This window comes from Parambassis ranga, chromosome 2, assembly GCF_900634625.1.
Source record: "Parambassis ranga chromosome 2, fParRan2.1, whole genome shotgun sequence".
Taxonomy (NCBI): Eukaryota; Metazoa; Chordata; class Actinopteri; family Ambassidae; genus Parambassis; species Parambassis ranga.
Window position 1 is genome coordinate 21,599,038 of NC_041023.1, and position 132,659 is coordinate 21,731,696.

At 41.9% G+C, this 132,659-nt stretch overlaps 7 protein-coding genes across 15 annotated transcripts in view; 3 read left to right on the top strand and 4 right to left on the bottom strand.

The window, feature by feature from the left end:
• The window catches only part of gata3 (GATA binding protein 3), a 9,131-nt gene extending 6,522 nt beyond the window's left edge, over window positions 1-2,609 (bottom strand). For 2 of the 6 annotated variants that reach the window (XM_028424807.1, XM_028424791.1), the window contains exons 1-3: window positions 2,201-2,609; window positions 1,718-2,101; window positions 507-1,043 (exon numbers count right to left, since the gene is read on the bottom strand). In XM_028424807.1, the coding sequence (XP_028280608.1) occupies window positions 507-1,043; window positions 1,718-1,952 (772 nt within the window). In that variant the 5' untranslated portion in view covers window positions 1,953-2,101; window positions 2,201-2,609. The remainder of the gene's footprint in view (window positions 1-506; window positions 1,044-1,717; window positions 2,102-2,200) is intronic. The other 4 variants (XM_028424817.1, XM_028424826.1, XM_028424799.1 and 1 more) reach the window with 4 other exon arrangements.
• Window positions 2,610-56,186: 53,577 nt separating this feature from the next.
• Window positions 56,187-59,245, bottom strand: atp5f1c (ATP synthase F1 subunit gamma). Of its 2 annotated transcripts, XM_028430293.1 has the most exons (9): window positions 59,139-59,245; window positions 58,595-58,629; window positions 58,232-58,363; window positions 57,945-58,152; window positions 57,718-57,861; window positions 57,558-57,622; window positions 57,317-57,472; window positions 56,690-56,786; window positions 56,187-56,320 (listed from the first exon to the last, which is right to left on the bottom strand). In XM_028430293.1, the coding sequence occupies exons 1-9, from the start codon at window positions 59,177-59,179 to the stop codon at window positions 56,317-56,319; spliced, it is 882 nt and encodes a 293-aa protein (XP_028286094.1). In that variant the 5' UTR covers window positions 59,180-59,245; the 3' UTR covers window positions 56,187-56,316. The 2 variants fall into 2 exon arrangements, with proteins under 2 accessions (XP_028286094.1, XP_028286087.1); XM_028430286.1 differs by lacking the exon at window positions 56,187-56,320 and having other exon boundaries at window positions 56,686-56,786.
• A 420-nt stretch (window positions 59,246-59,665) lies between these two features.
• On the top strand, window positions 59,666-62,683 carry kin (Kin17 DNA and RNA binding protein). Its single transcript, XM_028430270.1, has 12 exons — window positions 59,666-59,914; window positions 60,001-60,095; window positions 60,184-60,227; window positions 60,297-60,419; window positions 60,553-60,737; window positions 60,818-60,866; window positions 60,940-60,991; window positions 61,067-61,187; window positions 61,270-61,398; window positions 61,478-61,577; window positions 61,658-61,758; window positions 62,398-62,683. Exons 1-12 carry the CDS (start codon window positions 59,801-59,803, stop codon window positions 62,455-62,457), a joined length of 1,173 nt encoding a protein of 390 aa, XP_028286071.1. The 5' UTR covers window positions 59,666-59,800; the 3' UTR covers window positions 62,458-62,683.
• itih2 (inter-alpha-trypsin inhibitor heavy chain 2) lies at window positions 62,592-68,883 on the bottom strand. The gene is made up of 21 exons (XM_028430256.1): window positions 68,591-68,883; window positions 68,335-68,367; window positions 67,989-68,027; window positions 67,399-67,571; window positions 67,225-67,329; window positions 66,992-67,154; window positions 66,814-66,921; window positions 66,148-66,276; window positions 65,955-66,071; window positions 65,664-65,832; window positions 65,465-65,590; window positions 64,955-65,136; window positions 64,698-64,883; window positions 64,477-64,616; window positions 64,228-64,400; window positions 63,999-64,154; window positions 63,800-63,913; window positions 63,518-63,716; window positions 63,271-63,443; window positions 63,014-63,125; window positions 62,592-62,931 (listed from the first exon to the last, which is right to left on the bottom strand). Exons 1-21 carry the CDS (start codon window positions 68,684-68,686, stop codon window positions 62,781-62,783), a joined length of 2,844 nt encoding a protein of 947 aa, XP_028286057.1. The 5' UTR covers window positions 68,687-68,883; the 3' UTR covers window positions 62,592-62,780.
• Window positions 68,884-69,951: 1,068 nt separating this feature from the next.
• itih5 (inter-alpha-trypsin inhibitor heavy chain 5) lies at window positions 69,952-81,567 on the top strand. Its single transcript, XM_028400644.1, has 14 exons — window positions 69,952-70,238; window positions 70,325-70,369; window positions 70,893-71,056; window positions 71,644-71,745; window positions 72,911-73,191; window positions 73,437-73,606; window positions 73,883-73,999; window positions 75,729-75,900; window positions 76,062-76,371; window positions 77,784-78,457; window positions 78,886-78,939; window positions 79,656-79,772; window positions 79,849-80,226; window positions 80,906-81,567. The coding sequence occupies exons 1-14, from the start codon at window positions 70,098-70,100 to the stop codon at window positions 81,163-81,165; spliced, it is 2,985 nt and encodes a 994-aa protein (XP_028256445.1). The 5' UTR covers window positions 69,952-70,097; the 3' UTR covers window positions 81,166-81,567.
• Window positions 81,568-81,778: 211 nt separating this feature from the next.
• tmem110l (transmembrane protein 110, like) lies at window positions 81,779-90,097 on the bottom strand. 2 transcript variants are annotated; one of them, XM_028400743.1, is made up of 8 exons: window positions 89,567-90,092; window positions 87,866-87,914; window positions 87,686-87,781; window positions 87,481-87,602; window positions 86,313-86,425; window positions 85,574-85,657; window positions 85,360-85,491; window positions 81,784-83,016 (listed from the first exon to the last, which is right to left on the bottom strand). In XM_028400743.1, exons 1-8 carry the CDS (start codon window positions 89,754-89,756, stop codon window positions 82,888-82,890), a joined length of 915 nt encoding a protein of 304 aa, XP_028256544.1. In that variant the 5' UTR covers window positions 89,757-90,092; the 3' UTR covers window positions 81,784-82,887. The 2 variants fall into 2 exon arrangements, with proteins under 2 accessions (XP_028256543.1, XP_028256544.1); XM_028400742.1 differs by having other exon boundaries at window positions 81,779-83,016; window positions 87,686-87,914; window positions 89,567-90,097.
• A 2,657-nt stretch (window positions 90,098-92,754) lies between these two features.
• On the top strand, window positions 92,755-121,674 carry sfmbt2 (Scm like with four mbt domains 2). 2 transcript variants are annotated; one of them, XM_028433419.1, is made up of 22 exons: window positions 92,755-92,908; window positions 98,300-98,480; window positions 99,129-99,223; window positions 101,798-102,038; window positions 103,741-103,761; window positions 110,651-110,739; window positions 111,023-111,272; window positions 111,843-111,940; window positions 112,199-112,300; window positions 112,995-113,018; window positions 113,103-113,225; window positions 113,708-113,834; window positions 114,013-114,126; window positions 114,212-114,254; window positions 115,391-115,458; window positions 117,855-117,994; window positions 118,448-118,557; window positions 119,345-119,520; window positions 119,683-119,852; window positions 120,463-120,735; window positions 120,821-120,943; window positions 121,032-121,674. In XM_028433419.1, the coding sequence occupies exons 2-22, from the start codon at window positions 98,390-98,392 to the stop codon at window positions 121,170-121,172; spliced, it is 2,619 nt and encodes an 872-aa protein (XP_028289220.1). In that variant the 5' UTR covers window positions 92,755-92,908; window positions 98,300-98,389; the 3' UTR covers window positions 121,173-121,674. The 2 variants fall into 2 exon arrangements, with proteins under 2 accessions (XP_028289220.1, XP_028289211.1); XM_028433410.1 differs by having other exon boundaries at window positions 99,135-99,223; window positions 112,995-113,225.
• The last annotated feature ends 10,985 nt before the right edge of the window (window positions 121,675-132,659 follow it).

The following is a 132,659-nucleotide window of genomic DNA, read 5'->3' on the forward strand; positions in this document are numbered from 1 at the left end:
GCGTGCACTGGTCTGACAGTAATGGGATTATCTTAAACATATAAACGGGGCGACACAGCCCGGAGAGCTGGCTTCCTCTCTGTCCCTCTTTGCCCCCTTCTCTGTTGGAGATGTTGAGAAAAAATTACCTTAATTATTGAGACTGATCATTTATTTTATATAAAAATAAATATTATATGTGTAGCACTGAAGGGTTTTAGTTTATTTTTCAAATAGTATATTTATTTAAGTTTTAAATGATTTTTAATGTTTGCTGTCATTTATATTATTTACTATTTATTATTATTGTTATTATTATTATTATTGTGATGAAAGAGAAAGCTTTGAGTCATTTTTGATGCGCCTGATTTGACCTGTATATCGCCCAAAAGGGGATGAATGTGCTCATTGTGGGCATTTCTTTCTTTTTTAAATTTAAGTATGAATGATATAACATGGCTGATTATTGCTGCAAATCTGGGGAATGGGGTTAGATCAAAAGGGAATGTAATAAAGCGCACGCCTACCTGAACAGGACCTTGTTTTTGGTCTCGTTTTGGAACCATAACTAGAAGATGACCCACCTATCAGGCTACTTGGTGGGAAGAGGCCTGGGCCGTATTCAGGGACATAGGGTGGGTATGTGGCGATGGGGTGGTGGGCAGAGGATGACCCTGCTCCGATTGATGCCACGCTCCGGCTGTGAGCTGACTCCAGTTTCATACTTTCGGCCAGGGACACCTGGTACTTTATGCTTTCTTTGTCCTCCTGCCGGCCGGAGCTGCTGGAACCCGGGGTGGATATGCCCGGGTCCGGGGATACGTCTTTCGGTGGGGTCGGGGGAAACGTGAAGAGGTGTGGACTGGAGTGACCGGTAGACAGGGAGGAAGAGGAGGAGGCCGGGGGGTAGACGGACAGGCCGGCCGGGGAGCCATGATGCAGGGGGTTCTTGGGGAAAGGGCTGAGGTTCCAGGGAGAAGTGCTGTGATGCGGGGCGATTCCTTTGCTCCCCTCCAGCCAGGGCAGGGAGCCGTGCAGTAATGAGGGACGGCACACCTGGCTACCTGAGGCAGCAAAAACACAAAACAGGATCAGAACCTGCTCAAGTCTGCAACAATACATGCAATTCTTCAGGCCTCAGCAACATTTATGCACAATGATACATTTCATTTTTTCCATGGCTCCATCTGCGCTCTGTGGAAACCATAAAAACTGCAACGAGGCCATGCACGTGCATTATTTTACCATTCCCATTGATTAGGCCCTGACAAGTAAATTCAAAAACAAGATTCAAGAACCTGCATCGTGATTGATTGCTGAGGAAGTCACAAATGAAGGAAACTGTGTGTCAAACGAAAACACAAAAATCTTCCAGGTGCATCTGGGGCTCCTGTGCCAACACATGTATTTGTTTTAAATCTGTAACGTAACACTCTATTGATCCAGAAAACATATTACACACGCGCTTTTGAGGAGCTTCTGTGACACATGAGTCAGCGCGTGTTTGTGAAGTTTAGACTGGAATTGGACAGAAACCGAAGCAGGCGTAAACGTATACACAGTTACGGCGTGGTTTCACAACACTTTAAGCTCTCAGGTTTTTTTAGGGGCAGACCAAAACCGAAACCCTGCCCGGATCAGAGTAAGATAATACAAATAATTCGGGACACACAGTAATGGAGTCTGTTTTTAACGTGCACATTATTAAATAAAAGGCCTAAACGGGCCGATTACTTACTGTGTGGAGGAGGAGGGTACCTCTGGACGGCTCGGACAGAGTTTCCATAGTATGGAGAGACGTGGTTGCCCTGTCCATCGATATTAAAGAGTACATCCACATCTTCAGCGAGGGGATACTGCGAAGGGTCCATGTATGAGTGGCCGAGGCCCGGGTGATGTGAACCGGGATGCTGCTCGTTCAACACCGCGGGATGATGGCTCATCCATCGTGGCTGATCCGCACTTACTTCCATCGCTTGTCTTTCTGTTGTTATTTATGTTCTTCTTCAGCAAATGTTCATGTGCGCCGAAGCAAACAAGTCAAAAGATAACAAATAAGATTCTGTCCCAAATCCGTTTTTTTTTCGTTAAATCCACAGGTTCCGCGCGTGCTTCCGATCACCTGGAAACAGAAATGAGAATTTAGTGTCTTTTACTTTCTCACATGCACACACACACATAAATATACACACACTCAGAGATATTTAAACACGAAACATACCCCACATTACAAATGCTACAAAAGGTGTTGTCATATAAATACGTCCAAAATGGAATCCAGTCCCACACAGAGTTCCTGAACTTCTTCCTCTCTCTCTCAGAAAAAAATGTCAGAGTGTTTCAGCCACAGCTCAACAAGTTAGTGCGAGCGCGCGGGGCTTGTTTGCAGCGGATGGCTTCACTGCGCACTGACCGGCTCCAGCAAGTTAAACTCACTGATCAAATCTCTGTTTGCGCGCAGTTTGTAGCCCCTCTCCATTAACTCCGCTCCTGTCTCTCTCTTCCCCTCTTGGTCTGTGTGGCTCTTGCTCGCTCACCCTTGCTCTACCTCTCTCTCTCTCTCTCTCTCTCTCTCTCTTTTACAGTGAAGGCATTCTTTCAGGATGGCGCCAGGCAGCTCAATGCTTGCAGACAGCTGTGGCGCGACGCAACTTAAGGAGGGTCTGTCAGTGTCATCAGTTAGGGGAGGGGCCTGCCCTAATTGAATATAACGTGGGGCAGGGGAGATGCAGATTTTTATTTCAATGACCTTGCCAAAAAAACGTATTTATTTTAAAACATGGATTATTTTTTATTTAGTAGGCCCACGTGAGACTTAACCGCGTATCTTCGCATGAAAACATCAGTGCGGTACTGAGATATTTTAGGTCATTTTTTTAACTTCGATTACAGTAAAAATGCACTTAAATAGAAAAAAAAGATATTAATAGAAAAAGAAACGCTCAAAAAAGATAATTGAAAAATAATCATAATATAAAAACTCACAGATGCTTCTAAGCTCATAAATGAAATCAAATATTTTGTATTAATTATTTGTGTTTTATTGCACTTTTTGAAACACTCTGGTGCAGTTTCTGACAAAGTAAGAGATATAAAGACTGCTGCTGCTGCAGAGCCTGTTGCTCTGGGCCAATGGCAGGTTGCGGGACATTTATGCTCTTAAAATTGTGACAGTGCGTCCTCTCGCGGTGACAGGCACATTATTCTAATGGCAGATCCAAATTGAGCCGATTTCCTCACACCGTGAAGCAGCCACGGACAAGGACGACTGGGTTACTGAGCTTATAGACTACACACGCACAAAAAAAAGAGAAAAAAATATCCTAATGTTGGCTATTATTGGCACTTAGTATCTGTGCAGATCCACTGCAGCAACTTAAACAGACAGGCTACAATGGCTCATGTCATGATTTATTCAAAACAGTGCATTAAATGTAACCCGATAACACACACGGGGAGGGATTTAACCTGCCTCATATTATTTATTTCAAAAATAAAAATAATAAATAGAAACATCTTCCCTTTAAATCAGTGCTAAATCAGACTTTACGCGTGCGTTATGCCGTGCGTATTTACGCATTAAAAATTAGAGCCTGCCCCTTTGGGAAGTATTTTATATCCAAATCCCAGTTTGGTTGCTCAGATTGGCAGTGAGTGTAATAGTAGAGCAGGATGTGTGTGCGTGTGTGTGTGTATACGACGTGGTGGGGGCAGCGTCACTGGATGTGACGTCACCGCGGTTCAGGAAATGAACCCTGTTGGCGGCGCGCAGTGAAGCAAGCGAGAGCGCGCACGCCCTTGCACCATCAAGCCTGTAACATCAGGTAGAAGTGAGGGTGGGTCACAGGTTTTAAAAGCTCACAAGGCCACGCGCGCTCAGCAGATGGCTCCAGTCACCTGTGTACCCAAATATTTAACCCCTTCCACCTTCTCCTCCTCTTCCTCTTTTTCTCTATTTTGATATTAATATCAGCCGAACGCATGGGAGCAGAGACTGACAGAGACTTGGCAAAGCGTCTTATTTTTTCCTCTCCAGGATAGCCCTATACCTGGAGAGAAAGAGCGAGAGAGAGAGAGGGGGGGGGGGGGAGAGGGAGCGTTTCTCACACAGGCAAACCTGAGACTGAACTTGGATGCAAACTGCTGTAGCTGCCATTGTCAAGCTGTCAGCGGACTCGTGTAATTATCCTCTTGAAAAGTATCGCGGAGCCATTATCCACAAAGTACCCGTTATAGGTGCTCGGAGGCAACACAGGACGGTAAATGTAGCCTAAAATCCCGATTATGTTTTTTTCTCTCTTTTTTTGTTTTGTTTTTTTGACTGGATGTATCGAAGCTTAGAGAATGGGACATGGAAGCCATCCCATGACTTGATTCCCAAGCCTCGGTGTCAATAGCACTGGAGCTTACTCAGGATGGAATAAGTCTGTCTCTCTTTAAAAAAAAAGAAAGAAAAGAAAAGTTGTCATTTATAATCCCAAACTGTGCACCCCCCCCCCCTCTCTCTCTCTCTCAGTGTGTGAAAACAAACCCACATTTAGTTTATTTTTGAAGCTGCAAACCGCCGCTGTGCGTAAAGGTTGGTTCATAAAGCCAGGCGGGGGTCCAGCCACTGTTCGATGGCACAGATCATTTATGAGTGACTGTGTCAGCCAGCAGGTCTGATTCAAATCAACACATGACACATTTTTTCTTCTTTTTTTCTTCATTGCGGCTTAGAATTTAAGACAAAAACGGATTATTCCATTGCCAGCGTGGGGAATCAAATGTTTTAGATAAGGTCTGGTGTGTGTGTGTGTGTGTGTGCACCACACATCCTGTGTCATCAGGAATTACAATTACTGTAAATAAAAGTTTCCTTCCGTCAGCTGATCAATCAGAGGGCTGGGAGATAAAATCACAAAACAATAATAAGAAGAAATAATATGACATAATCTCACTACCACAATTATTTTTAAATAGCAGCACATGCGCAGTGATGTTTATAAATAGCTATTTTAAAAAACAAATCAAAACAGTGTGTGTGTGTGTGAGAGAGAGGGAGGTAAGCGTTGATATCTGTGCCACATTTTACGCTCACTGATTTTTTCCAGGTTACCACTGATATTAAAAATCAGATAGATTAAAATAAACTAATAATAATTATTATTGCACAAAATTAAAGCACAACTCAAAGCAGTTACACACGAGATAAATGAATAGACTTGAAGCGCGTACAGCCGCAGTGTCACAGGGCAGATAGGTTACAGGCCATATTCTTCTTGTTTTAAAATGTTCATGTACAGATTCTGAAACCCTTGTAGCGCCACAGGTATTTGTCACATTATAGATTATGTGAGTCATCCGTTGCCTCTCTAGTCTTTTCAAGAAAAAGCGAGCAGCTCTGTTCTGCCAGCATGAGAACAAACTCGGCTTCTCAGAACAAAACCAGGGCGTCAAATTGTGCCTGTACCCACGAAACTTCTCAAATTCCTAGAATGATTTAAAATGAGAGCTGTTATAGATGAAACGCATTTTTTTCTTCGAGTGTTTTTTTTGTAATTAGTCGCATTTTGTGTCAAAGGAAAACACAAACGTTGAGTCGATTGACTGACTGTGATGCTTATCCGAGTCTATATCGCTTCTCGCCAGACATGCTGATGTAATCTGACGTGCACAGGCCTTTCCACCTCTTAGCCTGTATGTGTAAGTCATTCAAAACTCCATTCAGTTTTTGGCTTATTTTTTTGTAAAAAATAAAAAATTCAGCCTGAAATAAAATCTTTAAAAGTGACACACACACAAATAATCTCATTAGTGAAACTCAAATTCACGAACCTTAAAATTGTAATGAATTTATAATAAATATATTACAATCTTAATATCACCGTTAAGAGCAGGCTGGGCCATTTTAAGTAAAAAATGGAAGAATCGATGTCCACAATGCAAATAACCTGTGACAGTGTGCGTGTTATGCTCTTAATTTGGCATCCTATTCATTCTAACAGCCACTCTCTCTCCTTCTCTCTCTCTCTCTCTCTTCCTCTCTCCGCCATATCAAGACATATCGACCAAAAAGACGAGATGGAAGAAACTAATAACGGAGAGGAAGCAGCAGCAGCCTCAGCCTTTTTTAATGACCCGCCGGCAAGGTAATCAGATCAATTTCACGGCTTGTATGGGATTCTGCCTGTACCGCCGACCTGAGCGGCGGTAATAGGTCGTTAAAGCCCCTCATCTGCGCTATTTCCAGGTGGGTAGCTACATATCATTTTTTTAAGAAATGCAGCTAGCTCGCTGTCGTTTTTTAAAACATGTCAATCCAGAGTGCAGCCTGACGCGTGAGCGCAGACGCTGTGTGATTATTACCAAATAAGAGCAGATGAACACACAAAGCTAACAGCAACGATGCAACAATGGCGGTCGTTATGGGTGTTATTCTCAAACACTACAGCCCCCCCCCCCCTCCCTCCCTCCCCCCCCCCCCCCCCCCCCCCCTACAGCAAGTGCAGCTTCGTCTCCACCGAACTCCAGCAGAAAAAGGGCAGATTTAAGCTATTTATTGCCATTTAGCGTGCAAAAGTTTCCACAAATACAAAACCGCTATGAAGAGCGAGAAGCCGGCCGGACACAGCACTTATAGGATGCAGCGACTTCACAGCAAATCTAAATATTTACTGACCTGGAGTGGACGCTGGACGCGCGGAGGCTTTTTTTCTGCAGATGTGAAGAAGGAGTGACATAGAGATGGAGGCGCCGATGGCATTTAGAGAGAGAGAGAGAGAGAGAGAGAAGGCGAGAGCTGTGGAGGAAAATAACACACACACTCTCCTTCTCTCTCTCACACACACACACACACACACACACACTCTCTCTCTCTCTGTGGTGCGCGCGCCCTCGGTCACATCATCATAACTCACCGCGAGGAGAAACAACGCGCGCACATAGGCTACCGGGCAGGCTGCACCCACATGCGGGCCAACCAAAGGCGGCCTCTTTACCGGATTGAGCGCGCCAGCTGTTCCGGGTCTGAATTCATAACAACACAGAGGAACACATCTACAGTAATACTTTTTTTAAATAGTTAAACAGGAGCTGGGCTTTTGTTTTTTTAGTTTTCATTTAGTTTTACTGAAAACATAAAGATTTTGAATTTAATTTAATATAATTTGTTGAACCACGCCTGATCATACATGTGTGCACCCAGTCCTATAGAACAAATATGCATGTATGATATTTGAATATATTTTATGACTGCGCACATGTATTATCCACAAAGGGCCTTTTTAGATGTGCAGACATTTGACTGCTCATCCTTTTTTGTGCTAGAAGAAAAAGAAGATGATGAAGAAGAAGAAGAAGTGTGTCCTCCTTTTCTCTCCTCTGCCACAAAGAACAGCCAATAGGTTGGTTGTAGGCAAACAGAATCTGGAAAATCTTTGCTTGCATGTTGAGGTACAAAACCCCAGAGCACACAGAAGAGGCCTACTGTTATTACTACTACTACTAGCCCTGCTGCTGCTGCTGCTTATTGACACCATGGTTGATTGAAAGGAGCACCAAGCAAATCCGATCCTTCTCTCTTCTCTGTGAAATGGCACTGAGGAGAGGAGAGGAGAGGGAGGATGCTGCAGGCTTGGTATCTCTCATGTTGCGCCTTGACTCTTTGAAGGAGGATGTAAACTGATCACACCCAAATCTATCTTTGTGTGTGTGTCTGCGTGTGTGTGCAAAGGAATTCAATTAAGGTAATAAATTAAAGATAATTGTATAAACTTACGACTATACAGCCGAATGTGTCTTCTTCTTTTTAAAAACCGATGAATTATTCAGGATTTCCTTTCAGAGGCGAGCGCAGCTTTTCATTGATGGAATTACAGTAAATAGAATTAGAAAATATCGCGTGCAGATGTAGTAATGATTTATTAATCTGCTTTTGGTGTAAATAAACTGATTTATTTTGAGGGCGAATTATTTCAATGTCAAGGTGGGATGTGAAAACGCGATGTCTTTTTGATAGAAGCTAACGATTAAAGCAAATTATAAAGATTAATTAGAGAATCAATTTAAAGGAAATCAATTAAAGGAAAATGTTTGTATTATTTCAGGAGGCAGATATTAAAAAAATATATTTTTGCGTGGAATCAATTCTTCATTAATTCTGAGATCCGGTTTTACTTAAAGGGGGCCATCACATGGTAAAACCCGGAGCGCACCCACCAAAAGTCTCTCTCCTTCCTCTCCTCTCCTCTCCTCTCTCACCCCGCCGCCGTGAAATCGCGTGATTAATGTAGAATTTGACGCGAGCTCCCGCGTGACAGCAGAAGCTGACAACAGCTATAAGCGCAGAAACCCCTCCGGTAGCACCGACTGGGCCACAATGGCGAGCAGAGCCTGCGCACACCGGCACAAGGCCTGTTTTTCCCCCTCCATCCCATCACAGCCAGCTGATATTTATAATCTCACATAATGTCACCTTTATTTCCTGCTCACCTGTTCTTCCTCTTTTAGAGTAAATGTTTTTCTTTAAAAAAATATCTGGAATCCTCCCTGCTGCCGTGGCTTTTTCTACTGGAGTAAATCATTTACCCGCTTTTATAGCTCTCCTGGTGCAACCTAAATTTTATTAGCCACTTCCCACTCCAAATGTGAAATAAATGCTGCAGCGTATATCTCCCCTGCCTACACGATTCTCCGCTGTAAACGTCGAATAAGATGACCTTAATTTGAGACAAAACACCACCAAAAATGTATGGGCATTATCTATTTACTTATTTATTTCCCCTCAATGTGTTTTATTATTCTCGTCCTGTGCACCCTCCAAACGTTAAGCCAACATGTCTCTGTCTGTGTGTCTGTGTGTGTGTGTGTTTTCTTCTTCTTCTTCCCTGCGATTTTATTTTAAAATATTAGGCCGAGGTGGGGAGAATTATAAACGACTCTGCTCTTATCTGCTCCCTTCACGTATCCAGGATCACAGAAGCTGATTAAGAAAGAAGTCACAGCCAACGCTGGATTCATAATGATTTGGAATAATGAATCCTTATCTCCCCTCTGCAGATTATCAGCCTTTCAGCTCGCCATGTTTTGTTACATGGGATAATTTATTGCATCTAATACATCACAATGAATCTGATGGGGGAAAGTGATGGCCATGTTAGGAGAGAGAGAGAGAGAGAGAGAGAGAAGCTGCTTTTTTATCCTGGGGCAATGAAATGCCTTTACGATTTTTAATTGGTAAAATATAAGGGAAGGATCTGATAAAAAAAAAATAGAAGCACAGAGGTATAATCTTGCCTGCTAGTGTTCCAGCAGCACTCTGCACTATAATTAGTGTGTCAATTTCAACCTGAAATTAACAACATCGACCTGCCATCTCTTGCTTTACGCCGGTGGAGTCAGCTAGATCCTAATTTCGCATGATTTATTTTTCACCAAGAAGAGATAATTAATCATAAACACAGGGAAAAAACACAGTGCAGCAATGTGGAGATAACGAAATATTTGCATCTAAAAAGATTCGATGAAGCTAATTCGTTTCCTCCATCCAACCTCCCAAAGAAAACCCACATACCTGATCCAGTGCAGCAGCTCTCAACAGTTTTTTAATTTTCCATGATTAATCTTTGGGTGGCGATGTATCATTAATCACTACATGAAGAGGGAGGGGAGAGAGAGAGATAGAGAGGGGGGGGGGTCTTCTGCGTAAACAGTGGCTATACAGTGTGTGGGGACAGTAATTGTTTGCGTTGGGAAGGGTGCCATGTTGATTTTTATTTATTTATTTGTATTTTAATGGAAAGAAGTGAGTCCATCAGGTGTGCGTAAAAGAATTGCGTCTGTACGTAAAATAATAATGAAAAACAGGCCTCTCCAGTCCAGTAACAGTAATAATAATAACAATAATAATGATGATGATGGTGAGAATGATGATGTGGTGGTGATTTGTGTTGAGTTTTTGTTTGGAAGTCGTTTTTGGCGCAGCGCCAGTGCAGCTCTGAGGTTTTGGATGGCGCTATGTTTAAACTTGGGCATGCTCACTGTGCCAGGATAAATTTGCATTTTATTTGCAGCTGTAATTAGCTGATCAGCATCTCTCTTCCTCTCTCTGTCTCTCTTTCTGCCCATCTTTCTTCTCATTATGAGGACAGAGGATGGACACTTACAGGCTGCTTGGTATCCAGGCAAACCCCCCCCCCCTCCTCCTCCTCTCTAACCTCCCTTCAATCTCCTCCTCCTCCTCCCTTTTCCTGGCTGAGCTGAATAATCCTGGACTGCACTGGGAGTCCAGTGAGGTGGTGGAGAAAAAAAAAACACAACTTGTGCAGAAATAGGCCAAAATACTCTGGAGTTGATGCTGCTGCTGATAGAGATGTGGAGATGAGTGTAATGAGATGCAAAGGCTGAAGGGGACAAACATCCAGTCAGGGATGTCTCTCCCAGGAGAGATCAACACAAAGCAACCAGGGGAATGTACTCCCTCTTTAATGAACAGGCGTTTATTAAAAACACACACTTTGTAACCTCATAATTGAAAAAGAAACGCGCGGTGCAGCTGCAAGAGGACAATATCTCCATGTGGATCAACCTGTGCTGCCACAATCACAGCTTGGCCATGATATACAAATATTTATCCACTGATAAGGAATGAGAAGAGATAACCTCCTATTCCACTGCGTCAGGACTCTTTGTCTGCACCTCCTCCTCTACTAAACTTCTCTTCTGCTGCTTTTAATTCGTTATTAAGCCGCTTTAGTCAATGACTGTTTGTGGAAAAGAAAGAAAGAAAGAAAGAAAGAAAGAAAGAGAGAGAGAGAGAGAGAGAGAGAAAGCAGAGGAGGAGAGATGGTGGAACCGGAGTGGGAGGAGGGAGAGGAGGGGAAAAAAAAAGAATGAATGAAAGACTGGCTTGATTTTCCTCGCAATCCACGGAACAAATAGCTAACATTTAACGTTTACACCCTGCCTGGCGACTCACTGGCGCTGCGGGGCCGAGCCCGAGCCGGGCTAAAGTGTCCCGAAAGCCTTTGGAAGGGGGTGTAAGTCCCCGGCTATCGGGTTCTCCAGATCCCCTTTAAATGACTGTCAAAAGAGGCAAAATATCGAATTGCATGGGGTCTCACTCTCCCCGCCCCTCTCTCTCCCTCTCTCTCTCTTTCAGCACCGCCTGCCAGCCTGGCACCAGTAATGCGTTACTGTAACGTGATTAGCTACTTCTCCAAGAGCAGGCAGGGATTTCCAGGGAACACATTCTTATTTATAATTTGTAGAAGTAAAAAACAAAGATCATTAAGTGACGAATTTATTAGCAGTAAATAATTAGAATTTATTATTTATTATAACCACCAAAACAAACCATATTATGACATTAATATAAGGCAGAATTTAGGGTAATATTAATTTGTGGTTATTCAGTGGTGATTTCAAGTTACAGTAAAACAACTTAAATCCAGAACTAGAATTTCCCCTCATTCTCTTAGATTATTTCTTCTGTTTAGGCCCTAAAAGATCAAAACAAAACAGTGTAAGATGACAGACAGGTCAATGATGTATTTAAAGATGTTGTTTGGTTGGTTAAGGTGGAACTTTTGCCCTAAAATAAAGTTAAAATAAATTTTATACACAGCTACAACTCACTAAATGTGGTCATGAGGGCGGACAAATATGTTTTTTTAGGGTTTAATATCAGAAATTAAATAAAAACGTGAATAAAAACTGTCATGAAATTAGTTTGATTCTCCAACAGCCAGATTTATCTTAACGATAACAAAAAAGAAAGGGTTCAGCTTCAACCACACTCCAAACTTTCCCTCAATTAGACAGTGCTGTTTGAAAATTAAAAGAAAAATGCTGCACAGCCTTATCTACAGAGAGGCCTATGCATTGTCATTAATCTTCACCAGGCTAATTAAATTAATCCATTGCCTCTTGGCACCGGAATATAACGACCAGCACTAAATCCGCTGCAGGATAACCAATTTGTGTTTTTAAAACCAGAGCAGCTCCTTCCTTTAATGACATACACACACACAGAGAGAGAGAGAGAGAGAGAGAGAGAGAGGGAGGGAGTTATCAGTGTATTTTGGATGATTCTAAATAAAAATTCACCTTTTTCGGGTTTATTTTTTTTGGTAAACAGAAGAAGGTTAGAGAGTTTTGATTGACAGTCCGTCCGCGGGATCATGTTTAATCCCTGCCTCTCTCGAGCCTGTTCAGAACTCATTTCTCTGCCGCGAGATGGGGGACTCAGATGGTTGCCGGGGCAACGGCGATAGTACTAAGCCATTTCCATTTTCTGCGAATGAGGGAGGTGGTGTGTGTGTGTGTGTGTGTATGTGTGTGTGTGTGTAGAGGAAACATTTGCAACCAGAGGTCGTCACAAAGTCATTCACAAAACACAGCAGAGGGGCCCGGAAGTAATCAGAGTACTCGTTACTTTACTAAACTTTAATGGCTTTCATCTCTGGAAACAGGGCTCTCGTTACTTTAGAGAATGTAATCTGATTACTTAGGTCTGTAAAGAATGATTAGTGACATCACACAAAAACTGTGTATATCTGATAGAGTATGAAAAACAACTCTGAATGAAATAAATGAAATTAACTAGTATGTTCAAATTTTAACTACACCTCTGGCACAAAAAGTAAAGATTAGATAACATAACATATCTTATGAACCTTTTCTGTAAAGCATTTAAATCTTAATTTTTAAAGTAACTACACATCTGGTAGGAAATCTAAAAAGTGGCAGATAAAGTACACTCCTTAAATTTACTGTCACATCTTACTATAAAATCAACTTTCAAAAGCAAAGACAAAAATTTTAAAGTTTATTACACTGAATTTACCTTTGTAATGTACCATTTGTACCTAGACCTATACATTGATTATATAAAATGCAGTTAATTTTTTTAGATTACTTGTTCTTATTTAAAATATTTTTTCATTCTCAGCCTGTGTGTGTACAAAAATAAGTAAATATTCAAATAATGTTTAAAATAAAAAGTGCACCAAGTGTGCTTTCCTATGTTGCCGGCTTCAGTCTGTGCTCTTATTTTATTATTGCCTTGGTAATATGATGTAAAATCGCTAACTTGGAACTCTCCATTGCCCAGCTGCTGTCCATACTTCTCTACAATTTAATATGCCAGAAGAAGAATTGTTAAAAGTACCAGGATGTTCAACTGCATCCAGATTGCAGTGTGTAAGCCTGTCTTTGTCCTCTGACCCACAATCCTTTGTGCAGAAAAATACACATCACATGACTGAACTGCAGAGAGCACATATAACACTTCAAAGTAACACCAAACATATCTGCAAGCTCAACAATATTCCAATAATAATGAGAACAAGAGGGTTGAAAAGACCAAATTGAGATGGACAAAGGTTCTATGATGTCAGCTATAGACCGCTCCTTTACCTGAGGAACCTCAGTGTCAGGCTGTCGTGCATGTTGGCGCCTGGCTCTGCCTAAACTCTCAGCTTATCCAAATATGGGCAAAGAAATTGAGAATTAAGTGGACGCCATGCTCACAGCGGAGGCAAGAAGCTCACAATCCAAGATGGCGTCACTTGAATTAGATATACCCTTAGTTATGCATAATTTGAAGTCATCATATAATTAAACTCAGTTGTCATTGATGGAGAAATCATCTGTACCAGGCTGTAAACATGTTTATTTCTGCTGTTGAGTTGGACACTTTTAGGTGGAGGTGGAGCGAGCCCTCAAGTGGTCACTCAAGGAACTGCAGTTTCTTATGTGTTGGCTTCACCTCTGAGCTTCAGAGGTTATTGCTTTTCCATGCAAGTGTGTAGGAAAGCTGAAGTATTAGTAGACTGCAATGTGGAACAAAGGTCATTAGGCTACCTTAGAAGAAGTTACGTACAGTGAGCAAAATGTGATGAATTTGTCAGTATTCTACCAGGAAAAAGTGGGAATGATTTGGTGCGCAAACTAGTCAGAACAGCTTCTGGGTTAATGGTTGAATCTGACCTTAGAGGCCCTGAGGAGGATACTTCCTGTATTCAGAAGACATCTTAAGTCTGTTTATTCAGTCAAAACTTTATTGAGTTTAATACATACATAAATACGGTATTAGAATTAAATGCGGGTGTTAAAGGCAGGATAAAACTAGCACACCTTGGCTCACCTATTACATCCTCCGTCTCCTCAGAGAAACCAGTGCTCAGCATCATCAGCATCCGGAGACGACGTCCACGCCAAGATGAAGGTGAAGCAGCCTTTCTGATCAAAGCAGCCGTATATAAAGCTCAAGGCTGGCCTTCCTGTGTGCTGATTTATTCTGTGGGTGCATGCACGCACACACACACAGCTTTTTTTTCCCCTCTAAAAATGCCTTTGCTTTCAATCAAAAAACTGCCATCTTTCTTTTTGGCATTTTAAAGCTTCACCTGCATCTGGAATACTGCACCATCCTCCCCGGGGTGCTGCTCACATTCAACCACAGTGTCAGTGTGCCGACAGAGTGCTAATGCACCACTTGTTAGTTTTAATTAAGTAGCCTTTAGCCTAGTGATCAGCCAGATCAAGGTGGTTATTTAAATAAGCACACCAGGTCTCCAGTAAACTGCAGGCGAGAGAGAGTGCTGGCTCTGGTTCTGCTGCTCCTCTCCATCACCTGGCCTCATTAATTCAGTACATCTTTTGCCTCTCGGTTGACACGACACCACATCTGTCAGAACATAGCCCACTCCCTCAGTCAGTCCTGGCATCAGTGGTCTCAATTTTATTTTCACAACTTTCTTTCTGAGCATAGAGCCACGGGTGTCTGCAGAGTGTGTTTGGCCTGTGTCTACACGATAAAGAGGAAAGTTAGGTGAAGGACAACAATCTGTTGGAGGAGGCCGATTGGGAGGAATAATGATAATAAGACTAATAAGGTATCTCTCTCCAGCACATTGTTGAGGATTTTGCATGTCGCCTATGAGGCTGCTTAAATTAAGCCACATCCAGCAGGTCTTTTTTTTAAATATATTGAATATGCAAACACATTTGACAACGAGTAGTGTAATTGCAGATGATGCTTTAGGCTTGTCTTTACAAAAAAAACTTTTAGAATATTCAAACTGCCCTCCTTTCACATCACATCCCTAACAGAAAAGCTGATGTTTTAAAAAAAAAGCATTGATAAAGAAGATCCGGAGGCAGCGCAGATAGAAGAGCCTCTCTCAGGCTAAAATACATTCTGATGCCGTCAACACATCTGATGAAAGGTTCGGATATTGTTTCAAAAAGTATGATTTTATAAAGTCTTTTAAGGCTGAAACAGAAACTTATCAGTGAGTTCTAGTGTGAAATATACCAAGTTTGTTAATATAACTGAGGTTTTAATTTTTTTCAGTCAGTATATTTTTATAATTTACAGTATGTTGTTTTTACGTTAGCCACTAGAGGACATCTGGGTAAACAGAAGCAGAAATACAGGCTCACCTTGTTGGATTAAGGCTAAGCTAACCTAGCTTGGGTTAGCTTATTAAGGTTTTTGAGTTTGGAGTTGGCTATCATGTATTAGCATACAGTGGGTGTGGCTTTTCCTCATTGGACAGTAATGTAAAAAAATGGACTTGCTGCTGGATGTGTAGAGAGAAAGAGTTGTAGCATGGGTGGAGCTGAGGTGGGCGGGCAATTGCAGAAAAAATAATTGTTAGGTGTGAAGGGGAGTGAGTTATAAATCAAAATTCATCACATGCGTTGTCCCAAAAAGAGAGTTTATTAGATGAGCCCATAACTGTTTTATGAAGCCTCAAATATGTTTATTTCTGCTGTAAAACTGGGAGTCTATGGACAATGACTTCCTTTTGAAGCCAGAGCCCCTAGAGGCTGCAGGGTGAACTGCAGTTTTTTTTGGTGCACTTATGCATATAGGCTTATTTCTCAGCCCTGCAGGCAGCTGCTTGGTCATCACAGACACCAGGTTTATATAATTATTATACTACAATATTCATAAGAATCTTACAGGCACTGATAAGCTGAATCAGATCTCTTTGAGCTTGAATATAACAGACATATTTGCTCCGTAGCTTTAAAGAAAATCCTCCTCATTACTCAGAATAAAAGAAAACTCACAAAAAGACTAACAGAAACCCTGAAGCTGAATGAAACACATTAAGACATTATACACAGCAGGAATGAACCACTGTGGTTACAGATAATCTGACAAATGGTTCTAAAAGCACTTATTAAAATGACAGCTGTAGTTCTGCTTCAGACACATAACAGCACAAACTGTTATCCATAAAAACAGATGATGTTTTTGTTGGGTCACCCTGACTTTAAAGTGTTTCTGCCAATGAAAACAACAGGTGTAAGATGAAAAGTGGAGAGAATGGTGTTGTTTTTGTGACCGAAGCGTACAATACAGACCTGATTGAAGTGTTACCTTTTAACCTCATCGAGGTCTTTGTCTTGATGACAAAGTCCTTCCTGATGGCTTCTTGATGAAAAAAACAGTGCTGCTGCTGTTGTTCCATGTATATATCAGACACATATGTCAAACTACGGGTTTAACAGATTTGGCTGAAATCCTCCAATGTTGCCACAATCAGCAGCATTTGGAAAACATTCCTTATCAATTCTCCAACAACAAACTGCTACCGTCTGTCTTTCCTTTTTTCTTTTTTTTTTTGGGGGGGGGGGGGGGGGGTCGGAACAGATCACAAAAATAAAAGCCTACAATTTTCCTTTGATTGGTCTTATCGAAGAGCAGAAATCTCTGACCGCTGTTTTAAGTCCGATCAGAGTGCAGGGATATTAAAATGGTTATGATTGCTATCAAAAGAAGAGGTGACATCATGCTGTATTTAGTGCAAGGAAAGGAATTCTGCAATTTAGATATATCTAAATAACCCCCCTCCCAAAAAAAAACAAAAAAAAAAACAACAAATTGCCACAACAGTAGGGTCTCCTGCTGTTCTGTATTCAGACACGTCAACATGTCTGTATAAGCAGAGGCAGATGGGGGGAAATGGAGACCTGAATAACTAGAAACCCCGCAGGCATCTGCCACTCATCTGCCACTCAGCTGATGCAGATCCAGTTTGATTTTTAACTCCTTAATACTTGATTGTATTATCTGTGGCGTGATAAAATAAGTCACTGTTTCAGCCCGAGAGCACCAGTCAGTCAGAAGCTACGGTAAAAGATATGCTGAAAGATTTCTGTGCTGCCGGCGCAGACAAGCAGATACAGAGCCGATTATGCTTTATTAGCTGTTCATGGAGACTTAATTGTGAGATCAAAGTTAACAGTGTTCCATCAGTGCGTGGCAGAGCAGATTTCATTAGGCTGAGAAATATCAGTGCAATAATAGTGTCATCTGCACACGGCAAGTTCAGAACTCACAATGTCTTAATCATATTTCTGGACAGATTGGAACAGAAAGCTCCGACTTATGAAGACAAAATGTTTTAAAACTACAGAAAGAGTTCACAATAAGAAAACATTCACAGTATAAATATATAGTGTATGTTGTACAACATGCTAGATGGATGAAACGTGGATGTAAATTCTTGAGAAAGGACAAGAAAGTCTCACAGATCAGGAAAAAAAGCAGATAGCTGATTCAGCCTGTGCGTGTCATACCCTCTACTTATTAAGAGTAAACTGTTATTAGGAGTCTGTTGATTTAGCTTCCCTCAGCCTGTTGCAGTGGTGCTGACCCCACATGACCCCTTTCTCTAACCGACCAGTCTCAGATGGCCAACTTAATTTTTTTATGCCTTATCTGAGCGACAAAGTCTCAGACATCACGAACACACATATATCACTTTACACACATGCATATATAACACTCATGAACTCCACTCAGCACTGCTTCTGACAGCTCTTTGGCCCTCAGATAAGCAGCCATTATTGGAGAGGTGTGGCTGTGGGCGGGTGGATGAAGGGAGTCTGCCTGTTGAAGGGGCCAACCCTGTGACCTCATGAAGCTGTAGGTTGGAGAGGTGGGGTTGCTCCTTGTTATTATGGTATCAATGGAGTATTAAAGAGTGCAACTCTGATGGCCATTTAACTCATTTTTACAAAAGCAAGTAATCCTCAAACTGAAGGCTGAAAAATCAAAATGGGCAACATCTGTGTTTATACTCTGGAAGCAAACCTGTTTCATCAGATTCAGAATTTGAAGTCTTTGAATTTCAAGCACTGATTTTTTTTTTATCCAAAATTAAGTATTTTTTGTCTCTTGAAATAAATATTCAAATTTTGAACACTGACTTTTTTAACCTGTGGGTTAACTGAATGTGTAACATAATCAGAAAAAAGTAAACCTCCAAGGGAAGGCAGGAAAAACGGAATATTTGTTTGATTAGTCACTGCCGCTGTCAGTCAAGGTTACCTGCAGCAATTGGCTGAGGTATGAGAGGGGCGGGACTAAAGACGAGAGAGTGCGGAAGTGCGTAGAGAAGAAGAGAAGGACGAAAAGTTTTAGCGACATGTTGGATACAGTGCTGTGTTTTGCTTTGTGTGAGTGTATTGTGTGCGAATGTATAGTGGGAGTGTTTTAGCTACAGTTTAAGTAGTTCGTTATTGAAGAGCGGCTGGAGGAAAAGGACTTTGTTGCATCGAGCAGGACCTGGTCTAAGCTAACTCCAGCTAGCGGCTTGAGGGGACCTGATGAGGCTACGCACACCTGTGTGGATGAGAGTCTCTGGACTGCTGAGGTTCATTTCAGACAATAAAAAGGGACTTTGTGCTTCCACAGAGACTATTGACCCCACTGTCAGCTTCCTTCATCTGGACCGGGTGTTGGTTTGAACATTCCCACTACCATCATCATGTATTTATTTAATTGGATTTAGCACCAAAACCATATTCATGCTACATCATGCTGAGATATGTGAAAATTTGTAAAATATATTGAGGGGCAGCTACAGTAACACTTGATTCTTTGGGTAAATACATAGTAAATGCATAAGGTTTTGATGATGGCAGATTTAAAAAGTACAGGAAAAAGTTACCACACAAAAAATTCATAACGTAAAAACTATGCTTAGCACCAAAACGATTTCAATGATGAGAGACTCAGCGAACTGAATAAGAAGGAATTTATTAATACAATAATTGTGAATGTGCATTGGCGTCCTAGACCCCATCGTGAGGAACACGTCCGAAAGGGGGGAAAGCGCAAGCGGAGAGGCCGCTGATCAGAAGACCCCCCGGGTCTCGACCTGGTGGTGGTGTAGAAGCAGGAGAGCAGGAGAGAGGAGGCCTTGAACTGCACAGATCGGGAGGTGCTTGGGGTGGAGGAGGGTTGCCGGATTCGATCAGAAGGCAGCTGGAGAAGAGACAGAGGCTTTTTTAAATTTCTTGCTTTGCTATGATTGGGCAGGAGAGGGACAGATAGACAGCTGACAACTTTGAGGGAGGTACCATCTATTAAACACTATGTGGAAGAACACTAGAGGGAGTGCAGTACTGTGAAGGAGAGAGAGTGCGAGGATGGTGAAGAGGGAGAGGGAAGCGGATAGAGATAAGTGGTGGATGATGTGAAATAGAGTCTTCATGATTGAACTAATGCTGAGAGCTACATATTCACACCACATTGTATGTGAGATCATATGGTACAGTGATGAAGGAGCTGAATCACTGTCAACATGGTCAAATATGGAGGTTGTTGGTTCGAGTTTATTCAGAATCCATTGCTTATCACTCATGACCTTTGGTTACCCAGACGCGTCTGAATTTGTTCTGATTTTGGACACTGAAATATATGCATCAAGTTTTTTAAATGTGAATTTTTTTATTCTGAAAACATGAACATTTAATAATAAAAAGTGACATGAGATACTACTGAATTTAGTGCCAAAAACTCACATACATAATTTCAGAGGTTAAAAAAAATTTGAATATTTAAATTAAGAGAAAAAAAAATACTTAATTTTGGTTAAAAAAAAAAAATCAGTGCTTGAAATTCAAAGACTTCAAATTCTGAATCTGATGAGACAGGTTTGCTTCCAGAGTATAAACACAGATCTTTTTGATTTTTCAGCCTTCAGTTTGAGGATTACTTGCTTTTGTAAAAATGAGTTAAATGGCCATCAGAGTTGCACTCTTTAATACTCCATTGATACCATAATAACAAGGAGCAACCCGACCTCTCCAACCTACAGCTTCATGAGGTCACAGGGTTGGCCCCTTCAACAGGCAGACTCCCTTCTTCCACCCGCCCACAGCCACACCTCTCCAATGATGACTGCTTATCTGAGGGCCAAAGAGCTGTCAGAAGCAACGCTGCATGTGTGTAAAGTGATATGTGTGTGTTCGTGATGTCTGAGACTTTGTCTAAGACTTGAAATCTGAGGCAAAAAAAATCAAATACTTATTTTTGATGTTGAAAACTTCAGTGCTCAAAATTTAAAAAAAAATTAAGAATCTGATGAAACAGATTTGCTTCTATAGTACTCTTCACACTAGTGCTAATGTTTTTTTAGCAAGCTAGCTAGTCATATCCACTCCTGAAACAGGTCTCAGAGATTACTCTGGGCTGGTTCAGGATCAAAGTGGACCAATGGAGCATTGCTCTAGGTCGGCCTCATAGCTGTTAGCTTAGCTTTTATTCCCAGGGATGAGGATATTTTGTGACTAATCAGCGATAGGTTTACCTGTATGTATATATGAACACTCATGGTCGTGTAATAACACCCTGTGCAAGAATGGGGGAGAAGAAAGTTTGATGTGATGTAAAATGTTTCTGTAAAACATGTGATCAGCGGAGGAGGAAGCAAACGATTTCATCTGTGGATTATCTAAATGAAACTTCGCCCGACACCTGCGTAAACTCTTGATGCGCATGTTTGACTTCAGTTGTTCCACACTAGACGCCGCAGCAGGTGTTTCTGTTGTGCAACAATGAGGCTAAACTGAAGAGGCGTGTAGACTGAGGGAATAATAGTGTTGTGTCACATGGTGGTTTGCAGAGAGAGATGAAATGGGCTTTTAGTTGTCGAGGAAACTAAGGGAATCAAACACTTCCTGGCTTTAAAGTGGAAACAGCGGAGACTTCCTCCCTCATATGCAGGTAGAGGAGGCACCATCAGGGAGGAACAAAGACGCAGAGTCTAAACACGAGGCTTTACAGCGTCACCACCTCTGTCTTGGAGGACACAGAAAGCGCTTGTGTGTGTGTGTGTGTGTGCATGCAAGCTTGTTGGCCTCTCTTGGGGTGGTAACACACACCATGGGGGTGTGTTGGGAGGGGGTGGGTGGTTTTGACTGGCTCAGTGGTGATTTCTGTGGAGCTCATTCCACAACCGGTCACAGGGTTAAGTGCCATAGTCATACACCCACACGTAGACACACACATATATGAACACTGGAGCCATTGAGTCGAATGTACAGAGTAGACGCCACTGGAGGGGGTTCCACACACACACACACATCCATGGTTAAACAGGAGCTGAAAGGAGAGGAGAGTGGCCACACAGGCAGCAGAGATTTATGACCAACATCCTTTAATTTCTCTGTAATTCTGACCCATGTAGACACTGTAGAGGGCTAATTACAACAATAAGAAACTTTTCAGTGACAGGCAGCCAAAGTCAAAGTCCTACCTTTCCCAAATAACACACATTCTTATTTAGTTCTATAGCCATGCCATACCTTGCCAAATCACCTCACCTGTCTCAAAAGTAAAACGTTTTTTAAGCTATTTTAAGTGAACTGGCCCTTTAAGATAAAGGTAACGAGAATCAAACATCAAGTAACGTCTTTTTTATAACAGTACCTTAGATTACATAATAAATGTATAATGATTTATTATGTATGTGCTTATTAATAAGACCACTTTCTGACTCTGCAGTTAGGTCATGTTATGTAGTTATGTTAGTTGACAGTTTATCCCACTGCTGCTATGTATAACAGACCAGTGGCAACTATATATATATATATATATATATATATATATATATATATATATAAAACAGACTGCAGTTATGTACAATAAACTATACATACTGGACCTTTTACCATGTAAATCAGACCATGGGTAACAGGCTGTTTTCAAGGGATAACAGATTGTTGCTATGTGTAACAGACCATTTACCATGTATAACAGACTGCTGCTTTAATTGATATACAATGAATGGACCATTGCATACTGTTGATGTAACAGACTGTTGTGTCTTATATATTTGTTTATGTTGTTTAATAAATGCACAGTAAACTGGTCAATATAATAAGTTAATTTAACCACTTCAGGGTGATGCAGACTCTTCCACGGAACAACACTGCAGTGCTGTTTTTTTAATATTATTTAATAAGAAGGACACAAAAGTATTTACGCAGCAGTACTTTAAAAATGTTTTAGAAAATGTTTTCTGGTTTTTATAGACTCACTAATTCAAATCAAAGTAACTAAAACTTATTATTATTCACATACAGCTGGAGGAGAAGAGCCTGTTAAGGGCAAGTTAGACGTGGACATACATGTAAAAGTGTTACACACCTTGTGTTGTACCCTATTGTACTATATCTATTATTACAGAGCTACAGACAGCTGGATTGTGGATCCATGCAGCTCCACTGAAAGCTAGTGTGGTGGTGTAGCTTGGCTAGGCTGCAGAGCATCTGTCTTTGTGTCTTTGTGTCTGGGGTAAACCCCTGCTGCTGCCGAGCTTTTGTCTCCTCCTGATCGGCTCTAATGCTGCAGCACTAATTGTTTAACACAGAAACACGTCTTTTCTCCCTTTAATGTTTTTGTTTTTATTGTCGTCGATGCATTTATTACAAAACCTTTGTGGATTTTGAACACACGCCTCCCTCGCCCCTCCTTCCCATCTCTTCCTCTCTCTCTCTCTCTCTCTCTCCAAAATGCCCGCCCTGAGAAAGAGAGGAGAGGGGAAAAAATGTGAACATCAGCAAAAAAAAGAAAAAAAAGGATGTCTGGCAAGTTGCATCATTTTCAGAAACAAACAGTGTGAAACCGTGTTAGCCAGCCTATTAGCATATATACATAAAGACCGTGTGTGCGTGCCCGTCTCCAAAATAAAAGGAAAACACAAAAAGAGGCAAACGTTACTCTCCGCTACCCGTGACGGAGGTTTCTCAAAGAGATAGCGCTCTGGGTAAACATGTGATCGCCACAGATCCAATCAGCTCAAACAAAGGGGGATAAAGCAATAGAGCCGGGTGAATTCTATCCTGTGTGTGTGTCTGTAATGTAGGTGTGCATCTGTGGTATAATGTGCTGTGCTGTTCATAGTAAAAGTGCATAAGAAAAGAGGAGAAGACAGAGGAGAGCCAGGCACCACTGTTATCATTTGCATCATAATGGTAAACTGATATGAATAGTGCTGCGTCGATGCTAAGCTCTTAACGTGCATGGAAATTGCTTACCTTCAAGAAATGTGTCGCCACATTGCTGTTTGTTTCTTGGTTTCATCATACTTTTTTCCACACACACACACAAAAAAAGTCTTGCCGATGAGGTATCGTAGGAGTGATTTAGCGCCTGCCTCCTGAAATAGGTAACTTGAATATGAAGAGCTGGAAATTTGGGTGAATCTGCTTATCACTCTGGGTTTGTTTGATACTTTCTAGTTTGAAATAAACTTTTAGAAGAGACACAGATTTTCTTGTAGTTGTTCAAGATTGAGGTTTACACATTCAGGTGATCACAGACTCTGCCCTGATTTGTTGAAGGTGGTAATAAACCACATAAATAAGAGCGCTCTGACAGGATGTCAACCAACACACAAAGGGCAATAAGCTGTACTTTTCTGTAAAGACGTCACTTCTGTCCAAGTTTTATATGTTTCTTAATGTGAATTTCTTCAACTTCCAAGGCACACAGACATAAAAGTGTGATAACTGGCTAGCACCGCTGTGGCACAGAAATCATCCAACAACCAACTAGCATGAGCTAGCTACACAATTAGCCATGCAATCTTGGCTTAGTACAAGGACCACAACTCAGTCTGGATGCAGGAAAGACCCAGGAGGGAAGGAGCATCATAAGAAGAAACACAGTAACAGGTCTGTGCTAGGCTAACAACAAATGCTACCTGGTCCAGCAGTTGTTTACGAAGAGCTCCAGTGATCAGTGCTTTCATCCACTGATGACCTGTCCATAAACTTCTGCTAAAACTGAGTGCAGACCTGACACTACACTGGCTCGAAATCTCATATCTTGTGGTTCAAAGTGGTATTTCACAACAGAGCAGTCAGATTCTAGCTAGTTAGTATTCTTATAGTGCTTATTTAGTGCTCCATCCTAACACCTGGGGGGCTAACGTGCTCATGAGCAAATCTAAACAAAGTATTTGATCTGACCATTTCACCAGAAAAAAGTGTGTAAATTTTCCAAAAATTTCACAAAATATTGCTGCCTGGTTTGAATGGTTAGACATCTTTAAAGTGTCCCTGGAGTTTGTTATTAAATATTATAATTCAAAAAGAAGCAAAATATTGGAGGACACAGACATCAGAGTTTTTAACAATGGGATCAGCCCCCCCGCCCCCGTCCCCCTTTCACTTTTTTTCCTCTCCTCACTCTTCCTCCTCCCTCCATCATCTCCCCAGGAGGCTACAGAGGCCCTGTACATCCCAGATAAGACCTTCTCAGAGAAAGAGAGAGAACCGGGGGGGGGGGGGGGGGGGGGCTTCAGGGTCACCACAATGGCACGCTCCTGATAGCGCTATCAGCTTATGCTAATCAGCAGCTAAGTGTTTGAGGGCGAGAGGGAGCGACAGGGCGCCATCCTAAAACACGTGCCTCCTACTTAACCTGCGCTGTATCACGATGAGCCCCGGCTCATTCAAACAGTCTTTATTTAACGAACACTGACGAGAGAGCGCGAGAGAGAGAGAGAGGAGGGGGCTCCAAATTGATTAATCGTGTCACAAATTGATGTTAAACGCCATTGCAGATATGGCCCTTCTCCCTCCCTTTTTTTGACCAAGTTGGCTTTTTGAAGGTATTGTTCTGCCAATAATGGCGAGGATGGGAGGGGTGTCGGAGCCGCTTTGGATGTCTGACTTGATGGTGTGAATACAGAGCGTGAGTGTAATGAAATGTAAGGCGCCATTGTTACCCAGGCTTACTGTACATGACAGGTTAAAGATAAAGAAGTGTGCAGGCCAAGCTCCCCTCAACCTATATTTCAAGATGAAAAACACAGCTGATAAATGCACCTGAGGAACAGAAGATTTAGATAAAAGTCCCTGTGAAAGTAATGGGAGACTTCAGTGTGAGTGAAGCATTTACCTGCCGGATGAGACCTTTTGCTCAGTCACTTCAGCGCATTCATCTCCAATCTTTCCGTCAAAGTAACTTGTGCTCTGCAGGGCCTTTCTGTCTTTTTCTATCTGATTTATATTCATGTCACCCGTCCTCCTACTGATTTTTGTAAAACTTTATTCACATGAACTTTTCTCTATCTCATGCATGCATAGATTTGGCACAGAGGTGGGGACTTACTGTACAACAAGTTAGATAAAGTAGTTCTTTTGAAGGCAGATTATACAATATTTGTTCAGACTTTCTACCTGGAAAGAAGCTAACAAAAAGGACAGTATTTGGACCATGAGTCCATGAGTCTTGAATATCATGGCAAGCCAGATATTTTGGCATCACTGGGTGGAGATAAACCCACATTATTCACCTTTAGACTTCAGACTCTGTGATGACTAAATGATGCCCAAGTGCTGCCAGAATGAAGACAGATGGAAAATGTGGCCATGATGGCAAAGCAAACAAAAGCTAGCTGATGTTGTTAAAAACAAACAAACAAACAACAACATTGCACGTACATCCAGGTGTGAGACTCACTGCTGTTGTGAGCTAGGGATAAATTATGATCACCCTTTATGACTAAAGATAATGTTTTATGTGTGGTCTGAAATCGGTTCATAGGGAATTTCAGCTCCAAATAAACCAGAATAAGATGTTTAGTTGGGACTACTGAAACCTAAACATGAAATAAATAAAACACAGATAAGTTTGAATGTTTTTCTGCTTTGCCTTCTTCTTCTTTGCTGCGTTGTTTGTGTCACCAGCAGAAAACCTCATCCCCTCAGATTTGCATCACATTGATGGCATCAGAACAGTCAGAAGACTCAGACGTTTATGAGTAAAAGTTGAGTGGGACACACTGAAATGTGAGGATGCCCCCACCCCCCCACCCCCCCGTCCCAGTGGAAATTACGTCCTTGCCCTCTCCTGACAGCTTTCCCTCAGTAAACTCTGAAAGTGGAGTCTGGTGTAGCTGCTGTATCTCCTCCTCCTTCCCATGTCCATCTGTGTTTTCTCCTCCTTTCCTCAGTCTCTACTCCTGTTTAGATAGAGGAGCTTTGGGGAACCTGGGGGACAGGAGGTGAGGTCCACAGATAGAGGACCCTATTGTGGTCCAACGGGAAATGCATTGTGGCTGGATTTGTCCAGTTTTATGTAAAAGCAATACTCTTTTCACCTGAACTAATACAAGCTGTGGCGTAAGCCCCTTACTGCCATGTGCTGCATTTTTCCCCTAATCTCTCTGGATTCAGCAGCGTCCCCACATACCTCAGGGCACTCACTGATAAAGCTTTAACTCCATACTACTCTCCCTCTTTTTCTCTCTCTCTCTCTCCCACTTCTCACCCAGCCTCATTCACTGTCTCTCGCCCGCTGGCTTTTTTTTCCCTCCTCCTTCGCCTGCCCCCCCCTCCGTCCCCCTCTTTTCTCTTTCCCAGGACACCGATGAAGCAGCCTAGCAAAAAATTAAAGTGATCAAGAGATTTAGAGGGAAGAGGAGAAAATCACTTTGTGAATTCCATCTAAGAGCGGAGATGAGAAATGTTGAGGGGAAGAAGAAGAAAACTGACTAGAGAGTGAGAGAGGCGGAGAAGAGAAGCGGAGGGATTTCTGAACTAACAGTGAACCAACTTCAGCATCATCTGCTGTTATGGGGTCACACAGATCATGGCTGCTTATGTGCAAGTTATTGACCTCTACATATATAAATTAAGCATCATGATACCTTATAGATTCACCTTCACAAAGAAGCGGTTCATTAAGTCAAAAGAGCTGCAAAGAACCCTTTTTGAACTTTGATCAACTGGAAGATTTGGGCCCTATCCCTCAGCCTTTAGAGTCACATGGTCACATGACATGGAAGCTATTGGAAAAATGTTATTTTCAACAAAATTAGAACACAATCGCTAATTTGTCTATATGAAATAGAAGAAGTCCTTAAATCCAGTTCATTTGCCTCCAAGACTACAATTCATCTTACTTTGGCGCCACTTGTTCAAATCACATGGAAAGAAATTTAAAATTTATTCCACCAAAATTCAATTTTTAATGATCAATATTAGGAGATGTGTGTCACTGGAGTCTGGAGTTACTTACGTACAGTAATTTTTTTTACATTTTTTACATTTTTCAACAGCTTCCAAGTCCGTCTGTAAACTGAAATACTCTGAAACTTTAATCCGGTAGGAAGCCAATGTTTTCGACCTCTGTCTCAAACTACTTTAAATATGTTTGTTTTGTGTTTTTTATTAGAGCATAGTCTACATTTTTTTTGCTATATTCACTATATAGATCCAAGAAGTACCAGAAAGAAGGCCTCAGGTTTAAAAACTACCTCTCAGATTAAGAGAGGAAATAAGGTGCAAACAGCAGTTTCAGAGTAGGCACTCGCTGCTGTATCTAACATGATTGATGAATGTAAAAATAAAAATGACGGCATGCTTTCTTATTAAAAGCATAATCTTGTATTTAAGCTGCTCTAATATCTGAGGCATGTGACGCCAGCTCCCCGTCAGATTTTAAACTTCTGCTGAGGTGTTTCCATCAGCCATGTTTAGCTATGAACAGGTAGGAAGGCCACTTTCTCTCGTCAGATATGATTTGTCAAAGCAATTTAGGTCCTTGCAGAATCTACTGTAGGTCCTCCTCTTAGGCAACCAGAAGCACGTAGCACTGACAGGATCCTTATTTAAATAAAGATCCTGTCAGGAGAGATTAACTGTTCACAAGCCCACACATGGATTTCCATGCCAGAAAGTACAGATATTATACCACTGACTATGCTTCAACATCTTTTTATGTCCTCAGAGGTCTTCCTCCTGTTCCTGCTCTTGAACATGACTTTTAAAAATGTTTTTTCTATCGCTGCCTAATCTACCTCGGGCGCGTACGCCGCCTCGCCACTGCATGTTTCTTGATCTGGAACCGTGTTGTCAGGGGAAGGCTGGGATTGGACAGCTAACTGCTGAACTTCTCTCTGAAGTTTAAGCATAAGAATGCAAAATCTCCTTTCTCCTTCACCTTGTCCTGGCTTTGGTCCCTTCTCTTCCTCCTCACTCGCTGCTCCTTTTTTTTTATCTCGTCCTTGAGCTCGTCGTCTCCCCTCACCCTCCTCTTCCAGCACAATCTGAGGTGTCCTTTGAAGCAATTTAGTTCCTTCTTTACTGCGTCAGGTTGAACCACAGGTGTACACATTTACAACACAAACACAAGTGAATGAATAATCTGCATTTCAACATCTGCAGCTCTTTCATTTAGCCCCTCTTATGCAATGAACATGTTGATGTTCGCATTATGATACTGAGGCCTGAAGTTGGATTCTTCTATATCTGCTCAATTAATGACAAATCCTTAAACCATCAAATGAGCTTTAAAAAAATTCTATCTGTGTCTTTACATTTAAAGGTACAATATATGACTTTATATATAAATAAACAGCCTTCTCTGAGCTCACCTGCAGTTACTGATGCACTTTAAACTAAGGTGTCAGAACAACGCACCAATGCTAATCAGTGTTAGCCATCTGAGTCACATTATTTATCCTATTGGGAAAATTTGTGACTCATGTTCCAAAACACCAACCCTTGGATGAGGGCTTATTTATAATGTGGATACTGGAGTGACAACCAGTTAGCTTAGCTGCACACCACCTCCGAGGGAGAGGAAATTCCCTGCTATCAATAACGTTGTAACCAAACAAGGCAATACAGCCTGCAGGAATGTAGCCCTGTTACCTGGTTCTGACACCGGCCCCACCTGTCAGCTACAGCTGGGTGAGGTCTCTCTAAATGTAGAACTTCATATCTAACTATTAAATATAAAACACTTTTGCACTTCTGACTCTCTGAAAGTTTGCCTCCTACACTGGATAACTTCCATGTGAGTCAAGGGGCACACAGAGTCACACATTTTCACCACAACAACACTGGACTGCCCTGTCTGTTAATTGCATTCATATGCTCTGGTGATTACTTAAAAGATGGCCAACAATCAATGACCTCTAAAAAACCACATGTCAACAGTAGTTGTGTAATTACTCTTACTGCCACAAGGGGGACACAAAACTTCCAGGCTGTAGCTTTAAGGCCCAACAAACTCCGTTACAGGTGAGAAATGGTTGGAAAGTGCCTTAAATATAACAGGTTTAAGAAACCAAGTATACAGAAGGAAATTGTGCGTCTCATGGGTGGGAAGCTACGACGATGGGTGGGCGCCGCGTGTGTTAAGGTGGGGAGCCGTGCATCCACATATCACTGCTCCCCATCAGAAAATTTTCTATCAGCAGATAAAACAAGGAGGAACAACACCTCAGACAAGATACGCCTACACTAATCTCCAACACTTATCACAGAGACCCCACCCATCCGACCTGCACACACGCATGCAGGGGAGACGTCGCCCCACTCCTCTCCCCACCAGCGCCATTGAAAGTGCCGGTCTCACCCTGGCAATGTGCTGCCGTGTGATACTGAGAGAGGGCAATTCAGCTCCTCATAAAGACCAGGCTATAATCTCCTCCCAAAGACAGGTCCACCTACCCCACACACACACAACCCCACCGTGTCCTCCCCACGCTACACCTACACACATACACAGTGACGACTTAAAGCTGCACCCGGAATGACACGCACCATTATAAATAGTCTAATCTATATGGTAATAGTGTTGTATTCTACAAGCAGAGAATAGGGATAAGATAACATTGTGACTTCAGGGTTTGTACTGCCTTCTATGGTAATTGTTATCAAAGGTTATTTGGGATGACATCGGCGGCTCCTTGTGATTGGCTGGGCCCCGTTATTTACGATATGAATTATGATAACCATGATGTCTCTCTGTTCCTTTGCCTAGCCGCTGCCTCGCCGGCCGCCAGATACAATAAATTGCTATCGTTAATCACGGCGCTTTGTTCTGCCATGATTACCCCTCCACCGCAATAAGAGTTTTATTTAAAGGAGAATATGGATTTGTCATCCTTCTGGCAGCAAAATGAAACTGACAATATTTTATGTCCTGACATTTAATTTGTAAAAGCGGACGCAGGCTGCATTTGCATTTTATGTCACACTCTCTCTCACACACACACGCACACACACATACATACAGATCTCTCTTCCCTCCTCCTCCTCGATGTCTTCCTCTCCTTTTATACATAGAGTGGAGGTGACATTTGTGGATCAGGTTGGGGCTGGAAGGAGAGCAGAGGGAAGGAAAAAAAAGGCGAGCCGATGAATGCTTTTGAATGTCGGCCAGAGTTGTTTTATTCGCATGGAGCACATCTCCACGGCCAGCTGAAAGAACTAAAAATAGTGATCAGTGTTGCTGATTTACACAATACTGTGGTGCTCATGGATCCTCTTATCTCTGCAGGATCAATACATTATAGATAACTGGATATTAAAATGTAAACACTGATGTGGGCGATAATGATGCAGCTGAGACCTGAAGAGGTTTTGCTAATTTGTCGCTAAGTTTGTCAACAGTGCAGAATTTCTTCGAAATAAAGGCACAGAAAATATGCGATTTGTGATGTTTTTGGGGCCTGCTTTGAGACTCAAACCAAGGGAGCATTCATAATTTAAAAACTTTGATAGTTTTATTTCCTGTTGTCTGACCACACACATCTGTGAGCATGATTTGAAAATAGGAGATCATAATTTCTGTCAGAAAGCAGCATTGTTCTCCTTCGGTGCATAATATTTACCTACTTTTAATGACACCGACCTCTGGCCACTTCTTCTTGGCATCCATCTGACCTCACCAGAAAAGTCACTGTAAGCGTTTACATCATTTCATTTGATGTCGTAGCCAAAAAAAAATAAAAAATGTCAGAGAAGCTTGTTGCAAAAGAGAAATCTGATGTGTTTTACAATTTAAAGAGTCTGTATTATCTGAAATGATAATATTACAAAATTCTATTTATTTTATATTTTTGTAAACCTCACAAAGTAGTTTTATTGCCTAGGTAACTGAGATTGACAGACGGCAACAACAAAAAAACTAACCATAAAGTGAAAATGAAACTTTGGTTGTGTGTGTGCTGGTCTAACATAAAAAGGTTGGGACACACTTTGTTATATATAATTATATGTAATTATTTTGCATTCATTCCATTGTCATGTGTAGGAACAGTAAATAAAACTCAAAATGAGATTCAATAATTTACCTTTAAAAACATTCAAAGACTTTCCCTGTGAACACACACAAACCCTCACTGGTGTTCAGAAAACACAGAATTTCCCTTTAAATATCAACATGGTCTTCATGTTAATGAGTATGCTATTAATAAACGGATCTACTGCTGTTTACCAATCCACTGCCAACGGGATCCATATTTAAACAGGCTCTCTCACACACACACACACTTGTGCACACTGTGAAGGCTCTCCGGGACATAAGCATGGTGAAGTCGAGCTATTTCCTTTTCCTGTTTGTGTGGTGCCAGGCGAGCCACCCTGCTGCCACCGAGGAATGTTGATAATGCTGGCCTTGGGCCCTAATACACACACATTAACAAACACACTAACAGTCAACGCCCATATTATTCCACCAACGGCTAAAAAAAACTTAATACATGTAAACATGATGGGGAATAAACTCCTTGAAAAACAAAACAAAGCCTCAGAGAAGACTAGACTTTGAGTGACTTTGGCCCTTTCCTCAACACACACTCAACACACACTCTTACACACACGCACATGGTCTTTCTCACAGCTCCACCTTCCTCTCACTTTCATGACCTTCCAGTCCAGGGGGGATGGAAAGAGACAGCGAGCCCACTGGAACCTTGGGCTGAGTTATGCAGGAGTGAGCTTTGAATAATTGTCCCGCAATATGAGTGTCTCTGATTAATTGCCTGAGATAAGGTCTGCTTTCCCCACTCCTCCCATCTGTACTACTCCCCCACCACCACCACCACCACCTCCACCTCCATCCTCAGCTCCAGCTCCAGCTCCCAGGCCTGCCTGCCTGCCTGAGCTCCCATAATCAGCCCGGACTACTGAGAGAGAGAAACTATTTAACTGACCCTGTCATCTCGGAGCACGATGATGGCTGTCCTAATTACTCAACAATAACAAAGGCCCTCATTTAGCTCTGACGGCTGCCTGCAATCAGCAGTTCTATGAATAACTTAACAAATAGGAATGAGGGGGGAAAAACGTATTTACAGGCACATTAATTCAAGGCCAAAAGACAATACGTGTCACCTCCAGCTAACTTGGGATTCAGGTGACAATCAGTAGATGTATATATATGTGTGTGTGTGTGAGTGTGTAGTGGTTGGACTAATTAAATGCTGGGTATCTTCTATGGATTTCTATGGAAGAGCTGCTGATGAAGAAGATTTTGTACGCAAAGTTTGATCACCTGCTAGAAGAGCTGCTACGCCTGGTGATGCTCTCATTAAAGTAGGGTAGAAGATTTTATTCTGATGCACTTTTTGTCAAATTAGTGTAACTTCTCTTTAAAATCTGATAGCAACCAATTAGTTCGGCAGTTAAGCATTAAAACGAAGAATATTAATCATCTGTGGAAGCTATAAAACGCTAAAAACATCAGCCAATCCTCCGGGACGACCCTGCGCAGAGTATTGGCTGGTTGTCACTCTCTTCCTGCTCTGCGTGCACCAGAGAGGTACGTGCATGATGGCCGAAGTCACAGACCGCACCTCGTCTTCAGGTAATGTGCGTCCATGTGATTGAAGGCGTAGCTTCGGGGTGAGCTCCGAGAGAGACTTTTGAAATCTGGCTGACTCTCTCAGAGTTTTCAAAATCTCCTGCCCTACCTTTAAAACATAATAAAAAATGAAGCTCCACATGTAAGCAAAGATTATTTTGTGTGTACATGACATGAAAAAAATAAAACAGGTAGAAAAAAAGCTGTATAAATACATCACACTGTGTTTAAAAGTCACAAGTAAAAGGCCTGTTTACATCATAGAGGTGGAACTGAAAGGTCACCAGGTCAGAAACAACACAGCAACAAAACTCCTTACCAAGACACCAACCATTGCCCCACACATCAGTTCACTGCTCCATGTGTGTGTGATTGATTAAATGCTATTTCACAACATTTTCTTCTTCTTCTACACTTTATATGGAAGACAATTAGTGCCACTGTGTTGTTTGAGAATGTAGTTAAATTCTAAAACTTGTAAACTGTAACTTACATTTTAAGATTAAAATCCAGAAATTTCAGATTTTTGTCAAAATTGTAAATTTGATTTACATTTGAATTATGTCAGAGAAACACACAAGAAAACAATGCAAAGTTGCAGTAAATGAAGGACAATGACAGGAAATACATAATATATATAAATAATATAATATGAATACAGTCAGCTCCACTGTTGTTAATCTGGTAAAAAATATGCATCTCCTAAAAAAACTATTACAATAATTTCAGATTAACTGTTTTGAAAAAGTTACAAAAAAGTTGACAAACAAAGTGGTGTGGCTTTCTTTCTATTAAGCCACAATAAGTGTTGCAAAAACATTACAAACAGACATTAAATTATTGCGTTTCTTGTAGATAAACGGTGTATTTAGACAATCCGTTCGAACTTCATATCCGAGCTTGTTAACCAGACTAGAATCTGTATTTTAATACACACACACACAGTGGTCTGAGCTCAGCCTGTGTGTTTAGCTGTGAGCCTGCATGTCTCAGAAGCCAAGGATCCGCTGCCTGAAGTATCAGCCTCTGTAACCACAGATAGCACCTGGACTTTGTTGAGCAGACTATTTACATATCAAACAGCCCCCCTGCCTGTTGTTGCTCCCCGCATGGAAGACAGAGACAGAAAAGACGGGCATTTCCTTCAGGAAAAAAAAATACATAAACTAAACGAGGAAGTGAAAAGAGTTATAATGGAGGCAGGGGAACTGTGCAGCGCTCCGTTTACTGATAAACACACCGGGCCTTTATAGTGTTACAATAAAATGGCAGAACAGGACACAGGCACACAAACGCACACAAACAGGGCGGTGAGGATGAGTTGTGTAAAGTTTGACTAGAATTTCAGAGGGTTTGGGGAGAAAAGATAGAAGAGAAAGAGGGTGTGTGAGGTGGTGGTGGTGGTGGCGGAGGGAGGGGGGGCAGATGGGGAGGGGTAGCTGAGCATACACTTGACACTCAGCTAATGGTAAATCCTCAGCTTTATACTGTAATTTACTGCAGAGCCTTCAGGCCAAACTGCCTTTGAAGTGCTCCGAAATGTCAAATCAATTATTACTTAAATGAAAAAAAAAGAATTCAATTTACGCGTTTCATGATAATCGGTAACATTTTATGATAGAAAAAAAGCAAAAGCTATTTGAGACGATTTGAGCCCCGGCTCCATTTTTCTGTGCAATTCTTTTTCTTCTTCTGCTTTTTTTTTAAAATTCATGCTACCCAGATATGCTGATTGGAATATAAAGTTGTTGATGATTGCGTCTTTTCTTCGTCTTCTCCTTTCTTGTGTCATCATGATCGCAGAGTAAGGAAAATCAATTTGGCAGTATAATACTCTTCATCAATTGGAACTGGGTGATAATGATGTTCTACACCTGTGAGTGTGTGTGTGTGTGTGTGAGTAGCGTTAGGGAAAGTAGCGTGGAACAATACGCCTTCTTCATGATTCATTACGTTCTAATGTCGGTGCGTGAATAAAGACAGCGCAAGCCCTCTGAATTACACACTCTTCACACTAATGGCTCTGAAAATTGGTCAAACCCAGCGCCGCAATCCTCCTCTCCTCGCCGTTCTTTGTTCATGGACAGGTAAAGCAGACGAGCCGTGAAGTGTGCAGCTTTTCTCAGTGACATGCTGCCGATGACAGTATTTCCTGTTACATCTGTATCGGCGTGTCATGCAGCTTTGATGGCGAGTGAGAGCGCTGAGCATAAAATACACAACTTATCTCTATGCTTTTCAAGCAAAAATTAGCTTGAACGCATCATTACACAAATAGATACAGGTGCTATTTGCACCCTGGTGTCCATGGCAACATTGTGTCCACCCAAGTGGCCAAAGCTAGCAATGCTATTTGCACCCAAGGAAAGAAAAGCCAATGGAGCTGTTTGACAACCTTGTGATTTAGAGACTAGCGTCCAGATGACTGTGGCTATTTACACCCAGGGAAGACAAGCAAAGATCACCATTTACACCCTAACTAATAATATTAAATAAATAAATAATCATATTACACCTTGTACATGTATACTGTAGCTGGTAATGCTATTTTCACCCACAGCAGAACAGACTCTGTGTATAGTACTGCAAAGGTAAGTTAACAATGCTATTTGCACCCAGAAATTTTTTTTTAGAATGGAATAGATAAGCACCCAGTTGTCCATAGCCATTAATGCTATTCACGCCCAGAGTAGAAAAGCCAATATGATTATTTACATCCATGAAAAACACACAAGTGTAGGCTAATCATGCTATTTTGCACACAAAAAAGCAGAGTTGGCTATTTACACCCAGTTGTACTGTGCTATAATCTTCGATTGTTAACAGCGCTATTTGCACCCTTGGTGGATAAACTAAGGGTAAAGAAAGCTACTCACACCTGCTTGGGCAGGTAAAACATGTCAGAGAGAAGCACAAAGCTGTCTGTAGTTTATGCCATTTGCACTCAGAGTAGAAAGGCCAACAGTACTATTTAGGGATGTCCCGATCAGGTTTTTTTGCCCTCGAGTCCGAGTCTGAGTCATTTGATTTTGAGTATCTGCTGATACCAAGTCCTGATCCGATACTTTCTATAAAGGCACTCGTTGCAGCAAAACGTGTGCGTGTGTGTGTGTCCGCGGACCGCACGCAGCTTATCAAGATCTCGAACCCAGGACCTGTCGCACCAAAAGCGACTGTCATACCGCTGCGCTACAAGACACAGAGCCACCCTGCACAGAAGGCGTTAACTTTGACAGCCCTAATAAATATATATCCGAGTCCTGATCGGAAGGTAATGTCCGATTCCGATCGAGTCTGAAATCACGTAATCGGGCCCGATTTCCGATCGCGTGATCGGATCGGGACATCCCTAGTACTATTCACACCTGGGTATGCTAGTGAGCATTAGCATGACTGGTATTGTGCTACTTACACTCAGAGTTAGAAAGTCAATGTGGCTGTTTGCATTAGAGGGGTCCATTGCTAACAATGCTATTTGCACCCAGCAGAGATGTGTTAATGAATTTGTTGACCTTGATGATTTCCCTCAGTGGGTGAACATGCTGTTTTTAAGTCAAATATTTCTGTCCCTCATGGGACACTGTTGGGGCTTTTTTTCTGACCAGTAAACAGTCTGGCCTGAACAAAACCAGGAGTTTAAGGAGTGTGAAGGGTCAAAAATAAAAGGACAAGAATCCAGACCTAGAGACTAAGAATGAGTCAAGATACAAAAGTACTAAAAATCCATCCTGCATGAAGCATGCCACATTACAGAGCTGAAACTTTAACTGTTGGCCCCACAGAATATTTTCCCTGCTCTGGCAGGAAGTCAGCCACCCTGCGTGACCAGTCAGTCAGTCTCAGTGAGTCCTGGCCTGAGTCAGCTGTAGGCTGCATGCAGGCTCAGAACACGAAGCTGGTGAGGAGGGAAGAAAAAAGGGCAGACAGACAGACAGACTGCCAGGCACCCCCACATCTCCTTCTCTCTCTCTCTATTCCCTGCCTTTGTATACCGTGTGGAATAACATACCTTTTACTGCCCCCCTCCTCCCTCTCTGTAAAGCGATCAGGGCTTCTGATAGTGATGGTGATTACAAAACCACAGGAGCAGCCTCCCCACCAAAACAAAGTGTTTTTCAGCTTCTGTTTTTTCAGGACCTGGCGCCACCCGGAGTACCGTAAACAATAAACACGGGGCGGACGTGAGGCCGACCAGTCCCTTTTTTTTCCCAACCTGATTCACCTCACACATCATCACAGGTACAGTGTGTCATTGTGAACAATTTGCTGGTGCATTCAGAGGCAGAGCGTGCAGTGGTGAGAGACAGACATACGTCTGCGCACTTCCTGTGAACCTATGAACTGAATGCACGTAGACACAACTTTGACCTAACGACCTCACCTGCCGCTTGTCTGCACAACCTCATGTCCTGTATGAAGCATGCGTACTACCTTTAAAAACGTGTCCTTTCCTAACAGTGCAGCCTTCCTATCTTAATATCTGCCGGGGCCAGCTCGCAGCCCCGGCTTGCGTCGAAGCGGTTCTGTTAAACGGTGGACTCGTAGCAAATTGACTATTACTTCAAAGTGGTCTGTGATTATGTCCCTGAGTGATTAGGGGGGCTGTTAAGAGGGAGCCACTTGCATTGCCAGTGAACCCATGAAGGAATGCCGGCTCAGTGCCGAGCGACGAGGGAAAGCGCCGCCGGAGACGCACAAAATCCCAGAAAGGCAACGGCCGTGCAGCGCGGAAGTCAGGGTGGAGGAGCGGGAAAGGTGGCTAATACCTGCGCATACAAGAGGAAGAAGCTGCACCGAGAAACCAGTCAAATGAGGTGTTATGATGTGCAGATGTGTATGTACACACTTAATGCAGGGTGAACTCAGGGTGGCAAAATCATTAGCTAAGCACATCAGGGGACAAGACCTCCAAACACTTCTATTACATTCCAATTGTTACCAGATTTTCCAACTTTCCAGCACCAACTGTTCTTGTTTGCCCTTTTTCCCCTTCATCTCCACATCAAACGGACAACAGAGACAAGCAGAAAGAAAAGGACGAAGAGGAAAAGGAGGAGGAGGGATGAAAGACAGGGAGAGAGAGAGAGAGAGAGAGAGAGAGGGAGACCCATGGAGCGAGGCCCTGAACGCCCGTTTTAATGGGAATAATAAGCTTCTATCTCAGGCAATTAAGTCTGCATTCGATGCTTATCTCAGAGCAGAGGTCCACTGTGCCATCTAAAGAAAATGTTTGCGTTTGAAAAACTCCGTCACATAAACAAGATAAGCGGGAGAACACGTATGCATGCCGCCTATCGCATCCAAACCTCAGCTTTGTTCTTGGACGGATAAGTGACTCCGAAACAGGTTGTCTGGACCGCTAATGTCCTTGATCCCGCCGTTACATGCACACACCATGGAAACGAGATGGGAACAGCCGAATAATCAGAATCAAATCAGAAGATTGAGTTCAATACGGCACGAGGATACGCATACGTTTACCAACTTTCAAAATAAAAGCCAGAAACCCACATCCTCAAATGATTTATGAGTTAAAACTGTCAGTTTTAACTCCTTTAGCTCGTGCAAAATGTAGCAGCTGCAGCTTCCCACCATTGGCTCCATGTCTATAAGAAGTTCCACTAAAATGTGATTTTACATTGTTGGGCTGCTACTCAGGACGTTAGGCAAAGGAAACATACATGTCTTCTATGAGACACAATAAACACAAATGTGTCAAAATAAGAGCACAGAAAATATGAATGTGTTGGTGTATTTTAATCCCTAACCAAGTATTTTTATTGCCTTACTGAGCAGTAAATAAAAGTCATAAAAATTCATGTCAAAGCAAAATGTTTTGATCTAATATGAAACTTTTATTGAATCCGTCTTGGACGGCTGACAATATGCACATTTAGCATGACTGTGCAGTAGTACAGTAACATACTGCTGTGATGACTGAATAAACTGCTCAGGTGTGTCATACAAAGGAGTGATGATAATGTTTTTTTGTGTTATCTGTGCAGACACCGAAGCTGGAACACGTACATTCCTGCCAGTGTTTGTGTATCAGGAGGTCACATCTGTGTCTTCGTCCAGGTTCTGAACCTAAACCTGTCCCGTGTCACCAATCCTGTCATACAGCATTGCAGACATTCAGCAGGCACCGCAGTTACACACACGGTTTACACCTACAGACACACACACAAACATACACACACACACACACAGGAATGTAGCAGCACATAGTGTACAGTAACACACCGAAACATCTTGCTGATAATTATTGTTTTGTGTAATTTTAAAGAATTTTAAGTGATTAATATGGAAAATAAACAAAAATAATATTCACAATATCTGCTCTGTAAATATTCTTTAAATATGTTTTTTTATATTTATCCTCATTTTAGTGCAAAAATAGCTAAAAATAGTAAAAACAATATTTAAGTTTCAACAGAAAAAATTCTAATATTGAAAATGTTTGTAAGAAAAAGCAATTTTGAAGCTTTTTGTTGTAAAAAATGTGAATATAAACATTAAAAAACAGAAAATAATTCTGTTTTGTGCCAGATGTGATTCTGTATTTAATAAAACCCTGAGTGTGGAATACTGTAACAGAAGCTGCTGGTGTCTCTGCTGATGTCTCTTGTGTCCTAAATGTGTAATGTGGTCTGAAGTGGACTGGACCAAGCTCTTTCTGCACGTTTTCCTAAAGGTCAAGACTTGCAGGCCAAACCAATACACAGAGAGCCGCCTCGGGGTCACGACCTCAGTCAGAGTGTCTCAGAGGTCACAAGGTTGGGTCAATCAGAGGGGAATGTTATCTGAAGCATCAGAGTTTATTTGTTTAATTTTCCGCGTCTGCCTCTGATCAAGATGACGGTGGATTACTATAAGGAGAGCGGAGAAAGTGAGACCGTGAGGAGATTGAGTGGAGAGAGAGCCTACTGCTTCAAATTAGGCTGGAAAAATAATCCTGTGTTACCTCAACTAAACATCGTACTTTAAACTTATTGTCCAAAGTCAAATAAGCTTTACAAACCACAAAAACACTCTCGGGCCGAGCGGGCGGCGATTCACATGAAGGTCACCGCAAGTGTCAGGAATATTTTCTGTCTCTGAGGCGCTAAGAGGGGATCAGACAAGTGTCCGATTCATGAGCACCGATCTGATCTCTGGAAATGAAAACTGACAAGATGTGCAGGCTTTCACGGAATATTAAACTTCTGCTCGCGTCCTTATGTGGGTTTGAGGAGAGAAAGAAAAAACGGTTCAACATTTTCATTTCTCCATGAGGAAAAATGTCGTTTTAACACGTGTGAACACACAAGCTGTTGATAGACTTATAGAACTTCGGCATACAGACATGAATAGAGGGGATTTTTTTTAAACCACTGATCACTGTGAAAAGACTTGTAAATCTGTAAATTGTAAATTTTTGACAAAAAACTAAATAAAATTATCAAATAAATAAAGATTCAGTCCTAAAATCAGAATAATTGCTGAAGTTAAACATGGAAAAAAATACAGCAAACTCTTTTAATTTAAAAAAATAATGTATGCACTGGCAGACATTTTTCATGGACTAAACTTCAGACTAAAATGATTATGTTTTGACTGAACCATATGTTGTGTCATACAGTGTGTAAAGTTTCCACTGACATGAAAGGAAATATTAACTTAAACAGAAAATCACTTAACATATTCTTAGACATTAACCGTTTATCAGCTCTTCACTCTTAATGGTAATATCCACAACAAATAAAACTATTTCAACATAATCTTCATCTTGGTATTATACTGTCGGATCCAAAGCTTAACTTGAGTGCAGCAGAGCGTCACTGTGCTGAACTCCTCTGACCCTCCACAGAAACGTCCTGGTGGCCTGAACAATCATGCGGCAGCAGAACAAAACCTCTGAGTGACTTTTCACCCCCTCGACGCTGGAGGCAACGCAACAATACACTTAATTTGCTGTGTGAATACCTGTGTACCTGTACAGGTGTGTGTGTCCCTGTTTTTTTTTCTCTTTGTGTGTATCGAGATACAGCGAGAGCCCAAACAGTGTGGCGCCAGCAGTCTGCCCTTCCCTTGAGAACGTAACGGCTGAGTGCCACTGGAAAGAGAGAGCAACGGGAGGAGAGGCTGGGGGGGGTTGCTTAATATGTGTACCAGGTAAAGGTTTACCGGTGAGGCCGGTGATGATGTTTCATGAGTCAGACTGAGTAACACCTCAAAATTCTGTGTTGTTACCCCCCTCAGGTACAAGTAAAGGTTATTCAAAGTGCCATATGGTGAACTCTCATTGTGATCTGCAGAGAAGGAACATGGATAGAAAACAGGTTGAGCTGCTTCTCGCTCTCTCAGAAGTCCGATTCTGCTGTGCTCGGCACAATCCTAATGCCAAAACATCCACCCGCAACCCTGCTGGCCTCCCCCCTGCCTCCCCTCAACAGGTTCCACTTGAGTTTTTAAGATCTTTAATGTCATATTTTTAAAACAAAAGAACCAGAACTGAAGGTGTGTGAGAGCCAAAAATCACTGAAACTCCATCTGGTTATGGTGCGCTCAAACACTTTGTATCCACTAACTAGTTGGACAAACATTATTAAATATATTCTTTAAATAAGAGATGGATGTCCGCTGCAGCTCTCTCCACAGGAGGGGTGGGGGGGAGTTACAGTTTCAGCCTGCTCCCACTCTATCCAAACTGAAGGGGGTGTCGACCACAGAGCTTAAAGCTACGGCTGTCAATATAAGGAGGAATCCAAGTCAAACCTTTTCTGTTTCAAACGCTAATAAAAACAAAAGCGCTGCTGTTCAGACGGCTCTAATTCCCCTGACAGCCTTCCAGCCAGTCCCACTTAAGGTTATTAAGGGCTATAAATACGCCAGTTTCCAGGGCTAGAATGTCAACGCTGTTTGCCCTCGTTAAGACACATAATTACCTCATTTACATCTCGTTTCCTCCCCAAAATCGGAAGCCATTATGCGCCCCCGCACTCTGCTTTTTCGCCCCCACACACCACACCCCCCATTCACCCTCCCTCCCTCCAAACAACGACGATTACAGTCATCATCCAATCAGCTTCTGAGCTGCGGGTGTTGTAGGGTCCCATGAGTCAGGACAGGCTGGGGCGGCCTCGGGTGGGAGAACAAGCTCAGGGGACCGAGATGTTCAGACAGGAAGTGTGAGCGAAGGATATTCACTGGCCAGTGAGACTCCAGAGGACACAGCAGAAGCGATTTGATAAGTTTGTGGCCCAACGTTGAAAGAGATGACTGGGTGCAAAAGTCTTTGCCCTGCTGTTTTAGGTCTTTTACTTGCTAGGTTTACGCATCATAAACACTGGCATCATGGTTTGTGACTCAGTTACCGTGGTAACGGTGAGAAAAGGCCACAGTCTCAAAGCGTATGTTCAGCTCCCCAAGCCAGATCTGTTCATCAATCAGTTTTCAAATCAGACTTGAGTTGTTTCAGGATGTTGCTCCTAAAGTGGATATACAGTATGATCCATGGCCATGTGACATGAGTAAGAGTGATGTCAGACAGTAACGCAAATGATATGTGTGAAAGGATCGATTCAAAGGACAGTGACAAAAATCACATGAATGTGAACCACAAAGACCAAAACTATCTGCGCAAACATCACAATTAAACGATGTAGCTTGTGATGGAGTGAAGCCTATGAGATGCAGTTTCACACAACACACATCCTGCATGAAAAAGTGCTCCTCCTGTCACACAGTGTGTGTCTGTGTATCAGCCGCTGTGACCCAGCAGTAACCCTCTGAGCAAGACGCACAAACCTCCGTATTTAAAGACACTACAGACAAAACATCACTATGTGGAGCATGCAGCATGAGATACGAGTGTGTCTCAGGACAAAATAATCTGGAGGAATGATCGGAGAGAGACTTCATTCCTCACATGGCTGTCAGGTTTCAGCTTCTGTCTGTCCACACATCAGTCGCCAACATCAGCAACAACAACACAACGACGCCAGATACGAGCTCTTCCTTCTCATCCTTCTCTCAATGCTTTTTTTTCTTCTTCACTCCTTCATTTTGCCTCCTACAAACTATCTTTACCGGCTTACCGTTATGTGGTGGGAGTCTAGTATATTGTGCAAGTGTGTGTGTGTGTGTGTGTGTGTGTGCGTGCGTGTTATAACAGTATTACAGCAGTTGTGTATGAAAACAGCAGATAAGAGAGCAGGATGATGAAATGTGAAGCAACAACACATGACCCAGCTTAAAGATCTCTGATAAAAACAAACGCTATATACTGTATCTACACACACACACACACACACACACAAAGGTATACATACATTTCCCCAGATAAATACACATGAGCTATGAAGCAAACCATATTCACTGCAGACAGAAAAGCAAATGCAGCTGCCATATTTGTGATTTTGTGCTGCATGTGTGTGTGTTTATATACGTGTGTGTCCCTATGAGTGTTCAGTAATGACACATTAAGACCAGTTCAGCATAGTAAATGAAATAGACCTGATACGATCAGTGAGACGGTGACTGAAGGTTTATGGGGGGTATAGCAGGGGATCATGGAGGTGTTCACTAATTATCACCGCTGCATAAAGTTTGACACTGACTACAAATTTAGAGCAGAAAAGATGCTGATCAATTCATTTTGTCCAATATGCATCTAAATAATGTCCTTGATAAGAAGAGTTTTAAGAAACGTTCGAGTGTGAGACTTGTTTTTTTTGTTTTTTTTTTGGCTGAAGATGAACTAAAATTGAAAGTCAACGATAAATATCAGCTTCACTCTACAAAAATAAATGTTTGACATGAAACGGTTCAGAAAACAAGTGATACAGTCAGAGACCAGAACAAACATGAGTAGAGATTCCAGATGCTGGTTTGTCACCGTCGTACATTCAGCTGATCAAGCTACACACTGTGGCCAGCAGGGGGCGAGACTGAGACAGATTTTATAAATGCCTATCAGCCAATGACTCTTCTTTTTACTTAGATTTTCCTCATTAGTTCATGGTCTCAGTCATTCTAGCTACCTTCTAGCTCCACCCACTTATCCAAATATGGCCGCCAAAGAAAACATTGAAATGTCAGTCAACCGATTTGTGTACATGATGACTTTGACTATGCTAGCTTTAGTGGTAGCTCTGCCTAGTTTAGGCATCTGGAATGTCAGGCAGAACTTTTGTCCAGGACTTGACTTTTGGAAAGGCTCAAATTTCTTTCCATAGAGGACCTGCACAACTTTAACTGGCTGTGGCTCAGCTAATGGGATAAACTTGAACCTAAGATAGAAAAACATGTCATTTGATTGGTGAACTAGTTGACATCCCAGGGTTGGTGGTAGAGGTTTTCGGTAAGCCTATGGACATTTTATTCACACAAAACAGTTGTTACTGTTATTTTTTTACACACAAAGTGGGAACACAATGCACTGTTGCTGACAATCGACCTGAACCTGGGCCACTTCAGTGTGTTATCAGTGCATTTATCAGCGCTGCTTCCATTCAACTTCTTTTTGTCTCTCCTCTCACTCTCCTGTCTTGTGAAGAATTTCAAATTCTGTATCCGAGTGAGGAAAACACACACACATCAATCAGTGGCTGGGCCTCTATCTGATATTGAGTTGATCATGGTGGCATATAGAGTGGTCTCTGCAGGATTCACACACACTCAGTCCTCTGGTCTGATAACAGCGGTTTCGGGGGGGGGAAGGGGAAGTTGAAGGACAGATTTTTTTTTTCCGGATGGACAGGTATGGTTTTGGCCACGCTCCGCTACTCTGGGACACCTCAGTGATTGGCACGGAGGCTGGGTCGCCACCTCCACTGACAGATTATTCATATCACCTAGTTAGGTTTCATGAAGCAATTATATGTCTTCACACTTCGCCAACTTTGGGAATGGCAGACTATAGAAACACACACTATATACGGTCTCTGATGGCGCCTGTCACCGAGGAAGAGGAAGCACTTTTTATGGGTTTGCACAACTCGGAAGGAATTTTTCATTCTGAATAAATGTTTGTTTTAAAAACTCGATATCAAAAAAAAGATTCTCCAAGATGTGTACAAGGTGTTTCATGGGAAGACTGCCTTCAGATTCTCAAGTAAGCTGGAAAAGATATGATGATGTTGGCATGAGTTGCGATGATAACTGTCAAAGAGCGACGGAAATAAACTCTTCAGGATTCCAACGAAAATCATGACAAGTTCACCGTTTGACTGATGATGTCTGGGAAGTGAAGCGCAGAACGTCACCCTACATTTGGCACAAAAAAACTCACACCCTCAGCTGACGCAAACAGTTTTTCTACTTAAGAAATACTTAATCTTGAAGAGGAAAACTACTTTTATGATTCACATATTGAAGGTGTTGTAGAGCAGGAGCTTCTCTGCAGCTGCATAAAATACATAAGTTTTCACCATTTACCACAACAAATGCAGAGAAAATGTAGTCAAGGCTCAACATAGGCCTACATAAACATAGGCAGACAGGTGACTTGGACGGATGTTGTTGGCTTGGAAACAAAGTTTTTCCAGGCTGCTTCTGTTTTTAAATTTCATTGCTGCAAAGTAACAACAAACTAAAGGTGAAACTAAACCAATAAAACCACAGCTTTCCACTGATATTTGTACTAATTCTTGAACTCCTCCTCTCTGTTTATGTCCTATTTACTCTCTTGTAGCTAAAGGTTAAACAGTCATAACCTGCCTTCAAATGTCAGACAGAGTGCGGAGTGATACCACAGAACCGGTCTTTGATTACTCAACCATTGCTGCAGAAAATCACTGTAGCCCGACTGCCTATAAAGAAAAAAAAAGCGCACGTTGCTGAAAGGCACAGCAGAGCTGGCGGGAAAGCATGCACACACACACCACTTCCAGCAATAAAAGCATAAAAATAAACTAAACACACACGTGTAAGTTCAGGTTGTCCTACACCTGTAGCCTGTCAGTGACATGAGGGGAGATCTGCCAGCAGCAGGTCTTGTTTGTCTGCAACACACCTGTACAACTGGCATATAGAAAAGTGACTGGAGCTCCTCTACACACACACACTAAACCGTGCACAGCTCTGGTTCTCACACCATCAGCTGTGACCTGGTTAGCTTTAAGCCGGTGTTTGAGCCTGGCCCTTAGTTGAGGTTGGCTGCTCAGACAGGGCAATAGTTTGCACTCTCTCTCACACACACACAGACACACACTGGTCACTGTAGCTAATTGAATGACCGGGGCAGAAGGTCCAGGTCTTTATGCCTGCAGAGAGGAGCCATGAATATCTCTGTTTCATTTGGACGCTGCACACGGAGGTGCTGGGGAAAAGGTGAACGAGTGTGGGAATCAACAGCTCTGAATATTCATCCTCCTCCCGGCTCTGTGACGTCACAGTAAAGAAGATCAGATCAACATCTGGCATCATTACAATATTGTCCTACAGTAAATTAGCATTTAACATTATACATTATTGATCTTCTAAAGAAAATGAGACCAGGTAATCTGCATGTTTAACAGCTAACTGATTATGCAAACAAATTCTTATTAGCACTGGACGTAAAGTATAAATTAAAACAATAAATGAGGAGGAAGACATTTTCTCTACGATTGGATAACCAAAGATGGTCGGATCAATTCTTTGAAGAGAACGATTTAGAAATTTTAATGAAAGAATTAAGAACCAAACAGATCAACGATGGCATCTTTAGCATTAAGCTGCTAGCATAGCTAAGATTCTGTCCAAATCTCATTGGTCGCCATGTTGTTAAAAAATGCAGTTTACACCACAGCCTCTAGGGGGCGGCCCCAAAATGACAAGCTTTACTCACTATAACTCAAATTAAGTGGCTTCCTGCTTCCGCCACTGCCCCGCCCACCCCCGTCAACTCCACTTGCGCCCCACCTTTTATTAGGTGGACTGTGTGTGACGCTGCCAATATGGCGGCTTTCAGGGCCTCCCGCAGGATATCAACGCAGCACTTCAAAAACCAACAGGTGATGTCACAGAAACTCCGTCCAGTTTTTTTTTTAATTCAACTACAAAAAAAGAACAGTGTTCATATAAAGAGTCTCACCTATAGTGGAAAGAACTCAAAATCTAAACCTGCAAATCCATGAATGAAATTCATATAAGAGACGAGTTTGTAGCATTTTTTTAGTTTTAGCCCAAAAACTACATTTTGGTAAAATAAGTTTTTTTCTTCGCTTTTGGTGCTTGACATTTTTTGAAAATTCACGGCGCACACCGAGCCGTGACAATATGCAAAGGAAAGTGGAAAAATGTCCGATTTAATGGGTTTTCATTTTCTCATTTCAGGCCTGGAGGCGATCTCCAACAGAAAAATACTGCATGTATGTGTCGGTTCAACCCAAGTATCAGTTCACGTCCTGTACACATCACGGCTTTTAATCACTGTCATGCATGTGCATGCTGCATGATCGCCTCTTATCTGCAGATGGAAAACAGGAGAGCAAATGGAGTCCAGGAGACAGAAAATGAAACCTAGGAGCCGGTGTGGAGGGAGAGGTGAGAGGACGGCGGCAGATGGATGATGGAAGCGTGAGAGTCGCAGGAAGAAGGAAGAAGGAAAATTGAAATGGTGCGATGAGAGTGAGAGCAGCCGGAGCAGTAATGTGTTTGCTTCACACAAGCCATGTAGTATTATGGAATCAATGGATGAGTCACCGCATCATACACACACTTATGTAAAGCCTCTAAATGTCAGATATTGACGACGTGTCAATAATGTGGTAAAAACAAAGCATTTATGGTGTCAGAAAGGTAAAATGAAACCCAAACACTGACACATATTCACCCACACAAGCTGCCTCCTACTGTGGGAAAAAACGTACACTCAGCTCCAGCTCCCATTTTTACTTTAAACTCATTCCGTGACGATGCCTCGTTTTTTTAAAAACCAGTCTGAAGCTGTGATTGTGTCACACATGCAGGAAAGACATCAGACAACAAATACATCCCAATACTTCTGCACAGACTGTGTCTGGCTCTCAGGAGGTTGGGTAGGAGCCACAGTAGCTACAATTATGGCCGATGAGACACACATACACACACACACACACACAATGAGGCACATTTAAACAAACACACACAAATAAGAGGGGAAGTGAGCATCATTAGAGAAGGAGTCCACTGGAGCCAGAGGTTTGGGTCTGTTTCCACTGTCTGTGTGTTAGTCAGACGGTTTCATAACAGATGTGGTTCAAGGCAGAAGTGGGCGCCTCTGATGTTATGATGATGATGCAGTCTGAAATGTGTAAGAAGTGTGTGAACGAGATTGATCAGACTCCAATTAATTGTCCTATATATCATCACGACAGCGATAGGTAATCTAAGCATCATCACTGTTTGTGTAACCACCTGTATAACAGTAGTCTTATTAGTACTGTTGCTAACATTAGCATCATAGCACTTGTTTTTAAAAATTAGCTTTTAGCATTAGCATCAGTTTAACTATGAACAAAGCTGTGCTCCAAACATGGCTGCACTTCACCATCACACTCCTCAATGAATAGAAGTGAATGGAGCTAAAATGCTAAAATAAATGATTGACACCTGATTCTAGACAACAAAAACGTCTTTCAGAATTTACACACACACTAATAATTTTGCACTAAAAGCTAGCGATGGAAATTAAAGAATTTCAGCTACCTGACGGAGCCTGCAGTTAGCATATAAAATAAATAAATCTACATCCGCACATATGCAGCAGGTGCCTACTTCCATCTAAATTAATTCAGCGTGTGTATTTCTGTGGCATTTTGTTTCCATTTTTCTTACACCATAAATAAAGCTTTGAAGTAATCTGTCAACAGATTCTAGCTCTGCTTTTGCTACTTAAATATAAAAAAAAATAACAGATTTATTTTTCTTAAATGTGAAATTTTAAAACACACATGAGCACAGGAGCTAAAAATGGATGCACAAAATGACAAATGATAGAAAGGTATACAAAGGAGGACACAACGTGTACAGGAAAGGCAGGAGGGTGAGAAACCAGGCTGGGAGGGTTCAGATTGTTGTTGTAGCCCCTCTGGCTGTGTTTTCTCTCCCTTGGGCCTTTTTAACATACTTTTCTCTCAGACCCCATAAACAAACAGGCTGCACAATTACCGCTGCGCATGTATGTTTATGTTTGTGTGTAATTTTCTGTCTAAAAAATTGAGTTATGTGGACATAGACTCACAGAAGTCACACACACTAAACATAATTTCTCATAACACTCTAATATGGTTCATTTTCAGCTATCAAAACACACATGAAAAGAGTGTTAACGCTGTCAACAAGCGAGCATGGGATGTGGAACCGCCGTTTTCATTCTCAATATGTCAAGGTTGGGGTGTATTCCAGCAGAGAGCGAGGGCGAGCAAGCAAAAAGGAGAAAGAGAGCGAGAGAGAGAGAGAGAGAGAGGGTTAGAGGGGGAAGGAGTGTCGTTCTCCATCCTCTGCTCTCCAGAGAATCCCATCATGAAACGCCAAAGCACAAAGAGCTCAGAGCCTTCCACTGAAACTGAGGGACCTTTTATCCAAAAAGCAAGGGCATCACTGTGACAACAGCGCCACCCAGCACGCCAAGGTGTGTACTGCACCTCATCCTCCTCTACCTGCCACATTGAAAAAACAAAGAAACCCAAACCAATGATGTGTCCTTTTTTTGATATCTGTCATTCATTCAGTGATCAAAACGATCGCAATAATTCAAATCTGCACAAACCTTATGAGTGAGGTCATCAAAGTCTGTGTGGGGAATCTATACTCACACACACACACACAAAATCAAACTAATTACAATTTGTCCTTTCTCTTTTGTCCTCCTTTTTAATTCCCCACCAAGAACACATGAAAAAAGGTGGAGGGAGGGGGGTGATGGTGGTGGAGGAAGAGGAGAAGAGGAGGAGGAGGGAGAGAGTGTGTGTGCTCAGGGATTTTCCAAAGTGGCACAGTAAAATAACACACTGGAGTGTATATCGGCTTCCACTCTCCCTCATTTAAATAAGCGCCAACACTGATTTTCTAACAAAAATATGGTACTAGTATAATAACAATGAAATAAGACCCTGTGAAAACTCGCAGCCTGCAGCAAGTATTTAAACTATCATTTAAAAAGGGCTGATCTGTAATTCAGAGCGGATATGGTATCAGACGGCGTGCTTGTCATTCCCAGCTATAATCTCCACTACGCTGAGAAACACACTGTCTGCTGGCACCACTGGAGAGAGGGAGGAAGAATAGGGAAGAAGAGGAGAGGAGAGGAGGAGGAAGAGGGGAGCGGGGCTTCCACTACATATTTTTCCTTCTCTTGCTCTAGGTGCCGTTTGTTTGTCCGCTATCAGCGGCGAAATCTCAGAAAACACTTAAAGGAAGACGCTGCAGATCAGAGAGAGAGGACGGAAAATGGAAGAAGTCACACCAATGAAAGAGTCCGACGAGATGAGCTGATTAAAAATGAAAATTAATCAACTATTCTGATTTTTATGAAAGTTAATTGTTGTTGAGGTGCAAGCAGCCCCGCATGGTGACTCCCACACTGGTGGCTGCTGTGTTTACAGCAGCTCTGTGCTGCTTTACTCTTCTTACTGGTGGAGCAGTGGATCAACTCTCTGACTAAACTACCGCTGAAGACAAATGCAGTACATCATGACTACATGACGGAAACAACAGCGCCCCCTATTTACAGAAGGGTGCTAAGCACTTTTTTAACAAACTTGACAAACTGCTCTTTGGATGAAGATCAAGATATCTGAATTTACTTCTTCACCCTACATTGAATTTACATTGAAATATTCATCATTACAAGCTTCACGTCTTGAAAAAAATTGAGCATCTATATGTAATTAACAAGTTGAATCAACAAAAAAAAATGTATACAATAATCTGTAAACCTTTTTTAAAATTTGGGGTTTGAATAGAAAGATTAAAGGAGCCACTCTGTGCTCTCTGTTTTTATGGCATCATGTGTAATTTTTAGAGATAATAATTATGAATGTATTAATCAATTTATCAGCAAATAACTGAACATATGTAAGGCTGTGCTGTGGAAACAGATTTTTTTAATTGGAAGCAAGCAGTTTGATAACACATAAACCACATTTCCAAGGAAATGCATGTTAGTTATGGGACTGAGAAGCACACACACACACACAGGACACATTGGGTTTTGGTTAGACGTGTGGTCTGGACAGGAAAGGGCTGGGGCCACTGCACTCAGCAGGACATGGACCTCAGGCAGTTCACACTGCACACACACACAGATGCAAACACACTGCCAGGGCATCCTTACCCACCTATCCTGTTGCAGTAGGGAGTCGGAAATGGCCAGGCGCACACACACAAACACAGAGAATCATAGACATCATCATCACACACACACCGCCGGCGGAAACTGGCAGTGACATGCTGTCCGGCCGCTCAGGCTGGGGGCTCAGAGGCTGGGTCGAGCCATCTATCATACAGCCAGGAACAGAGTAACCCAAGACATGAGTGGCAGGAGATCACACACACACACGAACACACACCCCCACAGAAGAAGACATATGTAAGTATTCTGACAAACAAAACATGCCCTCAGACAAAGCCGCAGCGTTTCACGCTACACTGGCTGTCTATGAGAAGACCTCCACATGAACTGATTCTAATGAGACGATATGATCAGCTGCCACACACGTGAATGCCTTTCACTGGTAGTTATCAGCCTCATCCTGCCTTTCAGTGGAGACTTTTGTGTGTCATGTGTCATAACCTAAGTGATTAAGACAATTTCTATTCTGATAAGACAACAAAACTATGCACAGTCTTTGTTTTTTGTTAGGAATTAAACTGAGAGACAATGTCAAGAATTCACAGAATATGAGACATTTTAAAGATTAAAGTCTTCTTTCAGTGTGTAGAGGGATAACTGATGAGTTCATGGTGGAAGGAGTCAGGTTCAAAAACAAACCCAGCACATTTATTTTTCAGCCTAACGGACATAAAGATTGCTTCTTTTAAGATTTCTTTCCTCTTCTTTTTTCTCTCTGAGACCAGTGTAGTTGTAACAGAGGCCTTGATGTAGACCCAGTCCGTAACCAGAGAAACACGATGTTAATATTTCAGGCCTGTTTTGAAGAACAATATACACGTTCTGCAAAGCCAACTTAAAAAATTTAAGCAAATAAGCAAATAGGTCAATACAATCATGTGTTCCATGAATTCCATGGATTGGTCTTTGGTCTATGGTCGGCAGTGTTTGACCCAAGTCTTATCCATGTCTATAAACTGCTGCAGAAATCTCTCAGGATTCACCTCAAAAATGGCGGACAGTCATGAAATGCTTAACTTTGTTTCAGACAACTAAGTGGACACATCCTGGACGGGGTTCATCTTCCAGACTCTTTCATGTTCGAATTGATGACTATAACATCCCAATTACTCCTTTTTCTACCTTAGCCACAAACTTCATCCATCACATTCACTGCTAAAAAGCCAGGAACCAAAAATGTGACCAATAAAAGCCAATAAAAGTCTGAAAAGACCGTAACTCCTCCGACTATTTGCATCAACAGTCCAACCTTCAGTCTGAGTAAGTGCCCCGCTTCATTTGTAAAACAGCCCTGTGAATGATACAGACCGCCAGTTCCTCCGTCTAAATCTCTTCCTCAACAAGCCCCACCATTCACGCCCCTTGGAAACCCGGGAGCCAGATTGATGTTAGGATGGCTCTCATTTGGACCAGGAGAAAAGTGGCCAGTTTAAGGGCTGCTGCTGTATTTTAAATGCCACCCTGGTGTTAAGGAGACTGATGAGCCAGGCCAGGCAGCAGCAGAAGTAACCGTGACCCCTTTCCTTCCTGGTTCCCCATCTGGAGGAGAAGAAGTTGGAGTGGGGGGGGGAATAAGGGGAATAAATCTGCGTGGTGGTGGCGGGAATCGATCGCTTCTCCCCCTCCTTCCCTGCTATCTCATCTGCAGAGGCTGAGAGAGGCAGAGCGGTTTAAACGATCCTGACCTTGTCCGACATAAATAGTCAGAAAAGTCCACAGAGCAGATAGCTTTGTGTGAGAAGGGGGGTGGGAGAAAAGAGGGAGGGCAACGCATTGAGATAAGAAGGAGGGAGAAGTGGGGTGGGGGGTGTGAGATAATGCCCTGGCGTTACTACATCAGAGTCCGTGTCACTCACACACACAGACGTTGCCGTGGGAAACAGCCTCACTTCCTGTCTATTTTTCCTCCCAGATCATAAAAAGATGGGAGTGAAGAAGAGGAAGAGGAGAAGGAGGAGGAGGAGGAGTGTGGAGCCCCTCCATCCCTCTTCCTGTGAATACCTGAAAGAAGGATGGCAGGATGGAGGAAGTCAATTGGCTCACCAGCCATTCTGCACTCCCGAAGAAGACGTGAGTGTTTAAAGTGAGGAAAGGAGCTCCTTTGTGCGTCTTTTTCTTCTGAGTGTACCTGACAGCTGCACTGCCCCGAGTACAGGCAGAAATCTCTGTCTCCATTGTCACCTGCTCCTCTAATCATTTTCCGCCCGTCATGCCACAATGGAGGAGGGCGATAACGATAACGAGGTGAAGCTAATACAGAGACACGCTGAGGCCCCTGAACACGGATGTCTTCACTCCTTCACACACACACACACACCTTTACACACTCCTTAATGCAACACACACCTGCTGACACTCATTTTTCATTGATGTTTCATTATGGCGCTAAATTAGCCTCATGCTAACACACCTTGTAAGTTTCTTCAGAAACTGAAGGATAAGGTGGATCACAGACTTTCTGAACCATGAAGAAAACTTTCATTTTTTCTTGTCGATCTACAACTAACTCTCAACTCGGCTCATCCTCTCTGAGTAGTAACAGAAAGACTTAGATCACAATCACAGGAGTAGACCAGATTCTCCTCCACATCTTAACGAGCCAGTTGATGTGGCTCCTCTGGCATCTGTTTGGGGTGCCAGAGGAGGAATTAGAAAACGTTGCAAAGGAGAGAGAACATCTGGAGAGCTATGTTTCAGCAAGAGAATGTCAAGAAATATGTTGTTGGTCGCCTGCTGTGACCGAACTGGACTGAAACAAAGGGTTTTTTCAGCTACTTTTTGTACGCTTTGCTGCAGTCTTTGCCATAATGCTCATGCACAGAGAGCTGCATAAACAGAGACCATAAATCAGCCTTAGGCCTACTGTCACCACATTACTCTGACACTGGATAAACAGACAGGAATGAAGAAAAGGATGGATCTACAGCCTGTAGTCCTTCATCTTTAATGAAATAAGCACTCGGTCGCAATCTGCATCCTCACCACTAGATGTCACTAATTCCAACACATTGGTTCTTTAAAGAGTGGATGAGTTTCCTCACCTCTTCTTCTTCATCTACTCGTCTTGACCGCTGTTGGTCCTCGAGCCTGGTAGTGACAAAAGACAGATTAGTGCAGAATGACTAATCGTGGGCTGAATTTGCCAGAAAAAAGTTACTAACCTGACACACAGGCTATTTGTGAAGTCATCGTACGACACTGCCAAGACAGCAGATTGGTCAGCCAGCCTCGACGAGTTGACGAGTTAACATCAACTGATCAGATAAACAAACTGAGAGAGGATGAATGAAGCCAGCGAACATCTTTGAAAGCTAGCGGGTAGCATGCTAAAATACACACACAGAAAGGATGTATGAGTTTGTTATTTGCTGGCTTGACTTGATGTAGATTAAGTTATAGTGCACCTTGAATTTTAAAGTTGACAGGGATGAAAAGTATTTTTGCCGAGATACATTTTCAGGCTTCTTACTTTGCTGCCACAAACAGGAATAAACCACATTGAACTGTCTCTATAAGAGCATTTTAACTGGATTTCCACTTTCTCACAAAATAAATATAGCGATAAATATCCAGGAAAATTCCCAAAACAGAATTCTTCAAAATTCCCGAAACAAAAAAAGCCTCCTCCTCCTGCCCCCTCACCCCTTCCTCACCCACATCCATGTGATGTTGGATTGCAGGGCCTCACCATCCAGGAGGGAGGGAGGGAGGGAGGGAGGGAGATGAGAAGGCTGCTGCTCTCTGACTGCGTTTATCAGAGTCTGGCATCACTGTAATTTCAGTGTTCAGATGCAATCGCTCCCTACTCCCCTCAGGAGTAAACAATAACAAGCACAAATACAATAGACAAACAAGGTCTGCAGGACATGAATGCACACACACACACATTCAGATACAGGCACACACAAACACAAACAATAAAAACCACAAGTAGCTCCTATTTTACAGCTATATTTGGAAATACACACGAATCAAACATCTACTGTTAGTTTGCAGATGACATGAGAATGCACAAAATAAAAACAAAATGGCCGACTTAGATCAGGTCAGGTATGAACTCTAAAGGTAGAAGATAAATTTGGGAGAGCTAAATATATATTGTAAATTTTAGTTAAAGAGTTAGTTTAGTTAAAGAGCAATGTTTCACTACAGGTTTGTGCTTTTTCAGACCAAAAACCTTCACATTCCTTGTCAGACGGCACCATCTGGTGGACACCCGATGAACAGCAGTCACTGACGAAGTGCATCAATACGTTTGATTTTTATGTTCATTACATCAGCTCAATCTTTCCATTACAACAGAAGGTCAAAGGTCATGGCCATTGGTTTTGGAATTGTTTATGGTGCAGTTTTTCCCTAAAAGAAGATTCGTTTAATTCGTTTAACTTTTAAGTAAATGTGCATATTGACCAGTTTATTCTGGTCAATATGCATTTTATTGACCAACAAACAACATGATTAGACACAGTATTGGAGATGACCATTCATTTTGTGTGCCATCAGCTGTAAATAATAATGTGTATCCATGTTAGAATAACCTTCCTAAAACCTTTGTGGGTCTGGCAGCTTCAGCTTTTTGAATAGCAGCTAAAAAGGCTTCTGAAACAGCTGAGAGAAGGTTAGAGTGAAAGGTAGTTTCATCATTGTGTTACTGCAGCTGTTTTAGGGGTCATAAGTTTGATTAAAATTACTACTGAATTCAGACCAATAAATTAGAAGCATTATTTGCTTCCTTAAACTTGTATTTATTTATTGAATACATCCACTGGTTTGTCATCACAAATTTATCCTGATATTTATACCCGAGAGATACGAGAACCTTCAGTACCACCTGTATCAATACTTTTTCATCCAAGCTTGAACCCATGAAGCTGTATGACAAGTGTAACATCGGGACTATAAATACCACCTTTAGAATAAATTTCACACGGTCGAAGCACTGACATTGATCTCACTCAATTTATTTAGAGGAACGATAAGATACAGGAATTGATGAGAGGGTTCTGTGTAAGAGGTTTATTTTCTCCATATATTTTACAAATAGAAGAACAAGTGTTCATAGACTTTCGACAATAACCTGTCCGAAGTACTTTGAAGAGCTACAGGCAATGGGAGCGATGGTCTCAGCCATTTATCTGCAAAGAGAGGAGAAATGTGGTGTCAGAACATCAAGCAGGTAAAAAGCCTTTCAGACTCTCAGCTACAGCTCCTGCTAGTCCAGCTGGGTCTAGTCTACCTTGTTACCTCCTCTGTATAGACAAGCCTCAGTTCCTGAGTTCAGCAAGTGGGTGAGGAGGAGCAAATCAGGTCAGAGAGGAGAATTAGTCATGAAGAAATGTGAAATTTAAAACATGTGCGTGGCTAAGAGGGATTCTTTAGGGAGGAGAGAGGATGGCTCTCTGAGGTCAGAGAGTTGGCAGAGTGAGGAAGGATCATAATGAAGGATAATGAAGGGTGAGATGGGACAAAATGGAGACAACGAAGCAGAGGGACAGAACACTTACAGAGCAGCAGCTCCAGAGATGATCTCAATGAGCTCCTTGGTGATGACAGCCTGTCTGGTACGGTTGAAGGTGAGGGTCAGCTTGTCAATCATCTCAGCTGAACGGGAACAGAGAGAAAAATTAAATGTGAGTCTGTCATATGGAGGTGTAAGATACCATCCAACGCTTCATGCCGTTTCATTTGCAGGTTGATTGTTTACATTAAATCAGCAGTTAGCACATGCAGGCTACAGCAGCCCTACATGCTCTGAGCTGAGCATCTTCAGAGGAACACTGGGCTGCTGAAGGCCCAAAATTCAGCTGTGCCTCAATTCAGGAGCTGCATTTGAAGTCCAGTTGCATCACAAGGCCATCCCATCAAAGGCTCCTTTAAAAGAGGCCTCCTTGTCCTTGAAAATATCCAACAGGTGGATACTTCACAGAGAGACTACAGCAGACTTTGCAAACATGGATTTTACACAAATAAAAACAACTGCTAAACATAACTTCTTCTGTCAGTCTACACAAACTGACCCCATGTTACATCACACTTTCCTTGTGAAAGCCTTGACAGAAACTCAGATCTGAAAGGCTCTAAAACAGCCTCATCATCTTCCTGACTTTACAAAGAATGTGTGGTGGTCTTACAGGCATTCTTGCTGGCGCTGTCCATAGCGGTCATCCTGGCGCTCTGCTCACTGGTGGAGGACTCCCTCAGGGCCAGGTAGATGACATTCACTAGGGCAAACTCCTGGTAGTTCCTCAGCACATCGGCGTCGATGTCATCATAAATGGCCATGGTCTCTGTTGCCGGAGAAAAGGGACATTTTCAATACCACTCACAGACACTCTTGGGGTCTATCTGTTTTAACAGAGCTGGTGACCCTACCTGCGTTAGCAACTGTGTCATTGGAATACACAGGCTTCTTGTCCGTCTTGTAAGAGATGACAGACCTGCATGAAGAAAAAGAGTTATCCTTATGAACTGTTCAACTTTTTTAAAGTTTTAAAGTATATATATATATATATATATATAAAAAAGCGTCTACCTGAATCTATTGAAGATGACAGAGCCCTGGTCAAACTCGTATCCAGAGTTGAGCAACTCGGTGGCGATGACTGAAGCATCGCCAAAGGTGGGAGGTTTGCGGCCGACTTCCTTGCAGTTCAGCATGATGTGCTTTCCATGAGTTCTAATGAGGAAAGACGAGTATAAATAAAAATAATCAAATACATGTCCATCTCTAAAATCAAAAACCTCCATCTTTATTCGTACCTGTGCAGCAGGCCTCTCAGCTTGTCTCCCACATTGATCACCATCACCTCCTTGCCAGCACCAGTCAGGTTAGCAATCTCGCTCTTGATGGTCTTGGCCACACCAGAGTGGATGGCGCCACACAGTCCACGGTCAGAGGTCACACCGATGATCAAATGCTTGGTGGCATGGTCCTCTGGTGCTTTGATTTCAGCTTTCTCATAGAGAGCTGTAGAATGGAGGGGGAAAAGTCAGGAAACATCCATCATCAGATTTATTTTGAGCAGCATTCAGTCATGTATATGTACCCAGAGCACCGGAGCCGTAAACGCGGGCGGGCTTCAACTGTCTCTCAGCGCGGGCATACTTGGCAGCAGCAACCATTTTCATAGACTTTGTGATTTTCTGGATGTTTTTGATGGACTTCAACCGAATGGTGACTAAGAAGAAGAAGAAAAGGACATTGAAGAGGTGAGAAATGAAATTGCTTTATTCACCAATGAACATTAAATCACATGGAATTGCTGAAATCATGTTTATCTGTGCATTAAACTCTTTGATCAAAATATGCTAGATTTTGATACTATTCAGTTTTAAACATTACAAGTCTAATGCGTGTTGTGAAAAAGCTGTATTTTACTAATGAGTTAGTAGTTGTATAGGGTACTTACTGTCCTTCAAGGTAGCCATGTTCCTGACCTGCCCACTGTCAACAAAAATAGTGCAAGTTAGCCTTACTGCAATTTTTACCAATCAATAATACTGCTTAGAAACTCCAACACTAGCTTCTGTTAATACACAACAATTTGAATGGAATACACATTATTGTTGCTTGCTAACGCAGATAAGCTTAGATAAAAATGTGACAACCAGCTAATCGTAGCTAACGATGCTGGGAACAGTATAATGAAAATACTGCACTGGGTTTTACTACTAATGTTTCTTTACTTGATCCTCTTGAACAGTGTTATTGTGCTTTTGCACGTAAATGTCACATTAGTTAGCATTAGCATTTAGTTCTCCATTCACTGCGCCGCACACCGCTGTCATTCATTAGCCGCGGCCTACACGTTAGCACGTCCTTGCATTCAATAAGTAGAAGTATAACATCCCGCAAGTCACACACTGATTCGAGACATAAATACAAGCAAAGCACAAGCAGAAAATACAACATTAAATACTGCTGTGAAAGTATCTGAATGTTTTTGACTTTACCATTGTGGGGAGAACACCAACGCGCTGGTCCTGGCGAACATGGTTACTTCTATGAAGGTCAGACACGCAGGACTGCGCAGGCGCAGGTTACAAGCAAGATGGACGAATGCTGCCTTCAGGGACTGCCAAAAATGTCGTTTCGCTGGGCACCCTACACAAACATTTTCTCTTGTAATTAAACTACATCAAAACAACTACCTGATCGATGTATCATCATTTCCTAATTGTCAATATAATGTTAATACAAATCACTAACCTAGTAACCACATGATAAAAATGACATTAAATATACAATAACAATTCAAATTTTATTCAACATTATATAATATTAGACCCCGTTTACTAAAAACACGTTTTGAGTAATCTTTCATACAAACCATGGAACCACCGTTACATAAAAAACGGTATGTAAATGAGAACATTTATTTGTATTTATTGTAATCTTATCAAGTTTCGCTTAAAAATACGGAGTGCCCGTGAATGCAGCCAGAATCATCGCGAGATTTGAGGATTACGCTCGGGGTTGTGACGTTGATATACGGAAGCTGTTTATCCACACAGCGGATGGTCCGGGTTTTAGTCGCGGTTAGAGAAAAATATCACCGTTATAGTCTAATTTCAGCTCCTTGTTTACAGTCGTTTGTTGATTTTACCTCTTCGCGATGGGAAAAGCGGATTTTCTTTCCCCTAAAGCGATAAGCAACCGAATAAAATCCAAAGGTCTCCAGAAGTTGCGGTGGTATTGTCAGATGTGTCAAAAACAATGTCGAGATGAGGTGATGACCATTAAATGTGTCTTAGTTTTGTTTTTGATGTTGCTATAGATCTTCTTAACCTCTGTCTGTTCACTCTTTGTTGTTAGAATGGCTTCAAATGTCACTGCATGTCCGAGTCCCACCAGAGGCAGCTGCTGCTGGCCTCAGAGAGTCCACACCGGTTCATGGACCATTTCTCGAAGTGAGTTTATGTTGCTGTGACTCATTAAAACAGTAATACGTGCTGGTGGTTTACTTCAGATAACACAATGTTGTGTGTTTCCTCACAGTGAGTTCAAACGTGACTTCCTGGAGCTGCTCAGAAGACGATTTGGTGAGAAAAGATTCTTATGTTGCTGTTTACAATCAGCTGTTTGTGCTGACATTTTTTTTTCATTCTCAGGGACAAAACGAGTGCACAACAACATCGTATACAACGAGTACATCAGCCACCGGGAGCACATCCATATGAATGCCACAAAGTGGGAGACTCTGACTGACTTCACCAAGTGGCTGGGAAGAGAAGGTAAACAGAGGGTCAAAAACACATGTGGACACACCTGCCAAGTGTCTTTAATAGATTTCTGGTACCATACATTGTGTCAAAGGCCACAAAATCTCTAAATTACTCAAATTATACTTTAATTTGTCACTTGTAGGCTTCTGTAAAGTTGATGAGACCCCTAAAGGATGGTACGTCCAGTACATTGACCGCGACCCTGAGACCATCCGCCGCCAGGAGGAGCTGGAGAGGAAGAAGAAGCACGAGCTGGACGATGAGGAGAGGAGCGCCAGGCTCATCGAGGAGCAGGTCCGCAAAGGCCGTGAAGGCAAGGAGACTGAGGTGAGTAGCACAAGCAGGACCCTGTACACACTTGGTTAATCCTTAATAGATAAATTAATCTCCTCTTTTTTATTTTGTAGGAAACTCCAGTTTTTACAGAGCTGAAACGTGAGAGTGAGGAAGAAAAAGGTGAGTTTACTTTTTTTTAATACAAAAGAATCTTTTTTTTATTATTCTCCCTGACCTGTTTTTTTTCTTGCAGTTGCTTTTAACCTGGGTGCCTCTTCCTCAATTGCTGGACCCTCTAAATCAAGGTACACATGTCTCTGTGCAGGTTTCATTAACAAGTCATAAAGCCTCTCCGCTTGTAACAGTTTGTCTTGTTTCAGTGCTGTCCTGAGTGGGGGTGCTCTCAAAGCAGCAGCATCAGTGAAGAGGAAAGAACCACCCTCCAGCTCAGACTCCAGAGGGGAGCGGAAGAAGAAGTCTGCTCTGGAGGAGATCATTGAGGTTGTGATTCTGTGTGTTTGTGTGTGTGTGTTTGTGTGTTTAGTCAGAGGTGTGTTTCTGATCAGCCTTTTATTTGGTTCAGATGGAGGAAAAGAAAAAGAAGAAGCAGCAGCCAGTCAAAACAGATTACTGGCTCCAGCCAAACATTGTTGTCAAGATCGTCACCAAGAGACTGGGAGAGAAGTACCACAAGAAGAAGGGGGTTGTCATGGTAACATTGTGTATACTCTGGGTGACTACATGTAAAGAAAGAAGACGTCCTGTGTTGCTAACAACCTTTTCTGTTGCAGGAAGTGCAAGACAGATACGGTGCTGTAGTGAAGATGATCGACTCAGGAGACAAACTGAAGCTGGATCAGAACCACGTGGAGACGGTCATACCTGCACCAGGTAAACAGACTTTATAAGCCACGATGGCACTGCACAGATTAAATGGATTAGTGTTAAACGTGCTGTCAATCTCTGTGCAGGTAAACGTGTTCTGATCCTGAACGGTCTGCACAGAGACACAGAGGCAGTGCTGGAGGGGATTGATGAGAAGAATTTCAGTGCTACACTGACACTGGACTCTGTGAGTCATTTATTCTTGTTAAACACTTAAACTTCAACCATGTTATTCCTGTCAATGTTCAGTCAGTGTGGGCTCATTTTTCTGGAATATAAAGTGCCGCACCTCTGTGGAAAAGGCACAATCAGGGCTAGAACTCAGACATGTCTGTAGTGTTACACAGTTAGAAAGAAAACAATCATTCCTTTGATCATTGATTTAACTAAAATGTAAATATACAAGATTCGGTACAGTTTTTACACAGATTACCAATTGTAGAATCAATGGCGGCTCCACATGCTACAGGTATTCAACTAATGCTTTTTTACAGCCTCTATAAACCAGTTTTACTCTGCATATCGGACAAATACATGCTGATTTTTTTAATCACACGTCAGTCACAGTTTCCTAATTGCACAGAATGTTTTGTCTATAGAATGTTATTACTACAAATTGGTGAAGATTTAACTGCGATATGTGGAGGTGTATTTTTCAATCAAACGTACACCACATATGGTGCATTTAAGGACCCTTGGAATGTTTAAAGTCTGCTTGTTTTATGTTGTTTTTTTTACTAGGACGATCTGTGTAATTTTGGCTATTGAAAAGATGAACTCGTCTTTTTGGGTATTGATTGTTATCGCCTCTTTTCTTCCTCCTCAGGGTCCACAGATCGGGAAGAGGGTGGACATCGCCTATGAGGATTTCTCAAAACTGGCTTGAACAAGCAAAACTGCCTGCGTAAACTTCAGGTAGCCTTTATGGCTGAGGGACTCTACTATGTCAGAATCCTTTAACATTCACGTGTACATATCCCACAGTGCACCTGCTTTAGGAATCAGAGAAACATGGATCTCTATGTTCCAATTTGTTTTGTTTTTATTTTGTATGAATATTCAAGTTGATTTTCTCCAAATAAATTTGACAAAAGTGACAAAAGTGGAAAAAAGGTTTCTTGTTGTCTTATCTGTTTTCATCTTTTTCAAATGACTCTAACATGACAAACCCAGGAGTTGCACAGGGAAGCTGACTGTGCGTCTGGCTGCTCAGAGCATCTGAGGGAGGAAGCTGTCTAGATCTGGGACGATGTAGTTGGTGTAGTGGCCGTCAATGAAGCCCTTCCCGCTGTTATGAACAAACCAGCAGTAGACGTTGGAGCCGCGTCGCTTATCTTGTCGGTAGTCCTTCTGCCAGCCCCTGACACACACACAGAACACAGGAGTTTACGGCTTCAAGAAAAATGTGTTTACAGTGTAGCTTTGTGTGGGTAGAGACGTACCTCGTGACTTGCAGCTTGTTGCCCTTCACGTCCATGGTGGCCTCCTTCTTTAGAGGGTCGGCTCCTTCATGGACGTTGTACACACTCACATCAGGCTCTCTGGAAAACTGCCCTACGGAATCAAATTCACAAAGTTACTGTGTCAACATGGCCCCAGCAGTCTGTGGTGTAATACCACACATGGCCACATGGCTCAGAACATGGAGGTAGGATAACATTAGCACAAATTCTGCAGTCAATCTCTGCAGAGACTGTACCTATGAGTCCGTGCACCAGCGACGAGTACTGGTTGTCGTTTGGAAGGTAAAGGCCCAGAAAGTCGACGTTGGTGGGATGTTTCTTCCACACGCGGTGGAGCAGCACCATCACCTGGATATTATCATTTACTGTGATGGTGACCTGAGAGTTCTTCACAATGGAAATCCTCACCCTGAAACAGAAGCATGATATTAAACCGCACTGGCCCTGCTGTGGATGACACTACTTGAGAGGTTTGACTGTTACCCATCCTGTGTGATTTCAGCGGTTGCCCCCCAGGTAAAGGTGTGGTTGTTTCTGCCATCGGCCATGGCGATGGCGTCAGTGCTGACGGTCACGCTGACCCCCTCGGGCTGGTAGTAGACAGAGAGGACGCCAAAATAGGTGTTGAGTTTACTTTTGTGCACCTGCTTGGAGCTGATGAGTTGTCCGTTCACCGCCACACCTTCAGCATGGAGAGAAGAAGAGGAGGGGGTTAACCAGTGAAATATGGTGTCAGACTACGTGTGACGGTGATGGGTGTAGCACCTGATCCACTGTCAGACACCAGGTTGAGGATGTGTCCAGGTTTGGAGTCGATGTTGAAGCAGATGTCCATGTTGCTGCTCGGCAGGTGGACGATGAAATGAGGGTCGTTGTCCACTAGATAAGAAACACGGAGCTCATTAAAACACGTTGATGTTACAGAGGAAAGATTTCACAACAGTCTGAAAGAAGTGTGTGTTACCTAAGTTCACCTGCTGTGGCACAGCCCAGGCCTCTGGACCTTTCTCAACCTGACTCGGCGGGGCCGGAGTGGTCATCTGTACCCAGGGTGGAGGCTGGTAGACGACCCGCACTGGAGCCAGGCTGCTGGATGCCGAGCCTCCACCTAGTCCTCCTCCTGTGTGAGACAGCTGACAATAAATCTTCGTCCTCTCTGACTTCTCTGTTGTAACTGTTTTTTTGTCGGGCACCTCCGCAGCAGCCGTGTTTGGGGTCCTTAGGAGTGTCAGCCAGCAGCCGCTCCTTGGTGTCCTCGCTCTCCACTAACAGAGCGGTGAGCGGTGTGACAAACTGATGCTCCACAGCCAGAGACATGATCCGCTGGGTGATCTTCCTCTTTTTGACAGCCGTGGGAGCCAGAGACCTGAAGGGGGCGCCACGCTGCAGCTGCTAACTACTGTATTTAAAAGGATTTACAGTGATTAATCATGCTCACTAACCTCTCACTGAGCAGCTGCTTGATGGAGAGATAAGCCCACAGTTGTCTGGCAAATCCAGTGAAGGAGTGCTGCTGTTTGGCCAGCTCCATGTCCAGTTCTGCGGTGTCAGACTCCGTCTCCAAGGTGATGTCCAGACGGGCCTGTGGGACAGAATGGGGCCGTGTGATCCAACCACTTCATCTGTGACACACTGAAGCTGAATGTGTTTGATGAAGACTCACAGCAGACGCAGTAGTGAAGCTGGTCAGCGTGTTGCTCTCAGACGGCAGAACCTTCCCGGCCACCACCAGCTCTGACCCGCTGAAGTACTTATCGAAGCGGTTTTGGGTGACCTCTGACACAGAGTCCTCTGGAAACTGAACGGTGATCCTCCTCAACAGTGGGGAGGACACCTGGCTGTAAAATGTCTGCAGAGACAGGTGTCTGCATCAGGTGTGTTCACAAGAAGAGAGCTGAGAGCTTTTTTTACTTGTCGTACCCGTAGCTGCTCTGCAGCATCATGGTTGGCGTAGATCCTCTGAGCCATGCCCCTGTTCTCATTGGCAATGCGTTCCAGGAAGTCGTAGTCCACGTCGAAGCCAATGCCCAGTGAGAAGAGAGAGAATTCCTCCCTCATCACACGCTTCACATTCTTCTGGATGGTGCTAAGCTTGATCTCTCCTACAGTTTGTTGATAGTTCCAATTAAAAAAAAGTCAACAATGTTGGCATTAAAAGAAATTACCAGTCAGTTTCATCAGCTTTCTTTCACACATTGTGTCCAGTTTGTACGACTACAGGAGCTTCAATAGCTGCACATTTTGTGTGCTTTTTCTAAAAGACAACAAAAGCCATGATATTCAATTCTCCTGTCTTCAAATGCACCAGACTTCACCTCACATCATACAACCCTGCTTAAGAAGATGAACTGTCCCTTTAAACTGTTACCACCATCTTTTCCTGGACAGGGACTGATTGCATTTGCTTGTGAGCACTGAATTTGTGCTTACCTACAGTAGGGTCTCCATCAGACACCAGAATGATCATGGAGACGGAGCGAGGGTCGATGAGCCCCTGGTTGGACCCCCTCACCAACATCTGAACTGCTCTCATCAGGGCCTCGTTGATGTTTGTGCCTGCAGTTGGGAAAATAAGGGCACACACATGAGGATATTTATTACTGAATACATGATAATATTCAGATCATACCGCCATTGGGTTTGATGTTCTGGATGTATTTCTTGGCATCAGCGATTTGAATGGAAGAGCCTGGTACCAGCTCCTCGCTCCAGCAGCGCACGTTGTGGTTGAAGTCTATGATGCTGAAGTGATCGTCAATGGTCAGGTCGTCCAAAATAGCCTTCATGGCCTCCACTGTCTGTGAGAGAGGGATTTAACTGCACTCAGGAAATCGACCACATGGGGGCGGTGTTTTACAGAAAAAAACAGATGGATGAGCACTGTAGGGGCCGAAGGGCACATCCCAGTGTAAACACTTACTTGCTTCATCTTGACCCCCCACATGGACCCGCTGACATCAATGACAAACACGATGTTTTTAGGCAGAGGGGAGAGGTTGGACGGAGCGAAGAAATGGACAAAGTGACCGTCTGAGACCTGCAGGGAGCAGCGAGACTTCAAGCAAACAGCCTGAGACATCTACAAAGAGGGTGAGTGGGTCAGTGCGTGATACCTGCAGCTCCCCGGCGTTGCTGTCTCTGGTCACATCATATTTAACAGTGAAGATGCCGTCTATGGCGCTTCCCGTGCAGTTGTCACACTTCCTCTGCTGCTGTAAGGTCGGCTTAAAGACAACATGAGCCTGAGGAGGAAGAGAAACAGCATGAAACCCCCACCCCCAAAAAACAACAACAACAAATAAGCTAGACAAGTGAGACCAGATTTATGCAGAAAACTCCGTCACCAAGGCTCTGAAACCTGGAGATGACAAGACGACCTGTAGAGCAGCTGATCAACGTTTCTAAAAGGATTTCATGGTATTTTGGTGGAATATTTATCCATCCATCAGTACTGGGCCCTCCCATTTTAGACTTATATATATATATATAATATATAATATATTTTTACACCACATTTCCTTCCTGAGGAGGTGTTCCGGGCGTTTTCCACTGGGAGGAGACTCTGGGGGAGACCCAGGATGCAGTAGAGAGGGTAGTCCGGGTGTTTCTGCTTAGACTGCTGTCCCTGAGACCCAGCCCCGGATAAGCGGTTTGAAGATGGATGGATGGACCACATTTCCTGACTGTTAGCTAACTGACTTTTACCATCATGTAATGCCACTTTGTACCACTAGATGAGGTAGTGAGCCACTGCAGTGTAAATGAATATATTGTGGTACCTTGTCTTTGGAGGATGTGACTTTAACCATCTCTCCAAACTGCGCTCCAAGGGTGTTTAGTGTTTCGAATGAGGAAATTCCCTTCGGCTCGTAGAGGTACACGTCCACCTAAAAAACAGACACCCTGTTAGACACCATCACTTGATGACTATTTAGACTCTAATCATAGTGTCCTCACCTGGAACTGTGGCACCAGCCGCCCAGGCTGCAGGTACAGCGAGTGCTCGTAGAACCCGAGCTTCCTGTGCATCATCTCCTGATAGTGGAGCTCAAACTCGATGTTGCTGCCGGGAGGAACGTGGACCTCCGTTTTGAAGGTCTCCATGTCCTGGGAGTTAGCTCTGTGAGGCAGGAAACGGGTTTTTATGAAGCTGTAAAGCTTTAAGAGGATTCCTGGAGGCTGCTGGGTACCTGACGATTCCGGCGGCCTTGCCCCTGGCTCTGGCCTGAGTGTACAGGTTCCTGGCCACCGTCTTCTCCTTCACAGAGCCCACAAATGTAATGCCGTTCACATTCCTGCCACACAGAGTGAGCAAAGGTTAGAATCACGCTGTTGTACTGATGACTGCAAGAATGTGGGCTCACATGGTGAAGTTGGTGATGAAGGCTCGTTTGGGAATCTGGACGTTGAAGCCAATGCTCTGAGCTTTGGCGCCTGAATTGATCACCGAACTCCTGACGGTGGTGTGGGCGAAGCGGGACGTGATGCGGCTCTCCACTTTGTAGCTCCTGACGGTGATGTCATCTCCGCGAATGGCCTGTAAGGAGACGAGTGTGAACCTTCATTTTGCATTTTGTTTAATATTTTTGACTTACTAAGAGATTTGTATCTAAATTATCAAAAACAATGCATTTTTGCATAAATGTACACACTTCACTTTTGTGTGTTTAATATTTAATACATGTTTTTCTTTCTTTCTATCTGAGTTTTATTTTAGATATTGAAAGTAATGTACACATCTGTGTTTAGTTTGAGCCTCTTGGACCTACAAAAAACTTAAATAATGACATGTTGCTGACTTAAATTTCTGATGCAGGGACAGAAAAGGGAAGCAGAACAAAGTCAATAACCCGTCAGTCATGGGAATCTCTTCAAACAGCAGCTCATTGATTAGTAGATAAAGTTAAACTCTGTCACAGTGGAGAGGTCTCCAACAACAAGCAGAGAGTCATACCTCAAAGTCTTCCTGCTCCTCGCTGGTCAATATGGCTCTCTGAAAGACACACACACACACACACACTCTTAATCTACTCCCTGAGGGAAGATTGTACATCACACACACTGTTGGCATTAAATTTGAGATGATGATTTCAATCTGGCTCAGAGCAGCTTTGTTTGTGGATGCCTTGTTTATTTTTGTGTAATCAGTGAGATGCATTCCACAGATCGATGATTTGAAGTGTTGCAACATGAGTGAGGAAAGCAAAGCCGCTTTTAAAGCTCGATATTATTATTATTATTATTATTATTAATAACATAGAGGAAATAAAAGTGATAAACACTGTGAAGGAAACTCTCACCTTGTGTCTCTCTCGATGATCATGTATGTCTGACTGATGAAAGAAAAGGTTATGATGAAAACATAACGTAACTGCAACAATTTAAAAAAGACTTACATCTCATTTAGATGCAGAAAATTTAAGTTTTAGGCGCTAAAATATATATATATATATATATATAAAAGTGGAGCTGTGCTAACAACAACATGATAATCCAAACTTTACTCATACATTTCAAAATAAAAGCATTTTTCACAGGTTTCCCCTTCGGACTCACCGTCTCCTCCTCCCATTCTCCGTCTATCACAAACTCGAAGCTACGGCTCTGATGGAGCAGCAGGAGCCCCAGAAGCAGCAACAGTGGACGCCTCATGTTTCCAGGCCTGTGGGCTCACACACACATATCCTCACACACACATTAAATAAAGCTAAACATCAAAGAAACAGAGAGAACAGGAGACAGAGAGGTCCTTCTGCAGGGAGCCTTATTGTGGAAACAGAGCAGAGCTGAAAACTGAAGGTTAAAATCCACTGAACTGATCAACTCCCGGCCCCTGGTCAATATTTGTTGTGTTGCACGTAACTCAGAAAAGGAGAAGGAAACTTTGAAACTTGACCTGCAGTGTGTGCAGAATAAATAGGACACATTCACAGATTACACACATGCTACACATCTGAGGGAGGACTCACTCTGAGGCTATCAGCTCCACAAAGCGTCTGTGCAACACAAACATATAAACACATTTCAATGACACAAATCTGCAGAATGCAGGAGGGAGGTGTGAGGCTGCACCACAAGATGGCAGCAAAGGAAACATCTTCGCTACAATGCTACAGGTTTGTTGTTAAGGTTCAGTTTTTAGGACAATAAAACAGATGAGCATGTAGGTCAAAATAAGAGGAGCTATGAGGTTAGTTTCAGCTGATGGAGGGTCACTGTTAAAGGTACCAGCATGCTCCCTTCAAATGCATTTTGTAAATTCCAGTTCCTCTGGATTATTCTGCACCCTGCAGATGCACAATATTGGATTTTTGCTACATATTTGGTGCAAATCACTGCAGATTTATGCATGAATTTTGTACTAAAAGTTCTTGTAATGAGATCAATCAACATGTTTTTACGTTTTAAAAGCTTTTATATGCCCTCATTTTTTTGTACACACACTGGAGACACAATCAGTGGTAAGAATTGTGCATCTTGTGGAAAAACATTGCAGAATTGACTCACCTTGGTCTGAACATGGAGCAGTGTTACAATGAAATCTGCCGTGTCTGTCTGGCATTCTGCATCCGGTTAGACTGCAGGGTGCTCCTCTCTGTCCACCATCACTGAGGGCGACCAGTAAACTGCAAACACAATTATTGACATTTGTAAGACAACAACTTTATAACCTTTTGTAAATTTAGGGGTCATCTGCCACCTAGTGGAGATAACAGGAACTTAAATTGCTGTTTTGTGTTTAGTTGGCTCAAAACTTAAACAAAGCCAAATCATTAGGAGATAAGAATTATTTTAAATCAGTGTGTATTTCATGATACATAATACATAAATAATCCACTCCTTAAAACTCTGATTCCCCTGAAAGGCAGCAGCAGCAGAACAAATTGCCACTCTTCCAGGAGTGAGGCTGTAAAAACACTCTGCATCTCTCTCCTCCAGTGGGTGGGCGTATTTTTCTTCCACATCGTGTCACACTCCCCTGTCCGGTCACTCTCATCTGGACGGAGGACTCGGACTTTTGGAGGCGCTTTGGAAAATAAATAATGTCTTGTTCCTGTTTTTAATGGAGAATAACTTCGAGATGCTGCTGTTGAGTCTGCTGCTGCTGCTGTGTTCCAGCCCGGGTGTGCTGGGGCAGCTGGAAAAGGAATCCCAGTTAGAGGAAGATGTGGATTCGGACTTGGCAGACTTTGATTTGGACATTGTAAGATATTTCTTTTGAAGGTTTGGCGCATTTCTGGCGTGTTAGATTTCTTCTTTATGACGGCTATGATATGTTTATGTCTACAGGCGCCGCGCAGGGTCCCCCGGCAGGTGAAAACTATATTAACCAAGGTAAAAATGTTGTTTAATATTTTTTGTTTCTTACATTTTGAGATTTTCATCAATCAAAGATGTGAAGGTCCTGTCTTAGTCTTGGATGTGATCATTTGGCACAGTGGATATGCGTTTTTCTTCTGAAAATCTACAGATTTATTATCAACATCTCGTAAAATGTTTGATGAAATCAGGACCTCACTATTCTGATTTACATAAGCATATCTGGGTTTAGAATGCATGACCTACTTTATTCTGTAGTGGATTTTGTCACTCTAAACTTGTTCGCTCTGGGCGTGACGCACGGGAGATCGGCCAAACGCGCAGATGAGCCAAAGTATCTGTAATCTATTGGATCTCGACTCGTGGGAATTCATTCCACTGCCTGTTGCGTTGCTGTAACTATGGAGAAGGGCAGATTTTTATTATGATGGGTGCAAAAAAAACACACATAAACAATGCGCACAACGAGTGATGAGTAAAATGACGCACAAACTTCAGCTGTTGATGGTGTAGTGTTTTTAAACACCTTTCTCTGCAGGAGACAAAACCTCACATTCAAGAACTCTCGATCAAGACCACCATCATCTCCCGCTATGCTTTCACTGCGGTGTACTGTGCCATGCTCAACCGGCATTCCGCCGCTGCTGAAGGCGTCTTCCAGTTCCAGATCCCCGCTGACGCATACATCTCCAACTTCACCATGTAAGACAGACACGTTAACACTCACAGAAAAGCCCAGAAAATATTCAGAATGATAGAAGTTCTACTGCGGGAATCTTCTACCTTTGATTCTTGGATTCTTTGATTTGCCAGATTTTATGATCTCTCAGGTTTAGAAGGGGCTCGACCCACAGGCTGTGATTCACTTGAATTTACAGGATCTCCATATATGTGCTCATTGAAATTCCTGTTTGTCAACAAAGATGACGATTATCAATAACTGTGCTACTGTAGCAACTTGCAGCCATAATTAAATGCTAATATGATTAGCTTAACATTATTTCTTTGTGATGTCACTTTAAAAAGGAAACAAGGACATCCTCTATTTGAGAGAGACATACAATAGGACTTAGTGGCTGGAAGGATTTATGGATCGTCTGGTTGCTATGGAGATATTAGAACAAGAAGACACAGACCAGTCCATTCCTGTGCAGGGCCAGTACACCCATAAATAGGCAACAACAGGATTTTGTCAAACAAATTCTCTCCTTTGTCCACAAAATCCGAGTTTGAACTGGGGACAATATGAGCACGACCCTAATCCTCGACCTTTGACCCCTGTGAACCAGGATCGTTGGAGGGCGTGTCTACCAAAGCGAGGTCACACCAAAGGAAAAGAGGGTCAAACAGGAGAAGGGCAAACCCAAGAACAAAGAGTCAGGTGACGCAAGGTAAGAACAGCCCTGTGTGTGTTTGTGTGTGTGTGTGTGTGGCCACTCCTATAGTCTGGCATCTTATCCTAGTTACACAGCAGCACTTGCTCCCTCTAATGTTCCTATTTTGTGAAGACAGATTGATAATATCCCCAGTAAAACCTCCTTTACCAAAACTAGACCGCTGCACAAACCTCCGTGTGTGTGTGTGTGTCTCTGTGTGTGTCTGTGTGTCGCACCATCACTGCTCCACAGACAAAATCTGTCACATAAATCTGTAACCAAGGAGGCGACATGTGGAAGGAGTGACATCATACTCGTTTCCAGCTGTCATGCAGAAAGTGACATTTCAGTAAAATGGGATTTAGTGATTCAGAGACTCCGCTGTAAACAGAGCGGAGGAGGACTGAAGTGAAAGATCAGACACAGACAGGACGCCCATATTGATGATGTCACCACTTGGAATGCTCACATCACTGCTCCACCTTTTGCAGCTATTTATTATTTCTATTAACCCTAATGTTTCAGTTAAAGAATAGGCAACATCTTTAATGCATGCATAAAAGTCAAATGTCTGCTAAAGGTCCGAAAATCTGAAGACATTTATGTAACTTTTATTGCCAGTGCACAAAAAACATATTTTTGTAGGGCAACCTGAAAGTTAGCATCACTTGCCCTGTTATTTGTGGAGGCTTTACGGCCTTGTATAACCAGATCCACCTGGTTATACAAGGCCGGTAATGTTTGGCTAACAGATTTTAGATTATAGCAAACAAGCAACATAGTGTTATCAATACATTATTAACAACAGCATGTTCATCAAAGCTACATGTTGATGAAGATTCTCAGTCATCCAGGTCATCATACGTAGAGAAGATTGAAGCAAGGCGTCTGGACTTGTAGAGTTTTCTTGAAGACGTTTCGCTGCTCATCCAAGCAGCTTCATCAGTTCTAACTGTGACAGTTAGCAGTAACAGTTAGAACTGATGAAGCTGCTTGGATGAGCAGCGAAACGTCTTCAAGAAAACTCTACAAGTCCAGACGCCTTGCTTCAATCTTCTCTACATCAAAGCTACAGTATGTGAACAGTTCAGTTTTTTTTTCACGAAACTACAACTACAAACTGAAACGTACAATCCAACATGGAGGACACCCATTTCTTTCCCTGTCTTCTCCCCTGTAGTCCAGAGCCAGAGGTGGAGGTGTTCAGAATGGCGGTTAACATACCTGGTCGGAACCGGGCCGTCTTTCTGCTTACATATGAGGAGTTGCTGCAGCGTCGACTGGGTAGATATGAGCATGTCACCAGCCTGCGGCCCCTGCAGCTGGTCAGCCGTCTCATCCTGGATGTCACCATCGTGGACCACTCCCCCATCATGGACCTGGAGGTGCTGCCGCTCCGCAACAGCAAAAGCAGCAGTGCTGCCAGCTCTCCAGCTGCTCCTAATGCACACAAGATACCAGGTATATTGATATTTACCGAAAAATCTGATCAACACCCACTGGCTTTAAGGGGCCAGTTTGTAGGATTTAGTGGCATCTGGTGGTGAGAGTGCAGACTGGAACCAAATAAATGCCTCTACCTTTACAGACATGACTTTTTTAACGGTGCCCTGGAAGCGTAAAGGTCACAGCAGCCACTGTTTGTGTTGTGGTTTTGTTCTTGATCCAGTTACAACATAATTTGCTTCCTGTCTTTGTGCTCGTAGCCAAGCCCGAGCTTCCCCTCACCACTGTGATCAAAAAGGAGAATAACGTCTGCAGGATCACCTTCAGCCCTAACATCGTCCAGCAGGCCAAGATCACCACCAACGGCATCCTGGGAGACTTTGTCATCCGCTACGATGTCCAGAGAGACATGGGGATCGGAGACATCCAGGTGAGAACACTTGTCAAGAACACATGTACAGAATAAAGAGAAAGACAGAAAATAGTTGTAATAGTTTTGGATGCAGGCACACAAATTTACTTTACAGTTACACACACACACACACACACACACACACACAGAGACTCGTCTACCCACCTGTTAGTCATTCATTCCTTTGGCCTCCTGCCACCGGCCTCGCTACACCGCCAAACTGCTGTCCGTCTTCAGAGCAGCACTCTCACCAGCTGCTGTATGTCTATGTCTATGAATGTCCCTCTTTTCCAGGTTTTAAATGGACATTTCGTCCACTACTTCGCACCCAAAGACCTGCCAGCTGTGCCCAAGAATGTGGTGTTTGTGATCGACACCAGCGCCTCCATGTTGGGGACAAAGATCAAACAGGTAAAGAAGCACAAGCTGTTTGTCTATTTAGAGTTTCATTGAAACAAAAACAAACCAGAAGGGAACAATGAGGTGAATTTGGCAGCATCTCACTTTTAATAAGTCATAGGTTGAAATTTCCAGATCATGAACACATCATAATAGAAAAATTTTCAAAATAAAACCGTGATTTATTTCCAGACAACATGCGTGACTTAATGTTCATTATTATTCTGAGTATTACATTATTTTTCCTGCCTGACATCCAAGCTAAATCTGAGGAATAACCTGGGATTTAGATGAACAGTATTTTCACACTGAGGTCCTACCTGAGGTTAAAAAGAGCAGAGGGACCAAATCTGAACTCTTCCTCAATCTTTGAGAGAGAGAAAATCTGAGTTACTCTCTGACAATCTTACTTCCTTCACAAAGCGTGTGAAGTGTATGTCCGTTTTCTGCACCGTATTAGATTTGTGTCACTCCCACCTCCCCACACCCACACTGGAATATCAATATCAGACCTTTTCCTCCATCTGCAGTAGCACAATAAGCTCCTCAGCCAGACTCTGTGCGGCTACCACAAGCAGAAAGGACAGAACCAGAGAAGAAGGACAGAAACTGAAAAACAGACTTTCAGACAGAAAAGTGGAAACAGACTGAGCTGTGAGGGAGGTCAGCGTCTGTGGGGTAATGGAACTTTCTACACAACGGCACCCTCGACCCCTTGATCAGCCCCCTCCAGCCCCCAGTAGGCTGCAGGAACAAAACAACAAGTGTGTCTTGATGTGGCCTCACAATAGAGGGTTTTAGTGTAGGTCAGTCTGTGGTTCTGACCCCAGCTGTATACAGCCCATATAGACCCATCAACCCTCACAGGAAAATTATAGACCTCACCCACGCTGAAGAGGGGTGGGGTGGGGGGGTGGGGTGGATGAGGAGAAGATGTGGCTGTAAAGACAGAAAGGAAGGAAGAAGTCTTTAAGTTCTTTTGTTTGGAAGGCAATCAAGAAAGATGATGATTCTCATTTGACAGATGATCCAGTCAGCTTCACACCTGCAGCAAACCTGAGAGTTGGTCCAGTTTCTGGCAAATCAAACCCTGCACACTGTCCCCAAGCAGGTTTTTAGCTGTTGGTTTTTTGCCAGTGCCCGACTCCATCTAACTCCAGAGCTAATTCAAACAAGAGCAAAGACATGGAGCAGGACAGCACAGGTGAAGCTCAGGGAGACAGCTGAGACAGCTTCAAGCTGCACCCAAACAATGAAAGCCAATGCAGAAGTACCAACATTGGAGTTCCTGAAATGGCCTCTTGAGGGTGACTCAAAAGCAAGTCAGTCCTCCTCTTCACAGCCCACTCTGCATCAAGAAAACCTGTTGACCAAAGTCAAGCCATTGTTGTCAACGCTTGTTTCCAACATGAACACCACCCACCAGTGTTTGATGGAAGATGGAAGCAGTGGGTGTTTACTCCCATGTGTGCAGCTCTATAATGCAACAATATAATAAACCTGACTGCACCACAGACACCATAACCAGGTCTAATTCAATGTAAAATAAACATTTCCACATGATATAAAATAGCATAAAATGACCCTAAACAGCACCAGCCCACCAGCAGGTCGTAATCACAAACCTATGTTGAGACCTATAGATGTTTCATTCAAACCTTCAAACCTTGGATTATAACAAGGAAGGATGAAGGAGCTCTTTAGTATTCAATAGAAAACCCACTGTGCCTCTTTTTTTCAGACCAAAGACGCTCTCTTCACCATCCTGAGGGATCTGCGGCCCGGTGATCGCTTCAACTTCATCAGCTTCTCCAATAAGATCAAAGTGTGGCAGCCGAATCACCTGGTGGCTGTGACACCCCTCACTATAAGAGATGCCAAGAAGTTTATCTTCATGCTGATGCCCACTGGAGGTGAGACACTGCTGTCCATAAGACTTCCACCACTTCACAACTGGAAAATCGTTTTGGTTTAATGAGCTTTCGTTTTCATTTTTCCTCAGGGCAATGAAAAACTTTAACATTCCACTCAGTCACTGTGTTTCCAACGTTTCACTTTTTTCATATATCTCTAGGCACAAACATCGATGATGCCATCCAGACTGGCTCCTCTCTGCTTCGCAATCACCTCTTGGGCCCTGACACCACCCAGAACAGCGTCTCCCTCATTATTTTCCTGACAGACGGACGGCCCACAGTCGGAGAGATCCAGTCCCCTGCCATCCTGGGCAACACTCGCTCAGCTGTGCAGGAAAAGTTCTGTATCTTCACCATTGGGATTGGTAACGATGTGGATTACCGGCTGCTTGAGCGCATGGCACTGGAAAACTGTGGCATGATGAGACGCATTCATGAGGACGCTGATGCCAGTGCAATGCTCAAAGGGTACAATTCTTTTAGTCTGTATGTTGGTCAAATATGTCTTCTGTCACGGATCCTCTTATTCTAGTTGGAAATTTGGAAATTGGAATTGTAAAAACTTAAGATTTTGGTGGCTGTATCCATTCACTTATCTTGGGTCGGGTCATGGGGCAGCATCCTAGGCAGGAAAGACCAAGCCTCCCTGGCCACCTCCTATGGCTCCTTGAGGAAGATACCGAGACATTCCCAAGCCAGCTAAGAGATAAAAACTCTCCATTGTGTCCTGGGTCTATGCCAGGGCCTCCAACTGGTTGGATAAGCCCAGAACACCTCACCAGAAGCCTGACCCATCTCAACTGGCTCTTCTCAATGTAAAGGAGCTGTGAACTCCAAAACTGTAGTCTAACATAGATGTTAAATAGGTTTAAAGGTATGGTCTAAAATAGGACTCAAACTGGTTTGAATTCTGGATTGATACTGAAGACAAATTAGGTTAAAGTTGGCGTGAAATGACTTAACAGTGCTCTGACAACAGCGCTGGTTCAACATGCAGTCCTAAGATAGAGCTAAACCTAAAAAGAAAGAGGTACAAGGTCTAAAATGCTTAAGTTGTGTAAAAATCACAAATTTTCAGATAATCACTGTCCAATACTTTCCTCCTCATGTGTACATAGTTGTAGTCTTCCTATGTCTTGACCTCTTTAATCAACTTCATCATGTGATGGCCACAGACCACACCAGCCGGCCTTCCTCCATCCAGTCCTCTCCTCTCTCTCTCTTCCACACTCGGACACACAAGGTGTTTGTTCAGCGGAGCAGGAATGTGTGTGTGTTGTGAAACATGCGTCTGAGTTTGTACGTGGGGTTAACAGATAGACTCTCAGATAATAGCCCCTGTCCTGCTTGAACAAACACGCTGGTTTAAGAGGTGAGGAGGTTTACTGCAGCTTACACACATACACACATCCACAGCCTTATACACACACATTTATGAATGTGTACACAAACTCCAAAGTGGGGTTGCAGTAGCTTAAAGGGTTAAACAAGCAGGATTAAGGCCGGAAGGTGGATTGTTTGGATAAATATGACTTTTGATGAAATCTGCAACAGGACCATTCTTTTTAAAAAAACTACTCTTAGGCTCTGAACATGTCCTAAAGGAGCTCAACGTTGTTTGTTTGTTTGTTCTAGCAAAACAACCTATGTGTTCAAACAAGAGACCTCTAGTGGTCATATAATTACCCACAGTCATTCATATATTCTTCTCAGCATTGTCACTCCTCAAGCACAAGGTGAACAAAAATCTCATTTCTGTGGGTGCGTCTGTGTGTGTCTGCTCACTAAGTGGGTGTATTGGTAGGCCACCAAGTCGGTGCTGTGTCAGCTTTTTTTGGAGTGAGTTTGTGACCTAACTTCATGTCTGTGTTCTGTTTCAGGTTCTATGATGAGATAGGGACTCCTCTGCTGTCTGACATAAGGATCAACTACACAGAGGACTCTGTTCAGTACGTCACTCAGCATCTCTTCACCAACTACTTCAACGGCTCGGAGATTGTCATCGCCGGAAAGCTCACAAACCAGAGTGCAGACTCCCTCCATGTCCAGGTCACTGCCAGTAACAATGACAGGAGCATCATCCTGGAAACTGACGTGCCCCTGCGGCACCGACAGATAGAGACTGAGAAGCATGTGAAGGCAGCTACGGCTGCGATGGCTGCTGGAGCCAGGCCCGTGGGGTCAGGGGCCACACAGGGATTAGGGCTCGCTCTAGGTTCAATAGCAGAAGACTTTGTGGAGCGTGTGTGGGGTTTCCTGAGTGTCAAGGAGGGACTGCGATCACGACTGCGGAGCCAGACCAGTAAGGAGAGGGAGGATCATATCCAACAGGCCACCAACCTGTCCCTGACCTACCACTTCCTCACTCCCCTCACCAACCTGGTGGTGGAGAGGCCTGAGGTCCTGGCTGACGGCACCATGGCCCCCGCACCTACAATCATGCCAGAGAATGATGAGGCTGCCTCACCTGCTAATGAGCTGCCAGATGAAGAAATGCCACAGAAACCCAGCAAGAAGCTAGGCAGCAAGACTTCCTCTCTGAGCAACACAGTCGGTAAGGTTGTGTTGTGTATTACAGTCATGCAAAAAGTTTGCTACTACAGCATCACACAGTTCTGAAAAAGTCACTCCCTATTACACACAGTGACAAAAACAAGCAGTATGTCCATTTCCATAGTAAAGCAGTATGGTTTTGTTCCTGCCAGTTTAGCCATTTAGCTGTATAACTGAGGACTAATTGGTTAGGAATTGCAGAACAGCAAGCATGCTGCAATTAGCATGTCAGTAGACAATTATTGCTGTCTTTGTAAGGAAAATGTGTGTAAAACACAAAAGTTTGCTTCTCATCACACGTGTTCTGTAGTCATTATTACTGCGGTGGATCCAAGATAATTAAAGCTGCGAACCTTTCAGGCCAACATGTATACAGCTACTTTTTTCCATTAAGGACTTTATCTGACGTTATCTGTCCCATTCTTGCAGGTAAAGCTGAGAGAAGACCAGCCAAGAAATCCATCACCATCTCTAAAACATCAGGTGACTCCACATTCTCATATAAACAGTGTCTACCTGCCTGCTTCTTCTGATAGCATCTAAACCCTACATAAGTAAGTATATACTGAGTGGATACATGGCTCCAGAGTAAAACATGAAAGAAGAGGAGAAGGGGAACTTACAGTAGACTCTCTCTACACTCCCTGTGTGGGCGGCCTGTAATTTAGGTATTCGTCGGCAGTGATCACACAGACACTGCAGGGTTCAGAGATTCCTCTGAACATGACCTAAAAAGAGGAAGAGGACATGCAGGGTCTAATTGAAATACCAACACAGGCACTACTTGGCACTTTAAACATGCAAGTGCGTGCACGAGCACGGATAGCACAACGTAACAGGACAGAAGTGTTAGGATGTTTGTGCTGAAATAAAAAGAGGGGACTCATCAGAAGCTGTTAGTGAGGGTTAATGGCCCTGTCATTAGGGCTGCTCTATCATCTCATTGCTGCTGGTTCTCATAGGGCTGAGGATATGAACTGTCTCAGGGAGCAGAAACTGAGGTGGCTAATGCACTGATGACAGTGATATAAATCCACATAGTTGTGACGATATGTAATGCAGTTTTGTAGCTATATTTTGGTATTAATTCTGAAAAATGATTTTATTGAACATATGGTTGTTGTTTTTTTCATTGTCTATTCAATGGCCTAATGCTTCTACTTGTACTATTTCTGTCCTTCTCTCATACGCTACCTCAGCGGATGGTGACCCCCACTTTGTGGTGGAGTTCCCCCTCAGTAAACTAACTGTATGCTTCAACATCAACGGAGAGCCTGGACACGTTCTTGCCCTGGTCTCCGACCACAAGCACTCTGGTACGCCTCATGATTGATTAAAAGGCACACAACTCTTATTGGCTGTTGTCAGAACATTTGTACTGTGTGTCCTCAGGCGTGACTGTTAATGGCAAACTAATCGGCGCCCCAGCTCCGCCAGGCAGCCACAAGCAGCAGCGGACCTACTTCAGCACCATCACCATCGTGGTCGATCATCCAAAGCGTGCCTATATCGAGGTGACACCTAAGAAAGTCATCCTGGACTCGCGGGACCGCATGGTTCTGCCCTGTCACTCCACGGTGGCTGTGGACAGTGGCGTCCTGTCAGTGGCCATCGTGGGAAAGTCTAACGTGACTGTGACCGTCGGAGGGAACATCAGCTTTGTAATTCTGCTGCACCAGTACAAGAACCCAGCCCCCTACCAGAGAGACCATCTGGGGTTCTACATCGGAAACAGCAAGGGACTGTCACAGAGTTGCCACGGTCTGCTAGGTAGGTGGAAAAGTAAATTTGTTATTTAGACAGTTAAATTGGCATTTACATATCTGGCGCCCTCCTCCATGTCAGCTGTTGTTTAGGGCAGGACATGACATCATGGTAGCCATCCAAAGGGACAATTTAGCCTTGTGAAATGTTTCCAGTCCAAACTAGCTTCCCTCCAATTTTATTTATGGACTTCTGGCAGAATTTAAAACTATACTGTACTAGGTAACTAGCTGCTGGGTGTAGCTTTAGATTTAGCATGAAGGCATTCATCTTTAAAGCTACAGTCCACGAATCTTATATCCCCCTCCTGGCAGGGTGAGTAATTACACAAACACTGTTCATGTTGTTGACGTATGACTCAGAGAAAAAGCTGGGAAGTGTCGTTGGCTCAGCCTGTGGTTTCAGAGCTAAGCTTACCTGTGTGAGGCTGTGGTGGGCATAAATATCAAATATTATGAGTCTTAGGTTTAACTTAAATGTCTCTTTCATTTGGGTGAAATGTTTCTCAAACGGATTGAGAGATGAAAAACTTTTCTGTTGATTGTCTTCAGCTGCGTCCTCAGAGTTCTTAAGAGCAAATGTCCACAATGTGTTTAGACAGTGTCAGATCAACAGGAAATTAACCAGCCTGACCTTCAGCGGTGTGGAATCTGACACCAAAATACCTTGAACCCTCTGCTTCCAGGTCAGTTCCTGTATGAGGAAGTGGGGCTGGCAGAGCTTCCTGCACAGGGAGACATGAAGCCATCAACCGTCCTGAAGGTGAAGGATCGTTCGGTGCCGGTGGTTCAAAAGAGCCGGAGGATCTACAGCGGGACACAGAGCGTGGACTGCTGGTTCGCCCGGAACAATGCTGCCAAGCTGATAGACGGACAGTATGAGGACTATTTAATGTCACACATGTTCGACACAGGGGACTGGCCGCATGGGACAAACAGAGTGTGAGGCAGCAGATACAAACTCTAGCACTGCCATTGAATTAACTCATTTTACCCAGTATACTTATCATGTCACAACAAACACCTTTGAACCAACAGGCCCCTTCTGAATATATTTTTTTACTATTTCTAATGAAAATAAATATTGTATTGTTTTATTGTTTTTACAGTAATTTTGAAATTGTAAAAATAAAACATTTAAACCCACATTTTTTTCAGCTGCTTTGAGGATAACGTGTATTTTTCTTACACACCTAATATGTACATCAGCATGTCTTAAACGTGGCAACCGAGAGCTGTAGATCACACCTGGTTACCACGGGACCATCCCCGGTAACAAACCCTTTGACCCAGTGCCAATGACTAGATGCACACATAACATACAACTACACACACACACACACCATATTCTCCCCCCCTGTCATCAGGTGGAGGTCACAGGGCTGCTGGTCACGCCCACACAGGTGTGCTCTGGCCAGGTCTCACTGAGGACGTCTGTCATCGTGCTCCGTGCCCTGGCCGCCGCAGGAATTCAACAGCAAACATGGGCTTATGTGTCAATCATCTTTATTCATACACAGATTAGATAGAGATACATTCGGTAAGAAGCACCACGGCAGTTTTATGGACGTAACGTGTTGTTTCATCTAAATGTTTGTTTTGTAAAAAAAAAAAAAAAACGAAATAAAAAACTCATTACAGACAGAACATGTCGTACACAGGTAAATGGAAATACTGTATATAAAATGATTTCCATAATCGCATCACATCACTAGAAATACCGCTTGTACCCTCAGAACTGACCTATTTCTTTCATCACTATGCAACTGTATTTACCACAGACTGGACCACAATATACAAGGTGAAATATACATAAAATATTAACAGAATAAATAAAAACAAATGTGCTGTAACTCCGCTGATCCCACTGACAATTTTTTCTGAACAGAAAAACATTTATTAAAACAAATTAATCAAGAAATATATAAATTTTAACCCTGAAGAGATAATTAGTGAGGTTTACATGATTGTTTTATGCTAAGCTAAATAAAGTGTTTTTTTTTAAACCATGAAGTCATTCTCAGTTTTTAAGCAGCTTGTTTTACAAAACCACATTATCAACATGTTTGATCTGTCAAAACTGCAGCAGCCAAGAAATCCATGTACATCTGTGTGGTTCTAAACAACCACATATCATCCCTCTAACTTAAACAGTGAGAAGCGTGTGGGAATGACTATAATTACACCTTAATTAAAAAGGTGGATTTGATACATGTGTAAAACGTTACTCTGGCTCCTCTTTGGAAAACGATACGCTGTAAATGAGTCTCTTTGAAGCAACATCACTCACAAAGTCCCCACAGTGGGGAGAAGACAGATTTACTTTGGTCATTATATTTCACCCTGCAGGCGCTGTGCTTCTTAATGATCTCTCCACACAGCAAACAGAGGCAGCAAGGTGAGAGGTAATTCCCAAAATGCTATTTGAGGCGCATGCATATACCGTTCTAATTGTAACTATTCAAACCTTCAATGCATGAGAAGGCAGCTACGGTTGTAGTGTTCACATTCACAGGTTATATGACCTTTAATTGTGCCTTTGCTAGCAGACAAGCTGATATTTAGACCTTTAAGGATATAAGGATGTAACTTTTTATTTTAGGTTAAGGAGCTCCGAGTGTGTTTTTGTGTGCAGAGTAGATGGATGAGTTCGAGGTCACCTGGCTTTTTACACCACCACCCAGCTCGGCCTCAGTGGTCCACCTGAATACTGCACACACGGAACCGGTTCGTTATCGCCTGGGTCCTCTTCCCCCTCTGAGGCCTCCTCAGTGTCTGTCTCGACTGTCAGCAGGACCTGATAGGAGAGGAGATCTTTGGTGATGTAGCTACAAGCTTCAAAACAAAGTAGAGACAAGCAGTTATCAGCTGGCTGTGTGGATAAAAAGCTGGGAAATCCTCTGCATTCCCAGCCTTAGGTGGAAAATATCTTAGGTTCTTTGCAGCTTTGAAGAGACTGTTACAGCATCAGGGATTCAAATCTCCACGGAGCAAAGTTCTTATCCTTTTACAGCTTTATAAACGTCCATAAGTTGCTTTACGTTGGACAATGGCACGTGGGAAATCTCAAATATAATGACTTTAAAGACCTGGAAAAACTCACACTGTGGGCTTAAACAATTAGATTGACAAATAATGCTAGATAGCCTGCTAACATTTGATTATTGTCTAGTGTCCAGCTGTAGAAACTATTACGCAATCCAACAAACTGCATCAAATCTGATCATTTCCCTCATAACCTTTGTGTCACACACCATCACAACAAAAGCCTTGTTGCTTCCAGCTTTGGCCACAACCTCCACTACGACCTCATCCACGTCAAAGCCCCTCTCTCTGCTGTCCTCCTCCACTCCACTTTCCATAACATCAGCGTGTGGAAACGATTCCTAAATGTCACTTTTCTTCTTGGGATAAGGGTTGATTTATAGCTGCCTGGCAGACGACCAGGAAGAAGAGGGAGAGCAGGGAGGGGTAAACACTCCCACCCAATTGTTCACAGGGGTCACAAAACGCCGACAGTCATGTCTGTGAGTTCAATCTTTCCTGAGTGAAAGCAGAAATGGCTTCTGTGCTGCATGGAGGCAGCTATTAAACAGATTTTCTGAATTATAACACAAGACCAGGCAAAACAGTATCCAACCACAACACACACACAGCCTCCTGTGTGATGCAACCACACTGTTAGCACATCATCACCCTCCATCTCTTTCACTTCATTTAGCTTGTCACACAATATGACACTAACACCATGCTTACTGATTCAGGCTTTTTAGTAGATGTATGCTGCTGTTATTTACGTGCTCCTATTCAGCATTAAAAGCCTTAATACGGTCCAAAATTAATGCTTCATTAAAATAACATTAACATTGTAACACTACATCAAGGTTTGGAGGTGGCTTAAATGAGGCAGGTTTGCAGCCTCAACAAGACCAACTACAACTTCCTCCAAACGATTCAGTCCATCAGTGGCAACAGGAGGAGCACACACACACAGACACACCCTGTTTACACAGGCTTCCTGGGAACATGGATCCCTGGACTGGGAGATACTGTATAATTTCTCCAGTGAATACCAGGGCCTCCACCCAGCTGGCAGTGCCTGGTAAGCCTCCACGGGGAGACACCCAGGGGGCATCCTTATCAAGTACAACCGCTTCAGCTGGCTCCTGTCAAAGTGGAGGAGCAGCAGGTCTACTCTGAGCTTCTCCTGGATTTTTTAACTTGTCACCCATCTTGGTAAGCAAACCCAGCCTTTAAGTGGAGGAATTCATTTCAGCATCTCCGATTTTAACATTTGTTATTCAATGGTTACCCAGCTACCTCTTTAACACTCAGAGGCTTCATCCAACCTACAATTTCACATCCTTTTTCACTTTTCTACAAGACCCTGAGATATTTAAACTACTCTACGGCAGATAAACTCCACCTTCCCTTACTTGAGGGAGTGTAAACAAAAAGGAGCCTGAAGAACAAAACTGATGGGAGACAGGATATCAAAGATGATTTGGTGACTTAAAGACCTGGGTGAGTTCTTAGAAAGTTTGCTGGAAACCACCCAGAAGTAGCACCCACTTGGCATTAATGGAAAGTGGGAGTGTATTGGGAGGTTTCTGCACTTCTGACTTCATGACAACCAATTAAAAGAGTTACAGCATTTAACGCTTAAATTCTGAAGCAGAGTCCACACAGCAGTAATCAGGATGGACAGGAAAAGCTGTCTGACTCAGTGTTTCTTTGACTAAACTCATCTGTTCCCCATTGGAATAAGTGTAGAGAGACAAACTCTCTATGGTGTGTGTGTGTTTATGTGTGTTGTACGCATCCCCCCAAAACAACAAGTGCAGTTTACACCTAGCGTGACCATGTGGGTGTATTAACCATCAACAGCCATTTTCACACACATTAAATTTCATCAAAAGATATCAAACTGTCACATTCTTGTTTGCCTCCACTTTGAGTGATGGTCTCAGGAGGTTTGGTGGGAACAGGCTGAAGAATTTTCAAAACATCAAAAGTAATCTTTTTATAGGCCGATGACTCACTTCCAGAGCAGATGGGACTGTGTGAGGATTTAACTTTGGTATCGTGTGGACACTGAATGTGGAACAATTATAAACAATCTGTATATTTTTCAGCTCACCCGTGACTCGTCACTGTTAACATGGGGCGGAGAGTCCGCCTTCTTCACCGAGCAGTCACAGGAGTCGTCCAGGCTCTTCATCGTCTTATACTTCCTCATCATCAAGCTGTCCACAACCCAGAACATGATGGACTGCAGAGAAAGAGAGAGAGAGGTAGCAGAGCTTACTAAAGCTGCAAAGTTCATAATATTTTGATGTAAAAATGAGACTCACATTGACTATGAAGGGCACAATCAGCATGACTAGCACCAACTCCAGCTGAGGGTTAGCGATGTAGCTCAGCAACACCTCCTGCAGCTGGAAGAGAAGAAAAATACTGACATCAGAATATAAGGATGACATTGGCTGCTTTTGCACTGCAACAATATTAACACACATGTTAAAACATACATCTTTGAATCATCTGGAGGGGCGAGGCTTATCCCCTTATGAAGTCATAAGGGGCTGCAAACAGCAAATGGGCTATAACCACATTAGACAGTGACTACAAATAGGATGTTTTAAGGATATCTTAACTCCTTGATACCACAGACTAAAATTAGCAGTGTTACTACTAATATTTACTGTATAATCCATGTGTCAGACAACATGGAGTCAGTCTTTAAACACAGGAAGTTGAGTGTTTAAACAACACAAGATGCTTTTCAAAGCTATCCAGAAATAAATAAATAAGAGGCAATCAAATAAATTGCATCTGTTTCTATGGAAAAGGGTAGTTTTAAACACACAAATATCATCCTGAATGTCAGGATTAAACACGTAAACATTACTTCAATGTTTTGATAATGTTATTTTTTTAACATTTTTTTTAACCCTGCTTCTTTGTTTATAAAGGATTTTCAAACAACAAAACAAAACAGAGCCAAAATAGAAATGATTGTTTTTTCATGTAGTCTGGTTGACCTGAAGTTTGTGACTTTTCAAGTTTGATGCAATAAAATCAGCTTCTTACTTTGGACCATCCAGGGACAAGCAACACCAGGCTGATCACACCTTTCTCCAGTACCATGATGAGCAGGTAGATGCCACACTGACCCAGCCATGCTGCAGCCTGCGGAGGGTCACCTGGGGGGAATAAAGATGAAAACCTTTTGCAGTGTAATCAAATGACTGACCACAAAGTTGAACTGTAATTCCACTGATGATCAATTCATTTTGACACTAATAAGAACCTTAGAGAAGCTCTGTGTCTTGAGTAAAATATTAGGTATTAAAAGTTTCTTCCTCTGGTCTAAACCTTCCCAAAAGGTGCGCTACAGGTGCCTCACCACAACAGACGCAGGGGAGGACAGGTCTGTCATTAAGAAAGGAAGGAGGAAGGAAGGTTAAACAGCCAGACTCAAAGAAAAGAGGGGAGGGAGAGCACCAAGACACCAACAAAAACTAAACATGAACTCACAGTTGACCAAAAAACAGAAGCTGGATCAGAATCAGAATCAGAATCAGAATCATGTTTATTGCCATGTAAGTGAAGGGGGTTCACATTACTAGGAATTTGCCTTAGTGCCTTGGTGAATACAAAGAACATATAATAATTAATATGCAATAAGATAAAAACTAAGATAAAATTAAGTAAATAAACTAAAGTAAGGCTAAATTGACATGACATAACAGACATACAATGAACAGAACATAAAATACTTGGCGGATGAAATGGTAAACATAGACCCTTATATGAACGAATGGAACAGTGTAATAATGTAGTAATGTACAGGTACCACATGAGTCGGTGAGGTGGTGCTAGTGTGCAAGTAGTGCAAGATGGAGTAAACAGTGCAAATAGTCATCATTGTGCAGTGACTATACTAAAGTGTCCTTGGATAAAGACATAGTGAGCTATACAGCAGGATTTAGTAAAATTTTCCATCACACAAGTAAAGAGTAAACAGTGGAGTGTGTGAGAGTAATAACTGAGACAGAGTTAATCTCTCTAAGAGGCAGTGGGAAATGTTTTCCAGACTCAGCTGCAGCTGGAGATGCTGGATCTCCTCCCTGTCTTTTCCTGAGCTGAGGTTGTAGCTCCCTCTGGTGGCATAACCTGGATCTGCATCCCAATGTTATCTTAGAGAAGATGTAGGAATATTACATATGTGTTCGAAAAAAGGTTAATTTCTTCTCACCATATTCTCCAAACATGAGCAATGTCCACTGTTTGTACTCCACCAGCTTGGACACCAGTTTGACAGCCAGCCAGATGACCAGCATTCCCAGCGTGGCATCCAACAGGAAGTTCATCAGGTACCTTTAGAGCAATGAGAAATTACATTGCAGCTAAGACATCCCTGATGGCTTCATATGTCAACTAATGATGACCTGACAACTCACAGAGAGCAGGGGTCCTCTTTGGTGAGTGTGGACAGGAAGACATTGGCAAAGTGGATGAACAGAGCACCAATTGCTTGTTTGGATGTGTCAAAAAACCTAAAAAGATGGAAGAATATTTGGTTTTGTGTTGCATGTCTGAAACAATAGAAGAAGAAAAGATGAAGAGAAAAAAAATCTAACCAGATCCTCCATGGTCTCCTGATGAGTACAGGCTCCCGGAACCTCTTCACTGCAAACAAGAATAAAGTCACTCAATTAATCAATAAAACTGCAAAAAATCTTTTTTCTGTGCAGCCGCTGCAGGGGAAATATGAAACGCAGACGTATCACCCTTATTTTCATTCTGCCACAACACTTTGTTTCTGCCTGCTGGGCGCAGGGTGAACAGACGCCCACTGTTTCCCTATCTTGCCATCTCACAAGCTCAAAGAATGTGACTGTGCATGTGAGAGCAGGACGGAGGCTCCCTGCAGAGCTGTTTTACACTTTATTTTTGAAGTAGTTTACAATTTTCTGGAATCGCCAAGGATCAATGATTTAAGACTCCTGCACAGTTGTAAAGGGAATATATTTAGTCAAAGCAGAGTAAGAACTCACAGTGGGGCTCATGGGAAGGGAATGTTTGGATAAACTAGAGCTGGAAACAACTGGAAAAGCAGCAGTTGTGTATAAGTTTGCTCACTAGTAAACTTTTTTGCTCACAAAGAGACTGTCAATTTGCTAAAAGATGCGGTCTGATCTGCACTGGTGCAGGCGAGGCACTGGAAGGAAACTCCCAAAAATAGCTTTGAGGAAGACGGATCAGAGGAGGGATGCACGGCTGTGACTTGGCATACCGCCACTGTGATCACAGCTGAAGGGCCGTTAATGCTCTGCTGCACATAAATAAAGGGAGGTAAATATTAACAGAAAAGAGCAACACTCGAAAGCACTCTGACAACAGGAGAGAGGGAAAAACGAGGGAACGATATCGATTTGTTCTACTAATAAGTAACTAAGTGGAGGTTAGAGCTTATTGATCTCTGCCACTCTCAGGCCTGGTTTAATTCTGCAACACTTCACGGCTGCAAGGACTTGACTGCAATGATCAAGGCTGCTTGACTAGCTAATAAAATCACGGTGAATGCACTGACCTTTTAAACTACACAGTGATTAGAAGATCATGCCAACACACCAAAGAAATAAGGTGATATTACAAAACATGCCCATGATTTGTGTCATTTTGGTTTTTCAATGGCGATTTTTCCTTTTATCCTTATTTAAGGAAGCTGGTTGGCAGAACTAAAACATCTCAAAGGCAATCCAGGAAGTCATACAGGAAGTAATGCATTGAAACAAACAATAGGTGGCCCCTAAATGACAAACATGTTTTTAGTGGCAGTCCCTGCTGCAGAAATATAGAACATGGCCTAAGGTGCTGAGGCTGGCAAGATGCTCAACATTCTGTGAGTCAGCTGCCACAGAATCACAAGTTTTTAGCAGTCAATAGCCATTGTTCAGGTGGACTAAATCCAAGCTGTGATTCACAGGGAGCATCTTGTTCTGCTGGTAAAGGAACAACCTAAAAATCACTGAGCTTACAAAAACACTAAACTACACTGAACAGGGTACACATACAGACACTGTATCAGCTCATGATTTACTGTTTGATTCATCTGGTCAGTTGAATTGGCCTGCAGCTAAGAATAACTACATTAACATGTGTTTTAAAGGAGTTTTGTGTCCGGATAATGAGGCTCAATAGAAACGTCAACAAAACGCCACGTGGACTCGTGAGAATCCAGATTGTGTCTGCTGCTATCGTTCACTTCAATAGAAGGCAGATGATCATAAGATGATTGCAGGGACGTGTTTCCTGCTGCGGATCGATCCGATACTCACACATCAACGTGCTGAAGGCGACGATGGCCAGCAGCCCCTGGATCAGGACACCGAACCTGTCCGTCAGAGCTCCGTTATCACAGCCGTGAGGATTCGCCTTGTTAATGTCAGACATGTTCGTGACTTCGAACGGGGGTTTATCCAGGAATCTCTTCACCAGGAAGACCCCGCTGTATCCGTACAAGTCCATACCGACGCGATGAAAACACCACCACAGCCCTGACTGAGACAAAAGCTACACTTCCTCTGTGACAAACTCAGCGTGTCTTTACAAACAAAACAAAACAAACCGCCAGACTCAGAAGTTAAAGTTAATCAGTTCGCGGGGTTTCTTCAGTGTTTCCAGCCGCTTGTGCTACATCTCGTGATGCTAAAGCAAACAGGAGGATCGATTATCTGACTCCCATCCATGTTTATGACACGAAAACACGGACTGTGAAGCGACGACACAAGACGTCCGGCTTCCGGTATTTGTATTTCAAAATAAAAGTTGGCACAAATCTATAGGAATCACCCTTTACAAACCACTTCACTTCAGAAGACGCTCAATAAACAGTACATTATGGAATGTACATTATTTATTAAATGTATGATGGTCTAAGAATTAATAGGAATGTTGGTATGTTCTTATTTAAAATATTATTTGTAGTTATATATTAATCATAAGTATTATAAAATAAATAGCTGATGCAATATAAATAAATGAAACTAGGCCCAACTCAAGCTTAGTTAAGTAAGTAGGAAATTATGTTGGGTTCACAAATGACTAGCATACAACAAGTTTTTGTTGTTTTAGGTCATATTACAGACTCTTGTTCTATGGAAGAGTAAATATATCTTTAAAATCAACTTATTTTTGTCAAATTAAATATAATTGTATAGTAAATCAAGCTACACAGAGAAGAGTAATTGCAATTGCAAGTTTACAGCATCCCATTTTATCTTCTGCATTCATGAAGGTTAAATATTGTGCATGTTTTAGAATAGTCAGTATATTTATTTATTATTTGTCCAGTGGTATCTATTAATTCAATACAAGACAGTACATCGGTGTGTGTGTTTGCTTCTGTCTTCTGTTTGTTAAACCGCCCCAAACCTGCATCAAACATGTTCTTCTACATTTCTCGACAACCGCATTATTTTGACGTCCAACTTCCTGTTTGTTGTTGGGCCGCGTTGACGCATGTCTGTTTTGACTCGCAGCAGAATTCCTTGAATGTGCGCGAGGCCGCTTCAGCGGAGCGGCAGGCTGCTTGGCGATGCGCGCGCCGGACGCACGAGGCAAATCGCTGCCTCACGTGAAGATGTAACAAAGGAAATACACGTCAGAGTGAGCGGGGTGATGAGATATTTACTTTGATTTATTATTAATTATTTGTGCACATAAAACACAACAAATTTCGACTATCCGGACAAAAGCTCATTTGTTGCGTCTCCATTTTCTTCTCTTCTGTCCCATCATTTCCACCATGTTAAATTACCCTCACTCATCCAAATAAACCGAACACCAGCCTTTATTTACAACAGAACTCTAAGTTGCTCAGACCAACTTCCAGGTTGTGATAAAGAATATTTGTCATACTACACACGAAGCATTTAACAGCGTAGCCAAAACAAAAACGTTCGTCTGTTAGGTGCAGAGAGGCTGCGGGTTCACGCACCTTAAGACACAAGTGGGCCGGGTATACTGTGTGTGTGTGTGTGTGTGTGTGTGTGTGTGTGTGTGTGTGTGTGTAAAGAGAGGCATTAATCCCTTCTCCGGCGCGCTTGGAAAAGCTTCTTCTCTGGCAGATTAATGGTGCACAGCGCACGCTTCAACCATCTGTTCCACGAGTGGCATAACACCAGCACGAGCACCCCCCCCCTTCTGTCTTTATATGACTCTCCTTTGTTTGTTTATGTTGTTTATGAATCAGGTCCGCCACCGTAAATAACGTTACACTTAACTTCCCGTTACAAGTTTCAAAATAAAACCATTACGCCACGACAATTACGCACGTCTCTCTCTGTAAATAACATAATAATGTATGTTTATGGTCTAATTTGAGGATTTTGGGAAAACGTGACTGTGCAAAACGGTTATGATAAATGTTTAAAAACGGATGTGGACATTTTATATTCTCGATGAAATATCCTTTGAACGTTTCAATAATTGATTTGGTAATACATATAAATCATTTCAAAGACGGACTCTCAAGAAATATAAAGACTAAAATCTAACAACATTTAAACAGAACAGAAATTTGTGGGAATCGTTGGAGCACTTTAGTGTTTTCTTCCAGGGGATTCCCAAAATACTCTGCTTACACGAATCTCTACAAGAATATTGAGCAATTTGATTTGTTTCACACATGGTTTAGCTCTTCCTGAAACTCCAGAAATAAAGTTGAGGCTCAGAGAAGCCCGTGCCTGCTTTAATTGAAACACAGCTCACAGTAAACAGGCCGTAACTTTCACTTTCTGTAAACAACAACAACAAAAAACTGCCTCCACCCTGAAAGCTCAGTTTACTCCAGCGTCATAAAACTTTTATCATATCTCACTTTCCACTCCAGTATGCCAGTGTGTTTGTGTGTGTGTTAATACCTGACTGTTTACACATCATTATGGAAATATGTGCCAACCTTTGAGCTTTACGCCTGGCCGACTCGCACGCCTGACTCAGTGCGCTCCAACCACTAGAGGATAGTGTTGACTTTGAGAAGAATTTGGGAAGCAGGTTAGAAAAAAAACAGTTTCTCAATAGCTGCTGGGAGAAAAGTCATCTCTAGAGGAACGCGATCAAAGGGCAGATTTCTGAGCTGAGCTGACATAAATTATTGACTCTTATGTCCATTTGCATTGATCATTATGTGGTGCTGTGACACTTCCTTTAAAAGAACTGCCTGTATTGCTGTACATGTGTTCATCTATGGTGTGTTCATCATAATGGTGCAGATACAGGGGAAAGATTGGTGTTTAATTTTAAACACCAATGATCTATTAGATGATTTATAAATTACATTTAAACCAGTGTGGTTTAAACTGATGTTTGGTTGGCAGTCCTCGTGGGTATCCACTGAACTCCACTTCCCTACAACAGGCTGAAGAAACATTTTTTCGCCGCTGCAACCGAAAGGTCAATGAAGGAGTTGGCTTGAAAATATCTGTAGATGTTTTTGGACATGCGCAGATGGGAGATGCCATATTGGAACGGGGGCAGCAGCAGCAGCAGCTGAACGACGTCGCTCGCGCTGCTTTGCTCGGGCTCACGCGAACGAGGAGAAGAGAGGAAGAGGTGGGGGGAAAAAACACGCAGAGGGGGGTCTCCAGACGGAGAGGCGACGGGAAAAACTTGGACAGGTAAGACAGGTGACGGCTGCCGCGGCCACGCGAGGGTTTTCTGCTCTGTACGGCTGCTGCGTTTGTTATTCTGGTTGTGTGACGACGATATTAAACACGGGGAGAGTTATTTTTCTCCTCCTCCGAAGTGCTCCCGAGGCGGTTTCTGTAGAAACGAGAAAATAGTAGCGAGCGTTCGTTCACGAGCCCAAGTTGCTGAAAGTGTCTGCTTGCCTCGCGCGCTGTAATTAACAGCTTTCACCAGCGGAGAGGACGCGGTCTCGTGGCACTCTCGGTAATATCGTTTTTATTGCCTGTTAATTAACTGTTGTGGGAATTTTTAATAATCTGCTCATAAAAGAAAAAAAAACATCAGAAACGTCATTATAATGTGTTTTAATGCAGCGTTGTAAGGACCAGGATGTGAATTCAGTTTGAAGTTGTTTTTGTAGACAAACGTCAGAAATGACTTCTTGCTGTCATTCGCTTATAAATGAGTCATGTGGGATTTTTTCCCCCGTCACCATAAGGTAACGTTAAAACAAAAAAAAGCATTTGGAAAATACCGGACACTGCCAAAATGTCAAACCACTTCTCAACATGGCGGGTTTGTATGGTGCTCGTGGGGGGAAAACTGCGCCTTAAAATCTTTGAACGAGGAAAAAATAAAACGACGGCAGATAACGCGCCCGGTTCTGTTTCTTTTGATGGACACACACGAGGTTTAATCAATTAAATTCGAAGTGTTCATTTGGCGAGTCCGTGGGAGTTTTTTTCCGCTGCAGTTTTGCGAGTGTGCAAAGTCTACATGACCGGAGTGTGCCAGAAAGCCTGCCTGCCTGCTGGTCGGCTACACCCCTCACCAGCCTCATCTTCCTCATGTGCGTTTCCTCTTTCACTTTTATCAGCTCATTCGATGCTTCTAGATCACTTATTAATATGTTCAAAAATAAAACAGGCAGCAGGGCGATGTTAAGATTGAAAAGCTGATTTTTTCCGCACGCTCTTGTTGTTCCTCTGTGGGTACATTTGTAATGGTTTCACTGATAATTGGGTTAACCCCCGCGTATCTGTTTAATTATTTCTCTTTTGCATTATTCCAGAGGATTCTTTCTCCTCCTCCGGATTAAATTCGTCACCACATAATGATGAGAAACAATAAAGACTTCCGCGTTATGAATAAATCATGCGTTTAGACTTCCAAAGATGTTTTTCTTTTCTTGCTTCACCGTTTTTTTAAAAATATTTTCTCCTGCTGCAGGTTTATTGATGGTTTGTTGTTTTTTTTCCTGCACACTTGCTGTGTTTTTGAGGAGGCTTTGTATGTTAATGAAAGACAATGACAAAGTCTGCACAGATAGAGAAACAGAAGTATTGACCTCTCTTTCTGTTGGCCTGTATTTGAATAAGGGGAGGACTCAGGCAAATATGGCTCTGCTTTTGAGACACCAGACTCTCCAAGCTGCAGGTTGTGTGTTGTTTACTGGCATCATTATTCTCTCTATTGGGCGTAAACACACTGAATGTATTGTGTATACATGTGTATTAAACCTGTGGTAGAAACAAAAGACAAATTGTTATATCAGGATGCCCCTGATTCCAAGAGGAAACAACTCTTGGATGGGTCTAAAAGAGGAGAACCTAATAGGGAGTAATGCAATAAAATCCCATGCAGTGGTAGTTAATCTCCTAAATCCCCCATTAAATCTTTGGCATGGATGCGTTTAGAGAGAAAGGCGGGATGACAACACGTGGATGCCCAGCGCCCCATCAGGGGCTAATCAATTTAAAAATAAAAAAAATCCCTAAATCTGAGACAACAACAGGGGCACAAATGTCCTGCGTCTGAGATTAACTCTCGCAGACCAGTTTAATCCCCTGCTACCCAATCTGTGCTGTTTCCTCCAGGACGCTGTAGCCTATTAAGCTTCATCAAGCACAAACTGCTGCAAAAAGTCATCTTTTTTCCCCAAGGATAAAGTCAAACAGAGGAGCCTGAGGGGTTTCAGTCCCTCAGGGTTATAAGACTTGTTGAACCAGTGAGGGACATAAGTGTAGAAAAGATTATTTAAACAGGAGATTTAGCTCCTCTAGTTTCTTTTTCCAAACTTTTCACCCAGAGAAATTTCTTTTCAGGGATTTTTTTCAGATGAATGTGTGTTGGACTGCTGTGTAATTAGACCTCTGGGACTTGTTGAAGAATGAATAAAAAATGTGACCTTTTGAATTCCAGAGGATTTCCAAAACGTAATAAATATGTCATGGTGAATTTTAGGGAAATGAGCAACACAGTTACACACTTCCTGTTTTTTCCTCCCCATTAGATTTGAAATAAACCATTTCAGCTTCAATGCTTTGAAAGTGGAACGATAGTGCCTTCACTTTCAGGGAATCACAGGTGGGCAATGATAGGGCTGTTAGAGCCCTTAAATTAAAGCTCAAAGTTGGCACATTAACCACATACTGTAGTCTATTTAAGTTCACTCTAGAAAGCTTCCAATATAATCATTTTGTGCAGTAAATAAGTAAAAATCTTTTTGGAGTTTAAGGTGTCGTCTTTTAATTGGTTGTCTTATTCAAGAAACAGGCCTAAACATTAACAAATTAAGTTTACAAGGGGGGAAAAAAGAAAAAAAGCCTGGTACTGGCACACATTCAGGATGTGTTTTCTTAATATCTAATCTGATTAAGGCTACAGCTTGTTGGTTTTACAAGTAAATGAGCATCCATTCCATTCCAGCCCTCACCAAACCAGTTTGCACAGTGCTGACTAAGCCTGTCAGCGGCAGGTAAAATCCCTCTGAGCATCGCAGTATATCAGAGTTTGGGGTCCGTGGAGACATTACCGCTCTGGAACACCGATAGCGAAACTGACGAGAGGAGGAACAGTTGCCGCGGAGACAAAGTGGGTAACAGCAACTAGGAGTGTGGTGGAGTTTTGGCAGAAAAAAACGTAGGAAATGTCCTAACCTACAGAGCCAACTCCAAATATTTTACAGCCTTTCCAACAGCAGTAAGGCGACACGTGTGTCTGTGCAAGACAGCTACGATCATTTATCTAAAAACACCCAACAGTCCTGGCTTTACACCATAGTCCTTCAAAGAATATTTAGGAGGGAAACGATCTGCTGAGGCCCTCTGAAAACCAGCCAGCAGCAGTTAGCTTGTCAGGTTTTGCCATCTTTGTGAGAAAAATATGCACCCAAAAGGCAAACAGTCACTTCTGTTTGCACCTAAAACACCTGAGAGATGCAAGTCCTTTCCCCACAGGACAGCTTGGTCCAAACGGAGGAGGGAAGATGTGTAAACAACATGTCACATGTTTGTGTAATTTCTCTCACTGCCAGAAGTGGGAGACAACATTTCTGTACTTAAGCTTTAATTTGCCTAATATTTACTGTAAATCTTTCACTCAGACATCTACACTGGCACTTGGGAAAAATGCTGACCCCCCCCTCCTCCTCTTACACCACACAGCGAGTGCACTTTGATGAGTTTTTTTGCTGTGGAGGTCTGCGTGCTTACTACAGTGATGAAGATTGTGGGGCACTTTGGCTGTGTGAGGTGGTTGTGGTGGGGGGAGAAGGGCTGCGAATGGTATCATGTGAGCCAAATTAGCTCAGCTTGTTGTTTACGCAATGGATGTATGCTGGAGCCACTGTGAGACGCCAGAGTGTGTGCGAGAGAGAGAGAGAGAGTGTGTGTGTGTGGTGGGGGATGGCACACACAGTCGGGTGGCTGTGGAGACTGTCACAGCCTTTCTTCTGTAGCCTCACAGTTCTACAAACAGGAGCTGCAGTATTTTAGTTCTCTCTGGATTTCAGGGTTGTTTCAGAAGCAGGACTTCAGTCTGTTTTTTTATCTTTAGGATTTCAATTTTTGTTTGTTTTTTTAGTGTGTGTACATCAGGATGTGTGTCTCACCTACTCAGGGAATGAGAGAATTGTCCGTTCTTTTGGGATATAGATTTCAGAGCTGTTTTTGATTGAGGATGGCTGTGTGACGGCTGCTTGCCTCACTGCTAATTGCCAGGTTGATGAAAGTGGGAAGTTGGTGAGTGAGTCACTGGTGATGTGACCGCATGACCAAGGACAGCCACCAAGTAGCTGATAAACATGGTCTGTTGTTGAGAAGATGTTGATGATTTTTACATGTTGATGTGTTCATTATTTTGTTTGTCTTTAATGGCACAAATAAGCCAAAGTAGGACCAATTGTGTTTTGCTCTCATATTTTCGCTGAAATTTAATGCTATTCTGGTTCAATTACACAATGATGGAGTCCTAGACAGGTAAAGATAACATTTGCTTTCTGATGCAGAAAAGGACAACCTGAAATAAAAAACCTCTGTAGCGCCTTTCAGACTTCTTTCTATGAATCTGACAGCATTTGAACATGTCATCTTCTGTCTGAATGATCTCCCTGGTCACTTTTAGATCTCAGTGAAGTCCTTACTACTTTAGTCCACAAGAACTTGGACTTGGAAGGAGTTTACCTCCCAGTCAGCCTGTTTAAAGCCTCACAAGATGATGTAATCAATAAATCAGTATCTCTCCTCTCAATCCGTGGCTTCATAAGCCACGGATTGAGAGGAGAGTCTCACCTCTGCTCTGCAACTTAGTGACGCTGGACCCGTCTTACCTGTCTGTATCAGACTATTATGTATATGTTTATTTGCACTGACCATCTGGAGAGGATTCTCCAGGGTATGCTCCAAAATCTGCCGAAAAAAGAGAAAATCTGTATGTTACTTCTCATTTAACAGTGTTCAACAAGTGATGGTCATTACAGCCCGGCCATACTGAACAGGCACAACCACACTTCCTCTGTTTTATCTTCTATATTAAGCAGCAGTGACATTTGTCTGTTCTCTATTACTCTCACTGCTAATACAATTTTTCTAAGGACATTAAATTGTTGTCATACTTATGTCAGTCAAGTTTTTCTACTTTGTTTGACGCAGATTAGTTATCTGATGGAGTTTTGCAGTGGTATGTAAATACATGCAGCCGGCATGCAGAGTATTACAGCACAGTGTAATACTGCTTTTTTTTAAACTTGGCGTCAATGATGCTGAGAACGTGTTTTTCCCCCCAGCTGATTTGTCTTGAATGTTGTGGAGGTGGCATTGCACAGATATAGTGGCTGTTCATGCTAACCGCCCACTTCTTCTTTTGTTTATTCTAAAGAAATTGCAAAGTGCATGGCTTCCTGTCGGCCAGATGATTTTTCCAAGGAAATTTTCAGCAAAGCGTGGGTGTTAATTTGAGCGAGCCTGCGAATTTTTGTTTGTCTTACATTATTTCTGTGTTACTGAAAGTGAAACACAGAAAACAGTAAACACAGTAAAAAAAATTTGCTGTTTCCTGGAAACATTTGATATGACTTGATAATCTTATCACTTTTGCTGCAGGGCCATTGTTGAGGAAAGCAAGAGATGCAGTGAAGAAGAAGAATTGAAACATTTTGGGTCAAAGGTCATCAAGGAAGTGAAAGGTGCAACATGCAGTCTCGTATACAGGAGCAGCCATTGGCCCTGACTACAGTGAAGTCACACTATCCCACCAATGGGAAGGAGGAAGAGGTGAACACAGGTGAGACGCAGTGAGAAGCTTCCTGCATCAGATCAGATCACAAAAACTAAAATTCAAGAATTTGTTGCTTTACTTTGTTCAGACTATAGACTAGTTGTAAGGCTCAACACTTAAGACATGTTTTAGTTCAGTTTGTCTACAGGCCAACTGCATAATTCTCTCACACACACACACAACACACTGTTGCTTGTCAGTTACACACAGAAACAGTTTGTGTGTCATCAAAGATGTTTGAACTCACAGCAAATGTGTGTTTATAAGTGGACTAAAGATGATACTGGCAGATATGTTCCAAAACACGTGAACATCAAGTTTTCCACTGCTCTAATGAAGGTGTCCTCATCTCCTTACTGTAACATCAGCTCTCATTACACAGAGCAGGTTCAGTCCCACACTTTCACACTGATGGAGTCTCCAGAGTCCCACACAGGCTTCACACACCAGTAGAATACATGCGATGTTTCCCACAGGCAAACTGAACAATTCTCACTTTCAGGAGAGGCACCACCACACCCAAACACAATCCAGATAATTTCTTGTAAATTTCCTGTTTAATCGCTATCTGTTCACTTAACCATGACAGCTCATTTTTCCCCTGTGGCAAAGGTGGATCATTTCATCACTGATGATTTATGAGGGATTTTGTTTATGCAGAGTCCATGGAGGAAGAGGCGGAGTTTAACTGGGAGGAGTACATGGATGAGACGGGAGCCATCGCCGCCCCTCACACTACCTTCAAGCATGTGAGTTGACTGTGTATGATCTTCACACACACACACACCTCACACTTTAATCTCCACCCCTCTGTGATCCTTTAAACACAGCCTCATAGATAAGTAGCACACACAGAGATCCTTTAACGATGTGTTGGAGGGAGACAAGGCAGCGTAGAGCTGTGTTAATGCTGCTTTCTATGCTTTTGTTTAGACACACAAGTCCTTTTTTAGATACAAATAAAGACAAGCCTGTGTGATGGAGGTCGTTTTCAAATATTTAGTGAACAGGGGATGAAGTGCAAACTGCTCTTGATTCCTATTGAAAAATTTCCTATTGACAAGGAAACAAAGAAAGGGTGTTCTTGATGATGCCAGATGCCTCCGCCATATCTGTGGCCCATTCCTATTGGCCCCTACTACTGACATAAAACCTTAATAAGTGAGTGCAGGTTTTACTTTTTTAAAGTACTTAAATATTTAAAGTATCATGCTGCAATTTGTTTCAAATGATCTATCTGTCTGATCAAGCGTGAGCATCACAGACACGTGGTTTTTGGAGCTGAGGAGACAGAAAACCTGTGACACCAATGTTAGCGCTGCCAGTGGAGATAGTTCAATCAGTTAGTTTAACAGTTGCAGTCCAAGTCAGCAGAGCTGATGCCATCACCAACTGTGCAACCTGTTTAACATGTCAAATCCACCTGCTTAAACTCTGCCATTCCTGCTTCTGCCGGGTGTCCAACACACAATAAACAGCATGCATCTCTAGTTTTTAACTTAGCTCAGCATCTGATTGGATTGAGGACAGACTAAATGAATTATGGGGCTTTTCCCCCAAAATAACACAGAATCTGCTAATTAATTTTCCTGTAAACATTGTTGTTTTTCAGCCTGATGATGCTGAGCTCAGCAGAGCCACTGTAGTGCAAAAATAATGATAAATGTAGTTATCAAGGCAAAGCTGAATGAGCCTAAATATATCCATAATGATATAAATATAATGCTTTTTCTTTGAGGTCAAAATGTAAATGTCAGAGCCTGCGGTAAAGTCCAGAGAGGTTTTCAGTGGAAGATGTTATGTAATTGAAAATGAAGGATCCGGTGTCCAGGGTGGCTTCTAACTGCAATAACTTTGAATCGATCAAAGTCTGTGTTTTTTAAATCAGGGTTACAAATTTTTAAGATAACCTTTTTAATGTCTCCCAGTCCACAATGACTGACTGAAAATGTGTTTCAGCCTTTGTGGGCTCATTGTTCGTTGTAATATAAAGTCCTGCACCTCTATGGAAACAGCACAATCAAAGCTAAAAATAGAGAAAACTCAAGCATGTCTTTGTTCAGTACAGCACAGTTACAAAGAAAGAAAAAAAATAAATGGAAGCTGTTACATCAGCCAATAACTTGCTGAGTTTTTGTCATGTGACTGCTGGTTATATATGAGTCAGTCATGGCTGCTAGTTGTACCGAGGAGTGATTTTTTTTTTGGTCTCTTTACAGCTCCTTGTCAGTGAAAGTGCTTCATTTTGGGAGGATTTTAATTGAGACTTTAGTTTAAGTAAGCATTTTTAAGTAGCTAGCAAGGTTGGAGGTTCAGAGGAACTGACTTGGTGTCACAGTGATGGAGACGATGTCGACTTTTATGGCAAAATTTCTAAACTTCGAGCATTCTTCTCCCAAAAATGTCTCTGTAAACAAACAGTAATAAGGCTTTGCCCCCATTAACATGTTACATCACTAGAGAGAGCCAGATGGGCGAATGCAGTTGATCCTGGATGTGAGGTCTTTATCCACCTCAGATGACTCTGTGTTTGACTGGCAGAGCAGCTGTCTGCCCCGATGAGGCTCACAGAGCTCAGCTGCTGGCAGGATGGTTTTCTAAAGGTGGAGGAAGAAGACAGTGTTTCAGTTTCTTAAATCACTTGTAACGACGAGGGCAATAAGGGCGAGATTACAATACATAGGTTTTATCAGCGTGTCCCGATGTCGGACGTACTGCCTGGGTGGTGATTTGAGCGGGAGAGGTCTCTTGAGAAGTTAAATTGCCTTGTTGGTAAGTGGATTGAGTCACTGGAAACAGACCATGAATTCCCCAGAAAAAATGTGATTCACTAAAGTGCAGCTCTCTCTCCCCCTCTCTCTCTCCCTCTCTTGCTGCCTGGACAAATTGAAACAGTGATTTCTCTTGGGCCTGCGCACACACACACACACACACACACACAGTTTGCTGCCCATAGCCCTCTTACATAAGCCAGCCAGTGTGATACAGCACGTTTGCATTGTTGTAGCAGGAAGTCACGGGGCCATTTGTATTGTGTTTATTTCTAAGATGTAGGCTTTTCCATTCACTCGTGAGTGTGTGTGCACGCACTTGTGTGTGTTTGTATGAGCATTGAATGTGAACATCCTGTTGGGCTTGTAACGTTCTCAAGTGTTGTATGGCAGCCTGTGGCTATGGTGGAAATGTGCTGCATTCATGGGCAGATTTAAAACTCCTTCTGTGTTTTCTAAAAGCCACAAGTTTATACATTTTCTTTTCAGGTTTTAGTAAACACTCAACACAATGTGTCGGTAGTAAAACACAATCCTAATTATCTGCTGCAGGTGGAGATCAGCCTGCAGAGCAGCTTCCAGCCAGGAATGAAGCTGGAAGTAGCCAATAAGAGCAACCCAGACACATACTGGGTAGCCACTATCATCACCACGTGCGGCCAGTTGCTGCTGCTCCGCTTCAGTGGATACGGCGAGGACCGCAAGGCCGACTTCTGGTGCGACGTTATGACAGCTGAGCTACACCCCGTGGGCTGGTGCGCCCAGAACAACAAAACCTTAATGCCACCGGAAGGTAGGAAGAAATAGTTTCACTGCACACCTGAACCTCTCTCTCTCCACACACACACACACACAATGGAATTTCTCTGAATTTGGCACAAACATTCTGTCCATTTTAACATCGGCGTGCTGATGTTAAAAATCTCAGAAGAAACACAGTTAATAATGGACTCCAGGTCAACTTACAGATATGTTTGAAACAACTTTGGCAAAGTGACAAGGTTATTATCAGACCGTACCCTTTTTTTTTTACAATAAGACCGTTAAAATAATAGCATTTTTTTAAGATGTAAGAAAAAAACTGAAAAACCTTTTTCTCAGTTTTGTTAAACTAAAATGACAAACCTGGTTTTTGTAGTATTTTATAATTCAGATTAGGATCTAAAATATGAGTTGTGAAAGGCTTCAGAGCAGAGTTAAACACATAAGGTGGCTGATTCAGTTTCTACATTTGAAACAGACACACACACTCCTCCCATCTTTACCTTTCAAAGAATGCTCTCAATAGACTCAGTGGAAAGACAGGTTTTCCTCTAAGTGCTTTGATTTTTAGGGCAGCTCAGCTGCCATTTATTTGACTGACACACCCTCGCCATCACGCCGTTCAGGTCAAAATGGGCAGCTTTTGCCCCTGAGAGCATCTCCTACTCCTCGCCTCCACCTTTTCAAAAAAATATCATTCCCAATCTATTCTTCACAATGTTAAAACTTTGGCCTAGCTTTCACAGCAGACATTTCCACCTGCAGATAGATGATTCACCCCCTAGACCTGCTCAGGCCATTTTTTTTTTCCAACACTCGCCTGTCGATGGATAGCTTGCACCTTGGTTGTTGTGGAGACAGCCTGGATTTGTTTCCACCCTGACTCAGGTGTCCTCGCCATTCCTTTTTTTTTGTAGGCGCAGCAGCCCGTTGATCTGTATTCACAAGACACTTTGTCTACATCTCACCGGAAACAACAGATTTAATTTGCTTTTCATTCTGCAGTGAAATAGCTTTTTGTGCTTTGACTCACCAGACATGACATGACAGATGCAGGTCTTCCAATAATAACCGTTATTATCAGTCCAGTGACAGAAAATAGTAAAAATAGCCATTACACTTTCACAAAATATAGGCTGACATCTTCATTTTACTTGTTTTCTTAGACAAGAGGCTAAAGAATACACTCTCAAAACATTAAGACATTGTTTTTATTATTTCAGTGCATTCAGAAGTCCTTAAAAACACACATCAAATTTAATTTATTGGTCTATTTTCACATCTGTTGGTGTTTGGTTAAAATATTTTTCATGTTTGAATTTAAATCGAGCAAAGAAGTAGCAGCAGCTGAAGTTGATTTTTAAAGATTCTCTATGTGCCTCTCAGAAAGTGCCCATTTCAAACTTCCTCTCCTTTTTAAAATGCTGATGGATAGCTGACATCACGGCGTGTTAAATGATGCAAACCGAGGCGTGAATCATGTAATGGAGGCCGTTCTTTACTCCCTGAAGAAGCTTCTATCAATTTGTGAATATGACCCCCCTCCCCCCCAAAAAAGTACTTTCTTTTTTCATTTCAAGGATTTGCATCATGGTATGCACATCTCAGTGAGTGTGTGCGTGTGTGTGTGTGCTTAGTTGTCATGACAGCAATGTCAGTGTGAGTGTATTTTTGACTGCTTGCAGCTGTGTTACAGTCACCTGTTTTATATGTTTTTTTTTTTTATTTCTCAGATAACATTTACCTAAGAAAAGGTAAGCGGCTCTAATAGTGCCTCTGACTAACTCGCCTGCTCGGCTCACTATAGCAGCTAAGATGAAATCAACACTGTGTCACTGTTAGGCCTCAGGGCTGCATGTATGGTGTGCTGCTTCCTCCTCCTCCTCCTCCTCTTTTCACCTCTCTACAGGCAGTGACCTCACAGCTCACTATTGTCATGCCTTGCCTCTTCTTGCATGTGACTTTTTTAGCTGAGTGAGTGTGTCTTTTAGCAGAGTGATAACACATGCACACACACATGCACACACACACACTGCTGTTTGTGCCTGCTATGATCAAGCTGTGCGCTAGTGATAACTCGCCCAAAACGGAGCAGAGCAGTGAGAACTCTTTGATAAAGAGGCCTCAGTTAGAAAAAGGTCAGTGGTCCATGTGAAGTTCAGAAGTCAAAAACTGTGTGATAAACTTTTAGAAGTAAAGTGGCTAAACGGTCTGTTCTGCTGAGCCTGTTTCATTATAAGAAGCATATTATTGATTAAAACCGAGTAGTTGCGAATACTTTATATTATGTGGAAGGCTTTGATGAGATAAGATGCTTTTGTATCATCTATCCTGATGTGACTTTGCAGGTTTGAGTAGAAATGTATTAATGTTGGATTTTCTGATCTGTGATAAGATTATCAAAAATATTTTGAAAATGTATTAAACATATTGACAAATGCTCATCAGCAGAGACGATCGCATTAAACAGTCGACTGAAAGTTTAAATCATGGCTATATACATATATACATATATAGGTTATAGTTATTACAAAAACCTGAGCAGGGTTGAGGGAAAATACTGCAAAAAAAAAAAACTCCAAAGTTTTTACATGAAAGTCGTAAATATATGAGGAAATAAGTTCAACCTCAGCAGCTGCTGCCCACATTATGCCTGCATTACTTTTGGATGAGCTAATGAAGCTACTACATTTCAGTCAGGTTTAGTTTTGAGTGGGTTCTATAGATTTGAGTCCAAAATAAGCATTTTATTATGAGCATGTGTAGTTTGAACACACACTGCTGACACCAGAAGAATGCAGCACATCAGTTTGGATAAAGTTTTTTACCTTGTAAATTTACAGCTTTTATTGTCAGATATGGTTTTTGCCATTATTCTGTAACAACCTGTGTCAAATGCAGTTTTGATGACAACACTGAGTGAAAGCAGCTGCAGTGAGAGACTTTGTGAAGAGTTGACTCAGCAGAATTCCTTCCCATGGAAATGGCCCAAATTGTTGCTACGTAATGCTACACACTGGCCCTCAAACCTGTCGCGATGTTGGCCAAAGGCAGAACTCGCCACTTACTAGCTAAAGTGTTGCCGTTACAAAATAATAAAAATAAAAAAAGATCTGGTGAAAGCTTTTACATAAAACTAAAGCTGTAAGAAGAGACTTAAAAAAGGAGGCTGTGATTTTTCCACACTGTGATCTTTAGAGTTTCATAATGACTCCTCCTGATACTGTTTAAAAATATAAAAACACAACATGTTACACTAAAAAAGAAAAAGGGAAGACAAAAATTTCCCTGAGACTCACTTCCACTTCTGTTTAAACATGAATACAAATGGATTTAATAAGTGTTTCTACTGGACAAAGCACAAAAAGTAAACACAACTAAATCCCTTGTCAAACACGCTCACCCACGGATGCACTCTCCCACTTTCTGAGCTCATTCAGTTCAACTGATGCGTTCAGCAAAGCTTTTGTGTTCATCAGATCAGAGCACAAATTAATCAGCATCTCTGTTTGCAAGACGGACGGACACATGAGTCTGCAGCACTGTGAGCACTGCTGTTGCATAATTTGCTCATTTGTAGAAAATTAAAAAGTCAACTGAAAGACGGTTTGTGTTGTCCCTCTCCCCCTAAAGTTACATCACACTAAGTTAAAAACGCACTACTTGTTTATACAGAGATGAGTTTCTGCATGCCAGTTTTTCAGTGTGAGCGCATGTGCATGTGTGTGTCCATTCATGTAAATACTTATTTTAAGGCTACAACACAAGTTGGGTCATGTGGTATGCTAGCTGCTCGCTCGTTTGCATAATGAAATTCACCACACGGTTTCCTGCTAGAGCCTACAGCGATGTCGCTCTGAGACAGACCTGTCTTCTGCACTGTCTGTGTGTGCGTTAGGTGTAGTGTGTGTGGTTCAAGTGGAAGAATTGCATTGTGGAAGGAAAGATGCAAAAGGGGCTGCACTGGTTTGACGGGTGGGATGCTTGCACCCACAAGACACATTCTACTTTTAAACATTTATGCTAAAAGTGCATTTATGCTTTCATAGTTTCATTCTGTAGTACTGAGATTATGGGCTGTATATTCCACAATCTGTGATTAAATCACTTTTCTTCTGCTAAAGACCGATGCTCATAAAAGAACTGTAGCTATTTATATTTAAAATCACCAGATTGTTGTATGCTACCAAACTATAATGAACACTCATCAAGCAATGATGAGGTGTCTAGTAATCAAAATTCTATCCAGCAACCATATTGTACAAAAAAGCACACTCTTGGACCGTAACACCAGAGCTTAACTGGAATTTTCTGCTGAACTGCAGATTAGCTATAGTTGGTGCCAGTTATTTTGAATTATCATTATTTTTATCAGCAAAGTGTGGCCTCCTTTGCTTGCACCAGCATGTTCATCCTCCCATCCATCCCCTCCTAGCCTTTATACAAAGTGTGTTCCTTCTGGCTTTTGGGTTTTTTTTTAAGCAGGAGTTGTGTCTAAAGTTTGCAATATCACAGCAGCAGGAGGTGATTTGCGACAGTAGCACAGAAAATAGTAATAAAAACAAATAAAAAGTAAAATAAAGTAAAAGAAGAACGCTTGTAATAAAAGAACAGTATACAGTAATGTAAACACCATGTTGTTACTGCACATTATGCAATGTAAGAATTAACATGTAAATAGAATTATTGCACAATAAATAAACAATTCCATCTTTAGCTGGATTGTTTTAGTTTGGCAGTAAAATGTTTTAAGTGCTCATAGGAAGTAACACTGTAAAACATGGTGGTTGGATTCACACAGGCTTTCCACCTGCTGTATCCTCCAGATTAACACCACAATGGTTGTGCAGATTATAGAAAAGTGTATTTCTCTGTCACAGACTTTTTGGATTAAAAGGCAAGAGAAGCACAAACTTGTTTTCACTGTGCTCCTGTGGGCGTCTTTAGCACTTACCGCTAACAAGTCGCTAAGGTAATTCATATGTACACAAATTGCTTTAATATCCCCTATCCGGCCATGAAACAGGCTATAAAAACATTAACAATATGGTGTCCAAACGTGTCCAGCCAAACACAGCACAGCACATCACTCAATAAAACACAGAAATGGTGCATCGTGGCGTTCTGCATGCCGCGGTCATTGCACTCAGCTAAGTGAACATTTGAGTCCTCTTCTCGTGCTGCTCATCTCCATGCCAGCTTGCAATGACTGGGAGAGGAGGACAGAGGGGGAATCAAGGCGTAATTTGCTCCCATTAACTCTGATTAGAATCTTTTGCAGTGCAGCGATCGCAGCTAAAAACACACACACACACACACACACACACACACACACACACAGCTGATCCTTCTTCTTTAATTATAACACTGATTATCTCAAGTGAAGCTTTTAAATAAAACAAAGTGAGCTAAGTTTCTTTGCAGAGAGGAGGAACTGGCAGAATATGCAAATATCCAGACACATATATATTCATATTTGCTTTGTTTTTATGTGAAGTTGTTGCTTGGGGACTTCAGCCACCTGGGCCTTTGGGAGAAAGAGAGAGGGAGAGAGGGGCAGGCTGTGTGAGGGGAGGAGGGGTGCATTCAGAGGATCTCCCTCAAGGTTAATTATGCACTTATTGTTATGTGAAAGTCAGGATTTCACCTCTGTGTGTCTGTGATGGAAATGAAGAAAAATAATAATTATTTATACAGTGTGAGGAGGGGGAGGGGAGGGAGAGAGGGGGAGAGGTTGAAGTTTGCATGTTGTAGCTTCAGCAGCTTCAGCCAAGCTGTAAATGGCTTCATGACTAATCTCGACAGGATCTGTAAAAATAGTTTATCTATTTCTGCACGCAGCGCAGTGTACATAGTCTGTGTGTGTATTAGTGTGTGTGTGTGTAAACATCCAGCAGCACTAGCAGGGAAAGAAAAGTCTTACAGGAAAAAGCACTATTATTAAACAGAGAGTGTCAGAGCCACAGACATGTTTGTGTTACTGTCACAGGAAAAACTGCTCCTCCCTGTCCGAGAGGATTTATTGATTCGGTCTCATAAGTCAGTTATGTATTTAAATCCTGAGCCTCTGGGGCGCTAAGTGTCAGTGATGCTGCTGTTTAAAGCAACACAAAACAATTTGCAACATTTTTACAGAACTACACACTGATTTATCTTTTAACAAAAAGTCACTTTGTTGAGTTATATTTTAACATGTTTTTGTTAAAATATTTGAAGGTCTGTGTTTAAAACCACAACTTCTGACTCGTTCACATGAATGAACATTCACAAAAGAAAAAACAATCTGCGATTTAGGGCGCTGACACCATCTTTGTTTACAGTCTACAGTGGTAAATTGTCTTTTTAGAGTCTGTCAGAGAGGTGAGATATGATCATGTTGGCCACACCTAATTTCTGTTTTGTTTTGAAAGATGTGAGATTTGTCTGCCGACGTCATAATTACATGTGAGGGCCTCCGGTGTGTTTTTCTTTCTGGAATGCAGTGCACTTGCGTAGATGGCACATACTTTAGGACAATCTCTCCAAGGCACTCGTGGCATTCATTCCAAGCCCCTCTATGTAATATCCACTGATAATCCAAACTTCAGCTACGCTGCATCTCAAAATCTGCTTTCGTTTTTATTTTTCCTGACAACTTAAAAAAAAATACAAATAAAACTTCAAGTGTGCTTTCTCCATATAAACACACACCCAGTCCTCACCACACAACCACAGAACATGTTGTTCACACAAAAACACAATCTAAATCCACAAACTCCCCTTTCACTATCAGCAGGGCTTCAGTGTATGGACTATATATTTCTCTTTCACCTCAGCTAGATGCTAATCAGTGCTGCAGGGAATGTCAGCTCTCACAGCTCGCACAGTCATTCTGCAAGTCTGACTCATTTGTCAACATTCAGTGACTTCAACAAGTGTCTTGAGTTTTTTTTTGTGACTAACAGGAAAAACATCAACACATTCCTCTGAATGTAAGCCTATGTTTTTCAGAAAAAGAGGAGAAAGGATATATATATAAAAAAGGTATTCAATGGTTAGAAGCAAATGAAAAGCAAAGCAGAGGTTATATAACACTGTGGCACCATGGGAAACAGGAAGCATAAAAAAACACATAGGAGATGTTAGCCCATACACAGTTAACAAGGTTTTATTTAACAGGTTATGTTTATTCTTTATCTAACAATGTAGGTATGTTTTTGTAAACTTTACTTCACCAATTTACTGGGGAGTGATTCTGCGGCGCAGACAGCTTAAAATAATTCTTCCAGTAACTGAAAGTAATTTTGATAAATGGGAAGGAACTGCCAAATAAGCACTAGCAGCAGTAAACCAGCACAGGTGCTCCTTCTTGTTTTACTGACATCACTAACTAATCAGGGAATGCTACAACTGCACAACTTTCATATATAATATATATATTATTTTTAGTATAACAGCTTGGATTATAACTGCCACGACTACAATTGAATAGTAAAATACAATGAAAAACAAAAACCATCAAATGAAGCCCTAGGTGACATTGTAATAATTCCCCTACATCTTAGATGACTCCTCTATTATTATAATTTTTGTTTTTGTATTATCATTATTTGTTTGCCATCTTGTTTCATTTTGACAAATGAAAACTAAAACCTAGTGGGCATTTTGGTGAGATGTTTCAGTTCGTCTAATTATTATTTTTTATCTCTAATTATTGTTTATATAAATCATTTTGTTTTCCTCCTTTAAACTTCTGTTTTGTTTTGTTTTTAAGTGTCACTCTGAATCTGCCCCGCATTTATATGTCTGTAACCTGACACGAATTCATGTCAGCGTGACCTCAGCCTCAACAGTCATGTTGAATTCAAGCACCATTTTACTGCTCACTGAGGAAGTTACCAGTAACCAGATACCAGTAACCTTTGGTATCAGAGACCAGTTTCTGTTTCCACAGTTCCCACAACTCTGCAGAGAAATAATGAGACTCACTAAAAAAGCCACAATTTAGATTTCAGTCTGGGCTTTGCAGCTGTTGTTCTGCACAAACATATAAATGATGATCAGCTAGTGTGTTTTTTATTTTGATGTGTTTAAGTCTGAAGTGGACTGCCAGATATTACAGTTTTTTCTTTTTCATCCTCTTTAGGCCTATAGTAAAGACTGAAGAGAGCGTGGCATCAATGACTGATAATTATTGTACTAAGGATTTTCAAGGGCAAAACGATTTCCAAAAATATCAGATTCAAAGAGAATATCTGTAATATTCATTCCAGAAGCTTTATAAACTCAAACTCAGTCAGACCTTGAACTTTTCATTTGTCCATGCATCGTGTGTGATTGGTAGTACCAATGTTTTCAGTACAAAAACATATTTGAGTTCTCTGCTTCTAGTCATGAGTGTGATGTCTGCATAGAGGTGCAGGACTTTATATTACATTGACAAATGGGCCCACTGTGACTGTGTGACAAGGGGCTTAGAAAAAAATCTCAAACACCTGCATCAGTGGGAGCATTTGTGTTGTGTTCATGCACTAACTCATGCATGCCGCGTTCTCTGGTGACTACATGCTCTGTAGTGGCACACACTTAATTATTAAACACAAAAGCACGCTTACTTTCCACACTGCGGTTGTCTACATGCTTTTTTTCATGTCATGATTGCAGCCATTAAAGAGAAATACAGCGACTGGACGGAGTTCCTCATTCAGGACCTGACTGGCTCCAGGACGGCGCCGGCTAACCTGCTAGAGGGGGTCAGTGTGTATTCACCACATTTTAAAAGTTTAATGGTCTAGGTTCCACTTATTGTGAACGCGTTTTTAGATTTCTATCTTTAATTAACACATAAACCGTGTTTCAATTTTGAATTCATGGGAACATGATCATTAATATCTTGCTTAAATCAACGTTGAGAAACTAGTTTTGTGTAAGAACTTCTGCTTATTGTTACTGTATGGCTCTCCCAATGAGGTTTATCTCAATAAGATAAAAGGTTTGCATATCTATGCATAAATAACCTGTGTCTCCCCTCCTCAGCCTCTACGCGGTAAGAACACAGTGGATTTGATTGTGGAGGGCTCGGTCTTGGAGCTTCAGGATGTTTGGGACCCATTTCTGTACTGGCCTGTCCGAGTAATTCAGAATGTAGGTGGGAGGCTCCGACTGCGTTACGCGGGCCTCTCTGAAGACCACCAGGCCCAGGACACCTGGCTCTTCTACCTCGATGTCAGGCTACAGCCTCTCGGCTGGGCCTTGGAAAACCGCCTCACCTTACAACCACCAACAGGTGAGTGTTAGCGGCTTTAGACTGAGCCTGGTGACACAGAGGGACTTTGATTCTCTTACATGGTTACTTACAGGGTGTGTGTGCATCTTGTCTATATATATATATATATATATATATATTAAAATGTACGCCTAGAGTTTAGTGCAACCAGACATTAGAAAAAGTTTCCCTAAAGTCCAGAGATAACTTTGTTGTATTGGCTGGTTTTTCTAACCAGTAATACAAAACAACAAAAGTAAGAAATAATTACATTTAAAATATTACAGATGACATGTTTGGCAATTTTGTTTTAACAAAAAAAAAATCATGTCACCCTTTTCTTTTTAAGAAATGATGAATAAAAAATACACAAAATGGCATTTTTATACAGCCAGGAAAACAACAGCAGTTTAATTTTTAAGAAGATGTAAGTGGTGTCGCAAACATACTAAACACAGCTATGCAACCTTTTGCCATTACATAAATAATCTACACACTGGATTTTTTAATTATTATTTAATTTACTATGTTTAACTTAAACATGTTGTATTGGATCATGTTAATCTGTTTATATCACACCTGGTTGCTCAGAGCTCAGGTATCTTAAGAATGCCCCCGACTGGGAAAATGCTCTGGAGGATGCTCGACTGGATGGACAGAAGAGTCCGCTGCCGCTTGAAGTGTTCAAGGTGACACACTTTCTGCTTTTCCTACTGTGTGTGTGTGGTGGGATGTTAATGCACACACTGAACAACCACTAGCCAAATAAACATCAGTTGTCACTCTAGAATAGACCCTCTACTCAGTGCTCAATGATATACATGCCCATCCGACAGGACCTGCATAACCTACATGGTCTTTGAGTGTGTGTGATTGTGTGTGTGTGTGTGTACGCGTTATCTAAAGTGGAGCACATTTATCTAAACAACTTGACTTTACTGTGTCAGGACCACGTAGACCTGCCCAAGCACTCCTTCAGGACGGGCATGAAGCTGGAGATGGTTTCTCCTCGGGAGCAGCTCCAGATCTGCCCTGTTTCTGTCACCAAGGTGAGTCAGACTGAAGGGGTTAAAATCTCCAGGAATACAAATATAGTCATCACACAGGCTCCTCCCCCAGAGCATTCCTCAGCTGCTGTTAGTATTGTGATTTTTAGGAGTTTTTTTTCCCAGGGCTGTGGCCTTGTTTCACATGTTTTTAGATTCCACAGAAGGGACTTCCATGGAGCGTCAACTTTACTGAATCTCAGTGTTCCAGTAATGCTGACTTGTTTTGTTTTTTGTTTTTTATCCTTGAGCACATTTTTCTTTGTTGCAAGGCTAAATAATAGCATCCGTGCTGTGTTATATTTTAACAATAAAGGAGGACATTTACTGTGTGACATGCAGATCCTGTGTTTTTGGAATAAAGACAACAATAATCACTGCTGTGTGGCGCAATCGAGGAGTTTGAAGCTACCAGTAGACTCAAAAATGCTGTAACTTATCCAGGCTTATGTTGATTTTCTAAACACAAAGTAGGGAATTTGGGTATTTTTGGATGAAAGGTGAGACAAATGAAATTTCACTATATCAAATTTGAGGCTCATGTTTGCCCCAGTATCATATTACAACATTCATAAAACAGAGAAAAGCATTTGTCTTGCACCTCATCTGAGGTCGCCAAACTCCAACTAAACACCTAATTACACAGCTGCATTAGAATTCTATTTAATGAAATGTATCTTCTTTGTTTCCTCTTCAGGTCTACAATGAGTTCTACTTCCAGGTAGCACTGGATGATCTCTCTGCAGATTCTAAGCCGCAGTTTGTTGTATGTCACGCCAACTCACATGGCATCTTGCCTGTGCAGTGGTGTCTGAAGAATGGCTTGGCTCTAGAGAGGCCTCCGGGTTACGAGGGCCAGGACTTTGACTGGGCCGACTACCTGAAGCAGAGTGGGACTGAGGCGGCGCCCGACACCTGCTTTCCTGATGTAAGAGCGGAGCCAGTACTGATTTTTTTGTGTTTTCCAGGATTATTCCTGATGAATAGTATATGAATAATGACTCACCAAAATTTGAAAGCTGTGAAGCCTGCAGAAGGCCCCTTCACCAAACACGTGGGAACAGTCTAGCAGTAAATTCTTCTGTAAAAATGCTGTGGATTTACATAGATATAAACAAAAACATGGATAAACCTCACTGACATACCTTGATATTATCTACTATTAGATATTGTTTTAGTCACATTTAGTCACAACTGCAAGTGTAGGAAATTTCAGGTTTTTGAATTTTCATAACAGTCACACTCAAAACTCCCACTGTTCACTCAGACAGATTTAGATCCTTAACACGACGTTGTTGGACCACAGTGTAACATGACTATCCTCGTATCTTGTTTTAAAGCCGTCATGTCCTGCATGTAGAACAAACTTTCTCTCTCTTCCCGTCCTTCTGTGTGTGTGTTTGTGTTCAGACATGGCAGAGCCGAGGCTTTGCCAAGGACACGTGGCTAGAGGCGGTGAACCCTCACCGGCCGGCGGAGGTGTGTGTGGCTCAGATCACACAGGTCAGAGGACGCCTGCTGTGGCTCAGACTGGAAGGTACAGACGTGTGTGTGGGTGTGTGTGTGTGTGTAGTGAGCATTAAGTGTCAGAGGACTCCTGCTGTGTTTCACAGTGAAACTCAAATGCTGTGCGTGTCTGTGTGTGCTGTGTGTATGTGTGTGTGCAAGCGACAGCTCCCTCACCCTTCCTCTCTCTGCTGTCTACCTGTCTCCAGGTGTGCCGAAGCCCCTGTCAGAGTGTATCGTGGACGTCGAGTCCATGGACATCTTCCCTGTCGGCTGGTGCGAGGCCAACGCTTACCCTCTGACCCCTCTGCTCAAACCTGTCTGTATGTACACATACAAATAAACACACACATATATTTTCAGGGGAATGACAGCTTAATGCAAAGTCTCTGAATTTCTCTTCTGCAGGCCAGAAGCAGAAGAAGATAGCTGTGGTCCAGCCTGAGAAACAGTAAGAATCTGAAAGACATGGAGTTTGGAGACATGGCTGATTTTTGCAGAAGTAAAGCTGCCTGTAATTTATGCAGATATTTAGTAAGGAGCCAAAACTTGGCCCCATTTTCTTCTCTTCTCCTTCTGTAAGAAGATCTAAACAAACATATGTCTCAGTATACAGAGGTATGATTAAGACTGGAGGATTAAACTGTGTTTAGACATCATTGCTTTGACATACAGTATTTTTAAAAATGAAAACCCACCACCAATAAAAATGTGTGATAGCTGTATATGTTTGTGAACAGCTCCAAATGTAGCACTCTTGAGAAGGCTTGAAAAAAACCTTCTCGCCTAAGCTTCTGTTGGTTGTAAGAGAGTATCATCCTATTTTTGTTGACTAGTACCCAAACCGAGACTGAAAATAACACACAATACACACACAATAAAATAAAAGCACACAATGTAAGTGACCTGGATGCAAAAACAAAACTGAAGCAGTAGGTCTCCTTTGTGAAAGACTTGTGTGACTGGATCCTCTACTAACTCTTCCAAACTCAGACTTCTGACAGTGTTTGTACTAGTTGCTACACAGCCAAAAAGACTTTCACAATAAAAGCTCCACAATTCTAAAATCAGTTAAACGGAGAACACTGAAATAATGGCCATGTGTATCTGTTTCTAACCACCTGTTTCATTTCACTGTGGCCTGGAAAATGGTTTTTAGTCCAGGTTTCTTTAGAGAACCCTCAGGGCTCCTCTCCCTCCCTCACTCTGTGTCACTCACAGCCATTAATTGAAACAGTGGCTTTTTAGTGCAGAAATTGCTTTCCTAGGGCGCTTATTTTTTTGACAAATGACACGTTACCCACATTCTGGCCTCGAGAATACAAGCAGGGCAGAGGGGGCACGGTGGTCAGAGAACAGAAATATGAGGTGTTCAGCCCTCTCACCACTAAATCTATTTCTTACCTTCAGGGGAATCCTTTTATCAATACCCCCACATTCACCTCCTGCTGCGCTCACCTGATCTGACTGCCTCTGCGCTCGCTGTTGTGTAGTCTGATCGAAATAACGTTTGCTTTCCTGTTTGATTAGATCAGTTGGGATAATTTTATTGATTAGCTTGACTGAACTGATTGCCCTTTCCTGTAGGTTGGCTCCGGCCCAGCCGGTGGAGACGGCCCCTGTCAACCACTGCCAGCCCGTCACCATGGATCCAGGTAATCAAAAGCCACATCCTGTAATTAATGCTAATGAGCTGCTATGATGAGAGGTGAGGGGAAGCCCCACTCTTCAGACACTAATTCACTTCCTCATCCTCCATACAAGCCTTTTCCGAGACATGACCTACAGACAGACAGACCCTATTAGTGCCATTAAAGGCTTAATTAATTATCCATAAATCCCCATTATAATTCATTATCTGTTTGATTATGTATTAGATATTCAGATCTATGGCCTTCCTGCTTTCTAAAGTCTTATGGTAAACAATTACTTCATGCCAGGAAGTTACATTGGAGCTTTTCTAAAGGGAAATGCCCATTTGACCCAGTACAAACTACAAATTATGCTTCTTGCACATTCTTGTCTTGCTTGTTGTAGACTTCATAGCCTAATGGCAGTTTCCAGGGCTACTTATAGCAGTGTCTTCTACTTGTGTGTCAAATTGAGGTATAAACAGGAAGAAGAGGATACTACAGCCAGCAAGAAGAGTGTTGCAGATATACCCAGTACCAGCTGGTTGAGTTGCTAGCTTTATGAGCCAGATTCTTTTGGATGATACACATTGTGCTGAATACCAGCTTCATAGTCAGAGGAAACAGGAGGAGCCAGCGGACTGAGACAGATGTAGCAAAGAGTGACAGTGATAGTTTGCTCTAGCACTGAAGTGCACTGAAGCTCTAGCACTAACAGTGCATTCTGGGTGCATGGGGGTTGAAGTTGTACTTTATTTGGCACACACATATTTTCTGTTTTCTCTAGTCCTGAAGCATAAACTTCATTTTGTTATATTTTCTTTCTATTCTACAGACAGTCCAGCTTATGTTCTTCTTTTCAGTGGCAAATCACTGTTCAGTCTTATTTACTGTACATAGAGCATGCTCATTTGGTAATTATTAGGGAGAGGCCTATCAATACCTCACTGAATCACAAACGAGACTACTGATTTTCTATTCCATTGTCAAGCATCAATCTTTGCTAGATCACAATCTGGAGGTGAAAATGTGGATTCTGTAGAAGCCTATAAAAGATGTGTACACACACACTTCACAAACACTAGTTTGTAACAACACACTTGTTACAAACCTCTTTAAAGTTTATTTGTTGCTCTTTTAATACAATATACTGCTTGTAAAGAAGAATAAATGGTATAAATATTTATCAGGTCGAACAAGAAAAACCAGAGCCGGAGATGCAGCATTCTGTTTGTCTATTATTTAACTTAAGGGCCAGCTTTACAAACAATTACACATGACTGTCAATCACACAGGCAATCACATGGGCTATAAGGGACCCTTCAGCTTAAGCATATTATGTTAAATCCCTGGATGAGGTTTTTATATTGACATTTTAACTGCTCTGCATCTTTAATAAGGTAAAGCTGGTATTTAAACATTCTTTGAGTGTTACAAACAAATTACAATTTGGGTGTGTTGACTTTCATTTTCACCTTTAACCGTGCTCCAGCATATCCTCTTTCATTCAATGTTTAAAAAAGCCATTCAAAAGGCAGAAAACACAGCCAGGTAATACTGCTTAATTCTGGATGCATTCCATTAGCCAAAGAACCAATCAATAAATAATGAGTGAATAGAAAATACCTCCATAGTCTGTAAACAACATGTATGTTCGGAGCTGTGTTTCCAAGAGACCTCTTGTCCTCTTTTCCAAATTCCCCTTTTTAAAAAACCACCCACTTGTTCATGCATATTCATCAACTCACCTAATTACTATTCACCCCTGGCAGTGTGCTTCCAGGCGGCAGTCAGCGGCTGGTAGAGGGGGTGTTCATATGGACAGGATGTACTTGTAGCCCTGTTTGACTCTGCGTTGACCTATATGGTGAAATGGTTAAGAGGCAAATAATTAGGCAGGCGAACAGGAAAATGTACACATGAAAAGAGAAAACCAACAGAAACACAACACGTTTACATTAGAGCTTTGGCTCTAATAGCATTTTATAGGACAAATACAGATTTGCCATTAATTATTAGTTTATTTGTTTATTGTTTCCTTTAAATTCTAAAATTCTAAAATCTAAAAATCTGACCTAAATGTTGTATCCACAGCAGTAATTAATAATTTATTCATTATTTAAATGCTGTACATTTAGACAAACTTTGGTTTGCAGGTAAGTTTTTAAGAGTAAACTGATACTGACCAGTTTTTCCGTATTACATTTATTATGGTTGCATTTATCCCAGAACAAAGCTTAGTTTTGGAATGCTAGTTCAAGACCCCAAAAACAGGTCATTTTAAAACAGAAAATAGATTTTTTTTTTACTGTTTATTCAGTGTTAGTGTTAAGTCAAGATTAGACTTGCACACAAACTAGTTTTCTATGATCTGCAGGCTTGTTTTATGTGTAATGCATTATGTGTCTCATCTGTCCCAGGCTCAGCCAATGGAAGATACTGCTGCTCCAAGATTTTTGTCAACCACCGCTGTTTCTCAGGACCCTACCTCAACAAGGGACGCATTGCAGAGCTGCCGCAGGCTGTCGGACCCGGAAAATGCACGCTGGTCCTTAAAGAGGTGGGCTGATGCCAGGAGCAGCTGAGGGGAGATAGAGAGGGGCAGGTTTAATCAAAGAGTTACACACTCTCAAAGGAAGAGGAGGGCCGACAGAGATTGAGAGAGGGAGGAGGTGAAAGATGGAGGGCGAGACAGCAATGTCTTGTTAACCACCTGCAGTTTCCCAGCAGTGCCTTCATTTTAATGTGAGGAGCTGTCAGTCAAGTGTGTTTACACATACACACCATCACTGCTGCTCAGCAAAACAGCCTCTTAATTTCTCTGGAGACAGTTTGTGCATGTACAGGAACAAGCACTGTGTCTGTTCGACAGAGAGAATGCATTTTTGTCCACAATCTGTGATCTGTGTTTATCCTATCGGTTTGTTATCAGATACTTCTTCGTGTTGGTGCATTTACTTCTTAAAAATGTCTTTTTTAACAAATTCTTTATTTGTTCTGGTTGTGCCTCTAGCTACTAGGCATGCTGATCAATGCCGCCTACAAGCCTGGACGAGTCCTGAAGGAGCTGCAGGAGCTGGAGGATCAGAGCTGGGACTGCCAAGAGGAGACCCTCAAAGCCAAGTGAGGAGTAAAAAGTGCACCAACATACCAGAATGCATTTCTGTTATATTTCATTTTGGTCTACTTCAGTGAGGCACCTCTTCTCCACTGTGAAAAATCAGCTCTAGGCCTATAGGTCCATTTTACCACCCTCTGTTGAATTTTTTTTTTTTTTTCCATTTTCCTTTTTTTTTGCTGCATTTTCATTAGTTGCTGACTGTACGGAGCCAAATTATTACTACATGCCCATCTCTGTTTTCTAATCAAAAAAGTCTCCTTCTTTCTGGCCTAATTCTTATAGATTGTAATAAGCCACTTTGCTAGTGCTATGATTGCATTTGAACAAGGAAGTATATTTTTTATGATATCACAGCGCTTCAGAGCCTTTTGAGAAAGAAACAACTTCACAGATACACTGTCCACCAAAAATTAACTGATTTCCATCAGTACCATCTGCTCAAACATAAAAAAAAACTATAAAAAGATACAATCAGAGCTTTAAACACTGTCTGGATTTGAAGTCACCGGTCAGTGTTCCCAACAGATCAGTTCATGTTTCCTGACCTTATTAATTAAGTAGAATATTGCTTAATTGGCCACAGAGCAACCTTATCAACTACACTGTCTGAGTCCACACTGCTGTCTGAAAACTGGAACCTTTCATATAATTACTTGATGAAATCATCAGTCTTTGTAGAGGCCTTTCACAGGAAGAAGGATCACGGATGTTTTAATTATCTCTTGGTCTCATAGATAAAAGTGTAACCATTGACTGACTGCATTCCTCCGTCCTTATTCTTCTTTACAGATATAAAGGGAAAACATATCGCTCCACCATTCGGATTGTCCGCCTCGCAGATCAGATCCCCGAATTCTGTCGTAAAGTGTGTGTGAAGCTGCAGTGCTGCCCGAACCTCTTCAGCCCTGTCCTCATTACTGAGAAGTGCCCAGAGAACTGCTCCATGCAAACCAAAACCAAATACAGTGAGTGCCTGTAATTATACACATCACTTCCTGCGCCACAGCTATGAAGAAGAAGACCCAAATCAAAGCCTGTGACACTGTGCCGAGTGTATAATTGCCTGTGATGAGCAGCTAGTGTTGTTTGGGGTGCATTGTTTTTTAACATCTGGTGTGTGTCCATAGCGTATTACTATGGGAAGAAGAGGAAACTCTCCAAGCCCCCGGGAGGAGAGGAGACAGCGGAGGGAGAGCTGGCCAAGCCGACGCGCCGCAGGAAGAAGAGAAAAGCCATTTTTGTGCAGAAGAAACGACGCTCGTCCGCTGTGGACTACACTCCTGCTGGTTCTCCACAGGTTGGATGACTCATAACCACTTTACATTTTCCTCTAATTTAACAGATACTCTACACACTCCTGCTCAGGCCAATGTATATTTTAAACTTTGGCCAAAAATATGACAGAGGTGGGAAAGAGAGGAGCACGCAGGATATGACGCTCATGTTAAACAGCCTGTGTTTTAATCAGAGGGCAGAGGAATTTATGTAAACCCTTTCAGTTAGACGTCCTGTTTTTGGGAAACTTTAGTGTAAAGGTAATTGACTGTGAGCACTGTTTTGGCCAATTACAATCTAAAGCTCCAAACACATCTGGCCTGTTTAGTTTTAAAAAACCTTTTATTATTGATGTTCTGTCAAAAAATCTTGACACATAATCCCTATGAGAATCCAGCCCCATCTTGTAACTCTCTAAGCTTTTCTCTGTGGAAACCTGAAACTCTGAGGACAGGACTCACGGCAAACGTCGTTAATGAAACCTCAGGCTCCTCTCACCTCTTTCTCAGCTCAGCTCAGATGTCACAGAGACCTCCGTGGAAGAAGAGTGGGCAGTGATATGTACCAAATATTAAAAATCAGGCTGTATAATGCCTGAGCAATGGCTGACATTTGCATTCTACTACCTTTAGGACAGTGATGAGGACGAGGAGGATGAAGACATGGTGTTGCATTCAGGCAGCGAAGGCACTAGCTCGGAGCCTCGTGACGACCACACCGACGCCTCATCTGTGGAGGTGACCAGCAGCCGTCCTCGCCGGGCCGTGACGCTGCGCAGGGCGGTCAGCTTGGGAAATGCTTCAGGCAGCCAGGAGGCCGCTGGCACCCGCAGGAGGACAACTCGCTCACTTTCAGCCTACAATCAGAACAACAAGTATCAGCCACCCAAAGGACAAGACGTGCAGGTGAGGCAGAGACATGTTCATTACTGGGTCAGTTTGGTGTTGATGCTTCTGTGACTTTCGTGTGTGTTAATGTTTGTGTGTTCAGGTGGAGGAGGAGGACGGTCAGCTTGTTTTAGACCGAAACCCCCTGGAGTGGAGTGTAGATGAAGTCGTCCAGTTCATTAACTCTACTGACTGCGCTTCCCTGGCCAACATCTTCCAGGAGCAGGTACATACACACATACACACACACACACACCAGCTTGTGTGCAGATGTCAAAGACTTTGATTAAACATTTGTGTTTCTTCCCATCCAGGACATTGATGGTCAGGCACTGCTATTGCTGACTCTACCTACAGTCCAGGAGTGTATGGATCTAAAGCTTGGGCCTGCCATCAAACTGTGTCACCAGATAGAGCGCGTCAAGGTTGCCTTTTACAGACAGTACGCCAACTGATCAATAGGAATGTTGAATCATGTTGGATTAACTGCCTCCTCCTGGAAAACTTTTTTTTTTTGGTGGATTTCCAAATTGCAAAATATTTTTGACATTGGCTGCTTTGGAAATCCAGGTGAAAACAGGAGGATATTTCACCTACAAAAATCTGAAGGATTCTTTTCTGGGAAACTTATTTTATTTCGTTAATGTGAAGTTGTTATGCAGTACCCACAACAAAAACAAACACGTCCCTGCTGCCATCTCTGGCAGAAGAAAACACACGGAGTCAATCCATGTGCTGTGAAGAAATTCTTTAAAGAAGCTAAGGACTGAGGTTTATTCTTACTTTTTATTTCTGATAGTGAAGCATCATAGCATTTAATTAAAAAATAATAACCATGAAGAGTATTCCCCTGTGTGTGACATAATTGGTTCTGAAAAATATATTTGAAATCTATTTAACAAACCAAGAAGTAATATATTTGGAATATTTATTGTAATCCTTATTTATAAGGAGAAAGAATTGGAGAGTTCTATGATGTCAGTATAAACTCCTTCTTCGCGGAAAGACAACAGAAACCAGGATGTGTGTTTAGTCAGATTCACACCTCAGTATGTGGTTTCAAAGAATGACACCCTGAAATATTTGTGCTCTTTTCTTGATTAAACAATCATGTAAGCTATTTTGTGTCCATCTATGCAATTGTGTTGCAAATATTTTTGATAAGAAAAATAAATTTCTATAAATTTTTTATCTGTTTTTCTCCCTCTTGTTATTTTCTGTTTAATGTCAATCTTTTTATAGTGAAGAAACTTTAAAAATGCCATTTACAATTTGCAATAGTGAGTCAGAATCGAATTAACTCCATGTAGCTATAAACAGGGAGGCTCAAGGGTTAACAGAAGCTCCCTCCTGCAGGGTGAGATATAGGAAGTCAGACTTCACTGTGGTTTCAGAACAAACACACTCATGCACAAAGTCAGCGTTTACAGAGGAACCACACTCCTTGTCTCTGCTGCTCAGTTAAAATGATCAAACAACCTGTTCTGTCTTACCTCCTCTTAGAAGTACAACTGAAAGATTTATTTAAACTGATGAGAAGAAATGCAGTAAGGGAGACAAATAAAGAACATGAATATGAAACACACATGTACCTTTGACCAGTTTTAGTATTATGAGGTAATAAATAAGGTAAAAGTGATGCAAAATAGCTCTGATTCAGAACCAGGTGTTCCAAACATATGCAAATACTGGGATAGCTGAACACTTTCTGTTTTGAGAGAGCGTGAAGACTAGTTAAAAATTAAGCAGAGAACTCTCTATAGTTAGCGATAAACACCATCTGTAACAAGGTACAACAAAACTCATCAACAGATAAATAAAAGTTAGCTAAACATGGTGGGAAATAATTGAAATATTTTGCTAAAAGTAGTGGATCAACAGCTAAAAAGGTTAAATTATTTGCAAACTCAGTGAAAATAGGGCTATTGGATAACAGGTCAGAATAAATATGCAGGAGAAAAGAGATTTTTCTTTCTGAAAGTAATGTACATAAGAGCTGAATAAGCTTAGAGGAAGTGTTGAGAACATAGTGCTAGCTGCTATAGACTGAAACACACTCATCATAAGATCATTACAAACAAATATGATTCTATTCCATCCATCCATCCATCCATCCATCCATCGTCAACCGCTTATCCGTGGCCGGGTCGCAGGGGCAGCAGGGACACCCAGACTTCCCTCTCACCAGACACTTCCTCCAGGTCCTCTGGGGGAATCCCAGGCCATTCCCAGGCCAGCCGATGATTCTATTTTAATACATAAACTTCACCAGACTAAAGTATGATGTCCATGGTTAAAAAAGAAAGAGAATGACACTAATGTATTCCACACAAACCAGGCAGTGCAATTACACATAAAATGAGGAGCTTTCGAAACAAAACAAAGCAAAATGCCAATCAGTGTTAAAAATGAAACTTAAGTGTGTAAACAAAGCCTGCAATTTATATTCTTTCCTTGAAATAAACTGTTCATATTGAGTATCAATACAAGCTGTGAGACAGCCATCCATTCCTCAAACGTTGCCATTAAATTGCAATCCTTCATTCAAAGGCCACTCATGATTACATCCAGATTCAGTCGCTTTTGTTTAAGCTTCACTCATACAGGGCAGACTGACAGAGCAGTGTTGCTGTTACAGCAACACCCTCCTAAATAAATAATGCAACACAACTGGCTCTAGGCAGAACAGGGTAAAAAAGCTGATAAAGTTACAGTAACTTCTCTAAAATACATGTGACAAAAATGTACAGTGGTGACAGCAGTACTGATGAATAGTGCAAGAAGCTTAAGTCTAAAAAAGTAGGGGCCTGCCAACAACATCCTCGTACATAAAATGTCAAAGAAAATATGAACAAAAAGCAACTCAGTCTGAAAAACGTACTCTGCCATTAAGTCTCAAGCTAACAGGGAGACTACAAGAGCACAAAGAGCTGTGTAAATGCTGGGTTTTGGTTCTTATGACCACCATAAAATCTGAGCAATGCTGTCATTTCCTGGTAAGAACTGGACAGAAAAAGAAAAGAATATCCTGCCCATCATTTACAGCCAAAACACAATCACTAGAAAATGCATTCTGATTATTATTATTATTATTATAAATAATTTTCAGATGTGCACAACTGGCTGACAAAAAGCACAGAACAGACATTTAAGGACTGTAAAATTTGTGACTGATCCTTATCAGTGCCTTCTTCATCATCATTCTTCATATCAGTTTATACCAGAGGACTAGTAATGGATTGGAAAGGTAAAAAACTAGCTTGTTGACACCATTCTGATCTTTAATGGAGCAAAAATGATAAATGAGAATCACCTGGTGGCTGCAGTTTACCCACAGATACATTAAAGCTATAGTGATGAGATGACAGAGTCATTAGCGAGATATTTTGGCAGAGCAGTCTGTGATGGCAAAATAAAGGCAATTACCCCCCGTGTGCCAACGATGGCTGTTTCATGCAGTAACATAATTGGAGGTAATGCTGCATTAGTAATGCTTGTGGCACATGACCTGATACGCTGATTCATTTGCGCTCCTCCTCGTGTAACATTGACCACCAGAAATGGATAAAAGCAACAAATCTCATTCAGCTCTCTGTACGGCTGCAGCTGAATTCATTTAATAGCATTCCCTCTTGCACACACAGCGCTTCCCCAACTCTGACACTTTGTATTGAGTCACTCTGAAAAAGCTGCTACCTTACACTGTTGCCTGGCAACCTCATATCAAACGTCCGCTTTGCATGAATTTCCCCCCATCGTACGTGAATACAAACTAAGTCATGACAGCCGAGGAGTAAACAGACATTTGAAAGGGAAGCCCTGAACGAGAGCAGATGGGGAGTTCGTATTTCATATTCAGCTGCTGTGGTTTTAATAGTTTCAGTTAAAGGTGGTGACGGATGTAACGGTTAAACAGTATTGACAGGAGATCAGATATGTTGTCAGTCATGTTTGACTGATCAAAGCCTGCCTTTGTCTTTGATACAGAGACAACCCATCAGTGAAACACAGCTTGACAGATTTTTTCACATACCTGTGGGAAACTGGCTAATGAGACAACTTTACATCATGCAAGTGTTTCATTATAGCCTAAAGTAAAAATGAGCCTGTGCTGCCTGGTGGAAGCAAATCAATGAAATTGTACTACAAAGCTATACTGACACACACACACATATATATATATATATATATCAATCACTCTTCCACCTCTTCCTCTTTTTCAAGATGAAGGAGCAGCTCAGTGGTCATCAGCTTAAATGCTGTACGACTAAACAACTGTAATGTAGGAGCTGAAAATAGGTATGCACAAAAGCCCCAAACTTAACTAACTTTCTTTGTTTCAAAAGGAGCAATGTTTGATAATAATATTATCTTGTGAAAAGCAAAATACTTCACATCTTTTGGATCTGAGGAAGAGTCAATGACCAGAATGCAGTGCTGTGGTCTGTATCACATGATGTTCTTACTGGAAAAATTTTTCTTCTGCTCCCACCTCCTACATATTTAACCCACAGCTGAATGGAACAAGCTTGTGCCCCCTCTCTCTGTGGGCTGTCAGAGTCATTGTGGGCAATGTAGGAAATCACGTACCACAGATTCCCCAACATTTACTTTGGTTAGCTTTGAATACGACGACACATTGATGTCGTCTCTGCTGGAATCCTAGTCTGCTTTCAAGTCACAAACACTCTATAAAACTGCATTTATGGCCCGTTTTTTTTTCCTGTGTCACACCACACATCAGAGCTGCTGTTGGGTCATTATCTCGGAGCGGCTCAGTGAAGAGCTTCAAGGACTTGGCTGTGGGTGAGTCTGAGAGGAAAAAAGGTGGGAGACAGAGGTTCAAGAAGCAGAGGAGGAGGCGGAGGAGGAGTGCACCAGAGGATGAGCGGGAGGGAGAGAAAAAAACAAAGACAGCCATGGTCTGGTGGTTGGAAAGGACACAGAAACTGGTGCAATAGTGATGTGAGGTTTTAAAATGAAGAACATTTTGGTGAGTTCTGGTTTGATGCAGACAAGATGAGCGTTAAAATAAAATGGGACTACTGCTGATGATGACTGCTGTTTTTTTCTGAATTTCTGAAAACAACCATGACCATTATCATCACCATCTTTGCTTTCAGTTTCAGCGTCCTTTAAGTTTCAGTTCTGGTACTTTCAAGGTCCTTCCACCTCTCATTTGCAGAAATTGATTCTGCAACGTTACCAAGTATTCAGGACATGATGTCACTACGCTATGATCTATACACACAGAGCCCATAATCTGAGTCAAAATGACTAATATACCACTGCAACTCTGCAGGGACATTTGTGTTGATTTTATTTTATTGTACACATTCATACTCATTACAATGAAAACAATATAGAGTTAACCCTTGCCTGTAACATAAAATACTTTTGAACTACAATTGTATTTTTATACAACATTCAGTGCTACAGTTGCCACATGATTAATGGTGTAATCTCCGTTCCAAATCATTTAGCATGGTATATCAAGCAGTGGTAACCACAGCAACATTGTGTTGTCGCTTCACACAACACAAACACCTAATTGGATGAGTCATGCTACAGACGCACTTCAAAACAATACAGATCAACATTCAGCAAATATAAACATTAGGACATATATGAAACAAAATGTAATATGGGAGACACCAATGAACGGACTTTGTGTTGCAGTTTAAACTACTGTTTATTAAACAGTGAATATTCAGGGCTTGATGGCTTTCACTGAATATCATTGTAAATTTACACAATAAAAAGAAGCACAGTGCTCACAATACAAAAACAAACCCACACGTACCAGCACCATAAAGGGGGCAAAAATAAATTCCATGCTGCATTCTGTCTTTACTTCATATTTATAAACGTGACATTCAATATGTGTCCAAGCAAGTGGTGTGCTATTTATATGCAATTTTATATCAAAATGACTAGAGGAAGTAGAGGAGGAGGGATGGGTGGACTTAAAAATTCAAGCTTTAAAGCTACAGTGCTGAACTTTGGCAGAGAGGATTTACACAAACACTGTTGATTTCAAACCAGTTTTAAACCAGCTTTATCTGGATAATCAGAAAATGTTCTTCAATATTTCCTAGTTTTTCTACCGGTAACTCAGAGTTAAGTTGTTTCCTCTTTTCCACAATGCCAGACTTAAACATTACGTTCTTAGGAGTCTTTATGACGTACCGACAGTTTGTCAACATCCAAACTGCATATTTCACACATCATTTACTCTTAGTCATATACTAACAAATATTCAACAAACTAATTTGCAAGTTTCAGCCTTCATTAGTATGACTGACAGCAATATATAAACAAAAAATGGATTTAGCCCTTACTCACACACTCAAAATCCATGAGTATGACACCAATGTCTGTGTGTGTGTGTAGGTACAAGTGGATGTGGGGGAAGGAGAGGTGTATGGTTAACCATAGACTGAGCTCTTTGTTTCTTACACACACACACACACACACACCAACCATCACTTGCATTGCACTGCAGACTTGAAATCTAGGTCAGGTTAACACACACACACACACACACAGGGAAACACAGTGTGTTTAAAGGCTCAACAGAAAGGGAGAGCGAAAGAGAGAGAGCAATCAGATGTGATGAAGACGAGGCTCGATCTGTCTGCTCACCACTGAGATACTTCACTAAATTCACCCTCTCTAAAATAAAACACAGTTAGATTTCATCAGTGTTTGGCGCTTGCAGCCTCTCAGAGGGCGTTTTCTGATGAGGTGTTACGTTTTTTTTTCTCTATTGTAGGCACTTCTCTCTCAACTTGTCTCTGTGACTTCATGCACTGAAACACAACTGAGAGAAAATGTGTGAACTTGTTGCAGGGAGGTGGAGGTTTGAAGTGCAAGAATTGTTTTCAGCAGAGAAAACGGCAGTCATGCTATGTATAGGTCAAATGCAATGATTGTCATCCAAAATTATTTAAGAACATTTCTAGAATACTTCAAAAGTATTGTCACAGAACAGACGTGCCTTCATCTTACAGCACGTGCAAATATAAAAGTACAAATACACAAAGCAGTGTAGCAGAGTGTTACTATGACGACAAGAACAGAAAATACTGATGGTGTGCTTTTGTATGGAAGCCTTTTTATCACAGCATTTCCTCCTGTTACACATAGATAACCTGTGCTACTGAAAAGGAAATGCAACAGACTGTACAAGCTTTGATGTACATTATTAAATTGTAAGATTTGTGGAAATATTTTCAAAAGTTGAAAACTTGAAATGCTTTTAACTGTTACAGACCCTAGTGCCGTTAATGTATGTAATTATTGAAATTATACTTAATATGCACATTTACACAATTCAGTCATTGAATGTATTGCATTTCATTTTTAGAAGACCTTTAAATGTCAGTTACATGTCTCACATAACCTTTGTTGGACTCAACAGTGTATTAGAACCATAGGTTATTTGTGTTAAAGTATAATAAAATAAAATATAATGAAAATCTTTTGTAATGCTCATCACTTTCCCAGCATTTTCTTTACATAAAATATACATTAAATACGTAGACATGGGCTTAAAACTAGCAAACACTACCAGAGAAGGTACCTACTGACCTTGGGGAAAGTAACACAATACTCCCACCAGGCCACTCACTAGCTATTTAAATGTCTTCTACCACATCTCATTGTCTTCATACAACAAATGAAGGTGACTTAGATGTCATCACATGACCTCACAGGTCAACTGATAGAGAGGTTGTTTCACAAGTTTTGTTTGTCATTTTTTCTCAGCTTTGCTGCAGTGTCAGACTTGATCTTTCTGTCTGACACTGAAGTGTTTTTTTACAGTTCTTTCATTTCCTCACATGTGTTTGATGGCAGTTCGTCCCCTAAACTCACAAAGCAATTAACAATAAAACACAACCTTTCAGCTGGATTGTGACTGTGTTGCTATCACAATAGAACTGATTTAATTAGATTAAATAGTAACTTACATTACTAACTTAACATTGAAGAGCTATTCAGCTTCTCTGATTAGAAACCCATTCATTCTCATGAGTGCCTCTTTATACAACATGAAGTTCAGAGTAGGAGAGCTGACATGTTACAAGTAACAGGTCAAAATAGCAGCTCAAATACAATAAGGTTATTTTTATAAAGTTATTTTTTTCTGGGGGAAACCTCACTTTTAGACTGTGAACTAATGCATAATTCAGTAGCTGTATAAAATAAAAGTATTTTCTAACTTTGGCCAGTATCCACAAGCATATAAAATCAAACCACCACAACACACTTTAAAAAATGGTCCCTGAACATCAGCGGCAGCAGCATTTTTTTTTCCACCTCTGCAGACGGGATCCAAACTTGTACGTATTCCTGCCTGAATAATCTGTCTTTTTAAATTGCACCAAGAGATGCATGTATCCACTGCATCAACAGATCGCAATCTGAATCCAGCAAGGCATGTCTCATAAATTATGCGCTCCCTGAGCGTTTGATAAGCTAATAGATGCCTGAGTGGAAGCAAATTGATGCCGCACTCATGTGACTCAGACAGAGAGACACGATTCAATATTGATTAATGTTTAGAGAAGACTGAACGGTGGCCTATCTTGAACATCACACCTCTGTTTATACGACAGAGCAGTTTCCTCTCTATTGTTCATTATTCATTAGTCATCTGGACTGCCTGTGGGACTCCCTCCCATCTGCTACGGCTCCATTTCCATATGCCTGCCTCGGCCAAGTGAGGCATACATCTGATATGTGGAGAGAGAAAGAAGCAGAGGGAGGATATAAATGCATCTTTTTTTTCTCTCTTCATCTCTCTTTCAAAAGGTAATGCATTCATTGATGTTATCATTGAGGGAACTGATGAAATGATAAAAATGGAAATAAATTGCTGCTTTGAACAGAGACACCAGAGCAGCGGGACACAACAGGCCTGGTGTGGGAAGAAAGAAGTGTGTCGGAGTGCCGTGGGTGAGAGGGAATTTAAAGAAGAAAGAAAAAGAAATGTATAATTAGGAGCTAGCCAAGCAGTCTGCCTACATGGAAATTCACTTTGAGTAATTTGACGCAGCTAAAAAAAAAAGACAGAAGTGTTCTCATTTTGCAGTTTTAACATTTGAATATATCATTCATTAGCACTTTTACAAGCAGATACATAAGTAAAAGCCAATCTTAAATAGATTATAGTGCAGGCTGCACTAAAAATAGCCTTGTAGATCATCAATCTGTAACTGCACCTATTTGCCAAGGCTATGAATGCACTGTAGTACTTTAGTCAGCCTCAATGCAAACTCTTACCAAACAAAGCAGGACTCTTGACAACATATGCATACTTGACATACTTGACAGAAGCTGCCAACAGATGTCCCTTCAGTGTTCCAGTGTAATATTGATCTGTATGATGCAAGGAGTATGCAATCAATCAATCCGCCTCAATCCATCACATCACAAGATGGAGATTATATTGACTGTCTGACAACAGATGTTTAATCAAATATTTAACTGATTTCATATCAGATCCTTGTACTGTTATAATGTCACAATGAAGTACAGTAAGGAAGAAAATATTTAAATGATTTTCAACTCCATTGATATCATGGGTGTTTTTCAGGTGCCTCAACAGACAGAACGGGAAGGATTCAACATTTTTACCTGACAACAGCCATATTTTATGAGCCTGTCTCACTCTCAGAGTCAACCGCAGCTGCCACACAGTAACAACATACAGTCTCACACAAAGAAAATGCCTGAGTAAAGTGCAGCACTCAAAGCTGTTAGGATGACGGTCTGACCCCCGTTCACACAGCCTGAGGTGAATCCTGTAGCCACTGTCAAGTCGTCATAGCAAACTGCATGGTAAGAGGGCCTTAGCGCTCTCATCCCTGAGTCAGTAACGTGAGACTGAACCAGGTCCATCTTTGGCAGGCCAGTGTCGTACAGCTCTCCTCTTCCTCACTGCAGCAGGGAAATTCAAAACCCTTCCATAGTCACAGACGTCACGTTAGCATGCAAAACAAACCAAGGCTAAACTGACGAAAAAAACTTTCTGGGCTAAAGTGCAGTAAAAATCTGTAGAATCTGATATTTACATTATTTGTACTAGATTTCATTTATGTATCTACAGATCTATTTCTCCAACATAGCCAATACTGCAGCCTTATCACAGAATCTGTATGGCAGGGAGAGTTGTGTACACTCTTGCACATTGCACAACAGTCTCATTAATTAGGCTGCTTAGAATTAATTATCTACACCATCATGACAGGCTAGATTGGTGACAGGTGAGCTGCCACACACCTTATCAGTTAAAGCATTTCTTACATGGCTGCAGTCTTGGGTTTCACCCCAGCTGTCAGAACATCATTTTACTCTTTATTAAACCATTATCTGCTCATTTGAGTGGAGATGCTCGCCAGCAGCACATAAAAAGATATGACCTGTCTAATCAGTACAGTAAACAACTAAATATAACAACAAGGAGCAACTGCTGTGGTTAGAAAAAACAATCTACTACTTACTGCTTAGAACTATAAACAATAGCTTTCAATTTAAAAAAAAAGAAAAGAAAAGAAAAATAAATTTTGGCACCCAAAGCTGGGAAACGGAAGTCGAATCCTCTTATTGTGTAGAAGCCTTTTCAATAAAAAGTGACAGCTGATAAACAGAAATTGATTCAGCACATCACACATAGTACAGACCCTTGAAAACAAAGACAGGAAACATATGCAATATATTTGCATATTTAATTTGTATATATTTCCTATGCAAACACTGTAGCTATTACCACAATTAATAGACATTGTGGTACCATTGTGGATATATCATTGGTATTACATAGGCAAATTAATATAAGGAATTTTCATTATTAAGTAACATAAGCTTACTATATAATTAAATACCAGTGTAGTTAATGCTGCTTAATACATCTGCTTCACTACATTTTCCTGCATATCTACTACTGTTTCTAATCAGATTAAACACTATGAAGCCAATATTTCTTATTTAAAATTAGCTCACATTAAACACTACATACAAGTCAATGCATTAGAACTAATAATTAATATAGTAAATTAATATATAATACACTTCACAAGTTGTTCTCTTGTTCCGTTTCTGCACAAATTGAGGATTCAAACCAGATGTTTGTGATTATTGTGCTCTATTTGTGTGCACATGTGCAAGTGCAAAAGGAAAAAAAAAACAATTTGATCTTGTCATCAGTCAAATCCAATTTTACACTTTGATTTCCCTCCACCTGCGTTTAAAATGTTATTTTCTGCTGTTTAAACAGCTGACTCATTTCCTGCTGTGTCTCCATTCCAACAACTACTGCACAACCTCCCTCAGCTTACTGCACTGCACTGTTTGCAAAGGAAGGTGTGTGTGTGTGTGTGTGTGTGTTATAGGGGGAAAGGGAAAAGGTCAATATCTGTTTCATCTCCTGTTTTTTGTTTTTGTTTTTTCTAATTGTAAAGACACTCAGCAACTGGCTTATAATAATCTATGTGCTGGTATGCAATATAAATGTGCAAGGAAAGGGAAGAGGGGGTTGTAAAGGATGGCTGGGTGGAGAGAGGGAGGGAGGAGGAGGGAGGAAGGGAGGTATCTGGATTGTAGCAGCAGCAGCTGGTTGGCTGCTGGGCTGGTTTCCATGGCAACGTGTGTAAAAAGAGTACAGGCTCCATCCCTCAGTCCCGTATCGATGCTCGGTACAAAAGAATTTTACACTTACATGCACTCACTACTCTTTCTCCATTTCTGAGGGTGGATTTCATCCGTTTCTTAATTCAAACTGAGAACTGCTGCTTTAAATATGATTTAAATATGCAAACCCAGAATGTGTTACTATTAAATAATACACAAGCACTCAAACTAAAAAAAATCTAAATGTTAGTGTGTTTAAAAATTTTTCACTCAAAAACTGATGAAGTGGGGTGAAAAAAGCAGCATAT

Bases quoted from the DNA above. Each gene is read 5' to 3' on its own strand.
- itih2 (XM_028430256.1), bottom strand. From the start codon at position 68,686: ATGAGGCGTCCACTGTTGCTGCTTCTGGGGCTCCTGCTGCTCCATCAG. The intron at 65,591-65,663 runs GTATGATCTGAA...TCCCAACTGCAG, and splicing joins GAACATCAAACCCAATGGCG to GCACAAACATCAACGAGGCC. The intron at 64,401-64,476 runs GTTAGTGAGCAT...CGCCCCCTTCAG, and splicing joins AAGCAGCTGCTCAGTGAGAG to GTCTCTGGCTCCCACGGCTG.
- itih5 (XM_028400644.1), top strand. From the start codon at position 70,098: ATGGAGAATAACTTCGAGATGCTGCTGTTGAGTCTGCTGCTGCTGCTG. The intron at 70,370-70,892 runs GTAAAAATGTTG...CTTTCTCTGCAG, and splicing joins TGAAAACTATATTAACCAAG to GAGACAAAACCTCACATTCA. The intron at 73,192-73,436 runs GTATATTGATAT...TTGTGCTCGTAG, and splicing joins TAATGCACACAAGATACCAG to CCAAGCCCGAGCTTCCCCTC.
- sfmbt2 (XM_028433410.1), top strand. From the start codon at position 98,390: ATGCAGTCTCGTATACAGGAGCAGCCATTGGCCCTGACTACAGTGAAG. The intron at 114,255-115,390 runs GTAAGAATCTGA...CCTTTCCTGTAG, and splicing joins GTGGTCCAGCCTGAGAAACA to GTTGGCTCCGGCCCAGCCGG. The intron at 120,736-120,820 runs GTGAGGCAGAGA...TTGTGTGTTCAG, and splicing joins CCAAAGGACAAGACGTGCAG to GTGGAGGAGGAGGACGGTCA.
- atp5f1c (XM_028430293.1), bottom strand. From the start codon at position 59,179: ATGTTCGCCAGGACCAGCGCGTTGGTGTTCTCCCCACAATG. The intron at 58,630-59,138 runs GTAAAGTCAAAA...TTTTGTTGACAG, and splicing joins TTGGTGTTCTCCCCACAATG to TGGGCAGGTCAGGAACATGG. The intron at 57,862-57,944 runs GTACGAATAAAG...TTTCCTCATTAG, and splicing joins CTGAGAGGCCTGCTGCACAG to AACTCATGGAAAGCACATCA.
- tmem110l (XM_028400742.1), bottom strand. From the start codon at position 89,756: ATGGACTTGTACGGATACAGCGGGGTCTTCCTGGTGAAGAGATTCCTG. The intron at 86,426-87,480 runs GTGAGAAGAAAT...TATTCCCCCCAG, and splicing joins GCTCATGTTTGGAGAATATG to GTGACCCTCCGCAGGCTGCA. The intron at 85,492-85,573 runs GTGAGTCTCATT...CTTTCTCTGCAG, and splicing joins TTGTGCCCTTCATAGTCAAT to TCCATCATGTTCTGGGTTGT.
- kin (XM_028430270.1), top strand. From the start codon at position 59,801: ATGGGAAAAGCGGATTTTCTTTCCCCTAAAGCGATAAGCAACCGAATA. The intron at 60,867-60,939 runs GTGAGTTTACTT...TTTTTCTTGCAG, and splicing joins TGAGAGTGAGGAAGAAAAAG to TTGCTTTTAACCTGGGTGCC. The intron at 61,188-61,269 runs GTTGTGATTCTG...TATTTGGTTCAG, and splicing joins CTCTGGAGGAGATCATTGAG to ATGGAGGAAAAGAAAAAGAA.